This window comes from Schistocerca serialis, chromosome 3 (assembly GCF_023864345.2).
Source record: "Schistocerca serialis cubense isolate TAMUIC-IGC-003099 chromosome 3, iqSchSeri2.2, whole genome shotgun sequence".
NCBI lineage: Eukaryota > Metazoa > Arthropoda > Insecta > Orthoptera > Acrididae > Schistocerca > Schistocerca serialis.
This window is the reverse complement of record NC_064640.1, coordinates 940,102,856-940,247,034: the sequence shown is the minus strand read 5'-3', so window position 1 is coordinate 940,247,034 and position 144,179 is coordinate 940,102,856. Positions and strand designations below refer to the sequence as shown.

At 42.9% G+C, this 144,179-nt stretch overlaps 1 protein-coding gene across 1 annotated transcript; it reads left to right on the top strand.

The window, feature by feature from the left end:
- The first annotated feature begins 37,234 nt into the window (after positions 1 to 37,234).
- LOC126471328 (uncharacterized) lies at positions 37,235 to 118,090 on the top strand. Its single transcript, XM_050099450.1, has 5 exons — positions 37,235 to 37,362; positions 48,474 to 48,611; positions 57,728 to 57,952; positions 94,946 to 95,068; positions 117,140 to 118,090. The coding sequence occupies exons 1-5, from the start codon at positions 37,235 to 37,237 to the stop codon at positions 117,561 to 117,563; spliced, it is 1,038 nt and encodes a 345-aa protein (XP_049955407.1). The 3' UTR covers positions 117,564 to 118,090.
- Positions 118,091 to 144,179: the final 26,089 nt, after the last annotated feature.

The following is a 144,179-nucleotide window of genomic DNA, read 5'->3' as shown; positions in this document are numbered from 1 at the left end:
CATATTTAGAATTACTGTTACACTCGAGCGCATATACATTTGATACAGTTCGATCATTCACAATCTCATCGCGACAGAAGTCCAATACTCCACATCGTTAACTATGCGAAAAGTTAGAGTTCACAACCTGCGCGCGGCAGCTCACCACTTAGAAACTAAGTCCCGCGATACCACACAACGCCAAATTTTCTAAGTCGTTTCACTTCCTAAAGACCGACCGTCCTCTTTCGCGTCTCCACCAGCACTGTCCCTCTGAAATTACAATGAAATGAACACCCTTAGCTGCTTGCAGGCGTTGACATACATCAACGGGGACAGATGAAAATGTGTACCACGACCGGGACTAGAACCCGGGATCTCCTGCTTACATGGCAGACGCTCTATCCATCTGAGCCACCGAGGACACAGAGGATAGCGCGACTGCAGGAATTGATCTCTGGCACGCCTTCCGCGAAACCCACATTCTCAACGTATTGTCCCGTACTACATTCGTAGTGCCCCCGCACATTATACTCATTACTCGCGGCGCGTTGCCGATTCCCGTAAGAGTTCGGGCACTGTTTGCGCATTCGCACAGAAGAAGAAGATGGTCAAGTGGCCGGTGAGCCTTAACTATATATATACTAAGATGGTATCTCAGATATCATCTTAGTATATACAGGGTGTTACAAAAAGGTACGGCCAAACTTTCAGGAAACATTCCTCACACACAAAGAAAGAAAATATGTTATGTGTACATGTGTCCGGAAACGCTTACTTTCCATGTTAGAGCTCATTTTATTACTTCTCTTCAAATCACATTAATCATGGAATGGAAACACACAGCAACAGAACGTACCAGCGTGACTTCAAACACTTTGTTACAGGAAATGTTCAAAATGTCCTCCGTTAGCGAGGATACATGCATCCACACTCCGCCGCATGGAATCCCTGATGAGCTGATGCAGCCCTGGAGAATGGCGTATTGTATCACAGCCATCCATCGGTCACCGAATATGTTGTTGAGAAGCGTACGAACATTTCGACTGAAATGTGCAGGAGCTCCATAGTGAATGAACCACATGTTGTGTCGTACTTGTAAAGGCACATGTTCTAGCAGCACAGGTAGAGTATCCCGTATGAAATCATGATAACGTGCTCCATTTAGCGTAGGTGGAAGAACGAAACTAAAATGAGCTCTAACATGGAAATTAAGCGTTTCCGGACACATGTCCACATAACATCTTTTCTTTATTTGTGTGTGAGGAATGTTTCCTGAAAGTTTGGCCGTACCTTTTTGTAACACCCTGTATACTGTCCCTCTGAACGTCCGCGGCCGCGTTTTCCCTCGCGGCGGGTGTCCTCACTCAACTGACTAGGGCAGTTCCCTTTCCTGAAGCCGTCCATCTGATTGGCTACGGATTATTCTACATTATTTTACATTTTAACGTACTTAAATAATCAAAGCTTGACCACTTTCACGTTCTAAACAAAGTAACAATAATATCCATTACATAATAGACGTTAAATTCTTTTACATGAAACCAATACAATTTCCTTCTTAACTTTGAATGTCACAGCCAATAACCGTGCACCAATGTGCTTTCTGATAAATAAATAAGGAACAAAAGTAACTATTATGCACTAAACTTTACAACAAATATTCTATTACCTAATGATTCAATAAGGTTCATGCTGTCATTGGTCACCGTGTTTTGAGTGGAGGAAATGATGATCTGATGCTTAACTAAAAATATTGATAACTTAAATTTACTATATCTTTTAAACAAATAAAGTTACAGAGTTGATATTCGCAAAGTTTGTCATTTTAATGATGCACTTTTATATGAAATGTCGATCGTCAAGATCGACAAAAGCGTTCAGATTTTAGCATTCAGGTCTTTGTTACAAAACTTGTTAATTTCGCTTTAACAGTAAATCCTAAACTATTATAGATATGACAAATATTCAATTCTTTGGGGATCACCATGAAAATGATGGAGGATGGCAGATTAAAATTATTGTGCCTTCATTCCCTGCATTACACAATTAAATAATTTTCATAAATATTTCCCTTTTTGGCCGATCTTAGATAGGCCATATTTAACATTGCTACGATTCCTTGGCCACAAACGGCTTCTACTGGGTTTCCCTACGATGTAGGTTCTCATCTGTCTCACTCGCACAATACAGCGCTTAGGCCTCAATAGACATTAGACATCTATGAGTTTCCCCATCTCGTGGTGAATCTGCGCCCTTTGCGGCACGGTCCTCGACGACAGTGTTCATTTCCCAATTCTTGAAGGCTGATTCTTTCAGCCATATACTTAAATGAGAGTGAAATTCCCGTTAACTCACTGTACTGATAAGTAACTGCAGAGGATATTGATTTTTGGAAATGAGGTTTTGTAAAGACTAATTTGAAAAGCGTGAAGAAAAAGTGTGTGTGAAATCTTATGGGACTCAACTGCTAAGGTCATCAGTCCCTAAGCTTACACACTACTTAACCTAAATTATGCTAAGGACAAACACACACACCCATGCCCGAGGGAGGACTCGAACCTCCGCCGGGACCAGCCGCATAGTCCATGACTGCAGCGCCTCAGACCGCTCGAAAAAGCGTGAAGATATTTAGGCGATGTTATCACTGTATTGCTTGCTCACCAGTAATGTATCATGAGATTTAAAAGGTAAATTTTTAGCAAGATTTTACTTCATTGGTTCAAGTCAGTTAGTTTTACTGTAGAGACGTGATTAAACGAAGTTACCTGTTCACGTAGCTTGGACTCAGTGTTATACATTCACCAATCCTTACCATTTCATTAACTAACTTCATGGCAGAGTCATATTTGTAATTGGAAGTGATTTATGTAAGGACGGTTGTATTTGTTAAGGAATGAGGCTCACAATAACGTATTTGAATGATACTCTCTTCTTGATCATTCAGTAAGTTCTGTATATTCCAACGTCTCCTCACAAAAATTTTGTTTTGTAATTGTGTGTCGCAGCATTGCACAAAGCGAAACACAGCCACTCAAAGTAAAGCATGATATGCTTAGCGTAGCTGCTTTTCATTGCATTGAAATTGGCAAGTTTCTTTCTTTATCTTGTTCACAGTTGCACTTTATTTTAAATCCACCACTTTCGAGCAGTACCGATTTTACGTTGCCGCAAACTTCAAAATTGGCTCTGAGCACTATGGGACTTGACTGCTGTGGTCATCAGCCCCCTTGACTTAGAACTACTTAAACCTAACTAACGTAAGGTCATCACATACCTCCATGCCCGAGGCAGGTTTCGAACCTGCGACCGTAGCGGTCGCGCGGTTCCAGACTCCCGCAAACTATTACATGAATATTTATTATGGTCAGTTTAACATTACAGTCAGGACACAACAAGATCAGTTACGAGTAAAAATTTTAAAATCATCACGTTTAGTTCAATTAAATATAGTTCAGATCTCATTTACTTTGTCAGACAAGCTTATTCTTCCATTGCAGTGTTGCACTTATGTCGTTTCTTGTTCGGGATTTTATTTAGTAAGTTGGCGTACAAAAATTTACAGGACATTTTCACAAAATCATTTTGGAAATTTATTCTTTCAAAATTCGATTTGTAATTTTATGTATAATTTTTATACTGTTAGTTTTGTGTGTTGGAACTGTAAGTCAACCACTGTGACGCCACCCACTGTAAGACTGATCACTGTACCGCACAATACTAAATTTCACGGGATAGGTGATTTACTATACAGTTTTACGTCTTCTAATAATTTTTGGTAAAAGTTAATTGCAATAGAGTTATACAGTTTCCCATGGACCTGGCAACTTTTTTTATCAGACAGCATTTGTGTTATCACACCATTTGCATTGTCCAGGTTCAACACAGACGCACACGAAAATTAAGAACAGCAAACCAGTGTACATACACAACAACATAGCAAATAAAACAGTTACACTTGGCGAACCGTCTGCGTAGGATGAGAAGTTGTAGGAAATTTCTGTGATCGTCGTAGTAAGATGAAGATCCTGTCATTAAAGTGAAGTTACAACCACCACTTTGTATAACAACCTGCGCACACACAGCTTTGCTGGCTAATACTTGGGTAATAATATTATATATATTTTCAATGTTTGTGCTACTCTGGAGACTTTTTTGTTACTTTTTGTTAATTTGATGTCAATTTCGTGCTTTGGTGAAAACAAATTGTGTTGACTAAGGGCGTTCTAGTACAGATTCTACCTGTTTCTATTTGTTGTGTGTGCAGGAGTTTTATTGGTTATACACTACCTGGGACAATTTATGTTTTTATGGATAGCGGCTGACTGAAAGTCTTTTTTTTGTGGGAAATAGAAATTTTGGTGTAGTACTTCATTTGTGTCGCGAAAAGAGAATTTCAGAACCAAGTGAAACTAATTTTGTAGAATATTTACAACAAATTAGTATCGTAATTGAAAATTCCGAAAACATTATAGATATGCAGGCTTAATCTAATTCATCATTGAATCAAAGTACAGAATATGTGATTGAGAGCGAAAGTATAGTGACAAATTTGTCAAGAAACGCTGATGGAGATACTGACAACATGGCTCATTTTTAGGAAATGGAAGAACACAAAGCTTTGAAAGAATTTACAGACAATCAAATGAAAATCAAACAACAACAGAACGAGAAGTAAGTACGCAGCGTGATCAGCTCACACAGCTGGAAATAACTCTTAATCGAGGTGGTGATGTTAGTGATTTTAGTTATTTCCATTCAGACAGTTAAGATGAACATGGGAACACATGGCATTCAGGCGAACATTCTCGAGAACAAAATTGCTTTTGCAGACAAGTTAGTGGACAACCAATGTGGTGCAACAAAGAACAGTCGAGTACTCTGGAGATTGACAGTTCCAATTATATGTAATTCATGACGGTTAGACAATTTATGATGTTTCGAAATTTTGGCATTGAAATTCACTCCCAAGCTTGTCTGGACAAATTTGAATTTTCGCTATCACCTATTTGGCTTCTTGGTCACAAATTAGAATTCATGTGTCGATACCAAGAAAATTTAACAGCCATAAGAATGCGAAAGAATGTCAGAGTTGTGGAGAATTTTATCGTAGATTCTCATCTGCGTACTAGTCTCAGGCTACACAAGAGCGCGTAAAAAGCGGAATCATTATACTAAAAACTTGGATCGATCAGAATTTTCAAGCCCCTCAATTTATTTTGGAGACATGGTACGGAGGAATCGATATTTGTGAAACCCTTACAGTCAATCTGACCTCTTACGTATTTGTTTGACAAAACCAGCGACACATTTAAGACACGGTGTACTTGCAGGCAGATGCAAAGACGATCCGGAAGCATTTCAAGGTTTGTTGCAGGAGCTGGAGCTAGATAATGATGATTGCCTTGGAATAAACAGTTGTAATATCTGCATATAAAATTATAATAGACAAAATCGTTGCACAACACATGAACGCAGAAACAATTGGTATATGCATAAAAATTTTGTCAACCCTGATAGTTTCAGACATGAAAACATACACCAACTATGCAGTACACGTAACTAGTTCGCAAGAATCGATTTTCAGAACAGACGTAGCTCCTGCAGCAGACACAGACCCAAAACCTGAGCATTAAATGCCTTACGTAGGCATAGACTAAAACAGAAGTAAAAAAACAATATTACACCTAATACACCATCTTCATAGGTACGCTTAATAATGGCAAAGCGCAGAAACTAGCTCGTCGAGTAACTTGTATTACTACGAGTAAATAATAAATAGGGCAGCATAAAAGCTTGTACCTGAAGTAAAAATATGTCGCTCTTCGACCTTATGCAGGCTGCGGACACACTAGGAAATAAAACGTACGAAATACGTTTGTGCGATGTTTCTGCGCACGCTTTGATGCATCATAGTGGACGAATAGGAAAAGTTAAGTCACGGTTGTCTCGTGCATCATCGCCGATTAGCTACTGCACACAACCGAAACTGTCATAAGATTTCACATCATGAGACGCAGAGGGAGAGAGGGAGAGAGAGAGAGAGAGAGAGAGAGAGAGAGAGAGACAGAGAGACATGGAGAGACAGAGAGAGGTAACGGAATACGGAATATGCACAATTTACTAACAAAAGTGCGTCAATTCGCTCTCCAAAATACCCTGGAGAGATTGCTGCAGCATAAAAATCTGCTTCAGTACTCATTCTTCCACCATGTATTTCCCGTAAACCGTTTCATCTTTAGCTCACACACATTGTCGCAACAAACTGTTGCACGAAAACACTACCTGTAAGAAAACGCATATTCGAATAAATTCATTTACCTGAGTCCCTTACCTAAAATATGTGTACAGTACTTTCATTTTTTTTCATAGCGTGTACGCAGGTTAGATATACAGCGTAGGAAACTCCATGAATACATGCTAGACGCACTGAATAAAAAATGTGACCAAAAAGCCAAGTAGAATATTAAATATAAATAAGGAAAAGTAATACAGATGTGCACGAATAAGCCAAGCTGAAAATATAAAAAAGATATTTTGGTTTGAAAAACCGACGAAGCCCACTGAAGCACTAAATCTACAGGCACAATTATTTGAAACCAAAACTGTGGTATAATTTCGACGCATGACTATTGCGTCCAACGTGGTACTGCAGTTTCACTACCCAACGGCGTATTCAAATACATAATGTTTCCAGTAACGAATGCTTTAATATAAATAAACACGAGTACGACATAAAAGTCATATTAACGTGATTGTCGAATTAGCTACCGAGATTAAATATAGAGAAAATGAAACATTGCGCTGTCACACTGCTCGGTCGCCGGCCGGTGTGACCGAGCGGTTCTAGGCGCTTCAGTCTGGAACCGCGCGACCGCTACGGTCGCAGGTTCGAATCCTGCCTCGGGCATGGATGTGTGTGATGTCCTTAGGTTAGTTAGGTTTAAATAGTTCTAAGTTCTAGGGTACTGATGACCTCAGATGGTAAGTCCCATAGTGCTCAGTACCATTTGAACTGCTCGGCCACCGAGATAATGAATTTCGCAAAATTCTCTTACAAGCAAATTTGATGTTAAAAAATAAAGAATTGGGCAAGCGAAGTAAGCTGAGAGAGAAATGTGAATGAGAAGGCTTTCCATTACGGTTGATAACTATCAGGGTTGACAAATTTTGTTGTGCTCTCTTAGACCACCGAGCATTGGGTCAGCGATGATAATTTGCTCCAGTTTTATTGATTACAAACACGGGTAATCTGGTGAAGCAACAGATAACACTTAAATGACCAAATTTTAATATCACATCAAAAAGCACTAAATTAAAATTTTACGCTGTACTAGTGATGAATTCATTACCAATTTTACCTAACATGTGTCACAAAACATAGAATATCACTTTAGAACACAGAAAAGCTATGTTAATACATTGAATCTAAAAACACAAGAAGTATATTGACAGACTGAAATGAATCGATTTATCTCTTGAAAATATGGCTTGAAATTACCTTCTGATATTACCTGCTATTTTACCTAATCTTCTTGCATGAAAGATCACATGTAGACAGTGACACTACTCGTAAATTAAACAAATTCTGTAGGAGTTGTGACACGATGTGGGAAATGAAATTGTTTAACAAACAGTTACACAAAGGTTTAATATGTGAGAGAAACCTCTGGGAGATAAGTCGAGAACAGTAAAAGTAATGTTCCGCTTTCTGGCCGCAGACGGACCACCGTGTCATCCTCCTCCAGTGGAGTCATCGGGTGATTTATGAAAGCGTGTGGTCAGCACATCACTCTCCCGGTCTTTGTCGGGTTTCTTCACCTTGGAACCGCCACTAATCTGTCGCGAAGCTCGTCAGCTCGCCCCACGAGGATGAGTGCACCACTACCATTCCTCCCGCCAAGGACCAATCCCTGGCAGTACCGAGAATCGTACCTTGGTTCGGCGAATGGCAGGCAGCCGCTGCAACCACTCAGCTACGGAGGAGGACAGTGAATCGAAAGGAGGCTAGGGAAATTACAAAGATGTAAAGCGCAGTCGTCGTATAGATCTCTCCGGTAATGAAGATATTACAAAACAGTTTAAGATTTTCTGAGCCACTAGGGAAAAATTCAAGAATAGGGACAACCACAATGGACGAAATAACCACGAAAACAGAGCATTTAATACCGTACGCTGGGGTAAACTAGGGTTGGGATGATCGCGAAATGTGTGGGTAGGGTCACGGAAAAACTTTCCATACTTTTTGGTATCGAGTACTTTCAACATAATAACGATATTTTTTTACTCCTCACATTTCAACTGACACTTTTAGTCATTTCAGTACTTTATCGCAAGTATCATATCGAATGATCCTCGTAACAAATAATTAAATTTTTATTATTTACCCATAATTTTGGCAATATCATTCAGTTCAAACACTTTCAACACTTACTAAACGTGCGAGCACCAGCAGCCCAACAACTCAACTTGTGGTGTGTGTACGTGCGACAGAGTGAATCCACGAAGGTTTTTGCAACGATTATCCAACCGTGGCAACGTTTCGTTCTTTACTTCATTCACTTGTAATTCTCTTCTTTTTCTTTTTCACGATTCCACGTACCGGTTAATTTTGTTGTTTAAAAGAGTTTCAATGCAGTAAATACTGAATTAGCAACGAGAACGGCGCCAAGCAAAAGGGAAACATGGCAATATTGTGACAGACTGGATAATAATGAGATCAGCTGCAAAAATTTGAAGTTATTGGGAAATACTTAAAACACGAAAAAACGTTTAAGTAAACAACCCATCACAGCAGCGTGGTAAAGCTGTTTACATAACATGATAATAAGAGAGGGAACAGAGCGTTATAAATTTGTTGGCATGAATACATTACGTCACGAATGGAAGGTGGCTAAATAAAAAAAGTAGTTTTGAAATAATAGAATTTAAAAAATGACAGCATCACAAAAACTCTCCCAGACAATCATACGTTAGAAAAGCAATACGTAATGACAAGCTGTTATGTAATTTCAGATTTCAAGTGCCAAATTTTTTTGAAAATTCAATTTGTGTTGAAAGAAGTAATACTGCTTGGATTAACACTTTTCATACTCTATCTGATACTTATGAAAAGGCCGGCCGGTTTGGCCGAGCAGTTCTAGGCGCTTCAGTCTGGATCTGCGCGACTGCTACGGTCGCAGGTTCGAATCCTGCCTCGGGCATGGATGTGTGTGATTTCCTTAGGTTAGTTAGGTTTAAGTAGTTCTAAGTTCTAGGGGCTGAAGACCTCCGATGTTAAGTCCCATAGTGCTCAGAGCCATTTGAACTTATGAAAATAGATTATCTATCTAGGTTATGGGTAGATTTTATAAGGAGAATTATAGAGATTAGAGCAAACAGAGAGTATATACTCAAAACTTCTTATCAAACGGAAGTATCGCTATCTCAGGCTGTAGGCACTTTTCTTTAGATACTTTTATGGGTACGCTACTTTTTTTACAACACTAGTTATGAGTAGTACTTATGGGTGGTATTTTGATCAGGGTCGTGTTACAGATATTATTTGTTTTATTGAATTCACTTTTATTAGAACAGTGTATATTTTTGTAGCCCTTCTAGATTAGTAGTATGATGAGTAGTATTCATGAGTACTCGTGAGTTCTCGAGACTTTTTATTCGATACCGTATCCCTAAATGTGGGAGGACAAAACAGGACAAAAGCAGGTAGTGACGGTGTGATCCTTTTACCAGAGGTCATGTGTTTCTATTACGAAGATGTATTTTCGGAGGCTAAAGGGAGGGACGGATCTGCAGCGTTAGTCACCTTCCGCGGCTGACCGGGTTATTGCGAGAGAAAGCCCGCTGTGGGCGAACTGGCGCCGCTTTCTCAGCGCAGCGCCGTCTTATTTGGACCCGCGCCTAGGCACTCGCGCGCTTTTTTAACAGTCTGCCTCAGCCGCTGTGCTGGCTACCTTCGAAATAGTCACTGAGTGGCTGGTAAATCTTCTCGTACTGTCAAGTGCTGCCATACTACCCACAATCAATAAGGAAATCAAGGGAAAACAGGAAAAAAGATCAATACTGAGACAATAGAGTCGTTGTTCTGAACACATCCCTGTTGTTGACTGGTACAACGTTACGGTTGCAAGTCTATTCACTGCTCTGTATTGGGTACATAATACATGTTATTAAGTGGTGCAATGTTACTGTGCAGTGTGTATATCCCTCTTACGTGTCTGAATAAGAAAGGTATTGCCTACGTAATATTTCATCGATCCGTAACATGTAAAACTTTTCTAGGGGTCATTTTCGTGTACAATCATATGTTATATTTATGGCAATGTATCTTCATACAATGTTGTGATTAGACACTGCACTCATCTTATTAACTGATCTAAAGACGACTCACTGCTTAGCCGAAATTAGTAATCAGTGACTGTTAAAACATTGCGATCTCGATTATTAAAGGATTTTATAAGAAAAATCATTTCGTAAATCGCTTGTCGCCTCTTACCATTTCAGGAAATAACAGACTACGATATCATTAGAAAGGAAGAAGAAGCTAAGACTTGGAAGGATATGTAAGGAAATCGACTGTGCCCTTTCAAAAGAATGCTCTAAGCATTTGCCTTAATCGAATGAAATGAATAACAGAAAGTCTAAATAAGGGTGGCCACACGAGTATTTCAACCACAGTGTGTTAGTTTCATAAAAAGAAAGCAATGCTCGGCCCAGCAAAGAATATCTGAAGCGAAGGCCAGTCGAGTCTTCAGAATTTATCGTTATGAATCTGGTGACAAATGGTTCAAATGGCTCTGAGCACTATGGGACTTAACATCTGAGGTCATCAGTCCCCTAGGACTTAGAACTACTTAAACCTAACTAACCTAGGGACATCACACACATCCACGCGTGAGGCAGGTTTCGAACCTGTCACCGTAGCGGTCGCGCGGTTCCAGACTGATACCTGTGACACAAAGAAGGGGTTTTGCCTCACTAATTCCATCCCAAGGGTGTATCGATCCCAGTTGGCATCTGTTGGTGTCGAAGCGGAAGAAAAATGACCATGGAAACGGCAACAAGTGTTGCTACAGTACTAAAGCAACTGTCTACTCTCTGCTGATTTCACAACAGAACCTAACCAGGAGCTTGAGTGGAAAACAGTCACGGCCACATTGATTTCTCTGATCTAACGCCCTCAAACGCTTACATCTGTCACTCCTTATCGAACAAACACGAAGAAAATTTGTTTGTTGACGAAACTTCACTTTAAACTTGGATTAACCATATCTTTACATGTGAACCAGTACCTTTCTACAGAATTGGAATCCAAAAAAGTTCTTGAGCATCAACAGACTGTTTACTTAATGCGGTGGAATATATTGTTCATCATTAAGTTCTGTTATTTTTCTGTTATATTCAATAAACCATCTAGACGTGCTACAGAATTATACACTGTTCTAATACAAATGAATTACAACTTACTATGATATCTTTACGACAAAATTCTAATTCAATAAAACAAATGGTGTCCGTCATATGACCACGAAAAAACTATCACGATAAGCAAGATATTCGACCCTGATGTGGTCTGTGTCTACATGAAGCCCTGCGTTCTATCCCAGAATTATTTCGAATTACCACCAAAATTCACAGCCGGAAAAACGTTCAGCACCAAGAAACAGTCGTGCGAGATAAACGAAAGCTGGTAGGCAGGTTTCTACATCTGCAGCATGACGTCGTTTCAGGTTTCGCGCCAGTCGCTTAAGAGTGACGTTAGTAACACCACTAATTCTGATTAGTCCTAATTTTTAGTCTGTTGAAGTGATTGTAACTGCTCGTTGGTTGGTTGATTTGGGGGAGGGGACAAAACAGCAAGTTTCAAATGGTTCGAATGGCTCTGGGCATTATGGGACATAACATCTGAGGTAATCAGTCCCCTAGACTTAGAACTACTTAAACCTAACTAACCTAAAGACATCACACACATCCATGCCCGAGGCAGGATTCGAACCTGCGACTGTAGCAGTCGCGTGGTTCCAGACTGAAGCACCTAGAACCACTCGGTCACACCGGTCGGCCCAAACATCAAGGTGTTGATTCCTTCGGATTAGGGAAGGATGGGAAAGAAAGTTTCGACGCCATTTCAAAGGAACCATCCCAGCATTTGCCTGAAGTGATTTAGGGAAATCATAGAAAACCTAAATCAGAATGGCCGGATGCGGATTTGAATCGTCCGCCTCCCGAATGCGAGTCCAGTATGCCAACCACTGTGAGACCTCGCTCGGTGTAGCACCACTATGGGGCTGTAAATGAGGTTTGTTTAAATAAGCGCTGTAAAAGTTGTGAGCGTTAGTTACCTTTGATGTTAGACCATTGAGTTGATGTTAATGAAGAATAGCTTTAAGACGACGAAGACGCCATTATCCACAGCTCGTCAAGTTTGAACGAGGTCGTGTAATAGAGCTACGAAATGGCGGATGCTCCTTCCGCGATACTGCAGAAATAGACACTGTACATCATTACTGGCAGTGCTGGTCACGGGTATCTACAGTCACAAGAAGACTAGGCTCCGGAGGGCCACGCGGCACTACTGAGAGGAGAAACCGTCTTGTTTGGCGCATGGCTGGCGCGCATCTTACCGCATCTGCAGCAACAACTCGAGCAGCATTTGACACCACAGTGACACAACAATTGTTGCACATAGGTTACTTCAAGGACAGATCCGAGCCAGAGGTCCTGGAACGTTCACTCCACTATCTCCTAACTACCGCCGTTTGCGACTTCTGTGGTTCAAGCGAGAGCTCATTGCAGGGCGAAGTAGAAGTCTGATGTTAGTTAGTTACATCTTCCATGGACATTTTGCACGATAAATCGTAACGATGTGGAAGGTGTCATTCTACCTTCACGTCACAAATTAATTTGTACACAGGGTTGCATTCTGAGCATTTTTAACTTTCTTCTCTTTTTAAGAAAGACAAAAATAGTTTGTTATCAAATTTTACCTTGCTGGCTGTCAGACATTTTATATCACTGCGTAAGTGATCAAAAATGTTCTGTAGCGGCATTGTGCACCCCTTCCTGTGCTAAAGACAACCTTAATGTTCAGTAATAAACGTCATTTTTCCTTCTGGTACTAAAATTATGTACTTCATTGCCCCTTTTGAAGTGTAGTGGATAATTTACAACAGAATTTATGGGGGGATAAATATACTGTGAAACAAGTCACAATGCCCAACACCTTAACAGATGTCCAGAAGATGATTGTGGATGAGCATCACATATTATTCTTACGGCGTGTTTTTGCGCAATGAAGACATTTTTTCCTCAGAAATGAGTCACCCCGATCGTTATTCCATAGGGCATTATTGTATGAAAGTATGCAAAATATGTCTACTTATTGATTTGTCTCTTCCCAAGATTTGCAACGATTCTAAGCGCAAATGTGGCTTAACAAGTTGTTTTAGGAGTGCCAGAATGTGTCTTCTCCAACTTAAATTCTCATCAATATAGACCCCTCAGACTTTTGAAAATTCTACCCTGTTTATTATTTCCTCACCATGTGTTACACTTACCATTGGTATAGCACCTCTAGATGTGCGGAACTGAATATGTTGTGTCTTTTTAAATTGAGTGTGAGACCATTCGCAGAAAACCAGTCAATGATACTTTTGAGAACTTTATTTACCATTTCTTCTGTTTCTGTACGTACGCTTGGATTGACGACAATACTACTGCCGTCCGCAGCTCGTGGTCGTGCGGTAGCGTTCTCGCTTCCCGGCCCGGGTTCCATTCCCGGCGGGGTCAGGGATTTTCTCTGCCTCGTGATGACTGGATGTTGTGTGATGTCCTTAGGATAGTTAGGTTTAAGTAGTTCTAAGTTCTAGGGGACTGATGACCATAGATGATATGTCCCATAGTGCTCAGAGCCATTTGAACCATTTTTGAATACTACTGCCATCTTTAAAAAGAACTAATTCTTTTTGTATTATATGAGACGGAAGATTATTTACATATATGAGGAACAGTAGTAAGCATAAAATTGAACATTGGGGAACCCCATACGTGATTTCTCCTATTCAGAATTATGTTTTGGACTATATTGTTTGAATTACAACTGTCTGCACTCTTTTGGTTAGATATGACACTATCCATTGGTTTGTAATACCACCAATACCATAAAACGTCAATTTATCTACGAGAAACCTCTTACTCAGGCAGTCAAATGTCTTAGAGACGTTGCAGAAAATACCAACCGGCGCTGTTTTATTATATAATGCTTTTGAAATCTGGTGAGTGAACGTGTAAATCGCATTCTGAATAGAGCAACCTTTCTGAAACCCAGCCTGTGATTTGTTGAGGATGCTATTGTTGCTAAGATGAGATACTAGCCGCGCGGGATTAGCCGAACGGTCTACGGGCGCTGCAGTCATGGGCTGTGCGGCTGGTCCCGGCGGAGGTTCGAGTCCTCCCTCGGACATGGGTGTGTGTGTTTGTCCTTAGGATACTTTAGGTTAAGTAGTGAGTAAGCTTAAGGACTGATGACCTTATCAGTTAAGTCCCACAAGTTTAAAAAAAAAAGAGATCCTATTCTAGAATACATCATCTTCTCAGAAACTTTGGAAAATAAAGTCAGTAGTTGTTGACATCTCTCTTATCACCCTTCTTGAAGAGGGTTTAACAATGACGTATTTCAGTCCCACTGGAAAATTGCCTTGAGTTAGTGATGCATTACGTATTTCATATAAGACTGGGATTATTACATGGGAACAAATTTTTAGTACCCTACTAGAAAAACCATCAAAACCAGATGAGCTTTTATCTTTGAGTGAATGTATAATTTTCTTCATTTCAGAAGGAGTAGTTGGTGATACATTCACTCGATTGAATTTTATGAAAGTTACATTTTCAAGAGACTGCAGTGATTTTTCTCTCGAACTGTTTGTGCCTATGCTTTCTACTATATTTAAGAAATGATTATTAAATGCATTTGTTACCTGTAACTCATCATTTATAGCTCCACTTAGAAATCGGGGAAAGCTCAAACAGCTTATATCAGAGACCTACTTCAATGATTAAAGCAGTTTCCAGAATTCCACTAATTGTTGGAAGGCAGACATCTTTTTGGAGCTAATTTTACTGGCTTAGATCTAGTGCGGTTTGCTCAGCGATAAACCAGTACCCGTGAGACCTTGTCATTAGAGAAATTTCCTATAATCAGGTTATAGGTTGCATTCCAGAAGAGACCATAGAAATTAGAATGAGTCAGTGATTATGAGATAATTTTGGGTGTAATGAATAATTCTTATGGAGGATGGGTAGAAGTTTTGATCTCCGTGATTATTATCGAACAAGTGCAGTTAGCTCTGTTGGGAAGGCTTACATGGTTACCACCACGGCCATTGCAATGAGAAAAGCAGAAAGTGTGATCTTACGACTGCACGACTGTAGAAAGTTACTTTAGGCTTTGCTTCTCTGTAAGACACCCTTTTTCTCGGACATCCATTTCAGATGACAACTAAATGTCGATCTGTACGTTTGAAATCTTGTGCATTACGTTTCACTGATCCTCACCCACAGCCGCACAGATTGCAGTAGTACGCTAATGATCGTGTTTGGAATGAAATGTGGCGTGTAAAGCTGATGCTGTCAGTGCAGTGAACGTTTCTGGAAACCAGCTACTGTGAGGAGTACAATACTACGTTACCATGCACAAGACAATCGTACTCGGAGTGAGTATTTAGCTCAGTGCAAGAGCAGCAAGCCAAATCTTTGGGATGCGGTTGGTAACAGAGGAACTATACTTACGAATAATTTTGTTCGATTCTTTCACTGTGAAGAAGACGATGGCTTCATTTTCTTGAACTCTAATATCCATTCTCAAAGAAACCGCCACTGTTATTAAGCCAATGGAGAGAAAGGATATCTACATCTTCATCTACATCAATACCTCGCAAGCCGCCTGACGGACTGCGGCGGAGGATACTTCTGGTACCACTAACTGATCACAGCTTCCCTGTCCTACTCGCAAAGGTGCGTAGGATGAATGATTATCGGTAAGCCTAATAATTTCTAATTTCAAGAATTTTCTCGTCGCGGGCGTTTTGAGGGATGTATGTGGAGGAAATGACGTGTTGTCTGACTTTTCGCGGAAAGTACTTTCTTGAAATTTCAATAGTAGGTCTCTCCTTGGTGTACAACGTCTCTCCTGTAGCATCTAACATTGGAGTTCGTTCACTATCTCTATACCGCTCGCGCAGACTAAACGATCCTGTGAGGAAATTCGCTGCTTTTGGTTCAAGTTTCTCTATCTCTTTTATCTGTCTTTCCCTGTAATGATACCAGATTGTTGCTAAAGAATCGGTCGGACAGGCGTCTTGTAAGCTACTACTTTTGTGGATGAGTTACATTTCCTTAAGATTCTTCCTATGAGTTTCAGTATGGCATCAGATTTTCCTACCACTCGTTTCATGCGGTCATTCCTCTTAAAGTCTCTCTGGATTGTTACTCGTAGATATTTTACGGTAGATATTGTTTCCACCAATTTTGCATCAATAGCGTAGTTGAACAGTAGTGGATTTCTTTTCCTATGTACGCCTAATGTGCTACACTTATTCACGTTTAAGGTCAACTGCCAGAGCCTGTACCATTCATCAGTCCTCTGAAGGTCATTCTGCAAATCGATATTTTTCTTATAGACGACCACATCCACTGCGAACAGTCTTAAAGATCTTCCAACGCTTTCTATTAGATCATTAATATATATTGTAAACAGTAATGGTCCTGTCTCACTTCCTTGGGGAACTCCGGAAATTACCTTTACGTCCATTGATTTTGTTCTCTTAGGAACGACGGGTTGAGTTCTGTCTGCAACGCGTCCTTGAATTCAGTCGCTAATCTGGTGTGATACTCGGTAAGCTCGTATGTTCTTCCTAAACGGCAATGCATGACAGTGCCACATGTCTTCCTGCAGTCAAGGAACACAGCATCAACCTGAATTCCACTAATTGTTGGAAGGCAGACAGTTGTCTACAGAGCTATGGATCCCATGGAGGAGAAGAGTGAGCTGAGTTTCGCAAGATATCTGTTTACGCAGTTCATATTGATTTTTGTAGAGGACAGTTGCGTTCTTGAAAAACTTCATAATTCTAGAACATACAACACGTTCCATAACGTCACAATAGATTGTCGTCAACGATGGAGGCGTATAGTTATGTGCATCAGTCCTACGACCATTCTTGAAATCGGGAGTGACCTGCGCTTTACTCCAGTCGTTAGGTACGATTCGTTGCTCAAGCAAATTACGATAAACTGCAGTCAGAAGTGGAGCAAGTTCTTTCGCATCAGGTTTGTCGAATATTACCACAATGTCTGCATTTAGACGTTCTTACTATGACTGAAACGAGGGACCGCATTACGATCCTCCCGCCGTGAAACAATTCCAGAAGACCGACTTCCGTATATCGGCGTTCTGTCTGTTATCCTCCGTTTCGGTACCTGTATGGTCACTAAATGACTAAACAGATGATGTCGAATTGCTTACAGATTTTATCTGTTTATTTATTTATTTATTGCTTATTGAGCCTGACCAGATTAGGGCCTTAGGGCCCTCTCTTACATCTGACCAGGAGCACATCATACCAAACATACCTTAAACCTTCTCAGGAATATTAGTAATAATAGTAATAACAATACTGATAACAATAATAATAATAATAATAATAACTGACATAACAACAATAATAATTAACAGCAAAAGACATATAGAATGATATACAGAGTGGAGAAAAATTGTGTCACAAAACTTTAACCCTGGATAGCTGATGACAGTAGGAACTTAAATTACTACTGTTTTTTGGGTCGACAACGCACTATTTTTACACTACGGGAACTTGGCACCACGCGCTCCAATTGGCCGTGGGATTTCCCTGTTGCCGTTCGTCGGTTGACGGACAGCGCTATGATTGTGGGTTCACACATACAAACGTTCCTCGCCCCGCTACTGCCCCAACGTGATAAGCATACGTGTCGAATAGGTCTTGCTGTTTGTCACCAGCTCACGTCAGAGGCATTCACACGTAAGCTTCGCTTCGGGGGACACACACGTCACCTGCGATTTAGTCATACAGCGGCGCAGTATTTGTTTGAAGAATAACGAGATACTGTTTTTGTTTATGGACTAGCCGATGATGTTGTTGTTGTTGTTGTTGTGGTCTTCAGTCCTGAGACTGGTTTGATGCAGCTCTCCATGCTACTCTATCCTGTGCAAGCCTCTTCATCTCCCAGTACCTACTGCAATCTACATCCTTCTGAATCTGCTTAGTGTATTCATCTCTTGGTCTCCCTCTACGATTTTTACCCTCCACGCTGCCCTCCAATACTAAATTGGTGATCCCTTGATGCCTCAGAACGTGTCCTACCAACCGATCCCGTCTTCTGGTCAAGTTGTGCCACAAACTTCTCTTCTCCCCAATCCTGTTCAATACTTCCTCATTAGCTTTGTGATCTACCCATCTAATCTTCAGCATTCTTCTGTAGCACCACATTTCGAATGCTTCTATTCTCTTCTTGTACAAACTATTTCTCGTCCATGTTTCACTTCCATACATGGCTACACTCCATACAAATACTTTCAGAAATAACTTCCTGACACTTAAATCTATACTCGATGTTAACAAATTTCTCTTCTTCAGAAAAGCTTTCCTTGCCATTGCCAGTCTACATTTTATATCCTCTCTACTTCGACCATCATCAGTTATTTTGCTCCCCAAATAGCAAAACTCCTTTACTACTTTAAGTGTCTCATTTCCTAATCTAATTCCCTCAGCATCACCCGACTTAATTCGACTGCATTCCATTATTCTCGTTTTGCTTTTGTTGATGTTCATCTTATATCCTCCTTTCAAGACACTGTCCATTCCATTCAACTGCTCTTCCAAGTCCTTTGCTGTCTCTGACAGAATTACAATGTCATCGGCGAACCTCAAAGTTTTTATTTCTTCTCCATGGATTTTAATACCTACTCCGAATTTTTCTTTTGTTTCCTTTACTGCTTGCTCAATATACAGATTGAACAACATCCGGGAGGGGCTACAACCCTGTCTTACTCCTTTCCCAACAACTGCTTCCCTTTCATGTCCCTCGACTCTTATAACTGCCATCTGGTTTCTGTACAAATTGTAAATAGCCTTTCGCTCCCTGTATTTTACCCCTGCCACCTTTAGAATTTGAAAGAGAGTATTCCAGTCAACATTGTCAAAATCTTTCTCTAAGTCTACAAATGCTAGAAACGTAGGTTTGCCTTTCCTTAATCTTTCTTCTAAGATAAGTCGTAAGGTCAGTATTGCCTCACGTGATCCAGTGTTTCTACGGAATCCAAACTGATCTTCCCCGAGGTTGGCTTCTACTAGTTTTTCCATTCGTCTGTAAAGAATTCGTGTTAGTATTTTGCAGCTGTGACTTATTAAACTGATAGTTCGGTAATTTTCACATCTGTCAACACCTGCTTTCTTTGGGATTGGAATTATTATATTTTTCTTGAAGTCTGAGGGTATTTTGCCTGTTTCATACATCTTGCTCACCAGATGGTAGAGTTTTGTCAGGACTGGCTCTCCCAAGGCCGTCAGTATTTCCAATGGAATGTTGTCTACTCCCGGGGCCTTGTTTCGACTCAGGTCTTTCAGTGCTCTGTCAAACTCTTCACGCAGTATCGTATCTCCCATTTCATCTTCATCTACATCATCTTCCATTTCCATAATATTGTTCTCAAACACATCGCCCTTGTATAGACCCTCTATATACTCCTTCCACCTTTCTGCTTTCCCTTCTTTGCTTAGAACTGGGTTTCCTTCTGAGCTCTTGATATTCATACAAGTCGTTATCTTATCTCCAAAGGTCTCTTTAATTTTCCTGTAGGCAGTATCTATCTTACCCCTAGTGAGATAAGCCTCTACATCCTTACATTTGTCCTCTAGCCATACCTGCTTAGCCATTTTGCATTTCCTGTCGATCTCATTTTTGAGACGTTTGTATTCCTTTTTGCCTGCTTCATTTACTGCATTTTTATATTTTCTCCTTTCATCAATTAAATTCAATATTTCTTCTGTTACCCAAGGATTTCTATCAGCCCTCGTCTTTTTACCTACTTGATCCTCTGCTGCGTTCACTACTTCATCCCTCAAAGCTACCCATTCTTCTTCTACTGTATTTCTTTCCCCCATTCCTGTCAATTGCTCCCTTATGCTCTCCCTGAAACTCTGTACAACCTCTGGTTCTTTCAGTTTATCTAGGTCCCATCTCCTTAAATTCCCACCTTTTTGCAATTTCTTCAGTTTTAATCTACAGGTCATAACCAATAGATTGTGGTCAGAGTCCACATCTGCCCCTGGAAATGTCTTACAATTTAAAACCTGGTTCCTAAATCTCTGTCTTACCATTATATAATCTATCTGATACCTTTTAGTATCTCCAGGGTTCTTCCATGTATACAACCTTCTTTCATGATTGTTAAACCAAGTGTTAGCTATGATTATGTTGTGCTCTGTGCAAAATTCTTCCTCTTTCATTTCTTAGCCCCAACCCATATTCACCGACTATGTTTCCTTCTCTCCCTTTTCCTACACTCGAATTCCAGTCACCCATGACTATTAAATTTTCGTCTCCCTTCACTATCTGAATAATTTCTTTTATTTCATCATACATTTCTTCAATTTCTTCGTCATCTGCAGAGCTAGTTGGCATATAAACTTGTACTACTGTAGTAGATGTGGGATTCGTATCTATCTTGGCCACAATAATGCGTTCACTATGCTGTTTGTAGTAGCTTTCCCGCATCCCTATTTTCCTATTCATTATTAAACCTACTCCTGCATTACCCCTATTTGATTTTGTGTTTATAACCCTGTAATCACCTGACCAGAAGTCTTGTTCCTCCTACCACCTAACTTCACTAATTCCCACTATATCTAACTTCAACCTATCCATTTCCCTTTTTAAATTTTCTAACCTACCTGCCCGATTAAGGGATCTGACATTCCACGCTCCGATCCGTAGAACGCCAGTTTTCTTTCTCCTGATAACGACATCCTCCTGAGTAGTCCCCGCCCGGAGATCCGAATGGGGGACTATTTTACCTCCGGAATATTTTACCCAAGAGGACGCCATCATCATTTAATCATACAGTAAAGCTGCATGCCCTCGGGAAAAATTGCGGCTGTAGTTTCCTCTTGCTTTCAGCCGTTCGCAGTACCAGCACAGCAAGGCCGTTTTGACTATTGTTACAAGGCCAGATCAGTCAATCATCCAGACTGTTGCCCTTGCAACTACTGAAAAGGCTGCTGCTCCTCTTCAGCTGACGATAATGCGCATGAAGCTTGACGGTTGTATGAGAGACGGTACCCAGCAAGATGCCACCCACACACGCAAACTTTTGAAGCAATTCACAGGCGACTTGGCGAAAGAGGCTTGTTAGTTGGATATGATGGTGATGCTCTATGACCTCGAACACCACGGGATGTTGTTTTTGAAGAGACTGTTCTCGAGCGCTTCGAGGAAGCACCTACCACAAGTACTACAGCGGTTGGACACAACTTGGGAATCACTCATCGGTTAGTCTGGGCGGTTTTGATGGATGACGGTGAGCATCGATTTAGTTTCCACCCTGTCCAACACCTAAACCCTGTGGCGGACTATGAAAACAGTCTAGAGTTTTGCTGGTGGTTTCTGCGACGTATTGCACGAATTCCCGACTTGCACGCTATTGTGATGCTTCTCGACGATTGTGCCTTCCATCGTGATGAACTTTACAACACTTGAAACGTTCATTACTAGACAAGGGAAAATCCTCATGTTACGTACGTCCACGGACACCAGGAAAGATTTTCGCTCAACATTTGGGCAGGCATTGTGGGTGACCATCTGATTGGGCCGGACCGTCTACCATCTCGTCTTACCGGGGTAAATTACCTTCACTTTTACCCGGTCGCTTGGAAGATGTTCCCATGGACGTACGGCTACGCATATGGTTGCGGCATGATGGGGCGCCCGCACATAACAGCCGACCTGTACGAGCAGATTCAAATGAACTCTTCGACGGTCGGGTAATTGGCAGAGGTGATCGAGGGACATAGCCCCCGCGATCAGCAGACCTTACGCCACCAGACTTTTTCCTGTGGGGAATCTTCCAGGTTCTAGTTCACCCATTCGGACGCGAACCACCTAGAAGCGAATTAATGGATCGCATTCAGCATGCCAACAATCACATCAGGGCAATGCCAGGAATATTTCAAAGAGTCCGGCAAAATACCGTTCGACGTCACCAAGTTGCGTAGCGTCAGAGGGTCGCCAATTCGAGCACCTGCTTTAAGTAAACAATGTCCTAGATACCAAAAACTTCCTGTTCAGGGCCGACACAATTTTTAAAAGACTTCCTGTACACGAACTAATAGCTGTTGACGGGTTTGTTCACAGTATGTCTTATCATGAAACTACAATGGATGGCCGGCCGCTGTGGCCGAGCGGTTCTACGCACTTCAGTCCGAACCGCGCTGCTGCTGCGGTCGCAGGTTCGAATCTTGCCTCGAGCATGGATGTGTGTGATATCCTTAGGTTAGTTAGGTTTAAGTAAACTACTGGCCATTAAAATTGCTACACCAAAAAGAAATGCAGATGATAAACGGGTATTCATTGAACAAATATATTATACTGGAACTGACATGTGATTACATTTTCACGCAATTTCGGTGCATAGATCCTGAGAAACCTGTACCCAGAACAACCACAACTGGCTGTAATAACGGCCTTGATACGTCTGGGCATTGGGACAAACAAAGCTTGGATGGCGTGTACAGGTACAGCTGCCCATGCAGCTTCAACACGATACAACAGTTCATCAAGAGTAGTGACTGGCGTATTGTGACGAGCCAGTTGCTCGGCCACCATTGACCAGACGTTTTCAGTTGGTGAGAGATCTGGAGAATGTGCTGGCCAGGGCAGCAGTAGAACATTTTCTGTATCCAGAAAGGCACGTACAGGACCTTCAACATGCGGTCGTGCATTATCCTGCTGAAATGTAGGGTTTCGTAGGGATCGAATGAAGGGTAGAGCCACGGGTCGTAACACATCTGAAATGTAACGTCCACTGTTCAAAGTGCCGTCAATGCGAACAAGAGGTGACCGAGGCGTGTAACCAATCGCACCCCATAGCATCACGCTGGGTGATACGCCATTGTGGTGATGACTAATACACGCTTCCAATGTGCGTTCACCGCGATGTCGCCAAACACGTATGCGACCATCTTGATGCTGTACACAGAACCTGGATTCATCCGGAAATATGACGTTTTTCCATTCGTGCACCCAGGTTCGTCGTTGCGTACACCATCGCAGGCGCTCCTGTCTGTCATGCAGCGTCAAAGGTAACCGCAGCCGTGGTCTCCGAGCTGATAGTCCATGCTGTTGCAAACGTCGTCGAACTGTTCGTGCAGATGGTTGTTGTCTTGCAAACGTCCCCATCTGTTGACTCAGGGATGGAGACGTGGCTGCACGACCCGTTACAGCCATGCGGATGAGATGCCTGTCATCTCGACTGCTAGTGATACGAGGCCGTTGGGATCCAGCACGGCGTTCCGTATTACCCTCCTGAACCCACCGAGTCCATATTCTGCTAACAGTCATTGGATCTCAACCAACGCGAGTAGCAATGTCGCGATACGATAAACTGCAATCGCGATAGTCTACAATCCGACCTTTGTCAAAGTCGGAAACTTGATGGTACGCATTTCTCCTTCTTACACGTTTCACCAGGCAACGCCGGTCAACTGCTGTTTCTGTATGAGAAATCGGTTGGAAACGTTTCTCATGTCAGCACATTGTATGTGTCGCCACCGGCGCCAACCTTGTATGAATGCTCTGAAAAGCTAATCATTTGCATATCACAGCTTCTTCTTCGTGTCGGTTAAATTTCGCGTTTGTAGCACGTCATCTTCGTGGTGCTGCAGTTTTAATGGCCAGTAGTGTAGTTTTAAGTCTATGGGACTGATGACCTCAGATGTTAAGTCCCATAGTGTTTAGAGCCATTTGAACCATTTTTTTAAAACTACAATGGATGTGTCGGGGCCGCAGTGGATTCGCCCCCAGAGTGGAAGGCTGGCGCGCTACCACTGAGCGTGCGGGCCGCCTTGGATACATCACGATCTGCGGTAGGCAAAGCAGTCGCGGTCATGCGTTGTCCAGAGCATCTGGCAACAGGGCAATCCCGCGGTCAATCGGAGCTCGTGGCGCCAAGTTTCCGTAGTTTAAAAACTGTGCGTTGTCGACCTACACGACATTAGTAATTTTGGTTCATACTGGCATCAGCTGCCCAGGTCTAAAATTTCGTGACAATTTTTCTCCATCCTGTACATTAGCTTAGCACATCTGAAGCCACGTTTAGCTGTATCAGAAGCGGAATGGATAAAAGAAGAGGGGAAGATAAAGCTACAATGACAGTGGCTATTTGGAAATAACAAAACATAAATGAAGAAGAGGTAGGGCATTTTCTGGGGAAGCAGGAATGACAAGATATAGCTGCACAGAGTAAAGGAGAGATGGCTATTTTGATAGAAGGTGGATCATTAGCTTATTTTGGAAGTTTGGGAGGTATTTAATTTGAGGGAGATTGCTCCAAAGTCGCGTAAGACCCAACAGTCTTAGGGATTTTAGTCATATGGGTTGCCAAAATTTTATTTTCAAGGTCACTGAACGCTTCCCTGCTTTCCTTGCGCTCACTTTCGCTTTGTTCAGCTTTTATTTGTCTGCTAGGTTTTGACTTCTAGTGAATATGTGATAAAGCTCTTTACGTAGCACTTTTCTAAGACCGCTGTTAAATCACTATGGGTCTTTCCCATATTGAAGATCTTGCTCGAAACATATCAGTCTAAGCATATTGAACGATGCTATCGGTTTTTATCCATTTGTGCTCCACATCTTCGTCCTCAGCACTGAACATTTGATGTTGAGTACTTAGATACTCCTGTCACTATCGCTAAACAAAAATATTTTCCTGCTTTCCTAACATTCCTTGTAATACCCGTAGCCACAGTTGCTACCGCAGCCAAATAATCACTGATACCTTCCTCTACTTTAACTCATTCAGTAAGTTCTGGTTTGTTTGTTGCTAGGAGGTCTAAGATGTTACCTTCATGAGCTGGAACCCTAATTAACTTCTGGAAGTAATATCATGTGTCATGTGCATTTGACGTACCCGAAACTCAGGGAGATTACTTGCGACGCTCTCTTCTGAATAGTAAATATAACTAATTTTTCATCTACAATGAATTTGTTGTGCATCTCTGCAACGCCCATGAGCCAGTCACGAAAGGCAACGCTACGCTGTTCTTTGTATCTTCTCTACCTCCACAGTCAATCCAACAGGGTAAAGTTCTCAGACTGACGAGGAGTACTCAAGAATCGGTAGAACGAATGTTTTATAAGCGACTCCTTTGGTGGATGAGTTATATCTACGCTGACCCTCTGTGTGGACTATACCTTTCGTACAGCTAATTTTATGTGCTCATTCCACTTCAAGTCGCTCCTTACGTATAATCACAGGTATTTTACTGTGGTTACTGTTCTTAGTGATAGTATAATCGACCAGTACGAGGACTTCCGTCTATTTATGAGCAGTACGATACATTTATTTACGTTGGCGATAAACTCCCAATCAAGCCGCGCGGGATTAGCCGAGCGGTCTAGGGCGCTGCAGTCATGGACTGTGCGGCGGAACCTGGCGGAGGTTCGAGTCGTCCCTCGGGCATGGGTGTGTGTGTTTATCTTTAGGATAATTTAGGTTAAGTAGTGTGTAAGTTTAGGGACTGATGACCTTAGCAGTTAAGTCCCTTAAGATTTCACACACATTTGAAAATTTTTTGAACTCCCAACCCCTGCATGAATTGTCGATCATTAGCACGTCTTCCTATGTTCCGCTACAGTTTTCTGACGCTACAGCTTTCCTGTTGTATAAGGAATGGCCTCAAGCGCAAACAGCCTCCGACATTAATCATCAGAACATTTGTATATATCATTTACAGTAGGGCCCCCTACACTCAGAAGTGGTTCTTTAGAAGCTACTTTTACATCTGGTTGGTTGAAAGGGGGAGGAAGGCACCAAACTGCTGCGTCTTAGGTCCCTTGTTCCTATAAAACAAGTCGACGGGGGAGAGAATACAACGAACATGACTTATCGCACAAAACCTTGAGAAAAGAAAAACACTAGAAACGCAGAAGGACAGCAAACACTACAATGGAGGAAAAAAGACAATAAATCCTCAGAGAGAGGCAAGGAAGAAGTAGAAGGACTAAAACAGTAGAGGAGACGATTGTCGCTGGCTGACCACGAGAATAAAAAAGGACAAGACAGCCAGTCTGCAACACATTAAAACCTTCAGCCTAAAAGCAGTAGGGTAGAGAACACAGACTGACAAAGGACATGCACTAAAACTTAGATGGAACAATGAAACACCGCCTTACGTATAGAACGTAAAATGAAATCAGTTGATGAGTCATAGTCAGCTATAACTAATGGTTACAGCCGGCCACTGTGGCCGAGACGTTCTAGGCTCTTCAGTCTGGAACCACGCAGCTGCTACGGTCGCAGGTTCGAATCCTGCCTCGGGCATCGATGTGTGTTATGTCAAGAGGTTAGTTGGGTTTAAGTAGTTCTAAGTCTAGGGGACTGATGACCTCAGATGTTAAGTCCCATATTGCTTAGAGCCATTTGAACCATTTTTAATGGTTACAAGTCCGGAACTGAAAATTCCAACGCAGGGCAGCTAAAGCAGGAGAGTGTAACAGAATGTGGGTCACCGTCAACCGGCCGCCGCATTGACACTGGGTGGGTCTTCATGGCCGTGTAGCTAGCCGTGGATCAGCCAAATGTGGCCAATACGGAGCACCACATAGTCCCCACGAGAGGCCCACATGGAGGATTTCCGCACATTCGTAGTTTCCTTTATGCCAAGCAGTTTATTGGGCGTACCTGGATTATGCCGTTCCATATCCCAAATCCCGGAAACCTTGCGGCGTTAATACCTAGCTCAGGTCAAATAAAATGGCTCTGAGCACTATGGGACTTAACATCTGAGGTCATCAGTCCCCTAGAACTTAGAACTACTTAAACCTAACTAACCTAAGGACATCACGCACTTCCATGCCCGAGGCAGGATGCGAACCTGCGACCGTAGCTGTCGTGCGGTTCCGAACTAAAGCGCCTAGAACCGCTTGGCCACTCCGGCCGGCTAGCTCAGGTCAGTTTCAGAGAAGCCGATCTCCAGAAACGGTTTCCGGGTAGCCTATTTGGCCAGCCTGCAGTAAGCTATGTCTCCCAGGGTCCAGACAAACATCGCCGAATTACCGGACCATTCCAGGTCTCCTGGATGGTCCTGGATGGTCCTGGATGGTCGCTACCAAATGATAGCGACTGTAGCACTGGTCAATAGTCAGTAGCTTGTAAGCCGCCTAAAAAGTCACTACAGACAAGGAAATACACACCTGCGTAGGAATGGATATGCTCAAGAGTACAAAATATGGTCACCACTTTTGCAGTGGAAACACTGCAACCAACTGGCAAGGAGCGCTGTTCAATATGTCCTGTGTGAGGATAATCGAAGTCAATGTGACCATCACCCATCGAGCCGTCGCTGTAGACTACTTCAGAGTCCTGGGACACGTCAAGAATGGAGAGAAAGTGACAGTGAGGAGCCTTAGGAGGAAGCGAATCCTTAGGGCCATGCGAAAGGGCCAGCTGAAGCTGCGACTTAGGTATACATCATGGAGGTGTATGTGACTGTACCCAGAGGAGAGGTGGTAAAGCAAAGAAGTCTAGTTCAGACAGAAGGAATCAGATGCAAACAGTAATCATAATCCCTAACCTGGGCCGTCGATGCGGGACTGGGGAAAAGGAAACGGTAATTTGGATGCTCAGGACACCTTCCAATGTGAACGGCATAATTAACGAGCAGTTGTTGGCGCCTGATCTGCAATGGAGGGACCCCAGCCTCCATGAGGAGTCTGATTGCCAGACTCGTCCTGGAAGCTCCCCTCGTTAGTTAACCCGATAGTGGTGCAATGGGTCCAGTAACTGCAATACTGAGGGCGCCGCCGATCCATAGAAAAGACTCCTTAGTCATGGTGGGACCGAACAAGGGCTTTGTAGAGCAGCAGCGGTACAGTGCGATCAGCACCTCAATTGTTGTTGCTCAGGCAGCAGAGGGCATTAAGGTGCTGCCGGCACAATCGCTTAAGCTGGCGAAGTTGAGGAATCCAAGTTTAATGGGCGTCAAAAACCTATTTTAAAAATCGATGTCTCCACTGCAGTGAGTGGATCGTCAACAAGGAAATTTCCTGGTTCTGAATGAACGGTACGACGCCGACAGAAGTGCATGACGCACGACTTCATGGCTGAAAACTGGAATACATGGGTAAGAGTCCACTATTGCGCATTTTGGATGGCTCCCTGTAGGCATCACTCAGCAACACCAGTACTGGAGGAGCAGTAGGAAGTGCAAAAGTCGTCTGTGTACAGAGAAGGTGAGATGGGTGGCCCCACAGCTGCTGCTAGACGGTTAATGGCCACTAAAAAATAAAGAGACGTTCAATACTGAGCCCTGTGGGACCCTATTCTCCTGGATATGGGGAGAACTATGGGAGGCATCAACTTTGACATGGGAAGAACGGAGCGAAAGTAAGTTTCAGATAAAAATGTGGAGCAGGACTTGGAGACCCCACTCATGTAATATGGCAAGGTTGTGGTGTCACCAGGTCTTATTGAAGCCTTTTCTTAAATCAAAACAGATAGCTGCCAGGTGTTGGCATCTGAAAAAGGCTGTTCGGATGGCAGACTCCAGGAACATTAGGTTGTCAGTGATACAGTGACCCTGGCGGAAACCACCCTGGCATGGAGATAGTAGGCCATGTGACTCCAGGAGCCACACAAGCACCGAATCAGCATATGTTCTAGCAGCTAACAGAGAACGTTGGTTGCGCTGATGGGTTCGATAGATATCCACATCAAGCGGGTTTTTACCCGGTTTTAGCATTGGAACGATGGTGCTCTCCCGCCTTTGCGACGGGCATACGCCATCGCTCCAAAAATGGTTCAAATGTCCTGAGCACTATGGGACTCAACATCTTAGGTCATAAGTCCCCTAGAACTTAGAACTACTTAAACCTAACTAACCTAAAGACATCACACACACCCATGCCCGAGGCAGGATTCGAACCTGCGACCGTAGCAGTCCCGCGGTTCCGGACTGCAGCGCCAGAACCGCTAGACCACCGCGGTCGGCCTCCATCGCTCCAGATGCGGTTCTTAATCATGTGAGCGTGGATGCGATCTGGCCCAGGACCTGTGTAGCGGACATGTGCAAGGCCACAGAGGAACGCCCACTCTGTAAAGGGAGCATTATATGGATAAATGGTTCATTTTGGCGTGTATTGGAAAGAGGAGTTTCCCTTCCATCCGCCGCTCTAGGTACGAAATGCGGGGGGAGGGGGGAGGGGGGATATGTCTCTGATGCAGAGATCCGAGCATAGTGCTCAATAAAGAGCTCGGCAATCGTGTTTGCGTCTGTAGATAATGCTTCATTGGTATGCCAGGGCACCTGTTGGGGTCTGGTGCCCTAAGACGCATCTGATCTTCGTCCATACTTGCGAAGGTGACGTATGTGATGCAATGGTTGAAAGGTAACTCTCCCAACCCTCCTGTTTCCATCTTTTTATGAGCTGGCAAACAAGGACACGGAGCTGTTTAAAAGCTATTCGTTGCTCCAGAGATGGGTACCACTTACGTCCTGTAGAACCCCCTACGCTCTTTAAGGGCCTTAGCGATTTCTGGCGACCACCAAGGAACTGTCTTTCGCGAGGGGCACCCTGAGGAAAGAGGGATCGCGTTTTCCGTAGCAGAAACGATCGTTGTGGTTACTCGTTCGACCACCACATCGCTGTTACCGTGTGTGGGAGATTCAGTGGTGACGACAGAGGTGAAAGCTTCCCATTTATATTGTTTAAAGCCTATCTGGGTAGGTGTCTGGGAATGATGCTGGATGACGGGGAAGTGACCACACAAGTCGTTGTACGCTCTCCAGTGGACGGATGGAAGAATTCCTGTGCTGCAAAGCGATAAATCAATGGCCGAGTCAGTACCACCAGCCACACTGAAACGTGTGGGGGCTCCAGTATTTAAGAGGCAGAGGGCGAGTTGAGACAGTATATTCTTCATGTCTCTACCTCAGCCAGTAATCATGGTGCCACCCCACAAGGGATTATGGGCATTAAAATCTCCCAAACATAGGAAAGGTTTGGGGAGTTGATTAATCAGTGCAGTAAATACGATCAGGGATACTTCACCATCTGGAGGAAGATATACAGTGCAGATAATTATTTCCTGTGTTGCCCTTACTCTGACAGCCACAGCTCTCAGAGGACTTTGAAGGGGCACAGGTTCGCTACATACCAAGTGCGTGACATAGATGCATACACTACCTGACACTGTATTATATTTTCTATGGTTTGTGTAATATCCCCTATAGCCGCCAAGGGCAGGGGTCTGCATTGACGGGAACCAGATTTGCTGGAGGGCAATACAGAAAGCAGGTGTAATGTTTAGCAGCTGTTGTAGCTCAGCCAGGTGGTGGAAAAAACAGCCGCGAGCTGGCCGGTGTGGCTGAGCTGTTCTAGGCGCTTCAGTCTGGAACCGCGTGACCGTTACGGTCGCAGGTTCGAATCCTGCTTCGGGCATGGATGTGTGTGATGTCCTTAGGTTAGTTAGGTTTAAGTAGTTCTAAGTTCTAGGGTACTGATGACCTTAGATGTTAAGTCCCATAGTGCTCAGAACCATTTGAACCAAAACAGCCGCAATTCCACTCGAGGAAGATATTGTCTGGAGACTGGGAAGCCATGAAGGAACCACTTGACGCCTCAGGGTCACCTGCTGCCGCCGACTGAGTACCTGTGCGATATCATGTCTGACAGTCCAGCAAGATATAGGTCCTTCAGGGTGCCAGAATCTCCACCTTGTCCTCAAGTGCGGAGCTTGTAGGTAGCAGTGGTGTGGGGGCCACAGCAATTTCATTTTCTCCTTGTCTTTTTCTTTTTGGATGTCTCTCACTGCTCCGTGGGTTTCTCTTGCTGGTACGGCTTCACTGATTCAGTCGTAGGGAGTGAGGAGGGTCTTGACTCTATACAACCAGATGCTTGTAGGTTCGTCAGCCACTGGCGTTCGCCCTCTTCCCCATTGGTAGGAACCTTCGAAGGGAGTGACCCAAGGAACCACTTTCAAGTGAGAGGAGCTGGAGATGACATGCTTCTCCATCTGAGAAGTGGTGACTGATGTCCCTGATGGCTTGGCAGGGGGGAGGGGGGGATGCATTACTCGCAAAGTAAGTGTTAAAAAAGCAAGAGGGATAGGGTTACCCCCAGTGTCAAGGGGGCAGGTATAGTCTTGCAGCCCTGAGGGCAAACTATGAATGATGGATCTAATGGGGCTTTAACCACTGTTGCAGCTGTGGCATAAGATGATGTCATGCTCACGGGGTTTAGGCTTCCAAATTTCCTCTCAGCCTATGTGTAGGTCAGTCGGACCATTGTCTTGTATTCAGTCATTTTCTTTTCCTTCTGGTGAATGCTGTTGTCCTGTGAGCAAGGGGAATGGTGCTCCCAGCATTTGACACAGATGAGAGGCGGGGCACATGGAGTATTGGGATGTGACGGACGTCCACAATCTCCACAGGTGACGCTGGAAGTACAGTGGGAAGACATTTGCCTAAACTTGCAGCACTTAAAGCACGCATTGGGGGAGGTATATATGGCTTCACATCACACTGGTATACCATCACCTTGGCCTTCTCGGGTAATGTGTCACCCTCAAAGGCCAAGATGAGGGCACTGGTGGCAACCTGTTTATCCTTAGAATCCCTACGGACGTGCTGAAGGAAATGAACAGTTTGTCGCTCCAAGTTGGCGCGCAGCTCGTCATCAGACTGCAAAGGAATGTCCGTGTGATACGTAATACCTTGCACCATACTTTAGCTCTTATGGGGCGAGATGTAAACAAAGACATCTCCCAGCTTGTCACAGGTGAGTAATTCCCATGATTGTTCAGAGGATGCTGTTTTGTTAGGACTGTCCCAGAGCACATTTTCGACAATCCCTCCACCTCCCCAAACATGACCTCGAAATGCTCCACAAAAAACTGAGGCTTTGTCGACGGGAAAGATTCCCCATCAGCTGTCGTACAAACTGGGTACTGTGGCGAGTAAGGTTCACCTCTGTCTTTAGCCTGACTTTTCCTCCAGTGTTGTGGCGAGGGATTGGAACTATTTGGAGTCATACTTCAGTCCTGATGCCGCAGGTAGATCGGCATCTACTCCTTGGCATACACGGGGAGTTAACGGCGCAGGCATCAGTAGAGCGCTAGCTCTCTATTCAGGGGGCTACAACCAAGAGAGTACAAGGCGACCGCACGTGCTGGATATTATTTGCAAACAAGTCCATTACCATCGTCGGCGCAGAAATCGGCACCGCACAGTGGATGGAGGAAACGTACCCGCGAAGGTGTCCTCGTGCAATGGCTGCAGAATAAGGGGAATTGCAGATCCACGACGATAAAGGATGCTAACGGTCTCAGCACACAATGGATTCGATACACCACGTAAGGCGACTTCCCCAATTATCTCGCTCTTCGGAAAAATTTTGAAGAATGGAGTTGAGCCTCTAGAGGACCATCACAGAAAGACCGAAACGTTTGAGACTACTTCTAGTCACCTCTTACGACAGACAGGAATACCTATTCTAACCCCAGTATCAGCAGGAGGGGGGGGGGGAGGGGTGTTAGGAAGGAACTCCCCTTGCAAAACTGAGTAGGTAAATAATTATATGGTCTTCACAGTATAGTAACTCGTGAGGGTTTTAGACATACGTGATAATCGGCACAAATAATATAGATTTTAACTTGTAGAATAAATGAGAGAGAAATTCTGTGAATAATGTTCCTTAACATGACTTTAAGGGATACATGCTCTTTAATGCACGCACACCGTAATCTCTCACGCGAGCAGATTTGAGATATCACATAAAGTATAGTAAGGACACATTTAGTTGGCTGCCAACTACACAGCCGTGTCTGCATTCTACATTAACATTACAACTTGTCGATCTGCAGCATCGTCAGACTCTCTCTCCCCATTGTGAGCCAACAGTGTACTAACCCTGTGGCATATTCGCTGGCGCTATCTACACACCAATGAGAGCCACTGTTTCCTTCCACGATACTGACTGCCTTTGTCAACGTGGAGGGCAGTACGTCACTACTTTTCGTAGCACTCGGGACTTGATTAAAACAAAAATTATTCAAAAACTTACATTTGAATTTAAAGAAGGTTGTCATTTAAAACAATTTCATTTGTTCATCATCAAGTGTGGATGTTATAGTTAAAGGTTACTGGACACCATCTTTCGCACAACGTAATCTCTTTTAACGGAGACTATTGATGTACCTACATTTACAATGACCACCGGTTTCGTCGTTTATCTCCAGATCAGTCGTAGTTTCAGAGCAACCATTCGGCTTCATGTACTGCAGACTACTGCCATTAAGTTGGAAGAAATCGGTGATCGTTGTAAAAATAAGTGCAACGAAATACTGCATTAAAAGACATGGTTATAATTTAGTTGTTACACATTTTCTCTACCTCACATTATATGAAACATTATAAGTTCGCCCAATGTTTTGTATCCTATTTTTACATAAAGTAATTAAGCAACTGCTCTACTTGTAGCTCATAGCAACCTTGCATACTTTTCGGTAAATGATAGTATTTAAACACAAAAGTGATTTATTGAATAGCAAATCTGTCTAATTTGCTTTTAAGAAATTTCATAATATACACTCTTTAAAGGAATTTAAGAGATGTTCTAACTAACGGTGCGGTGAAACAAATTTAGTTGCAGTCTTTATCGTAATTTGTCGTTGAACGAAAACGGAAATTTGCTTAATGTACGAACGTTACCGATTTTCAATATTTTCACTCAGCAGAAGTGAAACTGTGCCGTCCCATCAAAGCATTATAATTTAGCAGTCTCCATCTTTTTTGCGAAAGTTTCGATGGAAATTTTAATGAACGTTATACACTGAGGAGCCAAAGAAACTGGTACACCTGCCTAATATCGTGTAGGGCCCCCGCAAGCACGCAGAAGTGCCGCAATAAGACATGGAATGGACTCGACTAATGTCTGAAGTAGTGCTGGAGGGAATTAACATAATGAATCCTGCAAGGCTGTCCATAAATCCGAAAGAATACGAGGGGGTAGAGATCTCTTCTGAACAGCACGTTGCAAGGCATCCCAGGTATGCTCAATAATGTTCATGTCTGGGAAGTTCGGTGGTCGGCGGAAGTGTTTAAGCTCAAAGGGTTCCTGGAGCCACTCTGTATCAATTATGGACGTAAGGGGCGTCGTATTGTCCTGTTGCAATTGCCCGAGTCCGCCGGAATATACAATGGACTTGCATGGATGCCGGTGATCAGACAGGATACTTACATACGTGTCACCTGTCAAAGTCACAGCTAGACGTATCAGGGGTCCCACATCACTCCAACTGCACACATCCCACACCACTACATAGCTTCCATAAGTTTCAACAGTCCCATGCTGACATGCAAGGTCTATATATTGATGAGGTTGTCTCCATACGCGCACACGTCCAGTCGCTCCATATAATTTGAAACGAGACTCGTCCGACGAGGTAACGTGTTTCCAATCATCAACAGTCCAATGTCGGTGTTGACGGTTCCATGCGAGACGTAAAGATTTGTTTCGTGCAGTCATCAAGGGTATACGAGTGGGCCTTCGGCACCGAAAGCCCATATTGATGATGTTTCATTGTATGGTTCGCACTCTGACACTTGTTGATGGCCCTGTACTGAAATCTGCTGCAATCTGCGAAAATGTTGCACTTCTGTCACGTTGAATGATTCACTTCAGTCGTCGTTGGTCCCGTTTTTACAGGATCTTTTTCCAGCCGCAACGATGTTGGAGATTTGATGTTTTACCGGATTCCTGGTATTCACGGCACATTCGTGAAATAGTCGTACGGGATAATCCCTACTTCATCACCACTTCGGAGATGCTGTGTCCCATCACTCGTGTGCCATCTGTAACACCACGTTCAAACTCACATAATCTTGATGACCTGCCATTGCAGCAGTAGTAAGCGATCTAACAACTACGCCAGACGCTTGTTGTGTTATATAGGCGTTGCCGACCGCAACACCGTATTCTGCCTCTATATTTGAATACGCATGCCTATACCAGTTTCTTTGGCGATTTAGTGTGTCAGTGTTCCCCATTTTAAGAACTTCCGTGTACACAATCTGATCAAAAGCATCCGAGCATGATATACGAAACTGTGACGGGTCAAAGAGTATCACTTATTACTGCTGCAATAGCAGGTCATCAAGATTAAGTGAGTTTGAACGTGGTGTATTGTGTTGTGAATAGAGAGGCAGTATCAGCAGGATAGATCGGTTAGGACAGCTCAGTGACCTCTAACGTGGACTAGTCATCCTATGTCACCTGAGTAACAAATCCATGTGGGACATTTCAATCCTGCTAAGGCTAGTCAAGTCAACTGTTGATGATGTAGCTGTGAAGTGGGAAACTAAGACCAGAGAGAACTCATGTACTGACAGAGAGGCACCACCGAGCATTGCGAAAGGTGGATGTATAAAATCGCATGGAATCAGGGGAAGAAACCACTCGGGAGATCCAAACGGCTAAGAGCAATCCAGCTGGCACTATGACGTTGCGTAAGAAGATAAAAAAAGAATGGGATAAAATGGTCCAGTAGCTACTCCTCAGCTACTATTAAACCATAAGTCACACCCATCGCCAAGCGACACACGAGGTGATATGTAGAGCGACGCCAGTGGACAGTGGATGACTGGAAAGAAGTGATTTGGAATGGTAATCCATGCTATATACTCTGGCGTTCCTATGGAAGGGTTTGGTTTTGTCGAATGCCTGGAGAACTTTATCTACCAACATGAGTACTGCCAACAGTGAAGTACAGAGGAGGTAGTGTTAAAGATGAGAATGTCTTTCCTGGTTAAGTTAAAGTACTTAAGAAAATGCTAAATTCGGAAGTACGTGAATACACTGAACAGCCCTATATATTGCGCAGAGTAGAGGAACAGTTCGGAGACGATGACTATTTGCATTACATGACGAGGTACTCTGTTATAAAGTAGCATCTGTGAGGCACAGGTTTGTGGACAGTAATATTCATGGAACGGACTGGCGTCCCTAGAGCCCAGACGTGAACCAAATGGAACACCTTTGGTATAAGTTGGAACGTCGACCTTCCTCAGACCCTAGCGTCCAACATCAGTATCTTCTCCGGTTTCGTCTCCTCCAGAAGAAGGCGCTACCATTCCTTCACAGACATTCATACGCCTTACTGATATTGCCTCCAGAGTTCAAGCAGTGAAGGATGGACGCACCCCATATTAATATTCCCTAACAGAGGCCAGTATAGTTTAGATTATATACTGTACCACTGAAAATTACATCGTCGCATTGAAAGAAACATAATCACTTCAGTATCCTGGTCAGTAAATGTAATTACGCGTATTAAAGAGAAGCCAAATTTTCATCTCTGTGCTCACAATAACTTTTTGGAAATATTCCTGCAGTAACGCGACCCTATTTGATGCCCTTTATGTGGGACATTACGCGTATTGTACTCTAAGTGATCGACTTCTACGTTGGTGAATGTTACTAGTGAGCTTCAACAAAAACACTGGAGTTCACATCTGGGAGCATGGAAAACGATGTTTGTCACAATTTTTTTATTTCTTACACACACACACACACACACACACACACACACACACACACACACACACACTGACATACACCTACGGCCACCACCCCCGATCCTCCCCCCTTCCCCTCCTCCTCCCCCCTGCACACACACATACCTGCATACACACATCTGCACAAAGAAAACTTTTAACAAACTAGGTGGCTCAAAAACCTAAATCGTGTCCTACTTACGCAAGTATAGTGAGTAATGTCAATGCTACGGTGCCTAGTAGCTGGGGATTATTGTAGCTGAGAGGATGATCCTTTTCTCACGGTCCGCGAATAACACGGCAGTGTTGGTCCAGGAGACTGAACAGGGAGCGGCCGGTGAAATGTATATGGGGGCGGGAGAAAGCGGCGGAGCCCCGTTAAGAGTGACATGGGTGTGCGGACGGCGGCAGTCTGCGTCGCTTGTCCAGAGATGCCGGCCACGGATCGCTTCTCGCGGCTGCAGCTGGCGCTGCTTCTGCTCTTGGCCACTTCCTCGCGAGCTCAGCAGTTTGCCGGGTAAGTTAAACTTCATTCATTACGGCTACTTCACAGTTACGATAACGCTGCGGATATTTGTAGGGACGTGCAATGCGGATATTCAAAACGTTAGTTAGCGTGTATTTTAACTCAATAAACAGAGGGTCTTCGAAGAACGTCATAAGCATGATTTTTGTAGTTGTGTAAGTGACTTGAATACAGTAAATTATCAGAAACGGAAAAGCGATATACATTTCCACCTGTAACAGTGACTCAAATAATCAGTGCTGTTATAAATTTATGGCCGCTCTTAATGCAGTGTCCATGTTTGATGTGAACTTGCAGTTTGTCTCGTTTATTCAGACTGGGGTCTGGAGAACAATGGTACTACCACGGCGTTTGAAAAGAGTAACAAATGTGGCATGCAAATATTGCCTCATGCGGGAAATGCACGAGCATATCATTTCCTGAGGGAAATTAATTTTCCTCAATTTGTTCAATTATAGCATAATCCAGGAATTTCCAGTATTTTCATGCGGTAATTAATTTATCTGAAATGGCAAGATCTATGAGATTGTCACCAATCATGTTGCACAACACACTGATAGCCAAACAACTTGGAATGTACCACGTGGGTTGTGCTGTGGCAACTGACGGTTATTTTGTGTCCAAATGGCTCTGAGCACCATGAGACTTAACTTCTGAGTCATCAGTCCCCTAGAACTTAGAACTACTTAAACGTAACTAACCTAAGGACATCACACACATCCATGCCCGAGGCAGGACTCGAACCTGCAACCGTAGCGGTCACGCGGTTCCAGACTGCAGCGCCTAGAACCGCTCGGCCACTCTGGCCGGCTTATTTTGTGTGTTATTCGTAAACAAAGCTTCACCAGAATTAAATAAGCACAGGAAGCACACTATATAACTGCTTCATGTCTGTCTCTGAAACACTTTCAACCGTTAGCTGCCACACAGTCGCAAGAAACGACAGGCAGTTGTGAACTGAACGGGGCGGTTTCGTGATGGAGAAGATACTTGGAGCACAAACGTTCTCATCAGAGAAGCTGCCCACCACTAGACATAAAAATAATATTCACGAATTCTGTATTGTCTTGCTTCAAGTGACTATTTCTCTAAACGTCTCGAATACTGCTCTTTCTCCCTGAGATACTATTTACTGAAGACCCTTTATAATTCCAACTCATAAATTTCCGCACAACTTACGTCAAAAAAAAACCTATTAAATAGTTTCGTGAGAGTATAACAAGTCGTTTCGCAGTAAGAAAATGGATATGTGATGGCTCACTGAGGTAATCGAAACGAAACGTTATGGTGGCGCATTCAGTCTTACATGAGTTATCCGCTTTAGAAAACAGTGGAGCGAATATCAGATGTTCGAATGTAGTGTCATCAGCTAAATCAATCATGTGAATGAACATTATACGACATGTTCGTTATTCTTCTGATTTTGATACATTATATTGAATTCAGATTTTAAAAAGATATAAATGTTTGTGAAAATAGCAACAAGAAGTACAATTCATGCGATTGAAATGACCTTTATATCTTATATTAAGCACGTAAGAACATACAAATTATTAGGCTTACTGGTGTGTATATGATCTCAGGATTTGAGAATTCACTGTGATGTGAAGCGGCTACGTGCTGCGAAACGTCGTAGCATGATACCAGGCAGCATCCAGTATACTCATGAGAAATTACCCTCCATCTAATTTGTTTGCTCGACCGCAAACCTCCAACAGTATTTTCTGGAGCACCATGACGAACAAGTTATTGATCGAGCAAAAACCGAAATTCATTCGATGAGTGAAAAGTAAGGCGAACGTGCAGATTAAGGAATCAGACATCAGAAGATTGCTTGTACATTCCCCGCCGCAGGTGACCGCAAATAGTCCCAAAACTGCCCGTATGTACTACCGTATCTTCTCCTCTACAAGTTTCCTAACGTAACGGCTGCTGCATCGCTTTGCCTCAAATTGTAGGCGATGATATCACGTATTGTATGATGTGTTGGCAAATGTGCCAACACCTTGTAGACAGAGGAGGCCGAAATGCACGCTATCTAACGCAGACGGGCGTGAATTCTGGAACAGGATAAGTAGTGAAAGCTAATAAGAAAAGTATGCAGCTCCTCGAATACTTAACTTTTATTTATCCTTGTTGTATACATCGTTCTTCTTGTTGAGACATTTCATACGATAACTATCAAACTATGTAAGGCTAATGGCGCCTTGCTAGGTCGTAGCCATGGACTTAGCTGAAGGCTATTCTAACTATCTGCTCGGCTAATGAGCGATGCTTCGTCCGTGTAGTCGCTAGCAATGTCGTCGTACAACTGGGGCGAGTGCTATTCCGTAACTCGAGACCTGCCTTGTGGTGGCGCTCGGTCTGCGATCACACAGTGGCGACACGCGGGTCCGACATGTACTAAATGGACCGCGGCCGATTTAAGCTACCACCTAGCAAGTGTGGTGTCTGGCGGTGACACCACATTGTACGCATAGGCACCCCATATCATTGCACTAATCCCTTCAACAACGCTAACTGCAATGGTAGCGAGTAGCACGTTTCCAGCGATGGCTGTATGAGGTGCTGCAGTTGGACTCGTCCGAAGACAATTCATTCTGTCGTTTCGAACGTCAGAGACCGCATTCACAGTTCGAGGATTTCATGTGTCGCGGACAACGAAAGTCAACGCAATCCCAAGCGTACCGATGTGCCAGCAGTAGTCGAATTGTCAACGCAGACATGCCCACATTTGTTACAGTCCTCTTGTGTCAGTTTGTAGCGGTACACCTCTCCAGCCCACCACCTCGAATAACAAGTGGAACGCAGAGAGGGTGATGCCTTCGAACCACCTGACTCGATCCTGGTTACAGGCATAAATCAAGCAGTCTGTCTGAATGACAATTAATCGAAGTTTTGTCATGAGCATGTTGATGAAGTGGGAGCGTCATACCACAATTATAGCGTACAGAGGAACCCAAACATTGAAATTTATTCAGCATTTAAGAATTAGAAGCAGACAGGAAACGTTATCAAGATACCCGGTGTAGGGCTGACATGTGCTAGAAGGAAATACTAGCGATGAAGAGTGTCAGGTGTCAGTGGGGCCTTGATGGCGTGTCTCTGGCTGTGCTATGCAGATAGCGGCCGGCGGTTGCCTTCCGATCGCATGGATAACATGGATCATTTACGTCTTCCGAACAGTAGATATCATGAAACTTCCTGGCAGATTAAAACTGTGTGCGGGACCGAGACTCGAACTCGGGACCTTTGCCTTTCGCGGGCAAGTGCTCTACCAAGCAGAAGTAAAGCTGTGAGGACGGGGCGTGAGTCGTGCTTGGGTAGCTCAGTGGTAGAGCACTTGCCCGCGAAAGGCAAAGGTCCTGAGTTCGAGTCTCGGTCTGACACACAGTTTTAATCTGCCATGAAGTTTCATATCAGCGCACACTCCGCTGCAGAGTGAAAATCTCATTCTGGAAGTAGATATCATATTCCAATCCATCCCTACAAAAAGCTATGTTTGTCTTCAAGTGGGTTCTGAGGGAACTTTCGAGATCTGTTGGGTTTGTACTAGATATCCTTCCTCCCATGGCGTCGTTCTTCAAACTAAGAAGCCTTCCAAACGGTCATCGCCTTCTTGGTGACCACCAGTACTTACTGTTAGATAGCCGTTGCATTTGAAATTAATCTGGCCCAAAATTAATCCTGTACAGAGGGAACGATATGCAATTTTCGTCCCATTCTCGTCTAGGGGACACGTAGAAAGTCGAGAGGCCAAGTATTTATACTTTAAAGTGTAACTTAATTCCGTGTCACTGCGAACAAGATTCTGGCAATCCCGTGGTCATCTTGCTGATATAGAGTCAGTTCGTTGTTTTGTACCGCTTACAGGTTACAGGGCATGTAGAGAAATTAATGTCATAGTGTCGCAAATCCATTCCATTCCGTTCAAACTAAGCACATATTGATACTATACCCAGTTTACGTCTAATTTCATGCTTTCACTTATTTTTATGACTCTTCTGTGATTGTACTTGACGTTGCATTGACCTTTCCGTGCACACAAAGGTGACCCTGCTAAACCTACATGTGAGCCATTGTGACCTTTCTAATTTACCTACATATGAAATGTAGGACACTCTTTTTCAAAGACTTTCTCCTCGTGTAACATGTCGTTAAGATGTCGTAGTCAAATGCTGTGCAATACTAACTTTTGGTTGACCCTTTATTGCGCTTGTGAATAGTGTCGTCAAACAAAATTTATTCTTAGTGAAATGCTGAATTTGAAATAATGAAATGAATCTAACTAAATCCCATAAGAAACTAACTGTGTATTCAGTGAAAGCTACGAAACTGAAACTCAATACTGAGGTAGGTTACGGAAGTTACGTAACATGAAATGCAATGTCTGACTGAAATATTCGCAAAATAAAATACTGCTCAACTCGGAAGAAAATAACTGTTTCACATTACCTTCTCTGCTCTAAATTAATCTGGTTACTGAGCGCAAAACCGGAAAATCCTAACTACGAAACTGTTGGCTCACAAGAACGCAAAATGAGATCCGCCCTGAAAGAGACGTGACTTACCTCATGCTCAGCATGCCATTTTACGTCAGATGTACTGACGTTCTCGAAAGCAAACTGGAATCAGCAAATGCATCAGCTAAAGATAGATGGAGGTGGGTTTTTCTTTAAAGAAAACCGCTCTTGAAAAATTAAACTCTGATTATTGTCAGAAAAGAGGGCAACACCGTATTTATCCGCCGACACCATGCAAGTGACTTATAACTGAAAAAAAGGTATACCCTCTACGGGAATATACATAATGGATGTACGAGTATAGGTTGTAGACACATGTAGACACGACATGTGAGAGTTTTGGTACGGCCGTGATTCGAGCTCGGATAGCCAAATGGTAAGGCGACCGATCGCTCGCGATAAACATTAAATCCGGGTTCCAGTTCCGGTCCAGCACAAATTTTCACTGTCGTCATTCCATTATACGGCTGTTGACTGTCCATATTTGCAACTGCGAAAACATTTCCTGAACTGATACCGGGTGTTCTCCAAGAAGGTTTGATAAGCCCTCTGCTGTTCTTAATCAGTATAAACGATTAAAGAGACAAAGTGATATGAACTCTTAGATAGTTTGTAGATTACGGTGTCGCTTACCGTCCAGTTAAGTCTCCAGAAGGTACAAACGAACTGCAAAATGATTTAGGCAAGATATCTGCATGAATCGAAAATCGGTACTTAATCTAAGCAATAGAACGTATGAGGTGGTTCATAAGAGTACTGAAAGAAATCTGTTAAATTTTGGTTAAACAATAAATCACACGACTGTAATGGTTGGTGATTTAACCAAACATCTAGGGACAATTACAAACAACTTAAATGGTAACCATCATATAGAAACTGTTGTGGGGAACAAGAACCAAAGACTGCGTTTTATTGGCAGATCACAAAGAAGATGCAACAAATCTACTAGAGAGAACGTATATACTATGATTTTTCATCCTCCTCAGGAGCATTTTTGTTCGGCATGAGAGCCTTACCATATAGGATTCACAGAGGACAGCGAAAATTTCAAAGATGGGCAGTTTATTTTTTGTTGTCTCGAAACAGGGCATACTGTGTCGCAGATATGATAAGCAAGCTGGTGTGGCAGGCATTAATACGAAGCAGTTTCTTGTCGCAGCGAAGTTTTTTCGCGAAGTTTCAATTAACAACTTTCTTTTTTTATTTTTTACTTTTTTATTTATTGTTCCGTGGGACAAAATTAAGGAGAAGTCTTCATGGTCATGGAACGAGTCAATACATGAAATTATAACACGATATTAGAAACAGATAAAATGAAATATAAAAAAACATATTCAGGTGACAAGTCGTAAGTTTAAATAAAGAAAATCAACAATGTAACACTGGAATTTGCTTAATTTTTTAGCTCTTCCAGGAGCTCCTCGACAGAATAGAAGGAATGAGCCATGAGGAAACTCTTCAGTTTAAACTTAAAGGAGTTTGGGTTACTGCTAAGATTTTTGAGTTCTTGTGGTAGCTTATTGAAAATGGATGCAGCAGAATACTGCACTCCTTTCTGCACAAGAGTCAAGGAAGTGCATTCCACATGCAGATTTGATTTCTGCCTAGTATTAACTGAGTGAAAGCTGCTAACTCTTGGGAATAGGCTAATATTGCTAACAACAAACGACATTAAAGAAAATATATACTGTGAGGGCAATGTCAGAATTCCCAGACTATTGAATAGGGGTCGACAAGAGGTTCTCGAACTTACACAACATATAGCTCGAACAGCCCGTTTTTGAGCCAAAAATACCGTCTTTGAATCAGAAGAATTACCCCAAAAAATAATACCATACGACATAAGCGTATGAAAATATGCGAAGTAGACTACTTTTTGTGTTGAAGTGTCACTTATTTCAGATACTGTTCTAATGGTAAATAAATCAGCATTTAGTTTCTGAAGAAGATCCTGGACATGGGCTTTCCAAAACAGCTTACTATCTATCCGAACGCCTAGGAACTTGAACTGTTCTGTCTCGCTTATAATATGCCCATTCTGTCTGATCAAAATATCGGTTCTTGATGAATTGTGAGTTATAATCTGTAAAAACTGAGTCTTACTGTGATTTAGCATCAAATTATTTTCCACAAGCCACGAACTTATTTCATGAACTACATTATTTGTTACTGTTTCAATATTACACACAAGATCCTTCACTACCAGGCTGGTGTCATCAGCAAACAGAAATATTTTTGAATCACCTGTAATACTAGAAGGCATATCACTTACATAAATAAGAAACAGCAGTGACCCCAGCACCGACCCTTGGGGAACGCCCCACTTAACAGGGCCCCATTGGGACTGAACATCACTACCACTCTCAATATTGCGGAGAATTACCTTCTGCTTTCTGTTCTTAAAGTAAGAGGCGAACCAATTGTAAGCTACTTCCCTTACTCCATAATGGTCCAACTTCTGCAGTAATATTTTGTGGTCAACACAGTCAAAAGCCTTCTTTAAATCAAAGAAAACACCTAGCGTTAGCAACCTTTTATTTAATCCGTCCAAAACCGCACAGAGAAAATAGACTATAGCATTTTCAGTTGTTAAGCCTTTTCTAAAACCAAACTGTACATTTGACAGCAAATTATGTGAATTTAAATGCTTCAGTAACCTTGTATATACAACCCTCTCGATAACTATAGCAAACACCGATGGCATAGAAATAGGTCTATAATTGTCAACATTATCCCTGTCTCCATTTTTTATAAAGTGGCTTCACTACCGACTACTTTAATCGGTCAGGAAACCCATCACTCCTAAAGGAAAAGTTACAGATATGGCTAAGTACTGGGCTAACATACATAGAACAATACTTCAGTATTCTGCTAGATACCCCGTCATATCCATGAGAGTTCTTGGTCTTTAGTGATTTAATTATTAACTCAATCTCCCTCCTTGCGGTGGCGTTCTCACTTCCCACGCCCGGGTTCCCGGGTTCGATTCCCGGCGGGGTGAGGGATTTTCTCTGCCTCGTGATGACTGGGTGTTGTGTGCTGTCCTTAGGTTAGTTAGGTTTAAGTAGTTCTAAGTTCTAGGGGACTGATGACCATAGATGTTAAGTCCCATAGTGCTCAGAGCCATTTGAACCATTTTTTTTCTAAGTTCTAGGGGACTGATGACCATAGATGTTAAGTCCCATAGTGCTCAGAGCCATTTGAACCAATCTCCATCTTGTCAATATCATGGAGGAGCATTTCAGGTAACAGTCTCGGAACACTTTTTCCTAAGAGCGCTATATGATACCCTGTTGGGACTAGGTTTCTATTTAGTTCACCTGCAATATTCGGAGAGTGATTATTAAGTAGTGTACATATATGCGACTTATCAGTAACACGGACATTCCCACTACGCACTGATTCTATATCCCCGACCTGTCTCTGCAGACCAGCCACTTCCTTTACGACTGACCATATGGTTTTAATTTTATCCTGAGACTTAGCTATTCTATCTGCATACCACATACTTTTTGCCTTCCTAATAACATTTTTAAGCACCTTACAATACTGTTTGTAAAGGGCTGCTGCATTTAGATTTTGACTGTTTCTAACGTTTTGATATAATTGCCACTTTGTTCTACAAGATATTCTTATCCCTCTAGTCAGCCACCCACGCTGCCTGTTTGTGCTAGTACCCTGTTTTGAACGTTCTAACGGAAAGCAACTTTCAAAGAGCATGAGAAAAGTCTTGAGAAAAGCATTATATTTATCGTCTACTGTATCAGCGCTATAAACATCTTGCCACTCTTGTTCCTTGATAAGGTTTACAAAGGTCTCTACAGCAACTGGATCAGCTTTCCTAAACAGCTGATGACTATATTTAACACGTGTTGCAGCACAAAAACCTTTTAGAGTTAAAATTTGTGCATCATGATCTGAAAGGCCATTCACCTTTTTGCTAACAGAATGCCCTTCTAGTAATGAGGAATGAACAAAAATGTTGTCTACGGTTGTTCTACTGTTCCCTTGCACCCTCGTTGGAAAGAATACGGTTTGCATAAGATTATATGAATTAAAGAGGTCTACCAGCATCCTCTTCCTTGCACAACCACTTATACAATTAATATTGAAGTCACCACATATAACTAACTTTTTGTATTTCCTATAAAGTGAACCAAGAACCTCCTCTAGCTTTAGCAAAAATGTTGTGAAATCGGAGTCTGGGGATCTATAAATAACAACAGTTAGAAGTTTAGCTCCGTTAAATTTAACAACACCTGCACAACATTCAAACACCTTTTCAGTGCAGTACTTTGAAACATCAATTGACTCAAATGGGATGCCGTTTTTCACATACATGGCTACTCCCCCACACCGCAAAGAGCTCCTCGAAAAGCTGCCAGCCAACCTGTATCCTGGTAAAGAAAGCCTCTGAATTATCTCCTTATTTAAGAAGTGTTCAGATATACCAATAATTTCAGAGTCAACATCTATAAGCAGTTCACTAACTTTATCTCTAATACCTTGTATATTTTGATGAAATATACTAATTCCCTCATTACTCGGATACCTAAGCTTTGTCAAAAGTGGTTCCTTTGTTAGAGAGACTTCCCTTAAGCTGGAATACCTATCAGCTGACTTCAATCTAAAAAAGGTGCAGCTCTAACACCCACTACTGCAGGAGGTTTCCCACGAGTGATCCCACCAACCCCACCTATGCTGTCTCCTAAAAGCTTTGCCAACCTCCCCTTCCCATACCTGTTGAGGTGCAGGCCATGTCTAGTGAAACCTGTCCTGCTGATAGACTCCACCGACACGACTGAAATGTGACCCATGCTTTCTGTCATCAGCGCACCCCCAAGTCTCATGTTATTACGCCTGACGGCTGTATTAAGATGAGGCCGATCGTGACGCTGAAACAGTTCCACGAAATGCACATTCGTGTTGCCAGTCTGAGTGGCTATCTTTTCCAGGTCACCATCTATGTTATACTCCCCATCCCTATCAATACTATTACCAGCCCCACCCACAATCACTACCTGATCCTCTTTAGTAAAATCCTTACATAACCCCCCTATGTTAACAGTCACCTGAGCCAATCCTGCATTAGGCTTCACAATGCTGGTGACCTCGTACTCACTCCCCAGCACTTCCTGCAACTGCTGGCCTACACCTCTGCCATGAGAACTACCTAACAGAAGAACCTTCTTCTTCCTCTTCGACTTTGCAACTGTTCTAGCCACCGTAACTACTGAGGTCTGCTGCATACTTCCTAGATCTACAGCTACTAGAGATTCCTCTCCACTAGACTCTGACAGTTGGTCATATCTATTGTAAACACCAATAGTAAAACTATCTGAAAATGTTCTTCTCCTAGCAGATCTCTTGCCAACAGCCAGCTCCCATTCCCCAACCCCCTTCTCCCTCCTCATCCTATCTAGCTCCTCCTGTGCGTTTTTCAACTGCACCTGAAGGGCACAGATCTTACGCTCCTGCTCCTCTATCAACTCACTCTTGCTACATAACCTGCAGTTCCAGGAGAGGATCTCACCAGAATGCCCACTGGCTTCCCCACAGCATTCCCCCCAGTGAAAATACTTCGAACAAGTCTCACACCGCAATCCACTACTCACGAACCTACGGCAAAGCCCACACTTCTCACTCATGGTAAAATTTTACTTTTTCTAAGTTCCGCTACTACAATAAGAAGATGTTAAAAACCTGACTACAATAATCACAAACTTACTCTACACGGCGAAGTAACTACTATTATTAACAGTATTAATAAACAACAAATGCGAATATAACAAAAGACTAATACAGAAAGAGAATCAAACGTCTAATGACACAGTAACGAAGCTGAAAACAGTTCCCAAAACGTTCTTCTGAAATTATTTCACCAGAAAACACCAAGAACACCGGTTGAAGACTACTAAAGTTCCTAAATAAACCACTATACACAAACAATTAATTAGTAATTAGCTTTCGATGCGCCGCTGCAGCTGCAACTGGTCAGCGCGGAATGTAAACACAGGCAAGAGGTTAAGTTGCTCGATACGAAACACTCACAAATATCAGGTCACAACACAAGAAAGGCAGAGGTGAATGAAGAAACCACTAATACGTCACTTTTATAGTAAATATTATCACAAAAACCGTTAAAATATGTATCTGAAACCTAAAAATATATAAAAACTTGGAGAGCGATCTCACACGCAGTCACTCGCTTTTTTTTCTCCTCCGAGTGCGAAATATTTTCAAGACTTTCACCTTCACGGCGAGAAATGGCCGTTGTAACAGATTAAGAGAAATCAGAGGGCTCAAGACAAGATAAGGCGTTATTTTTCCTTATGTGCTCAGTGGAATGGTCAAGAAATAGTCTGAAGGTGGTTCTACGTTCCTTCTGTCAAACAATAAAGGGCTGGAGTAGCAACAATTTAACTGAATAGAAAAAGTGTGGTTAGGGGCAGTGGTGTTACCGAGAAACATTTTTCGATGGTAATTACTTCAAAATAAATTTTATTTATTTTGCGAATAAAACTGAGTTTCCTCACATAATTCTGACTGGCAACTAAAGATAAGTGTGTGACGTTGCAGGCCGCTGCTGATGGAGGCCCTGGACTCGATCGTCCGCAACGACGACCTGCGCTGCGTCCCACGGCTGGTGTGTGAGTTCGCCGCTGGATCGCGCTCGGCGCAACAGCTGCCTTTCGTCAACGCTGACTTCTTGCTAGCGTGAGTTCTTTAATGAACTAGAATAATGGTGCTGCTGTCCTTCGGTAGCGAGGTCGCCACATCCACAAGTATACATTCACTGGAAAAATTACTTTTCCTACACGACGGGCGTATATGAAAGTTTTTACTCGCAGTACGTTCATACAGGCTTAGTTCGTCGATCATACTCTTGATAAACTCATTGAGTTGATAATGGTAGCATTTGTAAAGTTTGTTTTATGTTTTAGCTTGTTTAGTAAATCCAGCTGGCGTATTTCCTCACTATTCGTCTACATCTACATCTACATCCATACTCCGCAAGCCACCTGACGGTGTGTGGCGGAGGGTACCTTGAGTACCTCTATCGGTTCTCCCTTCTATTCCATTCTCGTATTGTTCGTGGAAAGAAGGATTGTCGGTATGCCTCTGTGTGGGCTCTAATCTCTCTGATTTTATCCTCATGGTCTCTTCGCGAGATATACGTAGGAGGGAGCAATATACTGCTTGACTCTTCGGTGAAGGTATGTTCTCGAAACTTTGACAAAAGCCCGTACCGAGCTACTGAGCGTCTCTCCTGCAGAGTCTTCCACTAGAGTTTATCTATCATCTCCGTAACGCTTTCGCGATTACTAAATGATCCTATAACGAAGCGCGCTGCTCTCCGTTGGATCTTCTCTATATCTTCTATCAACCCTATCTGGTACGGATCCCACACTACTGAGCAGTATTCAAGCAGTGGGCGAACAAGCGTACTGTAACCTACTTCCTTTGTTTTCGGATTGCATTTCCTTAGGATTCTTCCAATGAATCTCAGTCTGGCATCTGCTTTACCGACGATCAACATTATATGATCATTCCATTTTAAATCACTCCTAATGCGTACTCCCAGATAATTTATAGTATTAACTGCTTCCAGTTGCTGACCTGCTATTTTGTAGCTAAATGATAAAGGATCTATCTTTCTGTGTATTCGCAGCACATTACACTTGTCTACATTGAGATTCAATTGCCATTCCCTGCACCATGCGTCAATTCGCTGCAGATCCTCCTGCATTTCAGTACAATTTTCCATTGTTACAACCTCTCGATACACCACAGCATCATCCGCAAAAAGCCTCAGTGAACTTTCAATGTCATCCACAAGGTCATTTATGTATATTGTGAATAGCAACGGTCCTATGACACTCCCCTGCGGCACACCTGAAATCACTCTTACTTCGGAAGACTTCTCTCCATTGAGAATGACATGCTGCGTCCTGATATCTAGGAACTCCTCAATCCAATCACACAATTGGTCTGATAGTCCATATGCTCTTACTTTGTTCATTAAACGACTATGGGGAACTGTATCGAACGCCTTGCGGAAGTCAAGAAACACGGCATCTACCTGTGAACCCGTATCTATGGCCCTCTGAGTCTCGTGGACGAATAGCGCGAGCTGGGTTTCACATGACCGTCTTTTTCGAAACCCATGCTGATTCCTACAGAGTAGATTTCTAGTCTCCAGAAAAGTCATTATACTCGAACACAATACGTGTTCCAAAATTCTACAACTGATCGACGTTAGAGATATAGGTCTATAGTTCTGCACATCTGCTCGACGTCCCTTCTTGAAAACGGGTATGACCTGTGCCCTTTTCCAATCCTTTGGAACGCTACGCTCTTCTAGAGACCTACGGTACACCGCTGCAAGAAGGGGGGCAAGTTCCTTCGCGTACTCTGTGTAAAATTGAACTGGTATCCCATCAGGTCCAGAGGCCTTTCCTCTTTTGAGCGATTTTAATTGTTTCTCTATCCCTCTGTCGTCTATTTCGATATCTACCATTTTGCCATCTGTGCGACAATCTAGAGAAGGAACTACAGTGCAATCTTCCTCTGTGAAACAACTGGAAAAAGACATTTAGTATTTCGGCCTTTAGTATGTCATCCTCTGTTTCAGTACCATTTTGGTCACAGAGTGTCTGGACATTTTGTTTTGATCCACCTACCGCTTTGACATAAGACCAAAATTTCTTAGGATTTTCTGCCAAGTCAGTACATAGAACTTTACTTTCGAATTCATTGAACGCCTCTCGCATAGCCCTCCTCACACTACATTTCGCTTCGCGTAATTTTTGTTTGTCTGCAAGGCTTTGGGTATGTTTATGTTTGCTGTGAAGTTCCCTTTGCTTCCGCAGCAGTTTTCTAACTCGGTTGTTGTACCACGGTGGCTCTTTTCCATCTCTTACGATCTTGCTTGGCACATACTCATCTAACGCATTATGTACGACGGTTTTGAACTTTGTCCACTGATCCTCAACACTATCTGTACTTGAGACAAAACTTTTGTGTTGAGCCAACAGGTACTCTGAAATCTGCTTTTTGTCACTTTTTCTGAACAGAAAAATCTTCCTACCCTTTTTAATATTCCTATTTACGGCTGAAATCATCGATGCCGTAACTGCTTTATGATCGCTGATTCCCTGTTCTGCGTTAACTTTTTCAAATAGTTCGGGTCTGTTTGTCACCAGAAGGTCTAATATGTTATCGCCACGAGTCGGTTCTCTGTTTAACTGCTCAAGGTAGTTTTAGATAAAGCACTTAAAAAATTTTCACTGGATTCTTTGTCCCTGCCACCCGTTATGAACGTCTGAGTCTCCCAGTCTATATCCGGCAAATTTAAATCTCCACCCAGAACTATAACATGGTGGGGAAATCTACTCGAAATATTTTCCAAATTATCCTTCAGGTGCTCAGCCGCAACAGCTGCTGAGCCAGGGGGCCTATAGAGACATCCAATTACCATGTCTGAGCCTGCTTTAACCGTGACCTTCACCCAAATCATTTCACATTTCGGATCTCCGTCAATTTCCTTCGATACTATTGCACTTCTTATCGCTATAAACACGCCTCCCCCTTCACTGTCCAGCCTGTCTCTGCGGTATACATTCCAATCTGAGTTTAGGATTTCATTACTATTTACATCTGGTTTCAGCCAACTTTCTGTCCCTAGTACTATATGGGCGTTGTGACCGTTTATTAATGAGAGCAGTTCTGGGACCTTTCTGTAGACGCTCCTGCAGTTTACTATTAGCACATTAATATTGTTATTCCCTGTTGCATTTTGCCTACTCCTACCTTGCTGCGTCTCAGGAGGCGTCTTGTCGGGCCTAGGGAGGGGATTCTCTAACCTAAAAAAACCCCATGTGCACTCCACACGTACTCCGCTACCCTTGTAGCCGCTTCCGGCGTGTAGTGCACGCCTGACCTATTCAGGGGGACCCTACATTTCTCCACCCGATAGCGGAGGTCGAGAAATTTGCACCCCAGATCTCCGCAGAATCGTCTGAGCCTCTGGTTTAAGCCTTCCACTCGGCTCAAAACCAGAGGACCGCGATCGGTTCTGGGAACTATACTACAAATAGTTAGCTCTGATTTCACCCCGCGAGCGAGGCTTTCCGCCTTCACCAATTCCGCCAACCGCCTGTACGAACTGAGGATGACCTCTGAACCCAGACGGCAGGAGTCATTGGTGCCGACATGAGCAACAATTTGCAGTCGGGTGCACCCAGTGCTCTCTATCGCCGCCGGCAGAGCCTCCTCCACATCTCGGATGAGACCCCCCGGCAAGCAGACAGAGTGAACACTGGCCTTCTTCCCCGACCTTCCCGCTATTTCCCTAAGGGGCTCCATCACCCGCCTAACGTTGGAGCTCCCAATAACTAATAAACCCCTCCCCCTGTGTGCCTGCTCGGACCTTGCTGAAGGAGCAGCCACATGTCCACTCACAGGCAGAGCGGGCGATGCCACACGGCCAGCCTCCACATTGACCCTCCGCCTCGTGCGCCGCGAACGCCGCTGAACTCGCCACTCCCCTTGGGGAGAGGGTGGCCCAACCGCGCCCAGTACACGCGAAGATGTCTCGACAGCAGGGACAGTGGGTGAAGCATGTAACACCTGGGGTGTACCTTGCGACGCACCAGTTGCTCAGAGCCATTTGAGCCAGCGACGCACCAGACTCCCCACTGCCGCTACACTCCGAGGCAGCAGCCTGAAGACGGCTGACCGCGGCCATCAACACGCTCAGCTGTTCGCGAACAGTGGCCAGCTCCTCCTGCGTCCGTACACAGCAGTCACACATCCTATCCATCCTAAGGAATCAATTTACTGAAGAGAGTTAAACAACCTTTAACTAGACTGCTAATTCACTAAAGGCGGCTGTTTATTAACTAAACTGTGGTTGCAGGCACTTCTTGTAGAAAACAATGAAATAGCACTATCTGTCTCTGGACTGTATTGAAAACAAACACTAGCACTACTGGCACTATGGCTGACTAAAGGGACTCTCTCTGACTGTATTCAAAACAAACACGAAATCTATGGAACACTATTAATAGCACCCGACAATTAAAGCTTCCTAAAAGCAAATACACACGGAAGAAGAAGTGACAAGTAAGAAAAATACTTAAATTAAGGTAGCTCGCTGCACAGCAGACGTGAAGCAGACGGCAGTTACGACGACACTGACACGTCAGCTATGACTCGCTAATAAAGATTGTGTACTGTTTCCGTACTACTTATTTAGTTCCTAGGGTAATTTCTCTTATCTGTTTTACATCTAGTGTTCTAGGGGAGTGTCTACACTATAGCTATTTATTAATTAAATGCGTCAGTGAATTTATCATGTTATACACATTACGGTGAAAGGCCTTAAATCACTACGAGAAATACATGTACACGATTAAAGGAAATAAATAAATAAATAAAAAGTAAATAAAACGAATATTCCAAAGCTGTGGTTCACTAAAACCAGCTGAAAACCGAAATTTCAGAATAGTGTGTAACTCTCTGAACAATGGTTAAGTGTATTGTTTTTGTGTTTAGTATTTGATGGGTCATTAATTTTGTTATGTTTGGATTTGTCCATTCTCTTCATTACAAATCACTTGAGGGGGTAACAGTGATAGATTTCATTGAAGATTGAACAGTGCATAACGTGAAGTCTAACACCGCAAATCATTCTAACTGACTTGGGAAAGTACAGGAGTGCTCAGCAGTATAAAAACCGTTTTAGAATACACAGATTTATCCAATAATTGAAGGCGTGCTGAAAAATAATGCCTCCAAACTTTTTATGTGAACACTCTTAAAGCTTTTTAAATAAAACAAACGCTATCAACATTCTACATTTATTCTTCATGTCTGTATATTCGTTTCTCAATATTCTTCATGTCTGTATATTTATTTTTCAACTGACGAGAGACCAATTTGGTGATACAAGAATGTTTTACTTTGTTTGCGGAGCCTGAACGTCACCTCTGCTTGCACCGCTTCATCAATACGAAAGTGAAGTCCTCGAAACTGTTCTTTAAGTTTTGGACAGAGATGGAAATCGAATGGGGCAAAATCGATTCTGTGTGGAGGATGGTGACGGATGACAGGTGTTCGATTGCTGCAGACGCAACAGTGCTCGTGTATGGTCTAGCATCGTCATGCTGAAGGAGAGATTGCTCTACTTGTGGATAAACCCTTCGAATAGGTCGCTGTTTGTCATGCACCCACGTAGTTACGTAATACACCGCCATGTTACAAACTAGAGCTCGGAACCCCGTAGCGGTAACATGCGTCAGCGACGCTGGAAAGTCGGTCAAGTTGTTTGGTTGGGTGGTTTGGAGATTAAAGGGACTAAACTACAAGATTATCAGTCCCTTTCTCCTTAGTAACACAGGTCTCGGATTAAAACCATACCCCAAAAGAATCTGTGCAAGGAACAAAATATGTAAGACTATGTGTGTAACCATAGCCGGTAAAGGACTATAGAGTCCTTGCGAGTGGCTCGCATGGATGACCTCCATACGTTTATTGACGCCTTTATAGCACGCACTTTATTTGGCGTATTAACGGTGTGCCATTCGGTATTCCAGATCCCAAAATTATGTCGTAATACCAATCTGAGATCAGTTTGCGGCGTATCGATCTTCAGAGTTGGTTTACATGTAGCTTGTTTTGCCAGCCTGTCATCAATGTCATTCTGACATGACATGGGGTCCAGATGTAGGTCACCGAACGTAGACGTTGTTCGAGGGCTAACAGACTCCTGGATAGCCATTATCAAAGGATGGCGAGGATAGCAACGGTCGATAGGTTTTAGGCTGCTTAACGACTCATTGCAGATAGGAAAGACTCACCGGTGCAGGAGCGGATTTGCTCAAGAGCGCGAGAGTGCTGTTCGGTATGTCCAATGTGGGCATAAGCGAAGCCAGCGTGACAATTTACCATCGAGGCATCAGTGCGCTCTATTCCTGAGCCCTGGAATGCACCAAGAATAGTGAACTGATGGCGGAGGGTCTCAGGATGAACAGAGTCTTTTGGTCTTTGTGATAGGTCCAGACGAAACTGTGCCAAGGTATAACCCTAGAGGTGTATGTGAGTGAACCCGGAGGAAAGTTGATTGAAGGAAAACTCGAGTTCAGATAGAATGGGCCGAACGCGGACAGCTGTCGTAATCCCTGAACTGGGCTGCCGTTGCGGGAGATGGATTACCCTGTTTGGGAAGAGGAGGTGGCAATTCGGAATGGGCAAACCACCGATATCCACGTTCTGGGATGAGAAGCGGATATCCAACGCCTTGACATCAATTCGTGGCTTGATCGGCGTTCAGTCACTTTCCGTATTTGCTGGTGACACCAGTTCAACAGCCGACCGTATCGGAGCTGCTCTTTCCCAGGTGCCGGGGCATAACAGACTGCAATTCGTCAAATGCGCTTGTGTTAATGGATTTCACTATTTACGGCCCATATGATTGCTAGAATGATTCCTAATTCGCTTCTGCTCCGTCTATATACAGGGTTATTACAAATGATTGAAGCGATTTCACAGCTCTACAATAACTTTATTATTTGAGATATTTTCACAATGCTTTGCACACACATACAAAAACTCAAAAAGCTTTTTTAGGCATTCACAAATGTTCGATATGTGCCCCTTTAGTGATTCGGCAGACATCAAGCCGATAATCAAGTTCCTCCCACACTCGGCGCAGCATGTCCCCATTAATGAGTTCGAAAGCATCGATGATGCGAGCTCGCAGTTCTGGCACGTTTCTTGGTAGAGGAGGTTTGAATCTTTCACATATCCCCACAGAAAGAAATCGCATGGGGTTAAGTCGGGAGAGCGTGGAGGCCATGACACGAATTGCTGATCATGATCTCCACCACGACCGATCCATCGGTTTTCCAATCTCCTGTTTAAGAAATGCCGAACATCATGATGGAATTACGGTGGAGCACCATCCTGTTGAAAGATGAAGTCGGCGCTGTCGGTCTCCAGTTGTGGCATCAGCCAATTTTCCAGCATGTCCAGATACACGTGTCCTGTAACGTTTTTTTCGCAGAAGAAAAAGGGGACGTAAACTTTAAACCGTGAGATTGCACAAAACACGTTAACTTTTGGTAAATTGCGAATTTGCTGCACGAATGCGTGAGGATTCTCTACCGCCCAGATTCGCACATTGTGTCTGTTCACTTCACCATTAAGAAAAAATGTTGCTTCATCACTGAAAACAAGTTTCGCACTGAACGCATCCTCTTCCAAGAGCTGTTGCAACCGCGCGGAAAATTCAAAGCGTTTGACTTTGTCATCGGGTGTCAGGGCTTGTAGCAATTGTAAACGGTAAGGCTTCTGCTTTAGCTTTTTCCATAAGATTTTCCAAACCGTCGGCTGTGGTACGTTTAGCTCCCTGCTTGCTTTATTCGTCGACTTCCGCGGGCAACGCGTGAAACTTGCCCGCACGCGTTCAACCGTTTCTTCGCTCACTGGAGGCCGACCCGTTGATTTCCCCTTACAGAGGCATCCAGAAGCTTTAAACTGCGCATACCATCGCCGAATGGAGTTGGCAGTTGGTGGATCTTTGTTGAACTTCGTCCTGAAGTGTCGTTGCACTGTTATGACTGATGCGAGTGCATTTCAAGCACGACATACGCTTTCTCGACTCCTGTCGCTATTTTGTCTCACTGCGCTCTCGAGCGCTCTGGCGGCAGAAACCTGAAGTGCGGCTTCAGCCGAACAAAACTTTATGAGTTTTTCTACGTATCTGTTGTGTGTCGTGACCATATGCCAATGAATGGAGCTACAATGAATTTATGAAGTCGCTTCAATCATTTGTAATAGCCCTGTAATTTCCTTTCTGTTACACCGGCCCGCAACACCACCAGGATTCATTCAGTATAACAATGGGAAGTGGTCGTAATGATTTGGCACATCACTGATCAGTGTACGTTTTGCATATGGGAACATATTTATTGCAACATGACAGATCTAAGTTAGAAAATGTGTTTCCTAAGTGCTGCATAATTATATGTGAAGCAAGACACACCTACAAATCTGCCGTTTTTGATATTCGTATGATTTTTTTAGCTCAATCTGAAAGTGCGGATGTGGAAATATCTACTTAAGTAAGCTTTCGATCTGATTCTGTCACCTTAACTGGCATTTAAATTCTCTGTGAGTTGTCGCCCGTTCCGATAACGTAGGTTCTTTGCACTTATCACGTTATATGATGGGACGCCTTCGCTACACAACTGTAATTACATTTATGTCGCGTAAGAGGCAACTACTTCTTCCATCCTCTCGATATCCGAGACCATATCCATTATCTCCGATGGCCTACAAGTAGACACAACTTCCGGTTCCTCCACAGTATGTTTATTAGTTTAGCGACGCTCTTATAACTGTCCCACTAGTTCTTGCGACGTGCTCTTAGGGTTGCTCGATTCGTCAGACTCTGCTTTGGACTTCATTCTTTGATTTGCGATTTCTTCTTCCTCGTTTAATGTTTGTTCCTTGTAACATTTGAAAACGAACGTGTTTTACTAAGCTCATCTAGTAGTCCACGTACATCGTGACAGCCACAGGTGTGACGCAACCTGTTACAATTAAATATTTGTTCGGGCACAGACCAAATAGGAGACTCCACATGACCTACTCCACTTGCTATGGATGACACAAAGAGTAAATACTCAGGATCAACATGGGAAAACGCTGTGTGTGGCCGTTATAAGAATAAGAACCAAACGTACGTTGCAAGACATAAGGTACAACGAGAACAGTGGAGTGATAGTTTTTTGGGGTCTTTTGGTAGAAGAGTTTCGTTTGTGCAGGATCCTACGCGTGGACGGCGCGGAGGCGCTGGAGAGTTCCCCGCTGCTGGTGCTGGGCCGCGCCGCGATCACCGGCGTGGCTGCTCGCGGGGACCCGCGGCCGTGCTTCGCCGCCTACCCCGCCTGCCCCAGGGACAGCGACCGCCTCGTCTACTACCTCAACAACCACAACGGCGGCTTCTTCCGCTTCTTCCGACAGCCGTACGGGTACGGCTCTGCATACAGGTTGGCACAATCCTCCTCGTTAACCTCAGACCGATTCTTAGATCGTCACCAGTTTCTACACTGCTGGTAGCAAAAATTGCAACACTAAGAAAAGGCAGTTAACCACAATATTTTACTTCTTGTGTGCGTAAAGTACGGCAGGGCCAATACACTGTTAAATATGTGGGCGATATAGGAGCATACAGGGCGTGAAATTAAGTATGCAGAGTTGCTGCCACCAGCAGCAACAAAAGCACACTGCGCATTGAGTCAAAGTGTGCTCGAATGACATCTACATCTACATACGTACCCCGCAATCCACCATACGGCGCGTGGCGGAGGGTACCTCGTACCACAACTAGCATCTTCTCTCCCTGTTCCACTCCCAAACAGAACGAGGGAAAAATGACTGCCTATATGCCTCTGTACGAGCCTAATCCCTCTTATCTTATCATTGTGGTCTTTCCGTGAAATGTAAGTTGGCGGCAGTAAAATTGTACTGCAATCAGCCTCAAATGCTGGTTCTCTAAATTTCCTCAGTAGCGATTCACGAGAAGAACGCCTCCTTTCCTCTAGAGACTCCCACCCGAGTTCCTGAAGCATTTGCGTAAAACTCGCGTGATGATCAAACCTACCACTAACAAATCTAGCAGCCAGCCTCTGAATTGCTTGTATGTCCTCCCTCAATCCGACCTGATAGGGATCCCAAACGCTCGAGCAGTACTCAAGAATAGGTCGTATTAGTGTTTTACAAGAAGTCTCCTTTACAGATGAACCACATCGAACCAAATTCTACCAATGAACCGAAGACGACTATCCGCCTTCCCCACAACTACCATTACATGCTTGTCCCACTTCACATCGCTCTGCAATGTTACGCCCAAATATTTAATCGACGTGACTGTGTCAAGCGCTACACTAGTAATGGAGTAGTCAAACATTACGGGATTCTTTTTCCTATTCATCTGCATTTATTTACATTTATCTATATTTAGAGTCAGCTGCCATTCTTTACACCAATCACAAATCCTGTCCAAGTCATCTTGTATCCTCCTACAGTCACTCAACGACGACACCTTCCCGTACACCACAGCATCATCAGCAAACAGCCACACATTTCTATCCACCGTATCCAAAAGATCATTTATGTACATAGAAAACAACAGCGGACCTACCACACTTCCCTGGGGCACTCCAGATGATAACCTTACCTCCGATGAACACTCACCATCGAGGACAACGTACTGGGTTCTATTACTTAAGAAGTCTTCGAGCCACTCACATATTTGGGAACCAATCCCATATGCTCGTACCTTAATTAGGAGTCTGCAGTGGGGCACCGAGTCAAACGCTTTCCGTAAGTCAAGGAATATGGCATCCGTCTGATACCCTTCATCCATGGTTCGCAAGATATTATGTGAAAAAAGGGCGAGTTGCGTTCCGCAGGAGCGATGCTTTCTAAAGCCGCGCTGATGCATGGACAGCAACTTCCCTGTCTCAAGGAAATTCATTATATTCGAACTGAGAATATGTTCGAGAATCCTGCAACAAATCGATGTTAAGGATATTGGTCTGTAATTTTGAGGATCCGTCCATCTACCCATCTTATATACAGGCGTCACCTGCGCTTTTTCCAGTCGCTCGGGACTTTACGTTGGGAAAGAGATTCGCGATAAATGCAAGCTAAGTGAGGAGCCAATTCAGTAGAGTACTCTCTGTGAAACGGAATTGGAATCCCATCAGGACCTGGCGATTTATTTATTTTCAACCCATTCAGCTGCTTCACAACCCCAGGGATGTCTATGTCCTCCATACGGGAATCTGTACGAGATTCAAACGGCGGTATGTTTGTACGATCCTCCTGCGTGAAAGATTTCTCAGATGCTAAATTTAAAATTTCAGCTTTCGTTTTGCTGACTTCCGTTGCCAGGCCAGACTGATCAGTGACTGACTGGATGGAAGCCTTCGACCCGCTTACCGATTTTACGTAAGACCAGAATTTCCTTGGGTTTTCAGCAAGATCTTTTGCTAAGGTATGGCGGTGATAGTGGTTGAATGCTTCTCGCATCGTTCTTTTTAAAGCAGCACGAATCTCTACTAACTTTTGCCTGTCCTCATTCTCCCAATTTTTGCTGTACCGCGAGTGCAACTGTCTTTGCTTCCTGAGCAATCTCCGAATTGCGCTGTTAAATCACGGTGGGTCTTTTCCGTCCGAAACCCACTTTTTCGGCACGTACTTGTCCAATGCGTGATTTACAATGTGTTTAAAATTTGCCCATAATTCTTCCACGTCCATCGTACTGAAAGTAAATGAAGTCGATTCATCTACATCTACATCTACATCTACATCTACATGGCTACCCTACAGATCACATCTAAGTGTCTGTCAGAGGGTTCATCGAACCACCTTCACAATAATTCTCTGTTATTCCATTCTCGAACACTGTGCGGAAGAAACGAACACCTATATCTTTCCGTGCGAGCTCTGATTTCCCTTTCTTTATTATGATGATCGTCTCTCCCTATGTAGGTTGGCGTCAACAAAATGTTTCGCATTCTGAGGAGAAATTTAGTGATTTAAGTTTCGTTAGAATATCCCGCCGCAGCGAGAAACGCCCTTGTTTTAATGGTGTTCATCCCAAACCACGTATCATGTCAGGGACACTCTCTCTTCTGTTTCTCGATAATACAAAACGTGCTGCTCTTCTTTGAACTTTCTCGATGGACACGGCTTATCCTATCTAGTAAGGCTCCACGCTGTGCAGCAGTACTCCACAGAGGACGGACAAGCGAAGTGCTGGCAGTCTCTTTAGTTGATCTGTTGCATCTTCTAAATGTTCTGCCAATGAAACACAGTCTTTGGTTCACCTTCCCCACATTTTCTATGCGTTCTTTCCAGTTTAAGTTGTTCGTAATTGTAATTCCTAGGCATTTAGTTGAATTTACCGACTTTAAATTTCACTGATTTATCGTGTAACCGATGTTTATCGAATTCCTTTCAGCAAACATGTGGATGACCATATGCTTTTCATTATTTGGGCTAAACTGCCAATTTTTGCACCATACAGAAAAGCTTACTTAAATCGTTTTGCAATTGGTTTTGATCTTCTGTGGCTTTACTAGACGATAAAAGGCAGCATCATCTGCAAACAACCTAAGACGGCTGCTCAGATTGTCTTGTAATTCGTTTGCCCGCAGCTCGTGGTCGTGCGGTAGCGTTCTCGCTTCCTACGCCCGGGTTCCCGGGTTCGATTCCCGGCGGGGTCAGGGATTTTCTCTGCCTCGTGATGACTGGGTGTTGTGTGCTGTCCTTAGGTTACTTAGGTTTAAGTAGTTCTAAGTTCTAGGGGACTGATGACCATAGATGTTAAGTCCCATAGTGCTCAGAGCCATTTGAACCATTTTTTTGTAATTCGTTTATACAGATAAGGAACAACAGAGGGTCTATAACACAAGCTTCTGGAACGCCAGAAATCACTTCTGTTTTACTCGATGTCTTTCCATCAATTACTACTAGCCTCTGTGAGAAAGTCACGAATCCAGTAGCATAACTGAGACAATATTTCACAAGCACGTAATTTAACTACACGCCGCTTGTGTGGCACAGTGTCAAAAGCTTTCTGGAAATCTAGAAACACGGGATCAGTCTCAAATCTCTTTTCTATAGCACTCAACACTTCGTATGAAAAAAGAACTAGTTGCGTTTCACAGGATCGATGTTTTATAAATCCGTATTGACTATGTGTTCTCTTCGAGGTAATTCATAATGTTCGAACACAGTGTATGTTCCAGTATCCTGCTGCATGTCGACGTTTATGATTCGGACCTGTAATTTGGTGGATTATTCTTATTGCCTTTCTTGAACATTGGTGCCGGCCGCTAAGGTCGCAGGTTCGAATCCTGCCTCGGGCATGGATGTGTGTGATGTCCTTAGGTTAGTTAGGTTTAAGTAGTTCTAGGTTCTAGGAGACTGATGACCACAGTGTTAAGTCCCATAGTTCTCAGAGCCATTTCAACCTATCCTTTGTAAACACCGTTATATCCTTCGAAAACATTTCTGTTGAACTTATTACCGGCTTTAGCCAGCTTTCGGTACTGCTGCGTCCTGTGTCGTCGTTGGGCGCTCTACTGCCGGAGCGCCTCTCTCTGTAGTGAAGTCGTGTACAGCTGCAATTATCGTCCATTACCGCTTGGAACTCTGGTACTTTCGCAACACAGCTACGACAATTTACAACTGCTATACCTGTGGTTCCTAGATCTACGTTCTTCCTGTTTCCGACCTGTATCGTTTGAGACTGAAGCCTTTTTGTGTTTCTGCGAGAACCTCTAACCTAAAAAATTGCCCACTCCACGCCACACAGCCCCCGCTACCCATGTAGCCGCCTCCTGCGTGGAATCGACTCCTGACGTATTTACGTAACCCGAAACCCCACAACGCTATGGCGCGAGTCGAGGAATCTGCAGCCTACACGATTACGGCACGTCTTGCTTCTTCAGCTCTCTTCCGTAGTTCGTCAGTCGTGGCTGGCGAGACAGAGACTGCCACTCTCTCGGCAAATAGTGACCAGATGTTTTCCATCGGTGAGAGATGTAGATGCTACTTTGCAGCACCATCTGTATCCAAGGAAAGTCATAAAAACCACGGCAAACATTCGGTCTTGCATTATCTTGGTGAAAGATAACAGCACGGAGACCTCGAAGTTACGGTACAGCTGCGGGCCTTAATACGTCCGAAATGTAACACCTGATCTTCAAACTGCCTGCTGTGTGAATCACAGGTGATCATGCCGTATACCTAATCGCATATCACACCGTCGCACCGACTTCTCAGCCCGTATGACGATAAGGAATGCAAGACGACATGGTACTACTGCTGTGTCCTGTGTCGTCGTTGGGCGCTCTACTGCCGGAGCGCCTCTCTCTGTAGTGAAGTCGTGTACAGCTGCAATTATCGTCGGTGTAGTGACAGTCTGCGGTGCACCTTGTGTATATTTGTCTTGCTGCAAACGAAGTCACATGCTGATTCCAGTTACCTGACGTGGCTGTACGTTCCTGCAAGGCTGAGTGAACAAGATGACTGTCCTCTCGAGCACTAGTCACATGGGGCTCATGAAATCCTATATGTCGTTGAGCATAGTCTTCCTGAACCCACCTGTTCCGTATTCGTATGACAGAGGTAGAATCCCCACCAACGCGACAAGCAATATCTAGGTAGAATACAAAAATGCCGCTGTCGAATTACGAAACGTGCTGGTACACGTTTCTCCTTGCATAAAAATACGATCTTCTCACACAAAAAATACCGAGCTCCTCGCCTGCGCCCTGTAGTCCCAAGGGATATCAAACGGGCTCTGGGTCATTCTCCGCCACTCGACTTGATGCTGTATGGCGGGGTATGTGGTCAGCCATATTGCCGACTTACCAGGCCTTCAAGCCGCTGCTTCTCATACAAGTAGCTGCTCAGATGGCATCACGAGACAGAGTGCACCCTGTACCAGTCCCCCCATCAAGAAAAAATCGTTGGCAATACCAGGAACCGAACCGCGGTCCTCTGCATGGTAACGATCTATGCTGACCACTCAGCTACTATTTTTATATTTTTTTCCTCACGTTGTTTCTTTCAGCGTGCTTTTTTCCCTCTGTCCTCCTCTCAATTTCGTTATGAATCTTAATTGAGGAAATTAAACTTCTTCATGTTGAACACGGAAAAAAAATAAAAGCCGGTCCTTCTTCGCGATTTTGATATTCGTTCTGGAGCAATAAAAGCCGACCTTTAACACTCCAAGAATGTCATCGGTCCTCACTGAATTCCAGCTTGTATTTCTCGTCAATGCAAACCTACAGAGGTGATTAAATACTTGTGTAACCGTTCAACTTATTTTTTGCCGTACCTTTGGCGTATTATCCAATGTTGCTGTTGCAGATAGGACTGGTACTCTAATACGTCCGGAGTAGCAGTGGTAATCGACTGGTAAGTGAAATGAGCCACGCACCAAGCAAACAACCGGGGAACGTGAGGCAGTCAGGTTCTAAAATAACGTTAAAGTCGATTGTAGCAGGGGTCATTCTGGTAATTAAAGAGAATTTCTTCCTTGTCCACTACCAGATTGTATTATTATCTGAACAAATTAATCTGTGTGTGTCTGTAAGAGACACTTTCTGCAGGGAGAATTTAGCGTTAAAAATACAAATGGCTCTAAGCACTATGGGACTTAACATCTGAAGTCATCAGTCCCCTAGACTTAGAACTACTTAAACCTAACCAACCTAATGACATCACACACATCCATGCCCGAGGCAGGATTCGAACCTGCGACCGTAGCAGCAGCGCGTTACCGGACTAAGGCACCTAGAACCGCTCGGCGGCCCGGATTTAGCGTTAGACTGGTGTTGTCGAACTACACTCTAGTTCGAAATTTCCATAGTTTACATCCAACAGCTCGTCACTCAGCTGCTGAGGCAGACTCTCACAAACAAAACACACGCAAATGCGATTTCGGAATGAGAAACCCAGAACACAGAACGTATATGGCATTACTCCTATGTATTGTACTTTGTTTGATGCTCTGAAGTGCATATGCGAGCAAGTCAGTCTTGCGCCTTGATGGTGTTTACAGTTATAATGGCCAGCAGTTCACATTTTGGGCCAACTTTAGGACCTACAGCAAATCTCTCAACATATTTCCGTGGATCTCAGAATGGGTGGCAATGGGAGGCTGCCATAAATGTTGAGCAGGATAGATGTTAAATAAAGTCGTGCTTCATATCCCTGGTCTTTCTAGTTCCCAGAGGACCTTCGTGAACAGGTGTATTTCACATCGAATTTGCCTATTTTACTGGAGTGTTTGTTACTGTTTAGAATGTTGTCTACTCTATACATGATGTAATTAACCCAACATTTATTTGCAGTAACGAAGTGGCGCACAAAATCAGCAGTATTATGTCTAATATGGATCACAAATTACTAATTAATTTAGTGTCACATTTTCTTTTGTTCAACTTGCAATATATCCAGCACTCATTTTGAGAGAAATATTTTCATGATTCATACTTCACATAAACATACCTTACTATCTCCTTTGGTATAACTACAGTGTCAGCTGTTTCACACAACGTTAAACGCCAATGCCATACTGCACATTTCCTCGATGCTTTCCTCTGTTCTGGAAGTTTCAGAACGTTTTTCATGCGAATCATATTCAATAAAAGTGTAGCCAACTAAAAACTCTCTCCATTTCTTAAATGAAGTAGAACACTACGTAGAAACTTTCAACGACATTGGATGAATTTTCGTTGACGATAAGTGGCGGAGGTGTTTCTTCAACGACACTGTAACCCAATTTGTTCATTTGAACGAAATGCATGTAGCACAACAACCTCAAGAAGCCGAATACACAAAACTCTCCTGCCCATCAGGTAGATATCTGGCTTGCCGTCTGTCACGATAATGAAAGTAAAATTTCATTGACATTAGACTGAGAACATTTCGTCTGCCCCTCGTAAGCTCGTACAACCAAAAATTTAGTCGCGTAGCTCATCGAAGGAACAATAAACAATGTGTCGTGGAATAAGGTGGAGCTAATTTCATCTAATTCAAAGTGTTCAGAGTGTAAGCCGAGGCAGTACAGGGTAAGATGAAACTTCCTGGCAGATTAAAGCTGTGTGCTGGACCCAGACTCGAACATGGGACCTTTACCTTTCGCGAGCAAGTACTCTACCGACTGAGCTACCCAAGCACGACTCGCGACCCACCCTCACTGCTTCAATTCTGTCAGTACCTCGTCTCCTACCTCCCAAACTTCACAGAATCCCTTCTGCGAATCAGAACCCGTTCGGTAAAACACCGTGTCTTCCTGCGCGAAGATGTCCTTAATTACCGGCTGCACGTCCTGGTCCGACAAGAACCGTTGACTGTAGGACGGGTGCTCAAGTGTCTCCCACTTGAGTTGTCATAACTTCCGCGTTACGCGGTCGTACGTTACCACGAAGCAGCACCACCCCTCATCGCGCACCATTCCACAGCCTTGAGTTTCGACAGACATGTTGGCCCATACACTTTCTTCGTCCTCTGATGGATTTCTACCGGAGTTTGTCCTTCGGCAGCATAGAAAAGAGTAACAGCATGTTGGACCCATCTAGACGCATTTGGTAATAGCTTCGTCAAAGTTCACGTTTCCTCTTTTACCAAACGGACATTGGATGACACTAATGCAACGCTAATCGTTGCCTAAATGTTGGTGCTGACATATCATAATTTATGCTACAGCAACGCCCTCAAACGGCAACTTTTTGATCGCCTCTTATATTTCTTAATAAATATTCCACAGTGACGTACAGAGCACATTTGTTAACAAGAGACCCTAACTCAATCTTGTCCATAAAATTACTATATTAAACTGGGTGCAGAGGTACCATCAATAGACGCTCTACGGCTGAAGACATGTTATTTATACAGATAGATCACGTTTCTGTAAAATGAAGCTCTGGGTCTTCACCTCAGACCTTAGGAGACCTAACGAGAAGATCACGTGCGATGGTCATGTGAGCTGGAGAACGCTCTACTGTATTAAGATATGCTTCAGTTATAGAGACGTGTGTTCCTTGATTGATATGATACGTTTCCTCAGTTTCAGAGGCTGCATCGGACGGCTGGACGATGAAATTGTTCCTTTTGCACAGCACCAGCCACAATGCAGCCCCACTCTGAATGTTCTTCTCAAACACGGGATGAGTTAGTGAGCCTGACTACTGGCAAACGACAGGACACTGCTGCGAATGCGTATTTTGTGAGAGTTCCAGAGAGTCGTGTACCAAAGGTACCAAACGTACCACGAGTACTATCCTCTCCTGTGGATCTGTCTCCTCTGCAGGACCTACGGAATCTGTCACAGCGAACGGCAGAGAAGCCTTGGGCACAGAATTTCAAAGAAGCTTACAATTTGCAGCACTGTCCACAGAACTGACCGTGGCCTCTGGTTCTGAGTCGAGTGGAAAGACTGCACCAGAGACTTCGAAGGTTCTGTGACATACTAGGCGGTGACTTCCTGGAGTTGCCCCATAGGGTTAAGAACTGTAGAATCCCCCCACATAGGTCACGTGTGCACTAACTATCAGAAACTTCTACCCAGGTAAATGACTATGTGTACGGTGCACGCAAGTGTTTCTTTTAGATTAAGCGACGCTCCGTCCAGTCCAGATGACGGTAGCTGAAGGGGACCCAGAAATATAAGATATAAGAAGTATAATAAATGACCCATCTCCATAGACAAGACTATTAAAATCCTAGTGAATTATTGATGAAGCATTTAAAAAGGGAAGTACAGAGTCAGAAAGCTGGTTAAAGCTCGAAACAGATGGTAGTGGTATATTAGGGGAAAGTTATAGTTTGTAGCAAAAGGATAGGCGAATGATAGACGAAGGTGGTGTATATGTGCTGTAGACAATAAATTCAGGTCCACCGAGATAGAAATTGAAACTGCGTGTCACGTTATACGGGCAAAACTCAGTATCATCGATGGTCACCCATCTTTCGACCACCAGGCTCACCTCCACATGTAAACGAAAACTTTACAGCAGAAGTAAGTTCATTAGTGCCTAAGTACCCCAGTTATAGTGTCACCTTTGGAGAGGACTTAAATCATCCAACAGTCAACTGAGAAATTAACAATTTTGTAAGTAGTAGGTGTGGCGAGGCGTCCATGATACTCTGCTAACTGTCTTCTCTGAGAACTAGCTAGAATAGATAGTTAGGAAGCCGACTTATGATGGAAATGTATTGGATCTAATGGCAATGAACTGAACTGACATCACTGAGAATGTCTACATAGAAACTGGTATCAGTGAACATGAGGCAGCAGTAGCAACAATGATTACCAATGTACAAAGGGCAACTAAAACAAGAAGAAAAATTTATATTTTCAGCAAACTAAATAAAGAGGCAGTAGTCTCGTATCTTAGTAAGAAACTCGAAACATTCTGCATTGGAGAGGAGCATGTACTAGTACTGTTGCTCAGGTTTAGAAGAATAATTGACCATGCTCCCGATAGACACCTACCTACTATAACAGTTCATTAGGCGAGGGACTGTCCATGGTATACAGCCACTATACAGAAATTTCTAAAGAAACTGATACTGCATAACAGATGTAAAACAAAGCATAGGTATAGAGATAGGGAGATGCTGGATGAAACCCAGTTGGCTGTAAGGAAGGCAACGTGTGAAGCCTTCAACAAGTACCGTAGCAGAATATTATCAAAGGACGTCTCACAAAATCCAAAGAAATGTCGTAATATGTAAAGGATGTTAGAAGTACCAAACTTAAGATCGAGATAATCATGCGCTAAACAGGGGTAGCAAAGCAAAAGCAGCAACGCTGAAGTTGGTTACCAAATGTTCCTTTATAAATTAAAATCCTGTGGTACAGTCCCAATTAAATTCGGCACAGGTGAGTGATATAAGCGTCACTTGTGTTGAGAGACAGCTGTAACAGCCAAAATTGAGCAAAGCTCCAGGGCTGGATGGAATCGCTATCAGATGCTATGCCGAATTTGCCTTTGAGTTAACCTCTCCTTTAATTATAATGTACCATCGATCCCTCGGACAAAAAGCCAATTCCAATCTCAAACATAAGGAAATATCTCGAACAAAATCAACTCCTCCATGCCAACCAGCGTGGATACCGAAAGCATCGATCATGAGCAATCGAGCTCACACGTTTCTCAAACTCATCCTGAAAGACGTGAATCGAGGCACTGAAGTAGATGCAGTATTTCTCTACTTCCCAAAAGCATTCGTATCACATTTGCCCTTCTTATCAAAAGTACGACAGTGCGGGGTATTAAGCGAAATTTGCTACTAGACTGAGGAGATTTTGGTATGGAGAATGCACCATGTTGCCTTTGTTGTGGGCCCGTCCACATGTTGAAAAGGTTGTTTCGAGTAAGCTATAAACGTTTCGCTGGGAAGCTCTACACGTCCTACAGACAATCCCGATCTATCTCCATTTCCATATTTACATATTTCTGGAGCGCTTAATTTCGGGGTCGTCGATTTGCTTTGGACGAAGAGGTACATGCCTGGCTACAAGCAGCAAACATTTTTCCATGAAGGCAGTCACCGTCTTGTCTCACAGAGGGATAAAGGTACTAACAGTTATGGCGATTAGTTCTGAAATAGCCAACAGTTTACTTACTTTCTTCCCATCTACCTCGTTTTCATTTCACTGTCCGTTATATTTAATAAACATTTTATGCATCTAGAGTTCCTGCAAGTATACACATCAAAAACGTTTTTCATCACCCTGGTTCCCAGAACTCCTAAAGATAAACGTTGACAGTGGATATTGTATCACAGACACAGTCACTTTTGACTGTTCAGAGATGTCACTAAACCCGCCCAAAGATGTAAACAATCATGCATGAGCAGCGCCTATTGGACGGAGGGGGTCCGACAGCCGATCAGTTCCAGTCATTCCACAGGGAAGGAGGTAAACCGCTCGTGCTGCCTGTAGTGCAACCATGCGTAGACGGTCAATACTGCGGTTCGATCGCGTCCGCATTGTTACTATGTGTCAGGAAGGGCTATCAACAAGGGAAGTGTCTACGCGTCTCGGAGTGAAGCAAGGCGATGTTGTTCGGACGTGGAGGAGATGCGAGACAGGAACTGTTGAAGACATGCCTCGCTCCGGCCGACCAAGGGCTACTACTACAGTGGACGATCTCTACCTACGGATTATGGCTCAGAGGAACCTTGACAGCAACGCCAACAAGTTGAATAATGCTTTTTGTGCAGCCACAGGACGTCGTGCTACAACTCAAACTGTGCGCCATAGGCTGCATGATGCGCAACTTCACTTTCAACGTACATGGCGGGGTTCATCTCTGAACCACGACACCATGCAGCGCGGTGCAACCAGACAATCGTCGGAGAAGTGTTTGGTGGCAACCCAGTCAGGCTGAACGCCTTAGGCACACTGTCCAGCGAGTACAACAAGGTGGAGGTTCCCTCTGTTTTGGGGTGTCATTATGTGGAGCCGACGTTCACCGCTGGTGGTCATGGAAGGCGCCGAACGGCTGTACGATACGTGAATGCCATCCTCCAAGCGATAGCGCAACCATATCGGCAGCATATTGGCGAGGCATTCGTCTTTATGGTCGACAATTTGCGCCCCCATTGTGCACATCTTGTGAATGACTTCCTTCAGGATAAGGACATCGCTCGACTAGAGTGGCCAGTATGCTCTCCTCACATGAACCCTATCGAAATGCCTGGGATAGATTGAAAAGGGCAGTTTATGGATGACGTGGCCCACCAACGACTCTGAGCGATCTACACCGAATCGCCGTTGAAGAGTGGGACAATCTGGACCAACAGTGCGTTGATGAACTTGTGGATAGTATGCCACGACGAATACAGGCATGTATCAATGCAAGAGGACGTGCTACTGGGTATTAGTGTTACCGGTGTGTACAGCAATATAGACCACCACCTCTGAAGCTCTCGCTGTATGGTGGTACAATATGCAATGTATGGTTATCATGAGCAATAAAAAAAGGCGTAAATGATGTTTATGTTGATCTCTATTCCAGTTTTCTGTAAAGGTGATGCAAAACTTTTTTAATGTGTGTACAAATGCCTAAATAAAGCGTAAATAAGTAAACAGTAGTTGCGACACAGCAAATTAAAACCTATTTACCTGTATTACAGTCAAGTTAAACTGACACGAAAGTCACGATTTCGATAAATACCTACAGGTAATCTTTGATCGTAAGGGCAAATATCTATTAAGCTAACGAATAAGAGAGTGTCATCTATGAACTGTAAGATGAGTTGCTCTCCTTGACCAAAAAAAAAAAAAGAGGCATTTAATAGACAAAGTACGCAAAAGAATACAATAATGAGCTGCTTGAGGTAGCTAATTATCTAAACGAAATACTAAAATGTATTTTGTAAGATACTGACAAGAATTTAATTTCAAATAATCCAAAATATGAAGGCCATTCTAAAGACGAGTCAGTCAGATGTCAGTTGCGTCGTTACAAAAGTGTTCTTGAGTATAGCATTGTGGTCTTCTTACTTTCTCTCTCGTACTCTAAGTACAGAACACTTTAGCTCTAGGCGCCATATAGTGTTACGTGTAAAGATAATATCCCAGCACTGCAACCAATTGTCTGGCGGTAACATAGCTCTTTTCGGTCACAGAGAAAAGATAAAATAGCACTTAACCGTCTGCCTAGGAGTCATGGTTCCCCTGATCCAAGGCTTCTTCCTTCAGCGTGAGGACCCACCAGTTTGTGGAGGGCGTATGTCGATGTCTTAGCTCTGTAACAGAGTGTGTTATATAGGTTGAGTCACTACATATTGTCACCAAGAATAACTCCGAAAGTATGATAGGAGCTGAAAAGTTTGTCGGACAAAGGTTTCATAGCACAACAGAGGCCATAATATGACGTTGGTTTTTTATTGCTAGGTGGGGTGGCTTCAGAGATATGAAGGTCAACTTTGTTTTTTTTTTTTAATGGGATGCTGTAGTTTGGTGCTTATTTTCTGACAGCGGCTGTCGAGACGAATCCAATGATATGTAACAGTAAGGTCTTTGGAGGTCAACGAAGGTCACAAAGGTGGCATGAACGCTCATTTACAGAAGGTGTTCGAAGTTAAGACCATTGGTATGAATGCAGTGCTGCAATCTTCTTATCATGGATTGAATGGTATTCCTTATCACATCGGCACTTATCGAAGCACATGCTCTAACAACTCTCTCTCGCATATCTTCAGGTGTAGTTGGAATGTCTTTATAAACAATGTCTTTTACGAATCCCCACAAGGAAAAATCCAGAGGCGTCAAGTCTGGCGAACGAGCCGGCCACGATACATCTCCTTCGCGTCCAATCCAACGATTTGGCCATTGTCCCTGCAACTCATTTCTAGCCATCAGCGAAAAATGTGCCGGACTCGTATCGTGTTGATACCACATTCTGTTCCTTGTTCCTAAGGGTATCTCTTCCAATAAAAGACCTAATGTTTCTTGCAGGAATGTGGTGTGCTTCCTACCATTAAGATTTCCTTCGATGAAATAGAGGCCTATAACTCTGTCCTCCAGAATCTCACTCCATACATACACCAACCACGGTTTTTGATGTGCAATTTGCCGCAGTCAATATGGATTCTCAGTTGCCCAATAATGCAAATTAACATTTCCATGGTTCCTGATAATAGCCTCTTTAGTAAATAGAATCAAATTAATTAACGTGTCATCAATCTGAAGCTGAAATTGACGAATTGGTGGAGACTGATATGGTAAGGATGATATTTATGGCGATACAGAACACGAACAACACTACTCTGGCTCATGCCAGATACCCTAGCGATTTGACGCAAACTAAAACAAGGATCTCGAACCACAGGGGCAAGAGTACCAATTTCCATTTCCTCGTTAGTAACTTTCCTTTGCCGGATATGTTTCCGATGTTTTAAAGATCCAGTTGTTCTCAATTTGTCATACACGTATTTAAAAGTATGACGTATAGGGTGAGTACTTCAGGATATCTTTCAGCGTATAAGTCTCTAGCTCTCAATGAATTTCGTTGGCTTTCTCCTTAAATGAGAAGCATATCAACTTGTTCTATCAAGGAATACATCATTCACATTCGCTTGATTCCACGATACAAGTCTTACCGTTCCTATTAGTGTTGCATTGCAAAACCGTCGAATGGTGCTTACGTGTCAATGGTGCGTTAGATATTGCTGTTTGCACCATATATGAGAGAGATATGTCAGAGAACGCGCTTCGATAAGAGCCGAAATGATAAGGAATGCCACTCAATCCATGATAAAAAGATTGCAGCACTGCATTGATACCAATGGTCATCACTTCGAACACCTTCTGTAAAAGGACGTTCATGCTACCTTTTTGACCTTCGCTGACCTTCGCTGACCTTAATGTTCCACAGCATTGGAATCGTCTCGATAGCCACTATCAGAAAATAAGTACCAAACTATAGCACCCCATTAAAAAAAAAAAAGTTAATCTTCATATCTCTGACGCGACCCCAACTAGCGACAACGTCATATTATGGCCCCCGTTGTCCCATGTAACATTTGTCACACAGATTTTTCAGGTCCTATCATACTTTCGGATTTATCCTAGGTGGCAATAGTTAGCGAGTTACCCTGTATATTATGAAGAGGAGGCAATACTAATTTTAAGTGGGGAGCTGCCCTGTACTGTAGCCAGTCACGAGAAGAGTGTGGTTAGCGCTTTAACATTTCATGAATTGTCCAGATTCCTGTCTAAGTTCAACAACTTGGAAGCTTTATTGTGTTTCAGAGTGACTGGCACATTCTTTTCTGTTTAGTTCAAAATGGTTCAAATGGCTCTGAGCACTATGGGACTCAACTTCTGAGGTCATCAGTCCCCTAGAACTTAGAACTACTTAAACCTAACTAACCTAAGGACATCACACGCATCCATGCCCGAGGCAGGATTCGAACTTGCGACCGTAGCGGTCACGCGGTTCCAAACTGAAGCGCTTAGAATCGCGCGGCCACACCGGCCGGCTTTTTGTTTAGTGGTCAGCTAGCCACATGTATTTATTTTTGTAAGAAAATGAAACGCCTACAGCAGTCTTTATAATGTCATTTATTGCATTTCATCTGTTTCGGCACTTCAATGCACCATTTTCAGGCGTTTGCTGTTGCAGAAGTGGTTAACATCATCCTTATACGCGATGCTTAAACACTGTCAAGTGTCAACTGTCAACTGTTGACAATTGTTGGTTGGAGAGACAATATCACAGTTGTACGTAACCTGTGTAAACCAGTTATGTTGGCCATTGATCCATCGTGTATACGGATGTTGTTAACCTATTCAGCATCAGGTAAGATCTGAAGATGATGCACTGAAGCGCCTAAACTAGTAGCCATACAACAAATGACATCATACTGACGGCTGTAGGTATTTAGTGAACGGCCGTAGTCCCCTAGACCTCCAGTCACGAGGATGGACATACAAAAACTTGATTTGTCTGTTGTTGTCTCCAAATAACTTCTTATTAATGTCCTCCTTCCTGTTATCCAGCGTTTAAGAACTGACTCATCAAAAGCTTTCATTATATGTTTTTAATGTGTGCGATTCACAAGAAGTTTTAGGAACTACGTTATTCTATTATTCTACAATTTTTAACTCTTTTACGCAGTTTAACCTCATTCATGGGCGCTCATCATCACAGCATTAGTAAACCATAAGGGTTAGGAGAATTGGTATGCACACATAATTAATACTGTAACAACTAATAAAGTAATTGCAATAAATCATCTCGCCGAAAGGACAGTTTTACAACGACATATAGAATAGCTTTCTGTGCTTTGAACTAAATTCTGAGAAGTGTTGAAAACCTGTCAGCATCAGAGAAGCAAACGCCTTCTCCGTCTCTGGACCGCTTTTCTTTTCTGCTGTTAAAGGTGCTCTGTCAGCGGCGCAGGCTGCGGGAACAAGACTCAGCCTAGCTCCATGTTTGTTACGCGACACGTCACTCAGCACAAAGGCGATGCAGGCCAGCTGCGTGGTGCGTGCTTAAAACGAAACGAACTCGTGTAAACTCCTCTGAGGGTGCTATATGGGTGAACCACCGTCTTTGCAAGTGTGATCGATCGCGTCCTGTGAAATTGCCCAGCTGCCAGCGCTTCTAATTGGTTTGCCGTCAAATGCCTCCATTGCTGACGAAACAGTTTTATTTGCTTCCTTGCTCTGTTACTAACCATACTTGACATGGTCGTAAATACCAGTAAGTTGCTACGCAGTCGTATATGGTTGTAATATTTCATCTAGCACTGGTTTAAAAGATAGGGAATCCGCTACTTCGTTCCCCATAGAAAAAAGTAGACAACGAGGAAACAGCTGTCTGAGGACGCTAATTCTTAATGACTGTTCGGTTACAAAATTACTTCTGAGCAAAGGACGAATAATCATTTGTAGGATAATACGTTCTTTTGTGGTTTGAGTGTCTTCTAAGTGTCTCAAAATTGTGTTTCGTCCTTCCACTGGAGCAACAGGTTGAAAAGAAATGCTATATCATGATACTGTTTATACAGTGCATTCATGTCACGAAATTGTTACTATTGTTAGTATGATACATACACGCAGAAGGAATCTGTCAGACTTTAAACTATTTATCTGTATATTACGTATACTTTATTGTCCTACCAGATATAGACTGGGACACTCAGATGTTTAGGACGGGTAGTAGGGACAGAGCATCGAGTAATTTTATACTGAGTGCACTATCCGAAAATTACCTCGAGCAATTAAACAGAGAACCGACTCGTGGAGATAACATCTTGGACCTACTGATAACAAACAGACCCGAACTTTTCGACCCTGTAAGCGCAGAATAGGGAATCAGTGATCCTAAGGCCGTTACAGCATTCCTGAATATGGAAGTAAATAGGCATATAAAAAAAGGGAGGAAGGTTTATCTGTTTAGCAAGAGTAATAGGAGGCAGACTACCTAACAGATCAATACGAAAATTTCTGTTCCGACACTGACATTGTTGAGTATTTATGGAAAAAGTTCAAGGCAATCGAAAAATGCGTTTTAGACATGTACGTGCCGAGTAAAACTGTGAGGGACGGGAAAAACGCACCGTGGTTCAACAACAAAATTAGGCAACTACTGCGAAAGCAAAGAGAGCTTCACTGCAAATTTAAATGCAGCCAAAACCTCTCAGACAAACAGAAGCTAAACGTTGTCAAAGTTAGCGTAAGGAGGGCGATGCGTGAAGCGTTCAGTGAATTCGAAAGTAAAATTCTATGTACCGACTTGACAGAAAATCCTAGGAAGTTCTGGTCTTACGTTAAATCAGTAAGTGGATCGAAAATGCATATCCAGACACTCTGGGATGATATTTCTCTGCCTCGTGGCAGGTTTAAGTAGTTCTAAGTTCTAGGGGACTGATGACCGTAGATGTTAAGTCCCATAGTGCTCAGAGCCATTTGAACCATTTGGGATGATAATGGCATTGAAATAGAGGATGACACGCGTAAAGTTGAAATACTAAACACCTTTTTCCAAAGCTGTTTCATGAAGGAAGACCGCACTGCAGTTCCTTCTCTAAATCCTCACACGAACGTAAAAATGGCTGGCATCGAAATAAGTGTCGAAGGAACTGAAAAGAAACTGAAATCACTCAACAGAGGAAAGTCCACTGAACCTGACATGATACCAATTCGATTCTACCCAGAGTACGCGAAAGAACTTGCCCCCCTTGTAACAGCCGTGTACCGCAAGTCTCCAGAGGAACCTAAGGTTCCAAATGATTGGAAAAGAGCACAGGTACTTCCAGTTTTCGAGAAGAGTCGTGTAGCAGATGCGAAAAACTATAGACCTATATCTCTGACACCGATCTGTTGTTGAATTTTACATGTTTTTTGATCGCGTATCATGAACTTTCTGGAAACCCGGTATCTACTCTGTAGGTATCAACATGGATTCCGGACACAGCAATCGTGTGAGACCCAACTCGCTTTATTTGTTTATGAGACCCAGAAAATATTAGATATAGGCTCCCAGGTAGATGCCATTTTCCTTGACTTCCGGAAGGCGTTCGATATAGTTCCGCACTGTCGCCTGATAAACAAATTAAGAGATTACGGAATATTAGACCAGCTGTGTGGCTGGATTGAAGAGTTTTTATCAAACAGAACACAGCATGTTGTTCTCAATGGAGAGACGTCTACAGGTGTTAAAGTAGCCTCTGGGACCATCAATATATATAAATGACCTTGTAGATAGTGTCGGAAGTTCCATGCGGCTTTTCGCGGATGATGCTGTAGTATACAGAGAAGTTGCAGCATTAGAAAATTGTAGAGAAATGCAGGAAGATCTGCAGCGGATAGGCACTTGGTGCAGGGAGTGGCAACTGACCCTTAACATAGACAAATGTAATGCATTGCGAATACATAGAAATAAGGATCCTTTATTGTATGATTATATGATAGCGGAACAAACACTGGTAGCAGTTACTTCTGTAAAATATCTGGGAGTATGCGTACGGAACGATTTGAAGTGGAATGATCATATAAAATTAATAGTTGGTAAGGCGGTTGCCAGGTTGAGATTCATGTTTCTGCTGCTTTCCTTCGATGATGTTTCTATATAACTACTCAGCAAAACATTACCTTTCCGGAGACAAGATAGTGATCACGCTTCCGAAACTTCCGAAGCAGATGTTCGCACACTGAGCTGTAAACGAAACATAAGTACAAAATAAGTCGGTGACTAGTTTAACACATTCACAAGACAGTTATATTACTAAGATGAAACTAATGCTTGGCCAATTCCGATGGTGCAACGTCAGTCACCCAGTCTTTGCGACTTGTATTATTTGAAGAGAAACCTCGTATGAAAGAGATGGTTCAAATGGCTCTGAGCACTATGGGACTTAACTTCTGAGGTCATCAGTCCCCTAGAAATTAGAACTACTTAAGCCTAACTAACCTAAAGACATCACACACATCCATGCCCGAGGCAGGATTCGAACCTGCGACCGTAGCGGTTGCGCGGTTCCAGACTGTAGCGCCTAGAACCGCTCGGCCACTCTGGTCGGCTATGAAAGACATGCTCTCCGGTAATTTAGAGGATCTTTTTATCCGATTAGTGGACTATTGCACCACTTCCGTGAATCTCGTTATCATCGGATATCCTGATACACATCCAATGATTTTCATCGTTCACATTTCCTGGACTAAATACCGCACAATCTACATTGTACAGTGATGAAGATGAGTTTCGGAAGACTTTTGATCACGTGAAGAAAGGAGTTTATAGGGAGCAAATAGTGTTCAAATGTGACAACTGTAACTAACGCTGAGGCATTAAACATAAAATGTAATGCTAATTCCTGCTAAAGTTCTGAAAACTTACGTGGGGATGTGAGGTTTTGGTTAATCGCTTACCTTTAAAAGAATGATATTGCGATATGCCCAACGAAGTGTTTCAATATCAAATATCCTGCTATCGAGATAAGGTTGTGTGAGTGTTTTCCAGTGAAGCAAAAACTACTGAGATTCCTTTTACCAAGACCGACAACGAAACGATGATCAGCAGAGCGTCTGATAGTGTTTCCTTCTGAAAAATTCATATTTTCCAAAATGCAGACACCACCTTTACGATACAATGAATGTTCTTTGTGGCTCACATTCTGACATACAACTGTGTAATCATATACCTCTTGTTCCTGCGTCTACCGCCAAAGTCTGTAAAGTTCGCTATCACGGTAGTGACGTATCCTGTTCGTGTCTTAGTGGTGGAAGAAATTTTGTCACCAGAATTTGACTACCGAAGGGGCAGAGAGCAACCGGCACCAAATTTTGTGTGCGTGGTTGGTGGTTATGGGCGCTCAACGGCGAAGTTATCAGCGCCATTTCTCGTATTAAAAGTTACGAATGTGGCACCAAATTTTATTTCTCAACCTGTGAATCAAAGTCTGGGGATTAATGTAGAACCTTCTGCCCTTTCTAATAATGTGACTGCATATGGTACTGTGTTTCATCCTGTATGTGAATAGCACATATGTAGGCATTATGTTACTAAAAATTGTCTGAGCAAAAGTGTCCGGACGATACTATATTATGCGGAATTGACCACTAGCTGTCACGAGAGGCAGGCTGACAAGCGTAACAGTAGGCAGGGAGAATTATGTTGTCAGCATAGCAGCATTATCAGCGGAATGGGTCGTTCAGGAGATCTTGGTGACTTCTAACATATAGAACCGATGTCACCTGCTTAACGAATCCATCTGGATCTTTTCAAGCTTTCTCCAGCTGCCCAAGCTTACTCCTCGTGATGCGACTGTCAAGTCGAACCGAGGAGGAACAACAACAGCTAAACCAAGACCACAACGATCTCATGTACTGACTACTGACGCACAGGGACTGTCGAACATTGCTGAGGGTGGTTGTAACAAATCTCACGAAACCAGCAGAGGGAATCACTCGTGAGTTCCAAGGTGCTATGAGCTGTCGAGATGGCACATTAAGTGTGCATATGGAATTAAAGAGAATAGGGTACAATGGTACCAATGTCAGCGCTAAGCGACGGTTCAGGGTCGTGCAACGAGCGACGACAAGGGACAGCGGAAGACCAGAAATTAGTGATTTGTAGTGATGAATCGCGCTGTACACTGTGGCAATCCGATGGTAGGGTTCAGGTTTGGCGAATGCCTGAAGAACATTATCTACCAACTCGTGTAGTGCCAGCGGTGAAGTACGGAGGAGGTGGTGTTATGGTATGAGAGGGCTTTTCGTGGTTAGGGTGTAGGTCCCTTATTGTGCTGAAGTGAACGCTAAATTCGAAAGGATACGAATATATTTTACAGCACTGTGTACTGCGTACAGCAGAGGAACAGTTCGGAGACGATGACTGTTTGTATGACATGACAGTGCACCCCGTCATAAGGCAGCATCTGTGAGGCAGTGGCTTGAAGACAGTAACAATCGATAAATAGAACGGCCTGAACCCAATGGAACACGTTTGGGATGAATAAGAACGCTGACTTTGCTCCACATCCCTGCATCCAACATTACTACCTTCTCTGGTCTCGGCTCTTGAGGAAGAATGCGCTGCCCCTTCTCCACAAACATTCATGTACCAAGTTGAAAGTGTCCCAAGCAGACTTCAAGCCGTCATAAAAGCGAAGAGTAGGCATATCCCATATTAACGTTCACTGACATGTGTTCGAAAATTTTGATACGATAGTGTATGAGTGCTCATAGTTGTTTTCGATACTGCTGTAAAGTGAGACATAATCATCCAAGCATACCTTTACATATAACTTTACTTTATGAAAAAAATTCAGATTTCATAATATGTAATAAAGTGATAATATGTCATAACCGCTTTTCTGTCTGACTAAATTTCTATCTTCTATTCATAAATCCTTAATTTTAATATTTTCATTTCTTAATTACCTTTAAGTTTATAAGTACTTAAAGCTGCAATATTATTAATCCCTATGACAAATAAGGACTATCAAATAAGTTTCACATTTTATTTTATTTTTATTTTTATTTACACGTTAAGTTCCATAGATCAAATTGATGAGCAAATCTCCAAGGCTATGGGACATGCCCGTACATACAATTACAAGATAAAAGTAATAACAGATAAAAATAAAATGTTTATGAACCCGAAAAAAGTCAAGCCATAAGTTTACGTAAACGCAGTCAACAATACAACAAGAATCAGCTTAATTTTTCAAGGAACTCCTCAACAGAATAGAAGGAGTGACCCATGGGGAAACTCTTCAGTTTCGATTTGAAAGCGCGTGGATTACTGCAAAGATTTTTTAAATCTAGTGGTAGCTTATTGAAAATTGATGCAACACTATACTGCACGCCTTTCTGCACAAGAGTTAAGGAAGTTCGATCCAAATGCATGTTTGATTTCTGCCGAATATTAACTGAGTGAAAGCTGCTTATTCTTGGGAATAAGCAAGTACTGTTAGCAAGAAATGACAGTAAGGAATATATACAAAGTGTTGGGGGGGGGGGGGAGTCGGGAAAGGTCAAGATTTTACACAGTGATAGAATAAGTAATTCTGAACAAAAATTGTTATATGAAAATAGGTCCGCAAATGCTTCGTTAGGGAGGTATAAGTATTGGAAGGAACTTTAATTCTGAAAAACTGAGGTGCACAGAGTAAACGTATACGCAATACAACCGGACCGTAACGTGACTTTCTTGTAAACAATGCACGGGTACATGCCATGTTGTCCGCAGCTCGTGGTCGTGCGGTAGCGTACTCGCTTCCCACGCCCGGGTTCCCGGGTTCGATTCCCGGCGGGGTCAGGGATTTTCTCTGCCTCGTGACGACTGGGTGTTGTGTGATGTCCTTAGGTTAGTTAGGTTTAAATAGTTCTAAGTTCTAGGGGACTGATGACCATAGATGTTAAGTCCCATAGTGTTCAGAGCCATTTGAACCATGCCATGTTTACGCTAAGCAACCTACCGTGTATTATGGTTATGTGACGTGCGTAGTACAATCAGCCGTTGTTAGAGCATTGTGTAGTGAACCGGCGATGGATAGGTTAGCTGTGTAGTGTATGGTGTTAACTGTGTTCGTACAAGCGCTGCTAACAATGCCACACGTCTACAGTAATGAGGAATACGCAGATATGTTAATGGCTTCTGCGACGGTAGTGCTACCGCTGCAAGAGAAGAGAACCACAGGTGCTTCCTACACGACGGTTACCTGATCGCAGGGTTTTTACCAAAGTATTTATCACTTTGCGTGCAACAGGCTCTCTTCCAAGTAGACATTTTTCGTCCGAGCGTTCACGTCAACAAACTTCGCAAAAACAGGAAGAAAATATCACAAGTGTTGAGCGAAGTCCCGGTACGAGCAAAGGAAGAATGTCCCTGCGTAGGAATGTCCCACAGACACGTGTATGGGAAACATTACATCCGTTGCACATATAGCGCGTCCAAAATCTCCACTTTGGCGACAATGCCCAACGATTTCAATTCTGTCGCTGGGTAATTGAGAATAGTCATTTGCTTCCATACATAATATTCACTGACGAAGCCCAGTTTTCACGACATGGAATAAACAACACATAAAATAATCATCAATGGTCATGGGAAAATATACACTCTTCAGTGGATAGCTATTTCCAAGTTCGCTTTGCCGTAAATGTTTGGTGCGACGTGGTAGGTAACATTTTGATAGTTTCATTTATTATCAGTCAACGATTGACGCGAGAGAAGTACCTGCATTTTTTGTAAAATTCATTTGTGGAACTATTCGAAGACGTTCCTTTAGCCAAGCGAACTGGAATGTACTTCCGACATGACCGTGGCCCTCCACATGTTACCTTACGTGTGAGAGACCATCTCAATCGCACCTACCCTAATCGCTGGATTGGCCGTGGCCGTGCTATTAACTGGCCGCCAAGATCACCTGACCTTACACCTTCAGATTTCTATGTATGGGGTTGGATGAAATTAGATGTGCACAAAGCGGAGGTAAATACACGAGATGAACTGCGTCGTCGCACCATGGACGTTGCTGAATTGATTAGGAACCAACAACAGGCAATTGAACAAGCAGCACAACATATTTCGTTAGAGCGCAAAAGTGCATTGACGTTCATGGTGGGATATTCGAACCTGTTCTGTGAACTGTACAACATCTGTACGATAAGTGTTGAAACCGTTTGTAAAAGACATGGTACGTAATTTTTCAACTGAAAACATGTAACATGCATGTTGTAATGCCTTATGTACTAAATGCAAAGTATATAAACATTATGCAAAAATGTGTAACATAACTGTACTTCTCTGTAACATTGTTTTCAAGAAAAACACGTTACAGTCCAGTTGTATTGCGTATACGTTCACGCCGTGCACATCCGTTTTGCAGAATTAAAATTCCTTTCAATACCCATACCTCCCTAACGAAGCATTTGCGGACTTATCTTCATACAACATGTTTTGTTCAGAATTACTTGTACTATTACTGTGTAAAATATTGACCTTACCTCCTCAAAAACCCTGTATATTGAGAGGCCAGTGTCAAAATACCCAGGCTCGTGAACAGGGGTCGAGAAGAGGTTCGTGAACTTACACTATCTATTGCGAGAACCACCCGTTTCTGAGCCAAAAATAGCCTTTTAGAATGGGAAAAGTTACCCCAAAATATAATACCATACGACATAATCGAATGAAAATAATCGTGTTGAACGATTACTCACTTCAGATACCGTTCGAATAGTAAAAATGGCACCATTAAGTCTTTGAATAAAATCCTGAACGTGGGCTTTCCACGACAGATTAATATCTATTTGAACACATAGAAATTTGAACTGTTCAGTTTCACTAATCATATGCCCATTCTGCGAAATTAAAACGTCAGGTTTGGTTGAATTGTGTGTAAAAACTGAGTCTTATTGTGATTTTTCGTTAGTTTACTTTCTACAAGCAATGACGTTAGGTCATGAAGTGCACTATTTGAAACCGATCCAATGTTGCACATAACATTCTTTCCTACCAAGTTAATGTCATCAGCAAACAGAAATATTTTACAGTTACCCGTAATACTAGAGGGCTTATTACTTATATAAATAAGGAACAGGAGTTGCCCCAACACTGATCGCTGGAGCTCCCCCCACTTGACCATACCCCACTCAGACCCCACATCACAGCCATTCCCAAGACTGTAAATGATGACCTTTTGTTGTCTGTTGCTAAAGTAAGTGGTGAACCAATTGAGAGCTACTCCCTATATTCCGTAATGGCCCAACTTCTGGAGCAATGTTTTGTGATCAACGCAATCATACGCCTTAGTTAAACAAAAAAATATGCCTAACGTTCGAAGCCTTTTGTTTAACCAATCCAGTACCTCACAGAGAAAAGAGAATATAGCATTTTCAGTTCTTAAATGACTTCTAAAACCGAACAGTACATATGATAGCAAATTGTGTGATATAAAATGATGAGTTATCCTTACATACGCAGCTTTCTCAATAACTTTATCAAACACTGATGGCTTAGAAATAGGACTGAAATTATCTACATTACCCCTTTTTCCCTTTTCGTAAAGCGGCTTTGCTACTGAGTATTTTAATCGTTCAGGAAAGTGATCATTTCTAAAGGATATGGCTAAATACAGGGCTAACATATGCAACACAGTACTTTAATACTCTACCATCCACACCATCATCTCCATGAGAGTCCTTAGTCTTCAGTGATTTCATTATTGATTCAATCTCCCTCTTGTCTGTATCACAGAGAAGTATTTCAGACATCAATCTTGGAAAGGCATTTGCCAAGACAGTTATATGATTCCATGTGGAAACTAAATTTTCATTTAATTCACCAGAAATGCTCAGAAAATGATTGTTAAATACTGTACATATATTTGATTTATCAGTAACAGAAATATTTTTACTACAAAATGACTTTATGCCGTCGACCTTGTGCTGCTAACCAGACCCTTCCTTCGCAACTGACCTATGGTTTTAATTTTATCCTGTGAATTAGCTATTCTATTTGCATACCACATACTCCTTACCTTCATAATAACATTTTAAGTACATTATAGTACTGCCAGTCGGAGTGGCCGAGCGGTTCTAGGCGCTACAGTCTGGAACCACGCGACCGCTACAGTCGCAGGTTCGAATCCTGCCTCGAGCGTGGGTGTGTGTGATGTCCTTAGGTTAGTTAGGTTTAATTAGTTCTAAGTTCTAGGGGACTGATGACCTCAGAAGTTTAGTCCCATAGTGCTCAGAGCCATTTGAACCATTACAGTACTGTTTGTAATGGGCTACTGCAGCTTGATTGTGCCTATTTCTAACATATTGATATAATTCTCGCTTTGTTCTACATGATATTCTTATTCCACTAGTCAGCCACCCAGGCTGCCTTTTACTGCTAGTACCCCGTTTATAACGCTCTAATTGAAAGCAACTCTCAAAGAGCATGAGAAATATGTTATGGGAAGCATATTATTTATCATCTACGTTATCGGCACTGTAAACATTTTACCACTCTTGTTCCTTGACAAGGTTTAAAAAAACTCTCTATTACTGTTGGATTATCTTTCCTACACAGTTTGTAATTATATGTGACATTTGTTTGAGTACAAAAGCCTTTTAGTGTTAAAATTTGTGCATCATGGTCTGAAAGGGCATTCACCGTTTTACTAACAGAATGCCCATCGAGTAATGAAGAATGAATAAAAATATTGTCTACGGCTGTGTTACTGTTCCCCTGCACCCTAGTTGGAAAAAACACAGTCTGCATCAGATCATATTAATTTAGGAGATCTACCAACATCCTTTTTCTTGCACCATCATAAACAAAATTTATATTGAAGTCACGACATAAAATTAATTTCTAGTACTTCCTATAAAGTGAATCAAGAATCCCCTCTAGTTTGAGCACAAATGCTCTGAAGTCAGAGTTAGGGGACCTATAGACAACAACAATTAGAAGATTAGTTTCACTAAATTCCACTGCCGGTGCACAACATTCAAATACTTGTACAGTGCAGTGCCATGATATGTCTATGGACTCAAATGGAATACTGTTTTTACGCACATAGTCACTCCCCCATCCCGCAAGGAACGCCTTGAAGAACAGCCAGATAATTGTATCCTGGTAAAGGAAGCCACTGAATTGTGAAAAATTATTTAAGTGGTGCTCCGATATTCCAATAATTTCAGAGTCAACATCTATAAGCAGTTCACTAACTTTATCTCTAACACCTCTTATATTCTGATGAAATATTCTAATTCCTTCTCTACTTGGAAACATGGCGTCCTCTGCAGGAGAGCCCTTAGTTAGAGGGACTTCCTTTGAGCAGGTATACCTATCAGAGTCAGAATAAAAAAAGGTGCAGATGTAATACCAACTACTACAGGAATTTTTCCATGAGTGATCCCTCCACCACCTCCCAATACACTGTCAACTATAAGATTTGCCAGCCTACAGTTTCATAATGTGAAAATACAACCTCTCTTAGTAACTAGGCGGCAGGTCGTTTGTAGATGACAGCAGATAAAATAACACAGATAAAAATTACTGTCCTCTCTGGTTTAGGCTCTTGAGGAAGAATGGGCTGTTATTTCTCCACAGACATTCACACCCCTCACTGAAAGTGTCCGCCGCAGACTTCAAGCCGTCATAAATGCGAAGGGTAGATGTATCCCATATTAATGTCGTCTAACATGTGTCTGCATACTTTTGATAAGACTGTGTATGTGCGTGATCATAGTTGTTATCCTCACTGCTGTGAAGTGGGACACAATGCTCTAAGTATACCGTTACAAAAAATACCAATCCCTAGTTCTTGCCACACTGAAGGAAGCGCGTAATTGTCTAAACTATTTCCACAGCCACCGTCTATCACACTGCTGTCGTCAAAAATTAAAGTCTCGAACAAAGTTCAAGAACAAAAGGCACCAGAGCATTACGCCACCTACAGAGAACGTCACTGTCGCTAAAATACAGTCTCCTCAGTGTCGTATTGTAGGTATTTCCCAAATCCACACACATACATTGAAGTGTCAAGTGTTTTGCCATAACTCGTCACTCCATAAAAATTACTTTCACAGGTCAGCAGACTAATGACAGCGTTGTTAACACTATTCAGAACGACGTGGTGCATGTGCTCTTCCCGATAACCTCGTACCACGAAAAGCGAGTCCTGTCGCCTTCAAATACACTGAAGCACCAAAGAAATTGGTATAGGCATGCCTATTCAAACACAGAGATATGTAAACAGGCAGAATACGGCGCTGCGGTGGGCGACGCCCATATGAGAAAACAAGTGTCTGGCGGTTACTGCTGCTACAATGGCAGGTTATCAAGATTTAAGTGAGTTTGAACGTTGTGTTATAGTCGGCGCACAAGCGATGGAACTCAGCATCTCCGAGATAGCGATGAAGTGGGGATTTTCCCGTATGACCATTTCACGAGTGTACCGTGAATATCAGGAATCCGTTAAAACATTAAATCACCGACATCGCTGGGGCCGAAAAGATCTTGCTACAACGGGATCAACGACGACCGAAGAGAATCGTTCAACGTGACGGAAGTGCAACCCTTCCGCAAATTACTGCAGATTTCAGTGCTGGGCCATTCAACGACACAGCATCATTATGGTCTTTCACAGCCGAAGGCCCACTCGTGTACCCACGATGACTACCCAACACAAAGATTTACGCCTCGCCTGAACCCGTCAACACTGAGATTGGACTGTTGATGATTCGAAACATGTTGCGTGGTCGGACTAGTCTCGTTTCAAATTATATCGAGAGAATGGACGAGTGCGGGTATGGAGACAACCTCATGAATCCATGGGCCCTGCATGTCAGCAGGGGACTGTTCAAGCAGGTGGAGGCTCTGTAATGGTATGGGGTGTGTGCAGTTGGAGTGATATGGGACCCCCGATACGTCTAGCTACGACTGTGACAGGTGACACGTACGTAAGCATTCTGTCTGATCACCTGCATCCATTCATGTCCATTGTATATTCTGACGGACTTGAGCGATTCCAGAAGGAATTGCTACGGAGTGGCTTCAGGAACACTTTTCTGAGTTTAAACACTTCCTCTGCCACCAAACTCCCCAGGCATGAACATTATTGAGCATATGTGGGATGACTTGCAACGTGCTATTCGGAAGATACCTCTACCCCCCTCGTACTCTTACGGGCCCTCCAGGATTCATGGTGTCATTTTCCTCCAGCACTACTTCAGACATTAGTCGAGTCCATGCCACGTCGTGCTGCGGACTTCTGCGTCCTCCTGGGGGCCCTTCATGATATTAGGCAGATGTACCAGTTTCTTTCATTCTTCAGTGTAGATCTGACTCCTCTCTGGAACGGAGCTGTAACGGAAGTCCTCTAAGGCATCTGACAATGACGTCATTCAGTACATTTTAGAATTATGCGTTCCCTATTAGTTATGCCTACAAGTGTTATGACTGGATGGATGGATCGGTGACATGTCCATTTTCCACGATAACATCACCAATACGGGATTTGGGCACATGTAGCTTCTGGCAAGTGTTCAACACTTCTTGCATATGTTAACGCATTGCCTCCTAGTTCGTAACATAGGGATATGCGACAAATTCACGTTGGTCTGGTATAAAAGCCAGCCTGAGCATGGTTTTCAGGCGGTCTTCGGCCATTGTTTCGACAAATCTAGGGCTGGTCCCTAATCTCTGGCTCCGAAAATGCGATAGACGGGGACAGACACTGAACAACCCTTAGAGATGGCCCACACGGCATCCCTCCCTTAGGTTATGTGGCGCAGTGGTTAGCACAATGGAGTCACATTTTGGAGGACGACGGTTCAAACTGGCGTCCGGTCATCCTGATTTAGGTTTTCCGCGATTTCCCGAAATTTCTTTAGGTAAATTCCGGGATTGTTCCTTTGAAAGGGCACTGCCGGTTTTCTTCCCAATCCTCCCCTAATCCGAGCTTGTGCTCCGTCTCTAATGACGTCGTCGTCGATGGGACGTCAAACGCTAATCTCCTTTTCCTCCTCATGGGTATTCCATCTCGAGTTCGTCGTTTGCCAGCCGCTATGCCAGTCGAGACCAGAAGAGACGGTGCAGTGTGTAAGTGACGTTGGATTTTGTGAGATTATTTGTGTAGCGATACGTCAGATGGGTAATCACCCCTGAAATATATTGCGGTTGGTTAAGATGAAGTTACGACGAATTCTTCGTCGTGAAGATGATATTGGTGTAGAAGATGAAACATTCACAAGTTTTCTGTTACCTATTATAGTGAAAAACAGGTTAGAAACAGATACTGTTGTAACACTAACATGTAATTAAGATTCTAGTGATGATAATGACTAACACCTGTCTACAAGCGGTAGTGATACGGCAAGGCCGGCCGTTGGTGGCCGAGCGGTTCTGGCGCTACAGTCTGGAACCGCGCGACCGCTACGGTCGCAGGTTCGAATCCTACCTCGGGCATGGATGTGTGTGTTGTCCTTAGGTTAGTTAGGTTTAAGTAGTTCTAAGTTCTAGGGGACTTATGACCTCAGCAGTTGAGTCCCATAGTGCTCAGAGCCATTTGAACCATTTGATACGGTAAGTTCGAGAAGAGGTGATGGAAGCAACGAAATTGAATTCCAACCTTTTCGTGATACGAAGTTTAAAGTCGAAAGTATCATCAAGGTGTTTGGTAACAGCACAATAAGGAATACGTATGATGATTATCACGTCAGTGGTTTAATCATACATGAAAGCTCCTGAAAAGGTACTCTAAACCGAAGTCTAAAAGCAATATTAAAAGAGTACTGGACTATGTGGCAAAGTAAAGAGGAGGGAACATAGTTTTGAGATGAAATCGTACTCTGCAGTTCAGTATCATCAATCAGCGTGTAACAGCGAAGTTTTATGAAGCGCGAGCATGTGGTTCTTCCGTTCATTATTGGCATTTACAACACTGGGCACTGGACATAGCCAGAAATCTCGGGTGTGCAGAATTTACAGCGTCACTGGTATTTATTACTAATTTTAAAAACGAGTTTAAGATAACATGACGCCATACAACTGTGCTCCAAGCACGAAAAGATAAGGAGGACGACGAAGAGGTGTTTGAGAGAGCTCAAATATTTGTTGCTGCAGTCAATGCGCATACCACGACAAAAAACATTCAGATGTATTCTGTGTGGAACTTTAATTATAGTCAATTCCACAATGAGTTTTCTTCCGAAAGAACGCTAGCCATGAAAGGGGACAGAAGCGCTATACCGACGATGCAATCAATTAACAGTGACACACACAGCTACAAGATCGATGTTGCCACCAGTATATCAATGCAGTGACGATTGACAGACAAACTCTATATACGGTCGAAAGAACCAGATGGAAACATTGGAGCCCGCGTTTCGAGGGGAGAAGAACGATGCCTTTCGTAGATGTAAGTGTGAGTGGCAAGATCACGAAAGAACATCTGAAGATGTTTTTTCTGTCACTGTCGAATCCACATTACCCGCCATTCACTAGTACTTTCTGACTGCTCGTATGGACACGAGGATGAACAAGTGTTACTGGAAGCCTCTGGAGGAAGAGATATAGCTTTAAAAATCATTCCACCTAAAACTACAAAATATGCACAACAGCTGGGCGCGTATTGCTTCAGGGAATGTAAAATATATGCCAAGAGAATAACAGACTCTCTTAAACTACGTCCCAGGAATATGCAACCGAAATTGCATGGCAGATTGTTTATCATAAAAACATATTGTGTCACAATTATCTAAGGAAATATGAAGGTTAATGGCTCGTGATATGTGGCAGATTGCTGGCTACGATATTGGAGAACGTGTCACTGACGTGGAGTTCAGCACTTATAGAATGTGCCGATATGACACTGCTTTGGGCATTTTATTGAAAGTCTTCACCTGCATTTACACTTAAGGTATCTGCATTGCGTTTGGCTCTACAGTGATATCTAGAGCAAGCTTGCAGGATCTTGCAGGAAAACGATACTCACCAGCACATTGGGAGGTATGTAAAGGTCCTGTAATCAAAATTTTGATCAGAAATGTTCGTTAGAACACAAATGCTTTCCTTGTGAGCTCGGATGGCGGCTACGATTACACCATTCGATACTGCTGAAGCAGCTCTAGTATAGATTTCATCAGTCCAAGTGTCTGGCGAATGATGGTGTGTCAGTATGTCCTCAGCCCACGGCCAGACGTTTGCAGAGGGGGGTCGGGGTGGGTGGATGGGGGGGGGGGGGGGTGCGAGCAATTCTGGAAAACATGCTGACCAGGGGTAACAAGCAGACATCCTCTGTATCGAGGTAGGCGAGAGCAGTATTGGCAAAATGCATTCTAGCGTTACCTTGTTGAAAGATAACGTCATGGAAACCTTATAGATAGGGCGCAGCCTGCAGTCTTAACACGTCAGAAACACAGCGGCTGCTGTCCAAATTACCGGCCTTACAAATCAGTGGTGATCGTGTTGTATTGCCAATGGCACCCAGGTGCTGAAACCTCATGTCTATAGCAAAAGCAATGCGGCGAAGTTGGATCTGCAACCCAACACGCGCAGGATGTTGCACACGCTGTAGACGACATGCTGCCATTTACAGACGCGTCTAGGGAAGCCACAACGATGGTCGCCGTCGTGTTCCAGATGTCGCCTGACTGTCTGTGTGCGTACTTGCATTGCTGCAAACAAGTCCATTTCCTGGCTCAGGCCGCCTTCATGTATGTATGTTACATTCGTTTTAAAAATTCAAATGCCTTTTTCTCGCTGCAATCATTCTATTTGTTACAGGCACGTTTCCCCTTTTTCATTAAGACATCTGGAGTATATTTACTCTGGAAAAATAGAGTTTTGTTTTTATATACGATACTTACAGATTAGAAAACAGTTCACTGAATTTGTACATAAATAAATTAGTTCTTACAGTTATCGTTTTTTCTGGCCGAAATGTGCGTTTCGTCTCATCTGGTCATAATTTAGAGGCCGCACTGTCACTTCACGTACAAAACATCAACACATTTTCACGTCACGAACTTTTAGTCTCGTAATTGGTGTCTCCTTTCTTACCTGTTTGCGTAACTATTGCCAGCCTAACGAAGCGCACGATGTAAACCTAACGGCTGTGCATCTCTCTCTCTCTGTCTCTCTCTCTCTCTCTCTCTCTCTCTCTGTGTGTGTGTGTGTGTGTGTGTGTGTGTGTGTGTGTGTGTGTGTGTGTGTCTGTGTATGTGCGTTTGTTTGTTTGTTTATATGCGTGAATGAAAGTGTCTTTTTTTTTTAGACGTTAATATTATGTTAAAACATTAGGGATAGTAAGATTGTGGCTAGTGAGGGAAGGGACCTTAGAAAATAGTATTTCATTTAATAAGTGCCACAGAGTGGGTAAAAGGTTCTTGGCGCTCGTATGATTCGAATATTTGCCTAGAGGCTACTTGGAGGGTGCGAGGTGCCGGGGCAAGCAGTGTATTTAACACTAAATTCTAGAATCTACATATGTAAATGATGCTCTAAGCCCCCCCTATTCTAACTCCGACTTTTGCTGTTGCACATGGATTAAAAAATATACGCGAACTGACTGTAATCAACCCTGCAAGTGGAGTAGAAAAGAGTTTGGCACCTGCAAGAATTTAATTTGATAAATAAGTTAAATAAAGGAAGGTTTCATTAACGTAGTGAGAAATGATGGGTTGCTCTACCGATTAACGGAATGAAAGTTCTGTCCAAAACAACAATATGATTTATTAAGACTAAACACAAAATAATAAACAAAAACACATGAAACATTTATAATACATCAAACTGGCTCAAATTGGATACTCAAACAAACGCTGTGAAGATGAAGTTGTCCCTAAACTAGATTGTGAGGTTTATGACGAGGTGGTATGTGGAGCCAATTCCTTGCCACTCAAATCTTAAGAGAGACACACAGCTAACCCAACATTAATTGCTGGTACTCAAGACAGAACAAAGTTAGAAAAAGACGAACAGGCGCGCTCTGCTGAGCTCTGATTATCACCTAGGAAAATCCCTATCTGCCGGTGCTGCGGACATACATTACCAAACTGTCTTCTTAACTGCCAGAACACGATCTGGCGTACCGGAGGCGATGGCTCGTTGCTTCGACGTCCTCGACCGAAAAGCGAGAGCCGACTACCTAGAGCACCCGTACAGGCCGAACACACAACATTCCCGCCCCCACGACAGTGGCCGTGGTTAAACGTTCCAATCAGCAACTCGAAAACCGGCGGAAAATTCCACTCCATTGGCAGAGCACTACCATTCCACCAATGGAGATTCTTGGCGCCAATTTCTGCGCTGATTTTGCTACGTCACGGAGCTATGCCCTGAGCAAGCCAATCACAGTTACTATTTTGCAGAAAGCGCCGGAATTTTCCCGCCACAACTGCCTGGGTACACAAGTCATTCCCACACCTCGCTGGTAGCCCGCCAGAAAGTGTTTTCGCTAAGATTCTGCGAAGTAACGGAACCTCTAGCCAAGCCGCTACTTCACACCCCTCCGGGCGTGTCTTTTGACAATGTCGGCGTCTGCAAAGCATTCACTCGACTTCCTCACACCCGTCGGCTTAACCCTTTCCAGATCAGCGGAGCCCGCCTGTCACCGGACCACCCGGGTGACGAGAGACGTTGCGTGGGAAGTCCGCGTGTGAAGGAATAGCGACTTTTCACTGCATGCAATTAGAGAGGAAAATCGTAAGATAGAAATATGAGAGGGGGCTCATGCCACCTCTCAAGGGTATCAGGGAATAGTGAAGGGAAGTCAGTTGTGTGGCATTATCCTGTTATTCAACCGTATTATCTGTTGTCATGTACACGTGTGCTTTCAAAAAGAGTTTTCTTTTCGGTTGAGTGTGTGATTTTTTTTATGTGACATTTTTCTATCAAGTTTAGAACCGTCTCTTTTATTGTGTGTTGAGATTATCATCATCTCTTCTTCTCTAGAGGTTGGTGTGTAATTATGTTCTCTTTGGTGCTGTGCAAATGTGGGGAATTTTGTCCCATAATAGCAGTCTCATATGTGTTTTAATATCAGACATCAAACGTTCCATCTATTTGTCCCACTTACATGCGATCACGTTAGCTACATTATAATTGCTACATACTTTACGTGCTTCCTTGTATAAGTATACGTCTCTTCTCAGTCTTGGAATGTTTCTGGATACAACTGTCTGTTACGTATGATACGTTTATGCCTTGTCTTTCGGAAATGTTAGTGATTTTATGTGTAATTTTGTGGTTGTGTGCCATTGTGCACCATATTGCGTCTTTGTTTATATTTTACTGATTATTGTGTGTTGTTGTTATGGTAATGAGTGTGCGTGACTGTGACTGGTCACGCTCTGTTGTTGTTTGTGACTTTGTTTTTACTGTTGTTGTTTTTCTGTTACACTACTGGCCATTAAAATTGCTACACCACGAAGATGACGTGCTACAGACGCGAAATTTAACCGACAGGAAGAAGGTGCTGTGATATGCAAATGATTAGCTTTTCAGAGCATTCACTCAAGGCTGGCGCCGGTGGCGACACCTACAACGTGCTGACATGAGGAAAGTTTCCAACCGATTTCTCTTACACAAACAGCAGTTGACCGGCTTTGCATGGTGAAACGTTGTTGTGATGCCACGTGTAAGGAGGATAAATGCGTATCATCACGTTTCCGACTTTGATAAAGGTCGAATTGTAGCCTATCGCGATTGCGGTTTATCGTATCGCGACATTGCTGCTCGCGTTGGTCGAGATCCAATGACTATTAGCAGAATATGGAATCGGTGGGTTCAGGAGGGTAATACGGAACGCCGTGCTTGATCCCAACGGCCTCGTATCACTAGCAGTCGACATGACAGGCATCTCATCCGCATGGCTGTAACGGGTCGTGCAGCCACGTCTCCATCCCTGAGTCAACAGATGGGGACGTTTGCAAGACAACAACCATCTGCACGAACAGCTCGACGACGTTTGCAACAGCATGGACTATCAGCTCGGAGACCACGGCTGCGGTTACCCTTGATGCTGCATGACAGACAGGAGCGCCTGCGATGGTGTACGCAACGACGAACCTGGGTGCACGAATGGAAAAACGTCATATTTCCGGATGAATCCAGGTTCTGTGTACAGCATCATGATGGTCGCATACGTGTTTGGCGACATCGCGGTGAACGCACATTGGAAGCGTGTATTTGTCATCGCCTTACTGGCGTATCACATTTCAGGTGTGTTACGACCAGTGTCTCTACCCTTCATTCGATCCCTGCGAAACCCTACATTTCAGCAGGATAATGCACGACCGCATGTTGCAGGTACTGTACGGGCCTTTCTGGATACAGAAAATGTTCGACTGCTGCCCTGGCCAGCACATTCTCCAGATCTGTCACCAATTGAAATCGTCTGGTCAATGGTGGCCGAGCAACTGGCTCGTTACAATACGCCAGTCACTACTCTTGATGAACTGTGGTATCGTGTTGAAGTTGCATGGACAGCTGTACTTATACACGCCATCCAAACTCTGTTTGACTCAATGCCTAGGCGTATCAAGGCCGTTATTACGGCCAGAGGTGGTTGTTCTGGGTACTGATTTCTCAGGATCTATTCACCCAAATTGCGTGAAAATGTAATCACATGTCAGTTCTAGTATAATATATTTGTCCAATGAATACTCGTTTATGATCTGCATTTCTTCTTGGTGTAGCAATTTTAATGTAGCTTTGTTGCTTAGTTTTGCTGTTGTGTTACTATTGTAACCATTGCCTCTAGAGGAATCTGCAACAAATGAAACAGATTGCAGCAAGAAAGCGGCGTCCGAATTTATAAAACGAATATTTATATACTTGTTGCTGATGGTGGCCATGCACACAAATTTGTTACTTACGTTACGTTCACAGGAAGAAAAGTGGTCAAAGTCTATTACAACATAGATACTTGGTGCAGGGTTTGACAGCGGCGGATGTTTGTACATAAGGCACTACTGTCTGCAGGCCTGGCGCGCGCTGGGAGTCGCAGAGGGAGCTGCAGGGGGCGGATGGGGATGCAGAGGGCACGCGCACGGGCACCGGGGACCTGCTGCTCTACGCCGCCGACCTTACGCGCTTCCAACGCCCGTAAGCCGCTGCACTGCTCATCCACGCAGACAGTTACTCAACACATTACTCGCAGGGGCAAGGGCAAATTTCTCACCTTGGCACCGAGATGACTTGACATTTAAGATTATTTTTGTTCATAATACCTTGAGACATTTGGAAGGTCTATTCAAAGTTTGAATATAATGAATTTCCTTGAGACAGAGAAGTTGCTGTCCATGCATCAGCACGGCTTTAGAAAGCATCGCTCCTGAGAAACGCAACTCGCCCTTTTTTCACATGATATCTTGCGAACCATGGATGAAGCGTATCAGACGGATGCCACATTCCTCGACTTCCGGAAAGCGTTTTGTGGTGTGCGTACTGTAAGACCTTCGGTACACACACCATCAGATTATTTGACTTGTCGCGCTAACGAAGTAGGCGAGTGTCAGCAATATGTCTCGCGGGCTTATCGTGGTGTTAGGTCAAACGATAGAAATGCCACTTGCACGCTCAGAGTAGCAGACTGACGGTGACCAACTTTAAACAGAACTTGATTAATTTTCACACACATTTATTACAATAATAACAAGCATAAAACTTACTTAACTTGACAATCTGAAGTTCCTTTGGTCTTGGTACGTTAATCTTATTCTCACGTATCTCTGATACTTGACAAAGTGTCTATTCATTTATGTTCACGGCTATGTACAGGAATATGATAATCTTATTAGGCGCAGACTGAAACTTGACTACAGACTAAGGCAGACTAAGGCAGACCAATGCAGACCGACTAATCGGAGGTCTATAAACTCGTTATAATATCTCACGCGTTCAGGTATCACTGCGAGAGTGTGATCCACGAGGAGAAAATGTTCTACATTAGCAGCAATCTCATTGGCTGCATTACATATTAATATGCGCATCGACGGAAGCAGAATTTGGTCCGTCTCTAAGACAGCGCCATCTCGTAGTGCGGAGACGGACGAGCGCTGCGCCTGCGCTGTTGTGCTTAGCGGGGCGCGTTCTATTGGGCAAGTTGTGTACGCGCTGACTACGCGGAACTATGTACACAACACGTTCGACTTGGTGCCCCACTGAAGACTCCTAACTAAGGTACGAGCATATGGGACTGGTTCCCAAGTATGTGAGTGGCTCGAAAACTTCTTAAGTAATAGAACCCAGTACGTTGTTCTCGATGGTGAGTGTTCATCAGAGGTGAGGGTATCATCTGGAGTGCCCCAAGGAAGTGTGGTAGGTCTGCTGTTGTTTTCTATCTACATAAATGATCTTTTGGATAGGGTGGATAGCAATGTGCGGCTGTTTGCTGATGATGCTGTGGTGTACGGAAAGGTGTCGTCGTTGAGTGACTGTAGGAGGATACAAGATGATTTGGACAGGATTTGTGATTCGTGTAAAAAATGGCAGCTAACTCTAAACATAGATAAATGTAAATTAATGCAGATGAATAGAAAATGAATCCCGTAATGTTTGAATACTCCGTTAGTAGTGTAGCGCTTGACACAGTCACGTCGATTAAATATTTGGGCGTAACATTGCAGAGCGATATGAAGTGGGTCAAACATGTAATGGCAGTTGTGGGGAAGGTGGATAGTCGTCTTCGGTTCATTGGTAGCATTTTGGGAAGATGTGGTTCATCTGTAAAGGATACCCCTTATAAAACACTAATACGACCTATTCTTGCGTACTGCTTGAGCGTTTGGGTTTCCTATCAGGTCGGATTGAAGGAGGACATAGAAGTAATTCAGAGGCTGGCTGCTAGATTTGTTACTGGTAGGTTTGATCATCACGCGAGTGTTACGGAAATGCTTCAGGAACTCGGGTGGGAGTCTCTAGAGGAAAGGAGGCGTTCTTTTCTTGAATCGCTACTGAGGAAATTTAGAGAACCAGCATTTGAAGCTGACTGCAGTACATTTTTACTGCCGCCAACTTACATTTCGCAGAAAGACCACAAAGATAAGATAAGAGAGATTAGGGCTCGTACAGAGGCATATAGGCAGTCATTTTTCCCTCGCTCTGTTTGCGAGTGGAACAGGGAGAGAAGATGCTAGTTGTGGTACGAGGTACTCTCCGCCACGCACCGTATGGTGGATTGCGGAGTATTTATGTAGATGTAGATGTACACATGCAGCATCTAAGTTTACATCTACGTACATACTCCGAAAGCCATTGTACGGTGCGTGGCGGAGAGTACCCCATACCTTTCCTAGTCCTCTCGCAAACAGAGAGGCAAAAACGACTATCTAAATGCCTCCGTACGAGCCCTAATTTATCTTGTCTTAGTGTTTCTTACGGGAAATGTACGTTGGCAGAAGCAGAATCGTTGTGCAGTCAGCTTCAAACGTCGCTTCTCTACATTTTCTCAATAGTGTTCCTCGAAAAAGAATATTTCCTTCCCTCCAAGGATTCTCATTTAAATTCCCGAAGCATCTCCGTAACACTTGTGTGTTTTCCGAACCTACCGGTAACAAATCTAGCAGGCCGCTGCGGATTTGCTTCGATGTCTTTCTTTAACCCGACCTGTTGTGAATCTCAAATACTCGAGAAGTGTCGAAGAGTAGGCCACACTACTACCCTGCATGCAGTTTCCGTTACAGATAAACGAAATGTTCCCAATATTCTCCCAGAAATCGATGCCTGTCGTTCGCCTTCCCTACCATTATCCTTACATGCTCCCTCCATTTAGTAGTAAGTGGATACGTTGGGTGCTCTCCAGTGGTTTCTAATAGACCAACCTATTTTCAACGAATTAACTAGTTTTTGATTTTGACTGGTTTAATCAACCGTTTTACACTCGGAACATAGGCTAATATCGATAGAACTCAAGGTGGGTGATACGATTTACCCGAGTATGTGTTGACTACAGTATTTAATTTAACACTTCAACGTAATCCTGCACTAACAATTGGTTTTAGATATGCTGAAATTAATTGTAATGTATTCAAATTTATCATAAATACCATACTGCCAGCAAATAAAAAAACTTCACCACTTAGTCTTTGATATATTCCATCTACTTTTTGTAAATCTTGTGGTAAAAATGTTAACGGATTAGTTATTAGCTGGGCGGCGCCCAAAGGTTGCTGTGATTTCATCCACATCCACTTTTTTTTTTAAATATATAAGACTGTGTTCACATATAAGAAGTGGACAAACTTCTTAATTTGACATAAAGATTCATTTCGTTCAGATGAAACAACAGTAATTTTTTTTGGCTGTGGTGGTATCGATACTTTTTTACTGTCAAGGTTTGAATAGCATAGATACCATCCTGAAATAATTCTGAATGTGAACCATTACAATATGGATACATAATTGCTCCATCAACATCTGTATGATCTAAACTAAATATGTGACCAATTTCATGAACAAAAACTTCAAATATATTTGTTTTATCTTTTGGTGTATTCCTATCAATCTCCAAGTACCACCACTCTTCATCAGCCATATGTATTTCGAAAGGTTTATTAACCATAATTGGGAAAAGCACATGACCTAATAATGGACTTTTCCATGTAGTTCCTTTGGACAACAGCGACCATATATTTCGTGCTTACGTACATGAATTTCATCTGTAATTAAAATGTCAGGATAACTAAAGATGACACTGAATGTCAATATACTTTTGCCATTGATGAAATGCTGCCATTGTTATTTGTAATAACTTCTTAGATGCATCTTTATGATTCTATTCCAATTTTTCTTATTCCCTTTGTACATAGTAGTCCTGTAGTCAGTATTTATATCTTTTACGCCATTACAAGGCTTATTCATAGAATTTCAAGTTTCTTCAGTTAACTCAGCAGTTATTTCAAGACCATATGTTTCCTGAAATATAATTAATGCAACAATAAATTAATTTTCACTCACTAAAGTAAGTTTTGTATCATCCTACTTACCCAAGCAGCCATAATCACTCAAATATCTCATTGCTTTATTTCTGTCATCCAGAATCGCTATTTTTACAAACAAAAGTAGCAGAAGTACCTTCATTTATATAGACTTAAAATATTATAAGATTACCCTAAAACTGTCTATTTTGGATGTACTGAAAGGAAACGAAAAATCGAATATATTTATTGATGAACCTGATCTATATAAAAAAATTTAATAATCATAAAAATCTAGTACAAATATATTTATTAAATGGAATCAGTCACCGACATGGCACAGTGTAAAAGCTGCTTCAACAGCTGCTTCATCCACAACAAGCTTTCACATAATAGTAAGTGTGTTATAGTTACTGATGAACAAAGTAATCCATGGTTTCAAGCTTAAGATGTTGCTATAATTTTAGAATGTAAAAGATAGGTAAAGCTTTCAAACACATGGACGAAGATGACAAAACAATTTATGAAAATGTATGGCCTTTCAATTTGGAAGTTCTAAATACACTCCTGGAAATGGAAAAAAGAACACATTGACACCGGTGTGTCAGACCCACCATACTTGCTCCGGACACTGCGAGAGGGCTGTACAAGCAATGATCACACGCACGGAAACGCACGGAACAGCGGACCCACCAGGAACCGCGGTGTTGGCTGTCGAATGGCGCTAGCTGCGCAGCATTTGTGCACCGCCGCCGTCAGTGTCAGCCAGTTTGCCGTGGCATACGGAGCTCCATCGCAGTCTTTAACACTGGTAGCTTGCCGCGACAGCGTGGACGTGAACCGTATGTGCAGATGACAGACTTTGAGCGAGGGCGTATAGTGGGCATGCGAGGGGCCGGGTGGACGTACCGCCGAATTGCTCAACACGTGGGGCGCGAGGCCTACACAGTACATCGATGTTGTCGCCAGTGGTCGGCGGAAGGTGCACGTGCCCGTCGACCTGGGACCGGACCGCAGCGACGCACGGATGCACGCCAAGACCGTAGGATCCTACGCAGTGCCGTAGGGGACCGCACCGCCACTTCCCAGCAAATTAGGGACACTGTTGCTCCTGGGGTATCGGCGAGGACCATTCGCAACCGTCTCCATGAAGCTGGGCTACGGTCCCGCACACTGTTAGGCCGTCTTCCGCTCACGCCCCAACATCGTGCAGCCCGCCTCCAGTGGTGTCGCGACAGGCGTGAATGGAGGGACGAATGGAGACGTGTCGTCTTCAGCGATGAGAGTCGCTTCTGCCTTGGTGCCAATGATGGTCGTATGCGTGTTTGGCGTCGTGCAGGTGAGCGCCACAATCAGGACTGCATACGACCGAGGCACACAGGGCCAACACCCGGCATCATGGTGTGGGGAGCGATCTCCTACACTGGCCGTACACCACTGGTGATCGTCGAGGGGACACTGAATAGTGCACGGTACATCCAAACCGTCATCGAACCCATCGTTCTACCATTCCTAGACCGGCAAGGGAACTTGCTGTTCCAACAGGACAATGCACGTCCGCATGTATCCCGTGCCACCCAACGTGCTCTAGAAGGTGTAAGTCAACTACCCTGGCCAGCAAGATCTCCGGATCGGTCCCCCATTGAGCATGTTTGGGACTGGATGAAGCGTCGTCTCACGCGGTCTGCACGTCCAGCACGAACGCTGGTCCAACTGAGGCGCCAGGTGGAAATGGCATGGCAAGCCGTTCCACAGGACTACATCCAGCATCTCTACGATCGTCTCCATGGGAGAATAGCAGCCTGCATTGCTGCGAAAGGTGGATATACACTGTACTAGTGCCGACATTGTGCATGCTCTGTTGCCTGTGTCTATGTGCCTGTGGTTCTGTCAGTGTGATCATGTGATGTGTCTGACCCCAGGACTGTGTCAATAAAGTTTCCCCTTCCTGGGACAATGAATTCACGGTGTTCTTATTTCAATTTCCAGGAGTGTATAAAAAGAAATGCATTATTTATCAATGAGGGAGACCTGTATCCTTTAATTTTGAAATCTTAAAAAGAAGAACATAAACAGTTTTAAAAAATTGGCTACACATGGAGTTGTACCGTCGATTCGTAAAAATGGAGAACATAAAATCAAAGAGAAAATCACTTACTTGGAAAATTTAAACAAAATCTGAGATGGAAGTATACAAGGCTTCAGAGAAGTAATTCATGATGCGATAGAAATAATAAATGAGAGAAACAGATAAATTATTACCACATGTTGTTCCTCAACCAATCGATCAGAATTTAAACTAATTTTCATTCTTTTAAGATAATTTGACTACAAATATAATGATTATCTAATTAGTACACAAAGTAACAATTTACAAATACAGTCATATATTATTTAAGATAGAGATCCAGATTTTAAAGGAATTTTAAGAATTAATTATGATCCTGCAGCAGCTGAAGCAGCTTTGGGGCTGCACCGTAATTCTATAAATTTGTTTCAGAAAATGAGAGAAAATTTACATATTATTTTCTATCACAAATGACTAATGAAGTATCTGATCTTGCTTAACAATTTTTTTGAATTATGTTCTTTTAATAACATTTCTACACCCTAAACAAGAAATATGTTCTGTTAACCATTCATCAACACAGTTCTTATGAAAAATTTGACTACATTTAGTTTCACAAAGCAATAATTTCCATCAATTAATCATATCGAATGAACAACTGCTTCAGCAGCCTCCTGGCTGCACTATTTGCTACCTTTAGCTTGCTTGCGAATATTTTAAAATTTTTCAAAAATAACTTTATCTTAAAATTTTATAATAAAATGTTTGAACGAAATTTGTTTATGTGATAGACCACCACAAATAAAACTGTATTGAAATTCTCTGATAAAATAGTGAGACAATTCTTCATTCTAAGCTGTAGCATCCTAATATAATTTATCTTGAAATTCTAGAATAAATCTGTAGATAATTCTAGCCCAACTGATATGCATTTCCAATTTAATTTTTCCTGAAACTCTTACACAAATCTTTAGATAAATTGGGACTACATGATGTATGATCCCAACTTACTTTATCTTCAAATTCTCTAATAAAGTCTTCAGGTAATTGTTGATTACATGATATACTAAATGAATCTATTTTGTCTTGATATGCTCTTATAAAATCCTCATACATTTTTTGATATCTTGATATATATAACTAATTCACTTTATCTTGAAATTTTATACTAAAATCTTCAGATAACCAAATAACTTATTTTGAAGTTCTGTTATGAAGTTTTCAGATATTTCACTACACCTTAGTATGTATTCCCAACTTAATTTAACATTAAATTATCTCATAAAGTTTTGAGGTAATTAATAAAATGGTGATATTATATACTTCCATGCTACTTCATCTAATGGATTTTCCTTCTTAACATAATCAACAGACATAACCCCACACATTTCATTTGTTAAATGCAATATATTGCCAACAGCCTAATTTCTTACACATAAGATGAATCATTTGAATAAGTTGTTGTTGTTTAGCTTTTAGTTCATTAATCTCATTATTGTTACTTCATATTTGGTGCATTATTCTCATAGAGATGATCAATAAGTTGGTGTTTTCTCAGTACAGAATATCCTTTAATTCCTAATCGTTTTGTTCCAGCTTTTAATTCACTGACTTTAAGGGCTTGTAGGCTCTGCATTTAAAAGAATTATTTTTCATTAGAAAGATAAAAACTGACGTTTTCTGGAAGCCTGTAATTATGAAGATTTTGTGCTTTACTCATGATGGAATTATGGGGCCTCGTGTGGCAGATGCAGGTTCTCTGAACGTGAAACTTGGAAAACTAAACGAAATAAAAGAGTTCTTAAAAACAATAATTGTTACAAAGCTTTTTCATTAAATGGCAGCTATCACAAGTACATCTGGCACAGCCCTAGGGCTGCCCAAAGCTATGGCTAATGCTGAATCAACTATGATGAATATATTTGACTATATGCAGAAAAGTCATTTGACAGTATCTGATGACCAAATATTTTTAGAAGTATGCCTATCATTGAAAGGCTAGAAACGGATATTAATTAATCCAAATTTACTTTCTTCTATAGGATTTCTGAAGGACAGTCAGCGGTCAGAAAAATCGACCACTGATTTTTAAACAGGAAAAATAATTATAGAATTTATATAGAAAAAGATAGTTACTTACGACTATAGATAATTTCAAATGCAGTCTTATGTTTTTGGATAACTCTAACGCTAAGGAAGTTAAAAAACATTATCTTAACCTAGAATAAATGTTTCTCTCCTATACTGCCTACAGAAAAGAATATAAAGTCATTCACTCTTAACAGCAAGCTTAAGAATTGGAAAACAAACAAAATAGAGGATGAACAAAAACTACTACAAGAGTTAAAAGATAAATATAAAGAATGACCACAACTAAAAAAAGAAACCTTATGCAGCAGAAATGAGAAAAGAACAGATCTTTTTAATTGTCACATCTAAGCAGTATGCCAAGGGAGATTATTTAGAAGTTGATGGTATAGTCTCTAAGATTATCTTTCAGGAAGATACTGTAATTACGACAGCAGAAGGCCTGAACAAGATAAAATACACTCCTGGAAATTGAAATAAGAACACCGTGAATTCATTGTCCCAGGAAGGGGAAACTTTATTGACACATTCCTGGGGTCAGACACATCACATGATCACATTGACAGAACCACAGGCACATAGACACAGGCAACAGAGCATGCACAATGTCGGCACTAGTACAGTGTATATCCACCTTTCGCAGCAATGCAGGCTGCTATTCTCCCATGGAGACGATCGTAGAGATGCTGGATGTAGTCCTGTGGAACGGCTTGCCATGCCATTTCCACCTGGCGCCTCAGTTGGACCAGCGTTCGTGCTGGACGTGCAGACCGCGTGAGACGACGCTTCATCCAGTCCCAAACATGCTCAATGGGGGACAGATCCGGAGATCTAGCTGGCCAGGATAGTTGACTTACACCTTCTAGAGCACGTTGGGTGGCACGGGATACATGCGGACGTGCATTGTCCTGTTGGAACAGCAAGTTCCCTTGCCGGTCTAGGAATGGTAGAACGATGGGTTCGATGACGGTTTGGATGTACCGTGCACTATTCAGTGTCCCCTCGACGATCACCAGTGGTGTACGGCCAGTGTAGGAGATCGCTCCCCACACCATGATGCCGGGTGTTGGCCCTGTGTGCCTCGGTCGTATGCAGTCCTGATTGTGGCGCTCACCTGCACGACGCCAAACACGCATACGACCATCATTGGCACCAAGGCAGAAGCGACTCTCATCGCTGAAGACGACACGTCTCCATTCGTCCCTCCATTCACGCCTGTCGCGACACCACTGGAGGCGGGCTGCACGATGTTGGGGCGTGAGCGGAAGACGGCCTAACAGTGTGCGGGACCGTAGCCCAGCTTCATGGAGACGGTTGCGAATGGTCCTCGCCGATACCCCAGGAGCAACAGTGTCCCTAATTTGCTGGGAAGTGGCGGTGCGGTCCCCTACGGCACTGCGTAGGATCCTACGGTCTTGGCGTGCATCCGTGCGTCGCTGCGGTCCGGTCCCAGGTCGACGGGCACGTGCACCTTCCGCCGACCACTGGCGACAACATCGATGTACTGTGTAGGCCTCGCGCCCCACGTGTTGAGCAATTCGGCGGTACGTCCACCCGGCCTCCCGCATGCCCACTATACGCCCTCGCTCAAAGTCTGTCAACTGCACATACGGTTCACGTCCACGCTGTCGCGGCATGCTACCAGTGTTAAAGACTGCGATGGAGCTCCGTATGCCACGGCAAACTGGCTGACACTGACGGCGGCGGTGCACAAATGCTGCGCAGCTAGCGCCATTCGACGGCCAACACCGCGGTTCCTGGTGTGTCCGCTGTGCCGTGCGTGTGATCATTGCTTGTACAGCCCTCTCGCAGTGTCCGGAGCAAGTATGGTGGGTCTGACACACCGGTGTCAATGTGTTCTTTTTTCCATTTCCAGGAGTGTATTTTATGTTAGCTAATGTGAATGTACAAGTTATAAATTAGTAGAACATTTGCTTAATATTTATTTTGGTGTACACAGTTTAGAGAAAAGTAAAGAAATATAAAATATTCACTTTAACAGTCCATCATATTTTGTTGAGATATTATGTGAGCAATTCAATAATATGGTTGATGAAATAAATGGGTAGAGAAAAAAATGTTTGTGAAGAAATTTTGAAAGTGTCGCCTATCGAATTTAATTAAATTTTAATCAAGGAAGAAACTGAAGATTTACCAGTTATACTTGATAATTTGAACAGAGGAGAGATTTAACCAATTGTTATTTTTGTGTACAACACTATGGTGGATAAAATGAATGTGCTTAGACAACCTCTAGAACTTCTTGAATCTAAAGGATATAAAATTCATGCAAAGCAAATGATGTGGTGGTTGGTTCATTGGTTGGCTGGTTGGTCTGGGGATAAAGGGACCAAACTGCGGGGTCATGAGTCCCTTTTTCCACAATCAAACAGGTTTCAGGCCAAAAACAGTCCTAAAGAGAGTCAGGGTAAGTTAAGAGGCGTAAAACGATATTGGAACCAGTGTGAAAGAGAAAACGAAAGAAGCTAACCAAAAGGAGAAAACGTACACTATAAGGAAAAAGTCGGGGAAGGCATTAAAATAATATAGCAGATGACCTATGCTAGCTATTCACACAAACAAGGAAGAATGAGCCAGCCATTCTGTAACACACTAAAATCCCCAGCAGAGAAGATAAGGCTATAGTAACACAGATAGGGAAAGGACAAACAACAAGGCAAACAAATAGCAAAGAAAAAGTGAGAAAGAGTTAAAATGGAGGGAGGCTGGGGGCCTGGGGGGGAAGGCCATACGCTTACTCTCACATAGTGTGATGAAAAAAACCCTTACCAATAATCGTAAAAGTGTATCAGCCATTGAGGTATGGTCTCTGAGCACTGTTGGTAGTGTGGTGGGAAGGTTACAGGTCCACTGCAGATTGGCTACAAGTAGGCAGTCCAGTATGATGTGAACAGAAAAGTTGGAACCATAGCAACACTGAGGAGGGCCTCGCGATGGAAGACGTGATCATAAGTCAGCCAAATATGGCTGATGTGGAGCCAGCGAAGGACAACAGAGTCCCTGGTGTGGCTCGCATGGATGACTGCAACACATTCGTCGTCTCCTTGATAACATGTAGTTTATTTGGTTACTCAGAGTGTGCCATTCAGTATCCAAGGTCGCGAAAACTTTACGGGGGAAAACCGATTGGAGATCAGTCTCTAGCGCGCCGATCTCTAGAGCTGGCTTACCAATAGCTTGTTTGGCCAGTCTGTCAACTAGTTAATTGCCTGGGATCCTGACAGGTCTTGGGGTCCAACTGAGGGACTCTTGAATGTCTACTGTTTCTGAGGGCATAGAGAGACCTCTCGATAGTCATTACCAAAGGATGGCGAGAGAAGCACTGGTCGAGAGCTTCTAGGCTGATGCCAGCAGCGCTTTTCTTTCAGCTGATGAAGATGGTGAAGTCAAGCTAAGTGGACATCGAAGACCAGTCCCAAAAAGCAGTTAGACTCCACTACCTTAAGTAGCTGACTGTTGAGTTAAAGTACCAGATTATCGTGGACAGTACAATGGCGACAGAAGTGCATGACGCAATTCTTGGCGGTTGAAAACTGAAAGTTCTGAGTGAGGGCTCGTGACTGCGCCTTTAGTATGGCTTTCTGCAGTCGACTTTCAGCCAGACCACTAGAAGAGAATCAGAAGAAGATACAAAAATCGTCAGCATATAGGAAGGGAGATACCAAGGAGCCCACTGCTAGTGCAAGACCATTAATGGCAATTAAAAAGAGTGGGATACTCAGGACGGAGCCCTGTGGGACCGCATCCTCTTGAATATGGGGTGAACTAATTTGAAGTCTGAAGATGTGGAGTCACGAGAAGTTCTGTAAAAGAATTGGGAGCAGACCCTGGAGGCTCCACTTGTGCAGAGTAGTCAGAATGTAGTGCCACCAAATGGTATCGTCGGCTTTCGTCAGGTCAAACAAGACGGCAATAACCGATTGGATGGGTGTTCTGGCACATGGGGTGTGTCAGGACAGTCGGCATGGACACTGAGAAATTTCCACTAACTGAAGGGAGTATTATATGACTCAGAATGGGATGGAATAATAGGTAGGTGTTGTCGTTCCACCTGCTGTTTGAGGAGACGAAAGGCAATGCGGTAATTCTCAGATGCAGAGGTGCAAGCATATGCTCGGCAAGATACCCTGCGATTAGGTTTGGACTGGCAGATACAGCTGCATCTGTGAAAATTCCAGGTACACCTGCAGGCGTCTGATATCCCTAAAGGCATCATGTATTGGTCCAAGCCCTGGAAGTAGAGATTTGTTATCCAATGGTGGAGATGTATCGTTTCCAACACTCCCACTTCCGTTGTTTGATGAGTAGGCACACCTGTGCACGGAGCTGTCTGAAGGCAATGAAGTTCTACAGGCTCTACAGGAGCAGGTTGCTATTACAACATTGGAGTGCCCACCTATGGTCTCTAATGGCAGCAAAGATTTCCTGCGACCGCCAAGTCACTGACTTCCACTGGGGCAACGTGAGGAACAAGGGATTGCCGCTTGATCTGTGGCAACAATGGTAGTAGTGATGGTATGGCTCACATCAACGATTTTGCCGAGCAGCAGAGATTCAACAGTATCGTAGGTGAAAGCATTTCAGTCAGCCTTGGTAAGAGTCCATCTGGGCAAGCATCCATGTGAGTGACGCTGGAGTAGGGACAGAAAGAGTGGAAAAGGGTCACTACCACACAAGTCGTCGTGAGCTCTCCAGTGGATAGACAGTAGAAGACCAGGACTGCAAACCAAATGATTAAAGGCCATGTATGTGCCATATGCCACAATGAAATGAGTGAGGGCACCTGTATTAAGGAGGCAAAGGTCGAGTCGAGTTAGTAGATCCTTGGTGTCTCTACTGCGGCCAATAATCTTGGGTCCACCCCACAAAGTGTTATGGCCGTTAAATCACCCAGAAGAAGAAAAGGTTGAGTGACTTGTGAAATTAGTGCAGGCAATACGTGGTGCAGCACTTCACCATCTGGAGGAAGGCAAATATTACACATGGTAATTTTCTGCATTGTCCTTAACCAGGAAGCCACATATTCTAAAGGTGTCTGAAGGGGCACATATTCGCTACAGAGATACGGTCATAGATACAGACTCCACCTGACACTCTGTCATACTTACAACAGATTTGTAGTACCCCCAATAGCTATGAAGGGCATGGCCCGCATTGCAGAAAACACGTTTCCTGTAGGACAATGCAAAAATCAGGTGTAACACTTTAGAGCTTTTGTAACTCAGCCAGGTGGGAGAAAAAACAGCCGCAATTCCACTGGAGGATGACGCTTTCTGTCATTGGGGAAGGCAGGATGGGACCAAGGATGCGCATTACGCCTCAGGACCAACTGCTGCCACCAGCTGTGTGCCTGCATCCATTACCATTGCATCTGAGGCGTCGGGAAGATTTAGGTCCTCAGGGGATGCCAGAATCTCCGTCCTCCTCAGACGCAGGGCTGTTTCAGAGTGGTTGTGTGGGGGCCACCAGAGTCTCTCATTTCCTAACAGACTTTTTCTTTGTCTGTTTCCCTCTCACCAGTCTTTGGGGGCTTGCTCAGAGGGCATCTCTGAAGTAGCTTCAGGGACAGAGGGAGACTGTGAAGCCCTTTCACCAGCAGCTAATGGCTCCTTCAGCAACTGGCTGGTGTCTTGCTTCACCACAGCAGAAGTCATGGAAGGGAAAGTTCCGAGGTACTTCTTCCTTGCAAGAGCAGCCGGAGGAGGCTGTAGCTCTTCTGGCAGAGGGGTGGGGACCGATGTCCCTAATGGCTGGAGGGGTGTTGTTCACAGAGTAGTTGTTAGAGGTGCAATAGGAGGAGGAGTGCTCCAACCAACAAGGGGAAAGCGTGATTTGCAGGCCCTAAGGGTTCACTGTTTCAATTGTTGGTGTTACCAATTCCAGACAGGGCGATGTCGCCATAGCGACAGCATAGGAGAGTATCATGTGCAAGGGGTGTATGCTGCCTTATTTCCGTCTTGCCTCTGTGTAGGTCAGCCTATGCAGCTTCATATATTTCATTATTTTCCTCTCTTTCTGAAAACCTGCGCAGTCATGCGAATGGGGGGAATGGTGCTCTCTGCAGCTGACACAAATGGGAGAAGGGCCACAAGGAACATTGGTGTGTGCTGGGCGTCCAGATTCCCAACATGTGGGGCTGGTGTGACAATGAGAGGACAGGTGCCCAAATTTCCAACACTTTTAAGCGCCACATATGGGGAGGAACATAAGGTTTAACGTCACACCAGTTAACGTTTTCAGACAATGAAACACCTTCACAAGCCAACATGAAGGCAGTTGTAGCAACCCTCTATACTGCTGGCCACTGTGGCCGAGCAGTTCTAGACACTTCAGTCCGGAACCGCACTGCTGCTACAGTCGCATGTTCGAATCCTGCTTCAGGCATGCATATGTGTGATGTCCTTAGGTTAGTTAGGTTTATGTAGTTCTAAGTCTATGGGACTGATGACCTTAGATATTAAGTCCCATAGTGCTTAGAGTCATTTGAACTATTTGAACCAACCCTTTATATTGGTGCTCAACTGTGTGAGTATGAGAAGATATGTAGAGAATGTAACGCCCTGGACCATATTTAAGCTCTTATGATGGGGTGGGAGGGAGGTATTGTGGAGACGGGAACAGCACCCAGCTTGCAATGCATGTGGCTGGGTGGGAGATGTTTGTATGTGGACCAACCCATTTCTCATTTTCGATATTCCCGGCGCTTCCTCGAACTTGTCTTCCAAGTGTTCAACAAACGACAGAAGCATTGCTGTTAAAAAGGATTCCCCATCAGACGTGCCGCAATCTAAGTATTGAGGGGAATACTTCGTTTTAATGGTCCTGAGCCCTGCGTCCCTCTCATGTTGTAGATAGGGATAGGAATGACTTGGAGTCGTTCCTCTCAGCATTATAGTGCTCCTTACCTTGCTTAGAGACCACCGTGGCCGATCGACCACCAGCATGAGATAACGTCATCTGCCTCATTGTGGTTCATCCATCCCGATGCCACCCACTCTGATCAGGGGCTCTCCCAAGAGGCGCCAACCTGCCACAGCAAAGGCCATATGGCATGATGGCCATTTCTGGAAGTCCTAATGACCCAAGAAGATTGGCATCTACTCCTTGGCATATATGGGAAGTTGGCAGCTCTGGCATCTGCTGTGCACTCATTGTGTTGTCAGTGGGCTGCGACCAAGAGGGTACCTGACAGCCCCACCTTAATGAACTGTCTGCCGTGCTGGATATTAGGTGTGGAGGAAACCAGTGTTGTAAAGGGGCTGAAAGAGGACAGTGGACAATGGAAGAAGATGATGTACCACAGAAGGTGTTCTTGCCCAAATAGCTGAAGTACAGGTTTAATTGCAGAGCCATGACAATAAGAGGTGCAAAAGATCTAATTGCACTGAGGATATATGGTGCACCACGTAGTGTATCCTTGCCCAAATGGCCCACTGGACTCGCATTCGGGAGGATGATGGTTCAGTTCCACGTCTGGCCATCCTGACTTAGGTTTTCCGTGATTTCCCTAAGTCGCTCCAGGCAAATGCCGGGATGGTTCCTTTCAAAGGGCATGGCCAACTTCCTTCCCCGTCCTTCCCTAATCCAATGAGGCTGATGACCTTGCTGTCTGGTCTCCATCCCCAAACAACCCAACCCCAATCCAAATCGCCCACACTTCTATAGTATTTTGAAAGTGTGAGGTCAGACCCTACAAGGGGACCATAATGAACTCAAATTCACAAATATATTTTAAGTATCGAAAATATGTTTTTAAGGTATTCCAAAGCAACACAAAAATCGTATTCTCATCAGTTGTTTGATTTATGAATTTAGAGACTATATCTTTATCATCATCTTCAGGATAATATACAGAGAGAAAATATGAAACTGTTAATTTTCTCACTCACAGTGTATACACTTATATATAAGAATTTTTACTAACAAAATATGAAAATTTAGGACCATCCATATTGGACAGTGTAACACATAATGAAAAATAACAAGAGGAAGAAGCTAATCCATAAAATAACATACCTTTTATTTACCAGATTATTGTATGAATTATCAAATCCTAACAATTTAACATATACATGATCTATCTTTCTCAACTAAATACACATCAGGATATTTTGTTTCGCTGTAACTCATACTCATAAAAATTTTCTTTTACTTCTTCACCACTTAATTTTTTTAATTTGTATGTTATTGGATGAGGATGAATAATATCTGCAATTCTGAAAATTTCTGTTGACAAATTAACTGAGTATCCTTCTTCAAAAAGTCATTTAGGTTTGCTGATTCTCACTCCATCTCCTATTTTAAATTTCACTTAACCCTTGGATACACCAGTATCTGGCTTATAATGTTTTTCATAAACTTCTCTTGGCTTCACTTTTTTTATTGACTGCTTTGTCTTACTGTACTCATCAATTAACTTAGAAACTAAATCAATTCACTTATGGTGACCTAGAAACTAATGATTGTAAAATAGAGGTAAAAAGATATTACATCAATGAATTGTAAATTTTATATCAAACACAACTCAATACTCCATGACTTGAAATGAAATTTAAAGATAAAATATTTATATCTCTAAATCAGTCAGTTAAAACTATACATGTTAACCCTTGAAGACTAACTCCTGTCCACATCTTTTATTTAAGTCTTCTATTAAATCATTCTACAACAGAAGCTTTTAATTCTGTAAAAGGCGAATAGTGATTAATGGTATAATTTTTTGTAATGACTTGAAAGTCTTTATCATAGAATTATTTACCATTATCTGCTAGAAAATTTCTTGGCTTTTTCTCTCTAAATACTTTTTCCAAAAACATCAGCCACATTCTTACCTGTTTTAACTGGAACAGCCCAAGCAAATTTCGAAAAAAACATCAATAACAGTTAATAAATATTCTTATCCTTTATTTATTTTTGCAATTCCTTTTAAGTTACCGGAATCCATTTCTGCTAGATCTGCTTGCCATTAATCATCTATACAAATAGTAACGACATTTGTTCTTTAAAAACTTTTCTCATTGTTTTATATAATTCATCCATAATTTTGTCATGAATATTAACAGTATTTGAAGGGGTGAAAGAATTTATCAGATCATCACCTACAAGATTTTTCAAGAAATTTTCTTTTCTCAATTTTACATAGTGTGCAAAAACCTTTACTCCCCTGTTTTTCATTTTTCTTTGTTACTCTGTGAGGATTATGTGCGTCAGCAAATTTTTTACACTTCAAACAGTATATCTGATCCATTTATATAGATTAAAAATGTAATAAATTTTAAATTGCTGTTCCATTCTATTATCATCATTTGATTTTAAAATCAGTTATCTGAACATGAGTAATTCACCAGAAACATGTATAGCTATAACTGACTGATTTAGAGATATAAATATTTTACTTTTAAATTTCATTTCAAGTCATGGAGTATTGAGTTGTGTTTGATATAAAATTTACGATTCATTGATGTAATATCTTTTTACCTCTATTTTACAATCATTAGTTTCTAGGTCACCATTTAAACTTACTCCAAATAAAATAAATCTCTTGATGTTTACATCAAACTCAAATGTGTAATTTAATAATTCATCACTCTTAACACACCTACTTTTCACTTTATGGTTGTTACAGATTCTGTTTTGAAGATAACTTAATTTACTTACTCGTGTTGTTAAATCAGTCTTTGAGAAATAATCTGTAAAATCTTTTTCTACTTACTTTCTTGTAAACTAATTTGTAAAAGTGTTACAGTTGTCACTACGAAGCTGATTAAACCTAACTTTTAATTATATTTTAATGACATAATTACTGAATTGTGTAAGAATACTTTCATATTCCAGTTTTGTGACAAGATTCGATGATTATTTCTCTAAATATTGTTTGGTAACTGCATCATAACTGGTTACTGGAGCTTTTAAATCTACTAACCTTCTACATTTGAAATTGATGTATCCTTTAGTTACTTGAAAAATTACTCATAATCAAACACTTTGATTAAATTTTTTGATCTATTTTTGTTTCTAATCCATTTAAGTCTGTTTTTGGTTCATTAATCATTTCAGACTGCATCTCCAGCTTATTCCAAAAAAGGTTCATTAATTAAATTTAAATTATCACTAAACTTGCAATTTGCAGATAATAGATTTAATATAAGTATACACAAATGGCCACAAGTTACTCCATAAAAGTTTTGTTTTCGTTGTTGATTACAGTACAGATAACTTGAACTAAAATGCTTAACCACTTCATTAGGAACACTTCTTTCAAATGAATCAAACACAAAATTTTTGTCTTTATTCTTATAATAACACAGATTAATATATGGTATGTGTTTGAGTTAGATAAAAGACGTTTGATTAAACTAATCAAAATCAAAAAATAGTTAATTCATTGAAAAAAGGCTGTACTATTAAAAATCATGTTGTTGCAAATGATGCACTCACTTACTACTACATTTCATATCGCTTTGCAACTATATGCCCAGATATTTAAACGACAGGGCAGTATGAAGCAATGCACCACTAATGCAGTATTTGAACATTTTTTTCGTACTTTTGTTTTTCTACATTTAGAGCTAGCTGCCATGCATCACACCAACTAGAAATTTTTCTAAGTCATCTTGTACCCTCCTAGAGTCACTCAAGGACCACTCCTTACCACACATCGTATTATCACAGCAAACAGCAGCAGCATAATAATATTAATAAGGTCTCATCTTAACCTCCAGCATAGTTTTCTTTGCAATTCTTCTTGATGTAGTGAGTCTTATGCTTTTAATAAAATGGAATTATTCCTTTTGGACCTTTTCTCTTGAAGGAAGATTTAAAAAAGTGTAAAGCATAATAATTTTGCCATATGCCCAAACATTACCTAGTTTTCTCTTTACATGGCGAGAAACGTATACCAGAGTGTGGATATACTATTACCGAGCTCTACCAAAATAGAATGACATGTAACTGAAATAAAACACGCAGGTTCCCAGTGGTGCAAATGGAAGTGTTTGCAAAGAGAATGCTTGTATCAGTAAAAACTTTCGGTGATGTTAACGATCAGAATGGGAGCTAAAATCCTGTATATTCTGACAGTTCAAAGATCATGCAATTGCACACCTATGCCTTAAGTATAAGCAGCACAGTTTCTCTTAATTCCTTGTAGGGAAGGTTTTTAAGCATACGTTCAAGCAAAAATTCGGATCTAAGTTTCATCTCCCTGACACATTGCTATTACTCGTAATCATATCGTTACCAACAAGAACAGTTTTCATATAAGTATACTAAATTGGAGTAAATACAGGATGTTTTTAAACTCAGTTCGAAGATTTTAAGGGCCTTTAGTGACACCAGAGCAGGTATTATTTTGTCCTGTGATGCAGGAAATGTAAGAAAATGCTATAAACTCTTCCATTTCTGTTGGGTGAAAGAAGGTTCGTAATATACTGTACCTTTGGAATTCCTTAGATTTTTTATCAAATAACTTAGTTGGTATGAAGAAATGTGCATTATTCACATGTCACATTGTGTATTCGTTGTACAGTATCAGGGCACTGGGCCGAACCCTGTTCCCCTTCCATGACATTGATCACCATTGTTGTTAGCACATTATTTAGTTTATCACATATGTTTTGAACACAGAGAATTTCAGAAATATACCATAACTCTTCCACACAAAGCATGTGAAGAGTGGGACGCTTTATTTTGTGCTTGTGCCAGTAACACGGAGACAATGATTCTGAACACGACTTCTCATTCAAAATGATATATTCTGGCCCCCACTAAGAACCCTCATGGAATTTGATAGGAATATGAAACACAGTGAGCATTTGTACCAACTTCGTGAGCAAAGCTGCAGTATAGTAATTACGAGGGTTGGAACTTTAATAGTGTCAACTATTTATTTACAGCTCGTCCAAAATAGAAATGTGTTTCGAAGTTATACTGACGAAAGTAGTCACCAGCATTGTGTATAACACATTGCCAGCGATGTGGAAGCCGTAGGATACTCCTAGTAGTACCAGTGTTGACAGTTCGAACGGTGCAGTCGATTGCCCGACGAATTTGTGGTAGTTCTGAGGCGAATGCTGTGAAGTGTTTCCTCCAGTTTAGAAATCGAGTTAAACTCACGAGGGCTTTAGTCACGGGAGTGCAGTAGGTGGTATAGCACTTAGCAGTCCCATCAGTCAAACAAATCAGTAACAGCTTGCACTGTATGTGCTTGAGCATTGTCCTGCAAAATGATGCAGAAAGTGTCACCACTTCTGTCTCTATGCTGTTCGTTTTTGGAACACGACCTACGGCCAGCTTAGAGACAGAAGTGATGACACTTTCTGCAGGACCTAACCATCATTTTGCGGGACACTGCTCAAGCACATGCAGTGCACGCTGTTACTGATTTGTTTGACTGATGGGGCTCCTGCACTCCCCTGACGTAAGCCCTCATGAGTGCAACTCGATTTCTAAACTGAAGGAAACACTTCACGGCATTCGTTTCAGAACTGTTACAAATTCGTCGGGCAAGAGACCGCGCTGTTCGAACTGTCAACACAACTGGCAGTGCTGAGAGTATCCTACGACTTCCACATCGCTGGCAACGGGTTATACACAATGCTGGTGACTACTTTGAAGGTTAGTAAAACTTCGAAACACGTATCTATTTTGTGCGAGCTGTAAATAAATAGTTGCCACTATTAAAGTTCCAACCCTTGTATACTTTTTTTGTTTCCAGCCATTATAGCTCAGGTCCGATTTCAGTTATGTTTATCATGTACATAATATCACAGACAAACAACTGAATGAAGCGGAAACGCAATTGTTAGAAAGACACCTCAAGTACAAGACCAGCAGCAACAGACAAAAACACGTAAACATTATGGAAAGGCTGGGATCCTCTCGCCCTGCCCCCTCCCCCTGCGGAAGATACTTGAGATCTACTAACACAGTCGACATTCACACCAGAAAACTCTCCTTCAATACAAACAGCACAATACAACAGAAATGAATAACAGTGACAGAAAAGAAAGATATCTGGAATTGATTAGGAATACATGAATTAAAGTTTAGTAATTACAACTCCAACTATAACAGGGCACCCGCAAGAAATTTTAATATCAAGTACAAAGAACACATAAAGACACTGACTTATATCGAACATCTAACAGAAGAAAATCACCTCCACACTATGATTAAAACATTTATTGCAGTCCCAGACATTTATTGCAGACAGCCATAAATAAAAATGTATATGCTCATTGACCAAAAAATCAATAACAGTACATGATTAGAATAAATTCACAGCTTACAATAAAAAATTTGAAAAATAATAAAACACGCACACACACACAGAGTGAGAGAGAGAGGGGGGGGGGGGGGGGGAGGGAAGACTATCCAGACTGTTATACCTCCGACCAGCCAACCCTCACCATCACAAAATCCCACTCCGCCGCTACCCTCTACAAGTCACATGATCCCTCAGTCAACCATGTATCAAACGCGTTATAGTGACACACATCCAACTATAAACTTACACTGTGTCATGTAGTGTCTATACTAGAGCCAATGGGCACCCAAAAACAATCAGAAACATAAAAGTAAGCGATGAATCACAACCATATTACTGTAGACAGTAAGATAACCTAAATGCAGTGTCGTGTCAGGAAATATTACAAGTGTCGTAACAAATGATGTACAGTAAAACGATTATGTTTGGTATTATAGGCCACTGATGATGCCAAATACGAACAGGAGAAACATGTTTGGTTGAAAGCAAAATAAACATTCACCTGAAAAAAAAAACAGATAATATGTATCCTAATCTATGAGATAATCACAATTACAGTAACTGTTTACATATACATAACTGAAATCATCATTCACGGCAGGGCACCATAGCACTAAGAACCTGGGAAGTGTGTTAAATTAAACATACTCGGGAACTAGCAGTCTGTTCAAATTCCTGGTTTACTTTTTCTCTGTGTCTTTAAATCTTTTTTGCGCTGCATTATCTAACTTACATGCGCACATTGTTTTAAGTAGTTTCACTTAATCAAACATGCAGACTCCAAGTATTCTGGTACCTTGATAACTATGTTGCAGTAACTCCGGGAAGTCACTGAGGTTTCCATACAATTCGGAGAGTCCAGAGCATCAACATAAGCTGCTGGGAGACACGCTATATGGAGAAGCTCACGTTTTCAACAACGGTGATCGCGGCAGACGAGGAAGGAAAATGAAGTTTCCGTCAAGAGACGAAGTTGACGACAATTCTGGATACATAAACGACGTTCAAGATATAGAAGAAGGTGTGCGCTTTACCTCTTTCGGCGCCAGTAACTTGAAAGGGCAGGGAATCAAATTCCCGACATTTTCAGCCGAGACGGAGGGCTACATTCCAGCTGTCCAGTCTGTTACCGGACAACAGCCCAGGGACCACAGCCTAAGTAAGGGCTTTAAATTCCCAGACATAGAAGACGACCAGCACCAAGAAGAATACAGTTATGTTGCTAAAAGGAACAGTTAATTCAAGCCGTTACTTACCATATGGTCAATGGACAAGATAACGTCTCAAATGTTCTCCATTTGTGCATACATAACTATTCTAAAACATCATTATTTTTAAGTTTGCAGTCTGAAACCTAGAAATAGGGCTCTTCTTTTCTGACATATATCGCCATCACATCTACTTAGACGACAGCAATGAGCTTAAGTATCAAAGGAAGCGACATCCTTAACCAGTGAAGTTATTCAGTTTCTAGTAAGTGAGAATTGTTGTACACGCTCATTCTTTGTCAATGATATAACTTAATGAAATTTCTGTTGCATTTAGATACAGTATCTCCGTAATAAATATAGCAATTTACTCCTCCTTAATAACGTAGTTTTAAAAGAAGAAGCTTGAGGGAAAAGAGAATGAAATTTAAAAACTGGTTGTCACACGAATGTGGTTTATGGGTCAGTTTAAGTCTATGTTATTTGTCAGAGACTTTTGACCACAAAAACGCAACAGATAAACGTGTGATTCTTACTGCTTTGCCAACTGAAGCTTCAACCATTCTACAGTTAGAGGATTCTTCATGTACATTCCATACATGTGGTTAAACTTTGATTTAGAGAACTTTAATCTTTTTGGAACCCTTATATTAAATTCCATTTGTCCATTTGGTTGTCGGATAGCCAGTTGTTCCGAGAGGAGCGATTTACCAGCCACTGAATGCTGCGACGACATACCTAGTGTTGTAACATCCCTAGTTTTGGTGCTAGTTGGTTTCCGTCAGCTTCATGAAACTATAATCATGCGGTTCCGAAGGACAGGCACGCATTTTTGTATTTCTTTTCCTTTTTTCTTTTTTTTTTTTGGTATACTGAAACAACTGGCATGCACAACCAGAAATTACCTGTAAATATGTAATATATTCATTGTGTAACGGTAATTAATTTATTTAACGTTTTGTACATAATAATCTGACATTTATTTTGTAATAATGAAGTGTACGCTCATAGGCTAGAAACTACATTTGTAATATCTCATCACCGTAACTTCCATAGAACTGAACATTTCAGAGTTCTATGCGTTGTATGTAACTGACGTATACAAGAAGTGTATTATTTCATTTGTTTACTTCTACAACATTTATCAACCCCTATATTCTTCTCCACTATCACAGTTCACAATTTTCAAACACTGTGTGTGAATGGAAGTGGTGTATCGTAACGTAGGGAAAAGTGCAATTTAATCTTACATCCTTACGTAAACCAATGCAAACACATTTTTTGTCTCTATTGGACGACGGGCCATTTAATTTTGATCGACTAGTCCGACAGATTAGGGAAGAAGTAAAGCAAAGGACATAACGGAAATAATGATGACAATGATTTGAAGAATCAGACAGTGAATAAATGTGACATAGTTAATATTACTATCACTTGCTATTTAATAGTCATATTCATCATTAATTAAAATGACGCGGTAGCCGCTTCGTTTCCGAAAACACATATTTAGAGTTACGAAACTCATCGTCAGGTATCATATAAGCATGATGTATTAACGGATTTTAGCAGCTCTCTGCATCTATTTTCTCTATATGCACAAAAGTAAAGAAACATTCTTTCAGTGCAGGAATTCAGCACTCTCCTCTCATGTCCCGTGAGACGAATGTAGCCTAATGAATCTTTGACCATAGGCTCAGTAATGAGGAGCTTCTGGAATATGGAAATAAGTGAGGGATTTACGTATGGAAAACGACGAGCTGAATTAATTTCATGGAACCAATTTTGGCTAGTCTATTACATAACAGTATAAACAACATGTGAAAGCTACTTCATATAACGTCACACACAACAATATTCAGCATAATTCCCAGGTATGCGTTTCTGGCATAGTACCATGGTAGTCAAGATCTTTAAGTAACAACTGAAGCCCTGACGATAAATCTGTGACTTTTAAACGTACATTGGCGAACAAAAGCCGCTGTTGGATAGAAAGCAGGCGGTTCTCCAGTCTGACTTAACTTTACAAAATGTATTGTGTTACAGTACTAATACAGACCGTATAGTGGCACTGCACGTTAATTTAAAGAGTTTCTATGCAAATAGTCTCCATTGCAATAGAATGAGTTGTACAGTAGGAAGTTTTTAATTCAGTATTATCCTCCAATACTTTATGTACAAGTAATTTCATATACTCTGGATGGTCATTTACTACTTCTCCACCTACGTATTTCACTGAAATATCAAACGTTCCATAATATTTTAACTTTTACTTACACAACTATTAACAGCTGATACAGTGGGCGCAGTGCTAACTTCAACCATTTCTCTGGCTTTCGCCTCTAGCTAATAGGACTTCAATATATTTTCTTATACCATTCCGAAATGATGGAATTTCTCTGAGTGTGCTGAAGCCTTTTTCTGAAATTACAAAACCTGCTCCGGAAAAACAAGGTTTTTTCAAATGTGAAAACATGTTTCTAGGTACAACGTTTTCATGTACCTAGGAAGTAATATCCCATTCACATTTTAAAATGTTGCAGTCGAGAAAAACTTCTGAATACCATTTTTAATAGTCTATGTCTTACACTGTTAATCTATTACACACCAATAATTAATAACTAGGAGAATTATGATGAAAACCAGTTACTAGCTTGAAATATTTTTTATTTGAATCCGTTGTTGTTGTTGTTGTGGTCTTCAGTCCTGAGACTGGTTTGATGCAGCTCTCCATGCAACTCTATCCTATGCAAGCTTCTACATCTCCCAGTACCTACTGCAACCTACATCCTTCTGAATCTACTTAGTGTATTCATGTCTTGCTCTCCCTCTACGATTTTTACCCTACACGCTGCCCTCCAATACTAAACTGCTGATCCCTTGATGCCTCAGAACATGTCCTACCAACCGATCCCTTCTTCTAGTCAAGTTGTGCAACAAACTTCTCTTCTCCCCAATCCTATTCAGTACTTCCTCATTAGTTATGTGATCTACCCATCTAAACTTCAGCATTCTTCTGTAGCACCACATTTCGAAAGCTTATATTCTCTTCTTGTCCAAACTATTTATCGTCCATGTTTCACTTCCATACATGGCTGCACTCCATACAAATACTTTTAGAAACGACTTCCTGACACTTAAACCTATACTCGATGTTAATAAATTTCTCTTCTTCAGAAATGCTTTCCTTGCCATTGCCAGTCTACATTTTATATCCTCTCTACTTCGACCATCATCAGTTATTTTGCTCCCCAAATGGCAAAACTCCTTTACTACTTTAAGTGTCTCATTTCCAAATCTAATTCCCTCAGCATCACCCGACTTAATTCGACTACATTCCATTATCCACGTTTTGCTTTTGTTGATGTTCATCTTACATCCTCCTTTCAAGACACTATCCACTCTGTTCAACTGCTCTTCCAAGTCCTTTGCTGTCTCTGACAGAATTACGATGTCATCGGCGAACCTCAAAGTTTTTATTTCTTCTCCGTGGATTTTAATACCTACTCCGAATTATTCTTTTGTTTCCTTCACTGCTTGCTCAATATAAAGATTGAATAACATCGGGGAGAGGCTACAACCCTGTCTCACTCCCTTCCCAACCATTGCTTCCCTTTCATGTCCCTTGACTCCTATAACTGCCATCTGGTTTCTGTACAAATTGTAAATAGCTTTTCGCTCCCTGTATTTTACCCCTGCCACCTTCAGAATTTGAAAGAGAGTATTCCAGTCAACATTGTCAAAAGCTTTCTCTAAGTCTACAAATGCTAGGAACGTAGGTTTGCCTTTCCTTAATCCGGCTTCTAAGATAAGTCGTAGGGTCAGCATTGCCTCACGTGTTCCGATATTTCTACGGAATCCAAACTGATCTTCCCCGAGGTCGGCTTCTACCAGTTTTTCCATTCATCTGTAAAGAACTCGTGTTAGTGTTTCGCAGCCGTGACTTATTAAACTGATAGTTCGGTAGTTTTTACATCTGTCAACACCTGCTTTCTTTGGGATTGGAATTATTATATTCTTCTTGAAGTCTGAGGGTATTTTGCCTGTCTCATACATCCACCTCACCAGATGGTAGAGTTTTGTCAGGACTGGCTCTCCCAAGGCTGTCAGTAGTTCTAATGGAATGTTGTCTACTCCCGGAGCTTTGTTGCGACTCAGGTCTTTTAGTGTTCTGTCAAACTCTTCACGCAGTATCAAATCTCCCATTTCATCTTCATCTACATGCTCTTCCATTTCCATAATATTGTCCTCAAGTACATCGCCCTTGTATAGACCCTCTATATACTCCTTCCACCTTTATGCTTTCCCTTCTTTGTTTAGAACTGGTTTTCCATCTGAGCTCTTCATATTCATACAAGTGGTTCTCTTTTCTCCAAAGGTCTCTTTAATTTTCCTGTAGGCAGTATCTATCTTACCCCTCATGAGATGAGATAAGCCTCTACATCCTTACATTTGTCCTCTAGCCATCCCTGCTTAGCCATTTTGCACTTCCTGTCGATCTCATTTTTGAGACGTTTGTATTCCTTTTTGCCTGCTTCATTTACTGCATTTTTATATTTTCTCCTTTCATCAATTAAATTCAATATTTCTTCTGTTACCCAAGGATTTCTATTAGCCCTCGTCTTTTTACCTACTTGATCCTCTGCTGCCTTCACCACTTCATCCCTCAAAGCTACCCATTCTTCTTCTACTGTATTTCTTTCCCCCATTCTTGCCAATTGTTCCCTTATGTTCTCCCTGAAAGTCTGTACAACCTCTGGTTTAGTCAGTTTATCCAGGTCCCATCTCCTTAAATTCCCACCTTTTTGCATTTTCTTCAGTTTTAGTCTACAGTTCATAATCAATAAATTGTGGTCAGAGTCCACGTCTGCGCCTGGAAATATCTTACAATTTAAAACCTGGTTCCTAAATCTCTGTCTTACCATTATATAATCGATCTGAAACCTGTCAGTATCTCCAGTCTTCTTCCATGTATAGAATCTTCTGTTATGATTCTTGAACCAAGTGTTAGCTATGATTAGGTTGTGCTCTGTGCAAAATTCCACCAGGCGGCTTCCTCTTTCGGTTCTTACCACCCCCCCCCTCCCTCCCGTCCATATTCACCTACTATGTTTCCTTCTCTCCCTTTTCCTACTGACGAATTCCAGTCACCCATGACTATTAAATTTTAATCTCCCTTCACTATCTGAATAATCTCTTTTATTTCATCATACATTTCTTCAATTTCTTCGTCATCGTCATCCCGCTTCGGGATATAAGATGGTACACGACCGACGAAGAGTGGCTTAACCGCCCACACTTTATATAACTAGTTTTAAATATACACTGAATTTTACTCGCCACAAAGCTCTGTAACTGAAGAACTAGTAATACCCTCTAAACAGCTGTAATATGCTATACAGCACCATAAATACGTGCAAAATAAATACTTACAAATCGTGTTCAAAGCAGACCCTCATGTCTCAAAACAACACAAACAATAGAAAATGACGGAAACGGTTTATTGCGGTCCTTCATGTGGTTCTAAAATAAGTCACCAGACTAAAACACCAACCAGTAAGCAACACATGTTCTTAGGTACACCATCCTCCAGGTACAACACTCCCCCCTACATACGAAGAATGAGCAACGTTGTCATAAGGCACTCCCTTCAGTGTGAAATTATTCCTTATGACTTCATTCATTGTGTCATAATCCCTCATTTCAACCAACTATGGACTTTCGCAGCCAACATGATGGAATGAGAAAAAAGTTAAATAAAATAAAATAAAACAAAGTTTTCCACTTCCCTTAAACCAGTCTTGAGACAGATGCATGTCGGGAAGCACAACGTGTACTGTATGAGCCAAGAAGATAGAAGGCTAATGCAGGCCACAGGCTGATGGCTATTTTGGCTTATAATACCTGGTGTACCAACAGCGGTGTGGTCTTAGGTGGTTTCCCACATCTTATAACATCTGATGCATTATCACACAAATTACATGAGACTGGAAACTCTCTTACCTGTTTATCTACAAATGTAAATTATTTGGGAAGAAATCTGAATTATACATCTGTGTTCAAAGTGTTCAAACTTTTTTGCAATCGGCTGTTAAAAAATTCGTCAGGTGATCCATTGAGGTCCAGAATAGCGGATAACCTGTTCTGAGGACCGTTATTTTAACAAGAACAAGACACACACTACAGTTTCATTTACAAACACCGGTAGAAAAGCCAGACAAATACAAAGGAGCTGGTATACACTAATCAGAATGTCAAGAATGCAAATCGGCGTATCTGCGAATGACAGCAAGAAATTTCAAAAGTAGATACAAAGAACACATAAGAAGATGTAGATATGAAAACAGTCATTTTATCAGAACTTCTAACAAAGCGTAAGCACAAACCATCTAACATGTGACAGGACATGGAACTTATTTCAAAGAATAACTATAGTGCAGAACTCCTAATATCATGGGAAACCTTTTACATACAAAGACCCCTTGCAATGAACACGAAACTAATAAATTAGCAAATTATTATAAGTAATAACTCACTGATCACGTTAGGCACTAAACAATAACAAAGCGGCAGTATATAACCAGAATCAATAAACACTTAATCTTCCACCATAGGCACTAAACTAAAAACATAACCACCCTCACGAGCCAACCATCCCCTTCCCTCCCTCTCTCCTCCCCCCCCTCCCCCCCCCCCCCCACATACAAACAGTAACACATACAACGTAAGATTCCCGTCGTGTGTGAGCTCAATCGTTAGATGAGCAATTAATCACAGGGATCCTTGCTAAATGTTAGGACAGGCAATGCCGTACTGTTGTAACCATGGCTGCGTCATGCGCACCCTCTTCGGCAGCTTGTACGCCAATCAAGATCTGAAAGCAGTATGCCGTATGAATGGCCCAATGAAATAATTATACATGAGTTTCTGTATCGCAACGCATAACGACTTTATGACCCGATTGAACACACTACACGCATACACGCTCAAGTGGAAGATAACGTTCTCTAGGCTTCTCCACCATTTCTCTGTCACAGTAATTTCTGTATTGGACCGCAAAAGATGATAATAATGATCAAGTTCTCATGACGTTTACTCATTACCCAATTACCTGATTATAGTGTTAATGTATTACTTCACTCTATAAAATAGTATCACTATTCCATAAATGTTGGTATATATTTCAAGAAGACACTGTCATCTATTTATTCAGCACATAGGAATAAAATAGCTCGTTTTGGCTGAAGACACTTTGCTCGTTAAGAACGCAATCAGGAAGCTGTCTGTTATTACCAAAAATTTCTAATTACTCCAAAAATGTCGAAATGTCTACTTTTGGCAGTAAAACCTTAAAATTGTATCCTATGTTTTGACTTTTTAAATGATCACAAAAAGCTGTTTTATTGCAGGTATGTGTGTGTCCTTTGAATCTTGATTCACAGGTATGTCCTGTCTATCCATTACAAAAGTAAAATATTTTATTTCTAAATTTTCGAAGAACTTGTTTTCTGCCATTTGAGATCCTCGTTAAAAGTCTTATCGCGCACTGTGGAAGGCTGACAGAGACCAACAGTGCCGCCTCATCTACAGAGCTTTGTGGACACACAACACTCGAGCCAGCACGATGCTCTTTCCAACAACGACTGCTGCACAACAAAAAAAGGTACACAAGAGTAAGCATCATGACACTATAAGCAGCCTGTGCCATTTAGCGACGATCGCTGCACTTCACCATCTTCCCACTGTAAATCAAGTTGTTATTTACTTTAATGAAAGATACTTGCTATTTATTTCTTTTCGTAACTTTACCTCAGTTCCTCTTAGTAGTGGAACAGAGTATGTTCAGCCCCACTCTCCACTGTTGCCAAATTTGTTCAAGAACGCGGATGCAAGATGGCGGAGATAGATATGGCTACATCAGAATGACGTCATGGTGGGAGGTTCAAATTTTGGAGGGTAATTATGTCAATTGGACTACCTCCACTAACCTAACCCTCCTCCCCCCTCCCTTCATCTCCTCAAAAAATGGCGCAAACTTCAAATTCCATTAGCGAAATGCAACACACCATGGCTACCTCCACTAACCTAAGAAAATCGCAGAAAATGGCGTTACGGAGATGATAGATAACCTCCAGAGGATGACTCTGCAGGAGAGACACTCAGTAGCTCAGTATGGGCTCTTGTTGAAGTTTCGAGAACATAACCTTCACCAAGGAGTCAAGCAGTATATTGCTCCCTCCAACGTATATTTCACGAAGAGACCATGAGGATAAAATCATAGAGATTAGGCATACCGACAATCTTTCTTTCCACGAACAATATGAGACTGGAATAGAAGGGAGAACCGATAGAGGTACTCAAAGTACCCTCCGCCACACACCGTCAGGTGGCTTGTGGAGTATGGATGTAGATGTAGATGTAGAAAATAGGTAACTTGGGCTACCTTGACTAACCTAAGTCACCTGACTGTGACCTCTTCCTAGCAATTGGCGGGAAAATGACTCAGTCAGTGCTGGATAGGATGGATGTAAGTCTTTATTTTGCAGGCCGTTTTTATTTTAAGGATTTGAAGCAGAACCTCCATCCATAGTGTTCACTACTAGGTCCAGAGTCCAACTGACCTAGTACATAGTACTGCCACCAGAGAGCGACACCGCCCTCCCATGACGTAACCCTAGATGACGGTCTGGGGTAGGGCAAAAAATTGCAGAAAAGGTACTTAGCCTGTGCTGGGCTGCTGGAGAGAGGAAGGAATGTACTTTATTTATTTTTGAAACAAATTATTTAGGGACAAATTCATTGATTTCACTGATAAAATATACTCCCCCTGATGTGCTTTGGGTCACAGTAAATAGTCTGCAGACAGGCAAACTACCTGTAAATCACCGAAATAGTGCAGTACACTGATGTCAGAACATGCCCACTAATTATACAACTTGTTTAGGGCCAGATTTCACGTAGTTCATTTATTATACTGGTACAAAACATTCACCCTCACGTGCTTTAGGTCGCAGTAAATAGTCTACAGACCTGCAAACTACTCGTAAATTACCGAAATAATGCAGTACACTGATGTGCAGAGACACAAACAATTCGTAAATTGTCAAAATAAGCCTTTCAAGGCTCTCCAAACACACTTGCTACTCATCAACTGTCGAAATCATGCACTGCACAGCCTGCACACCTGTTCACGAAATAATGCAACAGACACGAAAAAAACTCATAAACTATCAGAAAATAATGCATGTGTAATGCTACTCAAAAATGATGACAACGCTTAAACACCTGAAAATTATGTAGTGCACAAAAACTCAGTGCACGTAAAAAACGCAACATATCAGCAAACTGTTCCAATGCATGCATGCACCTTGCAGGGCCAGCCAGACAGAAGCCAGCACTGGTGCATGAGCCATTACCACTGCCGACGGCAAGTAAAAGTCGCGTATATTTTTGGATATTTGCGGTTCTTCGAGTGTTATACTGATGTCACATGTCTATATAAATAAGCGAAAAGTCACCCTCTGCACCGCGTGCACTTGTTCACTGTTGCTGGCTCGATCCCTCTCTCCACCTGCAGTCCTGCGAAGACCTAATTGCCCAGCAACTCTTCATCACAGACACTGCAGAAATCCGTTCCATTGCTTCCCAGAATAGCATAGGCTGAATTGTTCCTAGCAATCCTAACGGGAAATGCAAGCTGCATCTAGCTGTGCACACGTTAACCAGCCAAGTATGGCTGACGCATCACTGCGAAATACTCATGTACTTACACACCATTGCATGTGCATCTAAAAGTTTCTCAGTGTTACACTGACGTCACATGGCTATGTAAAATAAGAGCCAAGTCAACCTCTCAGAAGTTGTATAGTGTCCCAGAAATAGTTAACGGTCGCTTTTGTAGGTGCTTTTGTGATGTCTCAGCTTGTCTCCATGGAAATTTTTGCCCTAACAGCACCTGTTTACGAAAATAGCGCAGAATAACGCCAAATGCATTCCTCCTAATGGTCCTAACGTGGTACCCTGTCCATCATGTGTTACCCTTCCTGGAAATGGTTAGGTCCTGCTTTCAACAAACATCTCTGAAACACAAACGTTCTCACCTCTACGTACAAGCTCCTACATTCCAGCCCAAAGTATGGTCTGTGAATGAATGGATCATTATTATTGGCTCTTATTGTATTTACCAGCTGAATTACTGATGCCACCAGTGTATAATAACTGTCTGCCTTTTCATCTCCTTCTGCAGACGGGACTTCCAGTGCCAAAAAACTATTTTCTACAGATCACCATTTTGCACTGACAATTAAACACTGCAAAGTGGCCAACAGATCGTCAAATACAGAAAGGCTCTTACTCAATTATACTGCTCTGCCACTGAGGGCAGGAGCTTGAATATTAGATCATGAAACCAATCTCCAACCCGGCAATATATCACCATGTACTGTGTCGATGTAGTAAACATACAATCCGTATCCTGTGCCATACACAATCGCCCCTTTTACATCTTTCATATAGCTATAAACCGCCAGACACTCGTGCATGTGCTGCGAAGACAGGTAGCAAAAGCACATGCACTGTAGGTATACCCCTCACTGCACTAGATATTTCCTGTGAGGTAGGGTGGTCATCCGCTCCCCAAGCATGACCATAGCGACCTCAGTGGACCGAAGTCACTCTCAGAACTGTTCTACAAATTCAGAGTCGGCTCCCCCTGGCACAAACACAATGCTGTTTCCTGTCCTGACCTGCTTGCTTGCTTGCTTTTCTACACCCATCTCCACACTCTGGGATTACAAAAACATATATAATTTCGCATTTTTTGTCAGAATATCGTACCATTTTCGCGATGCTTTCGATATCAAGCACATAACAATATCACTTGCATATCAGTATCGCTCGTGCAACATAATTCTGAAGATATAGACTGGAAATTATTTCTCTATAAACCTGTTACTTTAGCGAGGTGGAGCGTGCTGTAAACCATTGAGTAACTAGAAACTTATCCTGTCATTGCTATGACATCAGTGCTATGCTGCCATATCTATTACCGCCATTTTGGATCTCCCATCTTGAATAAATTTCACAACAATGGAGAGTGGGCTGGTACGAAAGTTGTTCTACTACTCCTGTTTCATTTTTATTTTTATTCTTTTTTCTCGATCAAACATAGAATGGAATATGAGAAACAGGACAACATACACACTCTCAAATTTTATTTCGTCTTCTTCCTTTATAAGACTAATTTGGCAGCTATCGTTATATCCTCTGTTATGCCAACATTGTCTGGATCTCCGCCCCCTCCCCCCCCCCACTTTTTTTTTTTTTTGTCATCAGTCTACTGACTGGTTTGATGCGGCCCGCCATGAATTCCTTTCCTGTGCTAACCTCTTCATCTCAGAGTAGCACTTGCAACTTACGTCCTCAATTATTTGCTTGACGTATTCCAATCTCTGTCTTCCTCTACAGTTTTTGCCCTCTACAGCTCCCTCTAGTGCCATGGAAGTCATCCCCTCATGTCTTAGCAGATGTTCTATCATCCAGTCCCTTCTCCTTATCAGTGTTTTCCACATATTCCTTTCCTCTCCGATTCTGCGTAGAACCTCCTCATTCCTTACCTTATCAGTCCACCTAATTTTCAACATTCGTCTATAGCACCACATCTCAAATGCTTCGATTCTCTTCTGTTCCGGTTTTCCCACAGTCCATGTTTCACTACCATACAATGCTGTACTCCAGACGTACATCCTCAGAAATTTCTTCCTCAAATTAAGGCCGGTATTTGATATTAGTAGACTTCTCTTGGCCAGAAATGCCTTTTTTGCCATAGCGAGTCTGCTTTTGATGTCCTCCTTGCTCCGTCCGTCATTGGTTATTTTACTACCTAGGTAGCAGAATTCCATAACTTCATTGACTTCGTGACCATCAATCCTGATGTTAAGTTTCTCGCTGTTCTCATTTCTACTACCTCTCATTACCTTCGTCTTTCTCCGATTTACTCTCAAACCATACTGTGTACTCATTAGACTGTTCATTCCGTTCAGCAGATCATTTAATTCTTCTTCACTTTCACTCAGGATAGCAATGTCATCAGCGAATCGTATCATTGATATCCTTTCACCTTGTATTTTAATTCCACTCCTGAACCTTTCTTTTATTTCCATCATTGCTTCCTCGATGTACAGATTGAAGAGTAGGGGCGAAAGGCTACAGCCTTGTCTTACACCCTTCTTAATACGAGTACTTCGTTCTTGATCGTCCACTCTTATTATTCCCTCTTGGTTGTTGTACATATTGTATATGACCCGTCTCTCCCTATAGCTTACCCCTACTTTTTTCAGAATCTCGAACAGCTTGCACCATTTTATATTGTCGAACGCTTTTTCCAGGTCGACAAATCCTATGAAAGTGTCTTGATTTTTCTTTAGCCTTGCTTCCATTATTAGCCGTAACGTCAGAATTGCCTCTCTCGTCCCTTTACTTTTCCTAAAGCCAAACTGATCGTCACCTAGCGCATTCTCAATTTTCTTTTCCATTCTTCTCTATATTATTCTTGTAAGCAGCTTCGATGCATGAGCTGTTAAGCTGACTGTGCGATAATTCTCGCACTTGTCAGCTCTTGCCGTCTTAGGATTTGTGTGGATGATGCTTTTCCGAAAGTCAGATGGTATATCGCCAGACTCATATATTCTACACACCAACGTGAATAGTCGTTTTGTTGCCACTTCCCCCAATGATTTTAGAAATTCTGATGGAATGTTATCTATCCCTTCTGCCTTATTTGACCGTAAGTCCTCCAAAGCTCTTTTAAATTCCGATTCTAATACTGTAGCCCCTATCTCTTCTAATTCGACTCCTGTTTCTTCTTCTATCACATCAGACAAATCTTCACCCTCATAGAGGCTTTCAATGTATTCTTTCCTCCTATCTGCTCTCTCCTCTGCATTTAACAGTGGAATTCCCGTTGCACTCTTAATGTTACCACCGTTGCTTTTAATGTCACCAAAGGTTGTTTTGACTTTCCTGTATGCTGAGTCTGTCCTTCCGACAATCACATCTTTTTCGATGTCTTCACATTTTTCGTGCAGCCATTTCGTCATAGCTTCCCTCCACTTCCTATTTATTTCATTCCTCAGCGACTTGTATTTCTGTATTCCTGATTTTCCCGGAACATGTTTGTACTTCCTCCTTTCATCAATCAACTGAAGTATTTCTTCTGTTACCCATGGTTTCTTCGCAGCTACCTTCTTTGTACCTATGTTTTCCTTCCCAACTTCTGTGATGGCCCTTTTTAGAGATGTCCATTCCTCTTCAACTGTATTGCCTACTGCGCTATTCCTTATTGCTGTATCCATAGCGTTAGAGAACTTCAAACGTATCTCGTCATTCCTTAGTACTTCCGTATCCCACTTCTTTGCGTATTGATTCTTCCTGACTAATGGCTTGAATTTCAGCCTACTCTTCATCACTACTATATTGTGATCTGAGTCTATATCTGCTCCTGGGTACGCCTTACAATCCAGTATCTGATTTCGGAATCTCTGTCTGACTATGATGTAATCTAATTGAAATCTTCCCGTATCTCCCGGCCTTTTCCAAGTATACCTCCTCCTCTTGTGATTCTTGAACAGGGTATTCGCTATTACTAGCTGAAACTTGTTACAGAACTCAATTAGTCTTTCTCCTCTTTCATTCCTTGTCCCAAGCCCATATTCTCCTGTAACCTTTTCTTCTACTCCTTCCCCTACAACGGCATTCCAGTCGCCCATGACTATTAGATTTTCGTCCCCCTTTACATACTGCCTTACCCTTTCAATATCCTCATACACTTTCTCTATCTGTTCATCTTCAGCTTGCGACGTCGGCATGTATACCTGAACTATCGTTGTCGGTGTTGGTCTGCTGTCGATTCTGATTAGAACAACCAGGTCACTAAACTGTTCACAGTAACACACCCTCTGCCCTACCTCCCTATTCATAACGAATCCTACACCTGTTATACCATTTTCTGCTGCTGTTGATATTACCCGATACTCATCTGACCAGAAATCCTTGACTTCCTTCCACTTCACTTCACTTCTACTGTATCTAGATGGAGCCTTTGCATTTCCCTTTTCAGATTTTCTAGTTCCCCTACCACGTTCAAGCTTCTGACATTCCACGCCCCGACTCGTAGAACGTTATCCTTTCGTTGATTATTCAATCTTTTTCTCATGGTAACCTCCCCTTTGGCAGTCCCCTCCCGGAGATCCGAATGGGGGACTATTCCGGAATCTTTTGCCAATGGAGAGATCATCATAACACTTCTTCAATTACAGGCCACATGTCCTGTGGATACACGTTACGTGTCTTTAATGCAGTGGTTTCCATTGCCTTCTGCATCCTCATGTCGTTGATCATTGCTGATTCTTCCTCCTTTAGGGGCAATTTCCCACCCCTAGGACAAGAGAGTGCCCTGAACCTCTATCCACTCCTCCGCCCTCTTTGACAAGGCCGTTGGCAGAATGAGGCTGAGTTCTTATGCCGGAAGTCTTCCGCCGCCAATGCTGATTATTTATCAAAAATTTAGGCAGTGGCGCGGATCGAACCAGGGACCGAAGACGTTTTGATTATGAATCAAAGACGCTACCTTTTTTTTTTTTTTTTAGCGCAAATGTCCTGTGAACCTATGTTTTCGGATGCCTGAGAGCTTCCCACAAGAGTCGACGCAAAGAACTGTGAATCATCAGCCGACGAATAATTAAAGCAAAACTTTCTTTCGCTTGCGCCATAGTCCCGCAGCGATTGCAGGGTCGGCGTGGTTACAACGGATTTGGCAGTGTTAGTGTTAGGGATGGCCGGATGCCCTTCCTGCCGCCACCCCGTACCCCTCAGGACGGAATTAATGTACCCCAACTGTCTGCATCTAGTGAAAATCGTGAAATAGTGCGGACGTGTTTCAAATATATGCGACGCGTGTAACTGAGGCGCAACGTGGGGACCAGCCCGGTATTCACCTAGCGGTATGTGGAAAACCGCCTTAAAACCACATCCAGGCTGGCCGGCACACCGGCCCTCGTCGTTAATCCGCCGGGCGGATTCGAACCGGGGCCGGTGCGCCTACCCGAGTCCAGGAAGCAACATGTAAACGCGCTTTTTTTTTTACATCCTCTGCAAAAAACAAGAAAAAAAATCATTTTAAATAAAATCACAATTTTAAAGGAACAGGGATGTTTTTTTTATTTATTTATTTATTTTCAATAAAGATCACTCTGTGAAAAGGAACATGTAGATCATTTTATCGTATAGTATGTTTATTACATATTGAGTGATGAGAGAAGCGTGAGGTTCATTATCAGCTGTCAAATGTGCACACCGGCTGCTCCCAGCACATCCCAACTGCTTCGGGGGGGGGGGGGGGGTCCAGGAAGGCTGCCTGAAGATAATTGGCAAAGGTTTTCCGATAGTGTGACCATCTATGAACCTCATTGTGGGCGTGCTGCAAGAAATACCAAAAGTCAAGTCGCGACTTGGCAGCATCCCCATAGAGGTACGCGATCGTCCAACCTTTGATCCAGATGATCGACTGTGATTTAGTCGCCGGAAAGTAGTCACTCTCCGGATGTAAGAAGGAAGCAGGGGTAATATGTTGCGGGGTCACACGGAGGTAGCAAGCCACCATCTGTCTTCCTTGGAGCGAGACGTCCTCCACCGCGATACAAGTTAAACGGTGGTGGTCGTCATCCACTTGGTGACATTTCGGGCATAGTGGAGTGTCCACTAGTCCAATTGCATGGAGCCGTTGGTTGGTGTTGAACTTGCCACAGGCGACAGAGAACCACAGTGCCCGAACGAAGGTAGGAAGGAATTTTTGGTGCACATGTCTCCAAATCTTCGGCCAATGCAACCTGGGGTGTTTGAGTTCAATGACATTACAACTTATCCGTCGTAGCAGCCAAACATAAAAATCCTTCGCGCATGGCGGTCTCGTGCGCGGAAGCTTGTCTCTGATATAACTAAGTTCCACGATAAATGTTGAAACATGTGCAAAATGTGGCGTAATGTTGCCCACCGCCACCGGAGGTGTGAGGGACGCTGGAACAAGGAGATCGAGTAGGCGGGATGTAAGGGAATCACGTCCGCTACGCCATTGCTTGTACATCGTGGCTAGAAGGAGCGCCGTCGCTCGGCAGTGAACATTCGTAAGTCCGAGTCCCCCCTTGTCCGTAGGGAGAGTGAGCGTTTCGTATCGCACCTTGAGGGGCGATCCAATCATCACAAAATAGCCTAGTGCTGATTGAAGTCGACGTCCGAGAGTGAGTGGTAGGGGCAGGATCTGCGAAATATGCACCATTCGAGAAAACACATAAGTGTTCAGATACTCGACTCGCTGGAAAGGATCAAGGCGCCGTAGGAGATGTTGTCGGACCATGGTACGTGTTGTCAGTAAAATACATCGGTAGTTAACTGCCGCAGTATGTTTTACAGATGAGGTACAGTCTATGCCGAGATAGCGGAATCGTTGCACATAAGGAAACGGACTGATTTCTTCCGGCGTAAGGCCCCTTCCAACCGGCATTGCCGCCGATTTGTTCATGTTCACAGCACTACCCGCCGTCACACTGTTGCCCAACAACAGTTCAAGAACCGTCTTCACCTCTTCCTCAGAACGAACGAGCAGCAGGAGGTCGTCCGCATAGGAACGACATTTGAAGGTGTAGCCCCGTAGTTCCATCCCAGAAAGAGAATTGGTGAGCCTCCCAATTAATGGTTCCAACGCTATCGCGAACAGCAGCATCGAAAGAGGGCAGCTCTGGCGAATGGAGCGTCGAATTTGAATGTGCCCTGCTATACGCCCATTAACCTGTACCAAGGATTGTGCGCCCCCATAAACCCTTCTAATGAGACCAGTAAAACGGTCTGGAAAACCCATTTGTTCCAGTACAGCATAGAGATAGTTGTGGCGCACCTTATCAAAAGCACTGTCAAAATCAACCGCCACCATCGCCGCTTTAAGCCGGCACTCCTCCGCCAGCGCTATCACATCACGGCATTCGCCAGTAGCTGTTTGCACATTCACCGATCCACCCGGTGTCGTCTGTTCTGGAGAGAGAAAGCTACGAATTAACATACGACATTGGGACGCTAGCAACCGTGCAAAGATCTTATAGTCGGCATTAAGCAGGGTGATGGGGCGATAATGTGTGACCGTAATTCCTGGCTTCGGTTTATGTACTGGCACCAGGAGGCCTTCCATAAAAGCCGGTGGAATAGGCGCATCGGAAATTAACATCTCGTTGTACATTTCCGTCCATCGCGGTGCCATTTCGTTGCGAAATTCTCGATAGAATTCAGCAGGAAGCCCATCAATGCCTGGGGACCGATTCAACGCACCTTGTGCGATCGCATCATGTACTTCCTCACAGCTAATGGCTTCCAGTAAGGTTCCCGCGGCTTCCACTGTCAGTGTACGGGAGACGGACGTGGCTATACCGTCGAGGTCATCGACAGAGGCTGCTTCTTCCCGATAGATGTGTTGGTAATGGTCGACGAATGCTGAGACAATGTCCGCTTGACGCGTCACTCTTCGGTCTTCGCGGGTAACTAATTCCCGTACCAAAACTCGGCGTCGGTGCTTTCGTTCATTCACGACGTGGTGCATGGAAGGAATCTCGTGCCTTATCGTATCGTGACATCTGGCGAGCACCATGGTTCCCTGAAGATGTTTCCGAGCTAAAGCCACTAGTTTAGCTTTTATCCTTTTGCGTTCGATCCAGATGTCCTGCCCCGGCGGGCCATCATCCAGGTCGCGCAGTGCTGCAAAATAAAAGTCGGTGGTACGGCGGCGGCATTCTGCCATCTCCCTGCTATTCGAGATGAACGTACGGCGAAGCGCCGGTTTAGCACAAGTCAGCCACCAATCAAGCGTCGTCGCATACCTTCCAACCTTTCGCTCGCACATCGTCCATGTCTCAAGGATCCGTTGACGGCATTCAGGATCATGTAGATGGTGAATGTTTAGTTTCCACGGGGCCTTACTGTTCCACACCTCTCTACGGGGAAGAAGCACCGTAAAGATGTAAGCGCCGTGATCGGAAAATGCCAATGGCCAGCGTTCCGCGTCGTGGACATCATTTGCATGAGCCCGTGAGATATAAATGCGATCTAATCTGCTCGCCGAATGACTTGTCACATAGGTGTATCCCGGTGCAGCTCCATGTCGTAATTTCCTCGTGTCACTAAGTACAAGATCGTTGACAACGATTCGCAACTCCTGGCAGATGTTTGCTTGCGGCCATTGGTCTTTCTGGCTGAGAACACAGTTGAAATCTCCACCAACTATTATATATTCATAACGTCCATGGAATAGTGGAACAATGTCTTCTGCATAAAATCGCGCCCTTTCCCGCCGCCGATTGTTTCCCGACGGTGCATAAAGATTGATGATGCGTGTCCCAAACGTCGTGAAAGCCATTCCCCTGGCCGACGGAAGATAACACACGTTTTCCACTGGGAAGCCATCTCGCACGTAAACTGCCACCCCACTCCCAATGTGATCTCCATGTGACGAATAGGCTCGGTAGCCTGCGATGTATGGGAGTGCAGCTATGTGGACTTCCTGCAGCAAAGCAATATCCACATCAGATGCCCAAATCGTTTCCTTCTGTAGGTGTATTTTGGCCGGTGAACGCACGTCATTGACATTTAATGTCGCAATACGGTTCGCATGGCGTTGAATCCCACTCTGTCGAGGCGCAACAACATCACCCTGCATCGGCGCTGGGGGCTGAGTTAGAAGACGTTCTCTCGCTCCTCTCCCTTCACCGTCAGCAATTATTAGGCCGTCTTCGTGAGTGCCGGCTGCCTCTGTATGACGTCCGGCGCCTCCTCAATATCGTCATACCACATCTTTTCAGGTTGTGATATATTCGTGTCCATAGCCACAGCATCTGCGTCTGGAAAGCCAACTGGCTGTGATTTCGCTACAGCAGCACCAAGTCCCGGTACCATCAATGTGACAGACCGCTGTGGGTCTGATCGAACAGTTCCCAGTGCCTCATCCTGTTTCGTAGAGGCTGTTGTGTCGTCTTGGTCCAGAGGCACATCGTCGTCGGGGCAAGGGGAGTGATCCGGAGGAGATGTCGTGCGACGCCGCCGTTTCCTCCTTTTCGGGGAACATTGTTTGCGTGATCTTCCGTCCGTGTCCTCAGATCGTAGGGAATCACGGCTGCCCGACAGAAAAGCATCCGTAGGAACGGGAAGTGTTTCGAGTCCTATCGTTGAACTTGGCGGGAGTTCGGTCGAAACTAATGTTGTCGTCACAGAGTGCGTTCCAGATGGAACAGCATCCGTAGTGGCTGGAACTGCTTCTTGTACTATCAGTGTGCTTGGTGGGAGTTCGGTCTCATCTGATGTTGTCGCCGTAGATTGTATGCTCGATGGAGCAGCATCCTCTGTCATCCCGACGTCTGCGACAAGGTTTTGGAGAGTGCCATTTTGATCTTCCACCGGGGCTGTGTCCTTTCGGTCATCAGCGGACGCAGTGAGGGCTTTGGCATAGGTGATCGGTAGTACTGTCATCGCCGGCGACGGCTCCCGCACATCTGAAGGCAGTTGCGTAATCCGCCGTTGCATACAGTTCGACCTGAGGTGTCCCTCCCGGCCACAGCCAGAACATGTACGTGGTTGACCATCGTAAATCACCACCGCCCGACAACCACCAATTGTCAGATAGAACGGTACATGCTTCTGAAGATCAATAGTGAGCTGTCGCATTCCATTAAGAACGGGGTACGTGGCGAATTGTGTCCAGCGTTCTGCCGTGTGACCATGTACCGTGCCGAATGGCTTAAAAGCCTCGATAACTTCTTCAGCCTGGAGCTCAAATGGCAGCTCAAAAACACGTATTGTCCGTACACCAAGACCAGCATGGTCTACAGTTACCGTACCGACATTCCCGTCACCATGGCAAAATCGGAGACCTGCTTTTGTCGCCTGTAGAATTCTCTCACACGCCGCGTCATTTACCATCGTAACATACACCGTGGGACTAATGACGGACAGGTGAATTCCGACAATATCGTTTGGCGGTATCTTGACTTCCTCTCGAATGAATCGTTCCACTGCTAAAGCCTTTGGTCGTTCGTAATCTTTGCAGAAATTGAATCGTAGTGTAGTTTTCCTGTACTTGTTCGCCATGATCGTTGTTACTAGCCCGCGCGCAGACTAAGTCCACAAGTAAACAAACACTCGCACACGCCGCACAGGCGGAAGTATCGGACCTCCGCTTAGCACGGCCGCTAGCACCGAACTGACCTAGACCACGGGCACCCACTTTTTTAAGGCCCTCCAAATCCTAGAACACCATGTGCTCCGCCTTGCCTTCTGTATCTGCCTTCCTTCCCCCACACAACTCCTGTATGATCTCATTCCATTTCCCCACCTCCTCCTTTACCTTCCACATCTCCGCATCTTTCACACTGTCTGCAGTCTTGATCCCTCCCACCCCCTGGTTTCCTCCTTCTTCTCCACCCCTCACCTGTTGCCACGCCTCTATCACTGTATCCCTCCCTCTCTCCACCTCCACACCCTCCATCTCCTTCATCCAAGAAACTTCTAGCATCTCCCCCTCACAGATGTTGAACTTTGCTGTGACATGTACCCTTCCTACCAGCTGTAGTTTGGCCTATTCCTCCCTCCCCAGGGCCCCCATTTTCCTCTCCTCTCCTTCTCCAGAGTGGATTTTCCTCCTTCCTCCCCTGAGTCTCTGCACTCCCTCCTTGGCTGTTTTCCTCGCCCATCCCTTCGGCGCACCCCCACCTCATCTCCCTTTCTCTCGCCTCCTTCTCGTCTCCTTTCCCCTTCTCCCTCATCCCCCAGTCCTGACAGATGCTCCCAGGTTTCTATTCATTCTCAAGTGTGTTGCATTAGTGTTGCGTTCGGTGCCGTTATCGAGTTTCATCAAGTGATGTTGTTTTAATTGTAAGCTCGACCTGTATATAGTCCATGATTGCTCCGTGCTACCCGGTCTGTCACGTGGCTGTTTTAATCATTCTGCAACTTTTTATGTTCAAGCTGTACTTTACCTAGTGCCTTTTGATCATTACGGTGTATGTTTTTTTTGTGTAAAATACACTCCTGGAAATTGAAATAAGAACACCGTGAATTCATTGTCCCAGGAAGGGGAAACTTTATTGACACATTCCTGGGGTCAGATACATCACATGATCACACTGACAGAACCACAGGCACATAGACACAGGCAACAGAGCATGCACAATGTCGGCACTAGTACAGTGTATATCCACCTTTCGCAGCAATGCAGGCTGCTATTCTCCCATGGAGACGATCGTAGAGATGCTGGATGTAGTCCTGTGGAACGGCTTGCCATGCCATTTCCACCTGGCGCCTCAATTGGACCAGCGTTCGTGCTGGACGTGCAGACCGCATGAGATGACGCTTCATCCAGTCCCAAACATGCTCAATGGGGGACAGATCCGGAGATCTTGCTGGCCAGGGTAGTTGACTTACACCTTCTAGAGCACGTTGGGTGGCACGGGATACATGCGGACGTGCATTGTCCTGTTGGAACAGCAAGTTCCCTTGCCGGTCTAGGAATGGTAGAACGATGGGTTCGATGACGGTTTGGATGTACCGTGCACTATTCAGTGTCCCCTCGACGATCACCAGTGGTGTACGGCCAGTGTATGAGATCGCTCCCCACACCATGATGCCGGGTGTTGGCCCTGTGTGCCTCGGTCGTATGCAGTCCTGATTGTGGCGCTCACCTGCACGGCGCCAAACACGCATACGACCATCATTGGCACCAAGGCAGAAGCGACTCTCATCGCTGAAGACGACACGTCTCCATTCGTCCCTCCATTCATGCCTGTCGCGACACCACTGGAGGCGGGCTGCACGATGTTGGGGCGTGAGCGGAAGACGACCTAACGGTGTGCGGGACCATAGCCCAGCTTCATGGAGACGGTTGCGAATGGTCCTCGCCGATACCCCAGGAGCAACAGTGTCCCTAATTTGCTGGGAAGTGGCGGTGCGGTCCCCTACGGCACTGCGTAGGATCCTACGGTCTTGGCGTGCATCCGTGCGTCGCTGCGGTCCGGTCCCAGGTCGACGGGCACGTGCACCTTCCGCCGACCACTGGCGACAACATCGATGTACTGTGGAGACCTCACGCCCCACGTGTTGAGCAATTCGGCGGTACGTCCACCCGGCGTCCCGCATGCCCACTATACGCCCTCGCTCAAAGTCCGTCAACTGCACATACGGTTCACGTCCACGCTGTCGCGGCATGCTACCAGTGTTAAAGACTGCGATGGAGCTCTGTATGCCACGGCAAACTGGCTGACACTGACGGCGGCGGTGCACAAATGCTGCGCAGCTAGCGCCATTCGACGGCCAACACCGCGGTTCCTGGTGTGTCCGCTGTGCCGTGCGTGTGATCATTGCTTGTACAGCCCTCTCGCAGTGTCCGGAGCAAGTATGGTGGGTCTGACACACCGGTGTCAATGTGTTCTTTTTTCCATTTTCTGGAGTGTACTTTTTTAGATTATAACCTCCATTTTACAGTCGCCATTTTTTGTATATTTTCTTCCCTTATGTTCCACCTTTTTTTCTATGTACCGCCATATTTTCTTCTTTATAGTATTTCAATTGTCTTCCTGTCTACTTGTCATGTGTCTTGGCTGATGAGCAGCACCTATGCTGCTGCCAGCCTGCCCCTAATGGGGAATTGCAAATGCAATGAAGGAAAAAAAACATCATTATATTCATTCCCCTCCACTGCCTTCCCCACGCCTTCTCGCATCCACCTTGCCCCCCCCCCCCTTTTTGTGTCCTCTCCCTCCTTTAGCTGCCCCGTTTTTTTGCTTTACTTATCGTCTCCATTTTTCCCCCTCATTTGTCCAGGTCCTCCTCCCCATATGCCTTCGCACTCTACAGTGTAGTGTTTTTGTCAGTGTTCAGTGTTGTGTGTCCCGCTTTTAAGTGTTGTGAATAGCCACCAACCTGTCGCTAGGTGAGCTATCAACTGTTGTGAACAGAACCCAAACTGTCGCCGTGTTTTTTAATTGCGCCTGTCTTTTACTATGTGTTTTAATCAGCATCACTGACCGTTTGTTTTCATATTTTCTTCACAATCTTTCGCCATGATTCAGTTTTTAACAGTCACCCACCTTTTTGTCGCATGTTTCTATTGTTCTGACATCTCCTAATTTTGTTTTTAACTTTTCTGTAGATTGCAGAGCACCGTATCACGCTGCTGCCGTCTGCCCCCCTCTGGGGAAGGGGGAATCGAAATCCAACAAAGAAAAAAAAACCGTATGTCACCTCACTTTCTACACCCGTTTACCTTCCACTACACATATTCTCTGCCATCTCATCAAACTCCCAACTAGATGTCAACAACCCCACTGTGTCGTCTCTGATCATCCACCGTGATACACTCTGTCCTTTTCCCTCGCCATCTGTCCACATACAATTCCTCTTGTAACCACTAAACTACCGATACACTAAACTTCTCCTCACCCCTCTTTACCATCTTCTGTATTCCCACTATCCACCCCTGAACTTCATCTCCATACTTTTTCTACCCGTTCCTGAGGAACGTATTATCTCCACCCAAAACACTTCTCTCACAGTGCAGGTTCTTCAGATTTGAAATGAAAATGCAGTGTTTCAATGCTCTTTCATAGAAGTATCTCATCACGTTGCAAAGTGATTTGAAATTATATAAATCTTCGTCTTTTTAGTAGCCTTTTTTTGAGATTTTTCATTTAAAAACTAAAAACAGTCCTCATGTCTTTTTCTCATCTTTGTTACAGTTTTAAGAATGCTCTTGGATGAAGAACAGAATATTGTACCACAGACAGTCCACCACTTGTCCTTATAGGACAAGAGGAATGAAATAACAATAAAGGAAAAGAACCACCACTATGTGTTCAATTTTAGTCTGATATTTTGTAATCAGTTCTTATCTTTTGAACGTTGTATTAAATTCTGACCAGCTTTAAACTGTCAGAAGACGAATACATTTTTGTATAGTTAAACATTTTTTTAAAAAATCCTGCTTTCTTGCACGCAAATGAAAAATTTTTAAACATCTCTACTTTGGACTCAACCTCCTCTTAATTACTTTGTGTGAGTATTTGTACGTGATTAAAGCATTAATGACCTGTAGGATCACTTTGCATCCTATATGTAGCAGTTTGAAACAGACATGGCAGTTTTACCTCATGTTATTTTTACATCTTATGAGTTGTTGCAGTGCAGCAGAGTGAGAGGAGGTATGTCGTATTGTCATTTGTTTTAGTACCTAATAATTTACTTTCTTTCCGTTTTGTTGTAGGTTCTGAAGAGGGCTTTTGCATAGCTGAAACTAGTAACTTTGGTCAAAAACCTCTGCGATCAAAACAATCGAATAAAAAGGTTAAAAAAATTATGATAGTAAATATATAATTCGTTCTTATATCACACATTGGAGGAGATGCCTCCACGTGTAAATTCAGACACTGAAATTTTACAATATAGATTCTCTGTAAATCTGATCTGTGAGAGTCAATATATAAGAAGTTTAGCAAGATTGTAGAAGGTTTCGCAATGGGTGTGTTACCAATACTCCACAAAGATAGTCTAAATATATAAAGGCGGACCTCCACTAGCCGCAAAACTTTTTCCAAGCATACTTCAGTGAGGTGAAACCAGCATGGCATAGGGTCCACCAACTTAACTCCGAGGGCGTACTGAAAAGTAATGCCTTCGATTTTTTATATGTAATCTCTTAAAGCTTTTTAAATAAAACAGGCTTTATTAACATTCCACATCCTTATTCTTCATTTATACTTTTTTCTCAACATAGTAACCGTAGCGACGAACACATTTCTGCAAACGAGAGACCAATTAGTTGACACTGAAAAATGTTTGACTTTGTTGACGAAGCCACAACTTCACCTCTATGAAATGTAGACTGGCAATGCCAAGGAAAGCGTTTCTAAAGAAGAGAAATTTGTTAACATCGAGTATAGAATTAAGTGTCATGAAGTCGTTTCTGAAAGTATTTGTATAGAGTGTTGCCATGTATGGAAGTGAAACATGAACGATAAATAGTTTGGACAAGAAGAGAATAGAAGCTTTCGAAATGTGGTGCTACAGAAGAATTCTGAAGACTAGATGGGTAGATCACGTAACTAATGAGGAGGTATTGAATACAATTGGGGAGAAGAGCAGTTTGTGGCACAACTTGAGTAGAAGAAGGGATCTGTTGGTAGGACATGTTCTGAGGCATCAAGGGATCACCAATTTTGTGTTGGAGGGCATGTGTAGACACACACTTAGAATTCGAAACTCGATTCCATCAAGCTGTTCCTCTCGCACCTACATATTTACGTTTCACACCGCACGGTACACAAGCTACAATTTGGGGCTCTCGAGGTGCAAAGGGCTGCAAATATGTAGGCATGAAGAATAAAGAAGCAGAATGTTCCTTTTATTTAAAAGGCCTTAAGAATTTTCGCATAAAAAGTTCTGAAGTACTACATTTCAGGACGTCCTCGTACAGGCGAAAAATTATTACTGTCCAAAAAGAGTAAATTATTTTTTGTCTATGTGAGAGATTCTGTGGAATACTGTAACTTTTATTCAATTTACGACTGTTGATAGAGAGTGCAACCATCCAGAAATACTTTTAACGAGCTTTGTTTAGTTTCAATTACCGGTTTCAGGACCTGATGTAGGAGCAAGAGGAGCTGACATGATGCTGTAGACTTGACACTTGACTGGAACAAGTGTCGTCACCTGAACATGTGCGTAATGACACGAAATCGATTATGGCAATAAAATAAAGAATCTTAAAAATATTTGTTGCTGGTTCCGTTCTCTCTCAACAATCGTTAACTGAATAATTTCCACAAGATTCATCTAGATCTGCACTTTAATATCACATTAGAAATCCTTCCTGTCAAACATGACCCTGTCTATGCGAAACCTCCCGCAGCGTTCATCGTGAGTGTTGTCGTATCCAGCCTTCAGTCATCAACTCGAGAGAATTTCAAAGAATATTTTGTTGAGTGAACAATACAGCTCGTTATATGAAATATAAAAATCGAAGAATTCAGTGACTTTCACTTACTCCGGAGTAAATTTAAAAAGCGTTTAACAGGAAGAAAAAGGAGCGAAATTTTTTTGATTCATTAAGAAATAAAACGCTTCAGAGAAACTCTTGTTGTCATTGTGGCATCCATTTCTAAGAACTTAAAACAATTGAAGGGAATATTATAAAGATATAAAGCTCATAAATTTATTAATAAGTAATCTAAATCAAAGTGAAGTATGGGAATTTTTAAATTCTGAAGAGAAAGCATAAAACCGTTGGAGAAGAAGAAGAGGATAATGATGTAAAAATTTATTTCTACAGTTATATCCCGTCTAATGTGACACTATTTACGAAATTGACTATCTTAAATCAGTTTTACAGTAAGACTAGTTAACTAGAAGTGACTAAAAGTTCTTGTGTGTGTGTGACCCTTTGAGTGTGCTTGTGTGTGTGTGTGTGTGTGTGTGTGTGTGTGTGTGAGAGAGAGAGAGAGAGAGAGAGAGAGAGAGAAAGCACCGTATTTAATAATTGTTCTGGGTTTTTCTTTGATCTATTTGGGAAAGCCAA

Coding starts and splice junctions, on each gene's coding strand:
- LOC126471328 (XM_050099450.1), top strand. CDS start 37,235: ATGGGTGTGCGGACGGCGGCAGTCTGCGTCGCTTGTCCAGAGATGCCG. Junction 37,363..48,473: donor CGAGCTCAGCAGTTTGCCGG/GTAAGTTAAACT, acceptor GTGACGTTGCAG/GCCGCTGCTGATGGAGGCCC. Junction 48,612..57,727: donor AACGCTGACTTCTTGCTAGC/GTGAGTTCTTTA, acceptor TCGTTTGTGCAG/GATCCTACGCGTGGACGGCG.